The 134,515-nt window shown below is 40.3% G+C and overlaps 4 protein-coding genes across 16 annotated transcripts in view; 1 reads left to right on the top strand and 3 right to left on the bottom strand.

The window, feature by feature from the left end:
* RIMS2 (regulating synaptic membrane exocytosis 2) overlaps positions 1-15,727 on the bottom strand; it is a 464,240-nt gene extending 448,513 nt beyond the window's left edge. For 7 of the 12 annotated variants that reach the window (XM_037048343.1, XM_037048346.1, XM_037048352.1 and 4 more), the window contains exon 1: positions 15,166-15,726. In XM_037048343.1, coding sequence (XP_036904238.1) covers positions 15,166-15,341 — 176 coding nt within the window. In that variant the 5' untranslated portion in view covers positions 15,342-15,726. Of the gene's footprint in view, positions 1-15,165 lie in introns of all 12 variants that reach the window. The other 5 variants (XM_037048350.1, XM_037048347.1, XM_037048351.1 and 2 more) reach the window with 1 other exon arrangement.
* Positions 15,728-62,768: 47,041 nt separating this feature from the next.
* On the bottom strand, positions 62,769-93,496 carry DCAF13 (DDB1 and CUL4 associated factor 13). Its single transcript, XM_037048337.1, has 11 exons — positions 93,337-93,496; positions 87,177-87,376; positions 86,515-86,622; positions 80,461-80,550; positions 78,642-78,797; positions 75,706-75,783; positions 73,537-73,619; positions 71,460-71,624; positions 66,846-66,981; positions 65,143-65,306; positions 62,769-63,671 (listed from the first exon to the last, which is right to left on the bottom strand). The coding sequence occupies exons 1-11, from the start codon at positions 93,404-93,406 to the stop codon at positions 63,584-63,586; spliced, it is 1,338 nt and encodes a 445-aa protein (XP_036904232.1). The 5' UTR covers positions 93,407-93,496; the 3' UTR covers positions 62,769-63,583.
* A 63-nt stretch (positions 93,497-93,559) lies between these two features.
* On the top strand, positions 93,560-107,760 carry SLC25A32 (solute carrier family 25 member 32). Its single transcript, XM_037048338.1, has 7 exons — positions 93,560-94,083; positions 98,463-98,613; positions 100,476-100,561; positions 102,143-102,303; positions 102,660-102,773; positions 103,125-103,270; positions 104,306-107,760. Exons 1-7 carry the CDS (start codon positions 93,930-93,932, stop codon positions 104,439-104,441), a joined length of 948 nt encoding a protein of 315 aa, XP_036904233.1. The 5' UTR covers positions 93,560-93,929; the 3' UTR covers positions 104,442-107,760.
* Positions 107,761-114,192: 6,432 nt separating this feature from the next.
* CTHRC1 (collagen triple helix repeat containing 1) lies at positions 114,193-120,865 on the bottom strand. Of its 2 annotated transcripts, none has more exons than XM_037048334.1 (4): positions 120,625-120,865; positions 117,093-117,314; positions 115,115-115,331; positions 114,193-114,718 (listed from the first exon to the last, which is right to left on the bottom strand). In XM_037048334.1, exons 1-4 carry the CDS (start codon positions 120,775-120,777, stop codon positions 114,576-114,578), a joined length of 735 nt encoding a protein of 244 aa, XP_036904229.1. In that variant the 5' UTR covers positions 120,778-120,865; the 3' UTR covers positions 114,193-114,575. The 2 variants fall into 2 exon arrangements, with proteins under 2 accessions (XP_036904229.1, XP_036904231.1); XM_037048336.1 differs by having other exon boundaries at positions 120,670-120,865.
* Between the last annotated feature and the right edge of the window lie 13,650 nt (positions 120,866-134,515).

Genomic DNA, 134,515 nt, shown 5'->3' with positions numbered 1-134,515 from the left:
CGTGCCTTTTGACCCAGCAATTCCACTGCTAGGAGTATATCCTAAGAACCCTGAAACACCAATCCAAAAGAACCTATGCACCCCGATGTTCATAGCAGCACAATTTACAATAGCCAAGAGTTGGAAGCAACCTAAATGCCCATCGGTCGATGACTGGATCAAAAAACTATGGTACATTTACACAATGGAATTCTATGCTGCAGAAAGAAAGAAGGAGCTCCTACCCTTTGCAACATCATGGATGGAACTGGAAAGCATTATGCTGAGCGAAATAAGCCAGGCAGTGAAAGACAAATACCATATGATATCACCTTTAACAGGAATGTAAACAACAAAACAAACAAGCAAGCAAAATGTAACCAAAGACACTGAAATACAGAACGTGCTGACAGGGTCCAGAGGGTAGAGGGGAGAGAAGCACAAAGTAAAAGGGGATGGACTCACATGAATAAGTATGAAGGACACATGGACAATAACTAAGATGGGGGGCAGAGATGGGAGGGGGTGGGGAGCACTGGGGGGGTGCAGGGCTGGGAATACAAGAAAGAAAACTGTACTTGAACAAAAGTTAAATAAAAAAAAAATTTTACATTTCAACATATACTATCTTCCATAATACCTTCCATTTGTTTTGCTTATAATTATATAATAGAAAATGACACTTATTTTTTAGAAAATCCCATATAAATACCCCCAAATCTTTTCCATTTTACTCTGACATACTTATTATCATTTTTTTATATTTTATTGATTATGCCATTACAGTTGTCCCATTTGCCCCCTTCATTCCCCTCCACCCTGCATACCCCGCTACAATCCTCCTTTAGTTCATGTCCATGTGTCACAAGTTCTTCAGCTTCTACATTTCCCATACTATTCTTGCCCCACACCCTACTATTTTCTACCTACCATCTATGCTACTTATTCTCCATACCTTCTCCCCCCTTCTCCTCCTCACACTCCCCTGTTGCTATCCCTCCATGTGATCTCCATTTCTATGGTTCCACTCCTGAGCTACCTATCTGCTTTGTTTGCTTTTGTTTTAGGTGTGGTTGTTAATAATTGTGAGTTTGCTGTCCTTTCACTGTTCATATTTTTCATCTTCTTTTTCTTAGATAATCCCTTTAACATTTCATAAAGTAAGGGCTTGGTGATGATGAACTCCTTGAACTTGACCTTATCTGAGAAGCACTTTATCTGTCCTTCCATTCTAAATGAAAATTTTGCTGGATAGAACAATCTTGGATGTAGGTCCTTGTCTTTCATGACTTGGAATACTTCTTTCCAGCCCCTTCTTGCCTGTAAGGTCTCTTTTGAGAAATCAGCTGACAGTCTGATGGGAACTCCCTTGTAGGTGACTGTCCCCTTATCTCTTGCTGCTTCTAGGATTCTCTCCTTCATTTTTATCTTGGCTAATGTAATTCTGATGTGCCTTGGTGTGTTCCTTCTTGGGTCCACCTTCTTTGGGACTCTCTGAGCTTCCTGGAGTTCCTGGAAGTCTATTTCCTTTGCCAGACTGGGGAAGTTCGCCTTCATTATTTGTTCAAATAAGTTTTCCACTCATGGCTGTTTCTTTCCCCGTTCTGGTACCCCTATAATTCGGATGTTGGAATGTTTAAAGATGTCCTGGAGATTCCTAAGCCTCTCCTCATTTTTTTTGAATGTTTGTTTCTTCATTCTTTTCTGTTTGGTTGTTCATTTCTTCCTTCTGGTCCACTCCATTGATTTGAGTCCCAGTTTTCTTCCCGTCACTATTGGTTCCCTGTGCATTTTGCTTCATTTCACTTCGTGTAGCATTCATTTTTTCATCTAATTTGTGACCAAAATCAACCAGTTCTGTGAGCCTCCTGATCACCAGCATTTTGAACTGTGCATCTGATAGGTTGGCTATCTCCTGGTCATTTAAAAGTATTGGCTCTGGGGCTTTGAGCTGTTCTTCTGCTTGAGCCATAATGTTTTGGTCTGTTCGAGCCTATTACATATGAGGGGTGAAGCGTTAGGTGTTCACCAGGGTGGGGCAACCCAGTCACTGGGTTATGATGCTGTATGTGGGGTTGGGGTCAGAGGGAGCAATGGTGCTTTTTCCATTCTCTCTCAGATTTCGGTCCCCTCTGCCGCTTCCCACAAGCAAATTGGGCCCTTCTGGTGCTGGTTCTTAGGTGGGTGGGCTTGTGTACATTCTAGGACCCCGTGGGTCTCCCCAACAAATTCTCCTGTGAGGCTGGGAGCCTCTCTCGGCACCTCAACCCCTGAAAGTTTTTCCAATCAGTGCTTTTAGGCTTTATGTCCCATAGCTGGGGCCCTGGCTTGCCCGGTCTGTCTCACTGACCGTTTTTAAACCTGCCTGGTTTATCTGAGCACGAATGTGTGTCCGAGGTCAGCCAGCTGCCTTGCAAGCCTTACCAGGTTTTCGTCCCTGCGCACCCACCCAGGTCGCCAACCACCACCTTTTCCTGCCAAGACCCCTCTCTGCCGGCTACTAACTCCACCCCTCTTACAGATCTGGATGAGTGGTTCATTGCTGTCGGACTTTGGTACAGTTCAATTTTCTGTCTGTTTTGGTTGTGTTTTTGTTTCTAAATCTTTGTTGTCCTTAAATTTGGTTGTGCAAGAAGGTACAGTGTTTCCACATATGCCTCCATCTTGGCTGGTGTTACCATTTTCTGTGTGTGGCATGATATGAAAAGGGTTTGGAAGCACTAAATAAAGGCATGTAACTATTTAGCTAAAATATGTCATGGAAGGTAAGAAAACAGGACTGCAAGTAGTAAATAAATAGGAGACAGATCATTACGAGTATTGTTTGTCACTCTAAGAATTATATACCTCTACCTGCCTTTGTCAACCAGAGAATCAGAAGAGAATTAAGCTCTAAAGTCCTAAAGCATCCATTATATGTAATTAGTTAATTCATCTTTTATGTATCAACAATGGTAATAGCTATCTGTACTCATACCTGGGAAAAGTAAAAAAAAGAATTACTTATAATTTTGTGTGTTCCATGGTAGAGAAGAGGGACTCCAGTTAAAGGCTGCATGCAGATAGCATTAGAAATGCTAAAAATATTAGCATTTAAATTGCACTAATATTTTAAGCAAAAGTTATTTACATGATCGTATTTTTCATATGTGAAGCTCTTTCTAGCAATAGTAGCATTTAAACCATTTTAACTAAAAATTCAAATGATCTGAGATCAAGACCCCAATGCTGATCTATTTAAGTGAGCCAACAGCAGCAAACATCTAATGTTCAGTTCTTTCTTTGACATATTATTTTGAACGGCTGATGAGAATGATACCACCAATGGCTACCACAGGCCAATAATTACTTACCCATAATTCCAAAGTCCAAAAAGCTCTGAAAACAAATTTGTAATTCTGTCCTAATTTCCTGATGTGAATTAGCATGAGGCTTTCAACAGTCTTTATTTAACCCACTTACCAATATTCTTGTGTTTTACTGGAGATATATAAACATGTTTGATTAGGGGCTGCTATCCTGATCCTTCTAGGAGTTACATATTATGGCCATTTACAATATGGTATATGCACCCTTACCTTTCTAGAATCCAAAACAACTGAATTCTAAGACACGTCTGGCACCATGAGTTTCAGTTAAATGATTTTGGACCTGTGTTTTCAATCTCCATTCCACACAGCTTAGAGCTTCCATATAGCTTGTGAATGATGGAACCAGAACTTTAAGCCAGATCTCTAAACATGGTTTTTTTACCCATCCAATTCTCACCATAAATGAAAAAACTTTTTTCTGTATAAAGGGACATTCCATATTTCATGTATCACATAAGTGTAAGTTAATATAAAAAGTATTTAAGTGCAAAATTAAAAAATAAAGTATTTGTATCTAACCTTCAAAAACATTTTCCTGCTGCTTTAATGCTTTCATTGGTTTTCAACTTCATTGTTTCACATGGAAGAATAACTTCAATATCTGGCTTGAGGTCACTGACCTCCAGAGAACCATCAATTATTACACTGATATTATTTTTCACTAAAGTTCATAAAAACTGCAAAGCAAATAAAACAAAATTTTAAAGGGAGAATTTTATCCTAGGGATTGCCAAATTTTCTAATGCCAATTCTGTCAATCTTGTGGTAATTATATTTTTAAAAATATTTCTGCCTCTCTCTCCATATATGGTAGAACTGCACTTCTCTTACCTGAGGTAGGCTTAATCATGTAACTTGATTTGACTTGATTTGGCCAATGGAATGAGCAACCATTGTTCATATAATGAGATCAGTCTGCGTGAAATCCATGTTACCCGGCAGCCAAGGAGAGGAGACTGGAATGCATATGTGTGGAAAACGAGGACCTCACTAGTCACTGGAGGCAGTAAGTGCCATTGAGTGAGCATGTGTACTGTGTGGCTGTCGCATTCAAAATCATTGAGCAGAGCAACAAATCTGCATCAGAATCTGCATCAAATTTTGTGTTAAGCTTAAATATTCCTCCGCAGTAACTATTCAAATGACTCAGAAGGTCACAGCTGTGGGCAACTGGTGATTGGCAGCTTTATCAGGACAATGTACCTGCTCATGTATCAATTCTCCTGCAGAGCTTTTTGGTGAAATACCAAGTCACTCAGCTGACTCAGCCCCCTACAGCCTAGATTTGGTACCCTGCGACTTGTGGCTTTTCCCAAAACTAAAATCACCTTTGAAAGGGAAGACGTTTCAGACACTTGATGAGATTCAGGAAAATATTATGGGGCAGCTGTTGGCGATTGGGAGAACTATGTGAGGTCCCAAGGTGCTTACTTTGAAGAGGACTGGGGCATCATTGGCCTATGTACTGTGTCTCTTGTATCTTCTTCAATAAATGTCTCTATTTTTCATATTACATGGATAGATATATACACGCAGGGTTCAGTATAAGTAACATCTGCTTGAGTGTGGTTGGTAGGGTAATAATATGGGTCTAATAATGTATAGTTTTAATTTGAACATTTAACCTAAAATGTCATATGGTGTGCTTGAGTGTGGTATTGTTACAGAATTACATGCTTATGATTTTATAATAAAAAATTGTGTACTAAAATGGGGGCATTATTTGTGTCTGACTCTGCATTTCATCGGAGAGGAAACTTTAACAGACAACTTGTTGTTCTCCTCAGTCTCTCTTTTCACGTGCTCTCGACGCCCCAGCTAGTGCCTCCATCAGCCTGTGTGTTCCAGAATAAGGATGACATGGAGTAGAGATCCCAAGTGACCCAGAGAAAACATATTGCAGGAAGAAAAATAAACCTTTTTGTTTTATGCTACTGATATTTTGGAATAACACAGCCTACTGTAAATTTATAAAATACTGCCTCCTAGCTCCAAATCCACCCTTCTTTGTCCAGTACTGTGATACTGGATCTGGACTCTAAACCATTCCCCTTTCACCAGATAGCACGTTAAGCTTTGTCAGTAGAGGGAGCTAGAGGGACATCAAAGGAAGGGGCTACTCCTAGTTCTGGGTGCTTTGTCCTTTTCCTGAGATACTTAGCTGCCAGGAGCTTAGAGAACACCCAGTGACACTCACCCTCCTAGCAGGGTTCACCAGCACCCCATGCGGCATCTTTCTAACAGTTTACGCAGCACTCCAGCAGGCAGTATCCTACCAAGTCCCACTGACAGCTCCACAGATGATTTCCTGCTTGTTTACCCCAGACTGTGACAGCAATAAGCCATAGCCACACCCTCCTACAAGAGCTGAATCTCAGCCTTAGTTGTGGGAGAAGGGGTGTCTTACAAGTTTGTTTCTTGCTTGGGTACTGGGCCTCAGCCCTAAAAGTGGTAGCTGCTCCATGCTATAGGTCGATAACCCTTCATATTAAAAGTTTCCTGTTCAAACTACTATTTCAGTTTGTCTCCTGACTGAACTCTGATATCTAGTGTAGCCTATCACATCAAACCTTATACTGAAGCATGAATTAGCAGTAGTAGTTTTGAAAGACAACTTTGGATTACTTTTTTTGTACTTTATTTCACAGCTACTTTTAATGTTTTATATACTTAAGTTAAAACAGTTTATTATATTTTAAATACTAAGATAAGTTTAAGACATAATACACACTACATCTTCTTCTTGTCAGACTTCTAGGCCAAAAACCATAAAAATGGGCATACACTGTAGAATAAGAAATGGCTCTTCAACTAACCATTCCCAGACAAACCACATTCTTGTCAGGAGATTAAAGTCAAATATTTATTTAATCATATTGCAATATAAAGTTTATGGTAAGTCTCTTAAGTGATAAATAAAGTACTATATTTGGAAAAATTTCAATAACTTCATGATGTTAGTCATATGGCAATATTACTTGTTCTTCCCTCTATAAATATATATATACGATTATTAATTAAAATGACTAGTTAGGAAGAGCACTTATGTGCAGAGCCCAAAACAATTAATACTGTTGGTCCCCAGACTCCCAGGACTACCCCCAGTTAGAACAACATTTTAATTCAGGAGTAAACTGTTAAATTAAAAGTGAAGATCAGATCGGCAGTACTTTGAAGGCAATAAAGTATTACGAACCCATGAAAAATTGCAATGTAAAATATTATCTCAAAGATATTACTCTGGAATTTGTGTCTGAGTACAAAACACATTTTTAAAATAAGAACACAATGTCTACTTTATAAAAAACATATATCCAATCTTATATCTAGTGGTACTCACTAGAGAAATGTAAGGAGAAGAATGTATCCCCCCTCCCAAAAGAAGTTCACACTCTAACTCCAGGAACAGGTAAATATGCATCCTTACACAGCAAAAAGGATTTCACAGATGTGATTAAGAGGGAAGATTGTTCTGAAGTATCTAGTGGGCCCAATCTACAAGTGAATCCTTAAAAGAGAAAAACTTTTCAACTGTGAGCAGAGAGATACCCACAGAAGTAGGGTCAGAGAGATGGCATCATGATGATTCAGCGGCCCACTGACTTAGCGGGCTGCTTTCCAACACCAGAGAGAGACCTCTAGGGGGTTAGAGCAGCCTTCAGCTGTTCTAACATGGAAACGGGAATCTCAATCATATAAATTCAAGGAAATTAATTCTTTCAACAACCTAAAGGATCAAGGAGACATCCTCCACCTTCTGCTTCCAGAAAGAAATTCAGCCAACTCCTCTGATTTTAATCCAGGGAGACCCGCGTCAGAACTCTGACCTAGAGAGCTGTCAAAAAACATGTTTGTGTTGCTTGAAGCCACTAAGTCTGTTGGTAGTAGGAAACTAATACAAGAAGTACTAGTTAAGATCTAGGTCTTTATTAAAGAAAGTAACAATGTCCTTTTAACAGACACTTAGAAACCGGGGGTTCATAAAAATATTTATTGATGATAAACTAGATTGATATTCTCTATGGCTATCAATACTTTACCCTTCTAGCTAATTTATTTACTTAATAAATACTTATATAGTATTAATTATATGCTAAGAATTCTAAGGACTTTACAAATGCAAACTCAATGAATCCTCAAAACAGCTTCTCAAGTAAGCATTATTACCCCATTTTACAGATAAACATACTGAGATACACAGCTACCAAGTAACAGAGGTGAAATTCAAACCCCAGCCTGTCAGAGTCCAGGCACTTAAGCACTATGTTCTTAACTGTTTTCCAGAAGACTAAAGAGCAATACGGTGACAGAAAATGGGTTTTGGAGGGAGAAAGATCTAAGCACAGATCTGTGTTCTGGTATTCCTAAGCTTTGTGACCTGGACCTTGGCACATAACAACACTGAATGTTAGTTCCTTCCTTCAATTCCTGATACAAGTCCAAAAATATATTTAAGTTAAAAAAAAGGCTATGTGGAAAAGGAACAGACTTAACATAAAAACTGAATACTAGTCTCATACTCCTGAATTTCCACTTCTTTCTTCCAGTTCCACATTTTTCTCAGATCTCAGCTAAGACAACCCATGGTACTATAACAAGACTGTTTCTAGGGATACTATAAGCTCTCATTATTATATCAACAGAAATAGACTAGAGTTTACTATAAGAATAACACTAGAAAGTAAGGGGAAATATTTTAAGAAATTAAACATGAGATGTAGGTAGAGCAAAGGCTCTCTGATTTAATCTTAGCCATAAATTATCTCAAAAGAAACAGTTGATTACACACACCTTCTGGTTCATTTCTTTTTTTATTTTTTTTAATTTATTGATTTGAGAGACACAGAGAGAGAAACATCAATTTGTCATTTCACTTACTTATGCATTTAGTGGTTAATTCTTGTAAAAGTGTCCTGACTGGAGATGGTACCCACAACTTTGGTTTATCAGGGCAATGCACTACCAAGGTGTCCAAACTTTTGGCATCTCTGGGCCACACTGGAAGAAGAGTTGTCTTGGGCCACACACACATTACATACACAAACACTAATGAAAACTGATGAGCCAAAAAAAGTTTTAAGAAAATTTACAGCTTTGTATTGAGCCATACTCATAGCCATCCTGGGCCACATGCAGCCCGGTGGGCCATGGCTTGGACACCCCTGACCAAGCTACCTGGTAAGGCCCTTATTCATTTCTTTGGCTCAACTTCATTACCATGTTACCTTGTTCTTGTTAACACACTAGAAGAGTGACACTGCCCATCCTGTTAATATTCTTTACATCCTTTATTAGCTAGGTATCACCAATGAACCCAGTGAAAGATGCTTTGTCCTGAAAGGTGCATACCCTCCACACTAGATGACTATTTAAATGTCTGTGATGAAATTCCCTTGATTTTAAACTTCTGGGGCTTTTTAAAGCATATTTACAAGATGATCCAACTCCACATATTGTCTCTGAAGATCCACCATTGCCCAAAGAATTTTCTGTTGGTGGTAGTTTTCTAAAATGTTAATAACTACTATCTCAAATAGAAAAATACTCCACACCATAGCAAAAGCAGGGGTCTATCATCAGGAAAGGTGGCTTAAACTCTCACATCACTGAAAAAAAATGTTTATTAAATGAAAAGGTTTTTAAGTGGAAAAAATAATATTTATAAAATGTATTTTTGTTCTCACTGAATGCATATTTGTTGCCCACTGCTTGATTAGTTTAATTTATACCATAAATCATAACCAATAGCTACCTCTCTTGTTCCAGAAAAATAAACAATGAAACTTCTTACAAAAGTGACCACTAGCCCTGGCTGGTGTAGCTCAGTGGATTGAGCGCGGGCCTGCGAACCACACGATCGCGGTTCGATTCCCAGTCAGGGCACATGCCTAGGTTGCAGNCAGATTAAATCATTCTTTCAAAAACCATCTATATCCACTTACAATGAACTACCCACTGGGAACACAGGATTAAATCCAAATCGAAAGAACATAAATTCTTTTAAATTCTGAGACAGACTCATAGATAGAGAGAGCAAGCTGATACCTAGGGGTGCAGGAGTGAGAAGTGAGGGGTAGAGGGACTGAGGAAGAAAAAAGCAGAGAGAGAAAACTCACGGACAGGGACAACAGTGTGGTGACTGTGGAGAGGAGTATGGGGGAGGTGGAGGAGGGTATGGGGGAGGGTAAGGGAGAATAAATGGTGCTGGAAGGAGACTTGACTTGGGTGGTGAACACACAAATACAGTGTACAAATGGTGTGTTGTGGAATTATGCACCTGAAACCCATATAATTTTGTTAACCAGTGTCACCCCAACAAATGCAATAAAAAGCGGGGAAAAAAGTCTTAACCTCTGACCTTGCCGTCTCTCCAGTCTCTTTCACTAACTCACCTCCATATTTAAACAGTACTCTCTAGACCTTCTAAGCCACTTTAAGTGAGTTTCTTGACCATGTTCTCTCTTTTAGAAATGAAAGGCAAAGTTTGCAGGGGATGGAGACTTGAAGTTTTAGTAGTACTCAGATAATACAAACTGAGGAAACACGGCCCAGAGGGTTTAATAACATAAACCAGATCTTACAGTTATTAATAACTAGTAAAGTTTCAGGTCAAAGTCCATCTGATCCATCACCCTTGCCCCCATTACCTTCCTCTTCTTCATCACACAATATAATCAGTTCTTTATCAGTATTGTCAACAAAAAGTCTTATTTGTTTTAGTTAATTTAAAATATTTATTGATGATAAACTAGACTGATATTCTCTATGGTTATCAATACTTTACCCTCCTAGCTAATTTATTTACTTAATAAACACATGGTATTAATTATGTGCTAAGAATTCTAAGAACTTTACTATATATATAAAGTGATATATATGTAAAGTGATATATATATATATATAAAGAATTTATTAGGTACTTTCTTATAAAAATTCCAATTAATAATTTAGAATGCATTCTGAATCCTTAAAAATATAGGTTTTCAATTTTGGCAATGGTAATGGCTATGGTTATTTACAGGTATAATAATTTTTATTTTAAAGTCTGCATGATTAAATTGCATCATTTATCTGACATAACACATTCTTAAATTTTCATTTAGCTATAAGAAGAAAATATGGTAGGGGTTTTTTTCAATGTTAGAATGAGGAAGATCATTCTAAGTATATCACCAACCCCAAGCCATAAAACAAGTAATAAATTCAAATACATTTTTTAAAATCTTGATCAGTAAAGGAATGGCACAAACAAGGTCACAAAACAAAAGACATATAAAAAGCATCTAAGATCACTAAAAATAGCCAACAGAAAAAGAAATACAAAAGGCTCTACATAAATATAAAAGGGTCTCACCCTCAGAAAACAGCAATTAAATCTACAATGGCATATTTTTCACCAAAATATTGACGAAGATTATCACACACTGAGTTGGCAATTATGTGGGAAAGTCTCCCTAGTACATGTCACTTATGTATAATTCCTATATGAAAGTAAATTTAGCAATACCTATTAAATTAGAAAATATACTGACTTTTGACCATAATTCCATTTCTAAAAATTTATCCCAGTGATATATTCACACATGTCCAAAAATGGTATCTGTACAAAGATATTTAAGTGTTTTCCCAACACCAAAATAATTAGAATTAACTTACTCCCAAATATGGTATCTGTTAAAGAAATTACAGAATATTTCTAAAAAGGAATATTATGCGGTCGTTAAAATGAAGAGGCAGATATATTAATGAGTGTGAAAATCATCTCCCAAAAAGTAAACTTCAGGACACATTTGTGTTTTCTATGTTTATACATACATTCGTGCATGCATGTGCATACACATATACAAATATAGAGACACAAAATATTTGATATATATATGTATATATATATATTCTTGTATATAGGATTTTCTGGTGGACTGTACAATAAACTGGCATTAGTAGTTGCCTCTGACTAGGGAAAACGGTTAGAAATTTTGTACCATTTATTTATAACCTATTAAACAAAGATTACAAATTGACTCTGAAAAGTACTTTTAAAACTGAATCATCAAAATATATAGAACTGCTCACCTGTTTTAAATATAAGCTAAAATATAACCTTGATCTATCAGGAAAATTTTTTATTATTTCCTGTAAACAAAGTGAGCAAATTACCCCTTTGGCATTAACAGATAATCTAAACTGAGATTGAAAAGATAATTTATACATCAAGAAACATAATTTCTAATTTGTGACAACATCCTACCTGAAAGACTATGATATGGGCACAGTAGAAATTCAATAAATATTTACTGAACAAATACCTTTCTATTGATTTCAGTGGGTTTGTGTTCCTCATATTTTTTCCAAGTACCACACCAAAAAAACAAAAAACAGACAAACAAAAAAGCCTCACTGGAAAATAGACACATTTATGTTATGCTTTTCTTTCAAAAAAATTATTCCCCATTTACCCCCCTAAAATGGGGGGGTAAACATTAACATTAACATTACCACAAGATAAATTGACATTTACTGGGTAACTACTATGCTCAGGTGTCAAGAATACTGCAAAACACAAACTCCAAAGAAGGGTACATTTTTATTCTTGCCCTCAAGAAGCTTACAGTCCTGAAAGACAAGGTTAAAAATTAACATTAATCAGTAAAAGGGCATTACAGAATTTATTGATAGAGTTATCCCAACTACAAATTTTAAAGGAATTCATATAAGGATAAACAAAAGTAATTATTGATCTATTTAAGGATCTTTAGGTATATAAAAATGCTTCCAAAATTCTAGTCTTACTCATGTAAAATGGTATTTGATGGTGATAAGTTCAGCTAGACTTGGAAGAAATTGTTAACAATTAAATATAGTTTTTTAATTGGTCCAGCTCCTAAGACAAGAAATTACTATAGTGGTCTCAATCTGTTTTATCATCACTCACTGGTCTTATTAAAAATATCTCAGGCATGAACCTAATACAGATATATTTATTTGTAAATTATACCTATCTTAACACTGTCAACCTATATAAAGTATCAGTAAAGCTTAATTTATTTTTTCAAATAAAAATAGAAATGTAAATGTTTTCATATTTTCCCTATACTCCAATATATCATCTTGTAATGCACACCCACTTTGTATGAATACTTAAGATGAATGTTGATCACGCAAAAATATTTTCATCCAAGTTTCAATTTTTCACACATCGAACTCTTTTTCTAACATGGTTGTTAAAAGACAGCAGATATGAATTTGAATTTCAGTTTATTTCTTTCTGGCCATGACCTTTCAGAACAGATGTTAACATGCAATTAAATAGACATCACTAAAGAGAAACAAAGGACAGTATAGTCATAACCAGATATCTGTCCCTTAAAAGTTAATGGGAAATAGTAACCACTGAAGAATATTAGTGTTTTTTTATATATAGCATGTGAAACTTAATATCCAATGGTGATACTACTTAATAAATTGTCAAATTCTTGAAAATGCTTTCTCTCACTATAATTCTATTGTTAAGCCTATTGTTTTCCTCATATTCACTGCCTATTATTTTATTACAAAAGACAAAATCACTTTCAAAGAACATTTACAATTAAATTTTCAAATACGTTACACCTAACCTCCAACTAACTTATTGTTAAAATGAAAACAAAAATAATTCTGAAACAATATAGGCCATTTTGAGCCAAGATCTTTTCCAAGACTAAGTTAGGAAGAAATGCAAATATATATATTTAAAATAAATATGAATAGATTTTTCATCAATGTAAATTCATAGGCTGTTTATGTTTAGAGAATGTTTGTTTCTACCTAAATTGTAAACATATAAATGCACAAACATTATATGTATTTTCATAGTATATAGGTTTACATAGAAGTGTAATTTATTGACATGTAGCCACCTGAAAAACCAACCCTTTCACAACATTTTTCTAGCATATTGTTCATTCTGAGTAATTCTTCAGTCAGTACTCAAAAGTTCATTTAATTTCTATATATTAGAATAAACAGATTTGAAACTATAGTGAATCTGCCAATAAATCCTATTATTTAGCATGCTATAAAGAAATTTTTTTAAATCTGCATTTAAATAGTGGGCCAAATAAGTAAAACAATGTTTTATTTGAGCATCAATTTGGCAACACTAATTTTATAATAATATAGTAAAAATATAGGTTAATATATCTAAATATCAGACTCTAAGTCCTCAAAAGCTTGGTATTGTCAGTACATATAGTCAAGTTAGGAGTACGCTCAAAAGCGTTTAAAAATAATGCTCTATTCTTCTATTTGTTGAAATAAGCTACTTAAATCTCTTAATCTTTTTTTTCATTTCCAAGCCTACTAATAAATCACAGTTCCAGACAGGACTTAAGCCCACAAATTATCTTTGAAAAAGCAATTCTTTATTTCAGTTAATAAGTCAGAAATACATCTGCTCTCTAATCCTTCCATACTTTTGATAAGTAGTATTTTTCTTAAACCTGTACAAATATTTGATACTTTTATCATAAATTATTTAAAGTAATATATTTGTTAAAGTATGGAAAGATAAGTATTGACAGAGAATTATTTCCTTGTTAAGTGTATTAAAGAGTACTCAATCCAACAACCTGTTTTCAAAATTTACATGATTAGAGGTTTGTGTGTTAGTTTCTTCACAGAGGAACTCTACACTTTCAATTGTGCGTTTCTGTGGAGAATATGGGAAAATATATTTAATAACACAAAGGAACCGTCCCACTTTGGCATATAAACTGTACAAGTTAATCTCTTAATGAATAATTCAAGTAAGAAGAAAAAAGGTGAGTTAGAAAAACATAAAAAGGTCACACATCTTCCGCACAGTCTCTTTCACACAGTAAGGAGGAAACAAATCACCGTAAAACATTTACAAGAAACTAACAAGAAAAGCATCTCAACGCATTAGCCCACAGTCTGGACAGTTCCCTAGTGCTGAAGTTCCACCGCCGCCAAACCGCCGTCTGGCTGCTGCCTCCCCTCCCACCCTCGGCCACGTCCCGGCAGCCCAGACCGTGAGCACGAACAGAACTTCACAAGGTAAGGAGGACTCCCAAACCGCAGCAACGGTAGGAACTGGAGTCTCTCCAGGATTAAACAGATTTACTAGTTGCAAACAGGAAGAGCAGCAGAGTGCAGGGGGTTAGAACCCGCCGAGGGGGAGGGGCTGGAAGATGGCGGCGGTCTCACACCCACCCGAGACACAGCAGAGCACAGGCCCCTCGCCCGCACCGCTGTCCTGCTGCCCGAGGCCACCGTGGGCAGCTCTGCTCTTCTCAGCGCTGGGGGCAGAGCTGCCCGGTGGAAGCGCCGGACGTGCGGCCCGCGGCGGCACCCGCGTCCCCGGCCCGCGCGCCTACGCCCGGGTCCGGACCCGAAGCACCTGTGCACGGCCATATTGGATGCACTGCCCCAGTCACTGCCTCCGCGCAGGGGTGGCGGCAAAGAAGAAGGCACGCGCGGAGCCGGGGCTCAGCCCCTGCCCGGCGGGGCCCCGGGAGCCGAACTTGCCCGCGGGGACATCACCAAGGACGCTCGGGAACATTACAACGCCCAAAGACTCGCCCAAAGACTCGCCAGTCTCGCTTCAGCCGGTCTCGCGCCCTCCCTCCCCGACACACACCCCCGTGCTGACACCCAGAAAGCAGCCCCGGCGACCGGCGCCGGCCGCAGCCCTCGTGGCCCAGGCGCCGCCGGCGGGAGGGAGGGCGGCGATCCGGGGCGCGCAGGCGGCCGCAGGGCAGCCGCCGAGGGGGCGGAGGGCAGGGAGGGAGGCGGGAAGATGGAGCTGCGTCCTTACTTGAGCACTGACTGCTCCTTCTCCTCTTCTTTCTTCTGCCGATCCATGACAGCCAGGATGATTTTCCTCTCCTCCTCCGTGAGGTGGCTGAGGTCCGGCATCTCCGGCTGCAGAGGCGGCTGAGAGGCCGCCGGGGTGGGAGCCGGGCGGCCCCGCGGCCCGACCGGAGCCGACATGTTTGGTGGAGCCTAACCACTCTGGGGAAGCTGGGAGGCAACTCCACTGGCGGCGGCGGCGGCGGCACCCGCTCGGGCGGCTGGGGCAGCCTCCGGCGCCGGGACAAATACATACAAATCAATGGCCTTCAATCCCAGGCGACAGCCCCCCTCCCCCAAGAAAGAAGGAGCGGGGGGAGGGGAGGGCGAGCGCCGTGGGGGGAGGGCGGGCTGAGGAGTGCGCTCCGGGAAATGTTCCCTCAGCCTCCGGGGGCGAAGGGCTGGCAAGTGAGCGGCTCGGGTTGAGAGCAGAGCGTGAGGCCCGGCCGGGACGTGGTGTGCGCGGAGCGGCGGGGGCGGGTGGTGGAGTAAGGTGGCGGGGACGACTAAGGGTGGGGTGACTGGAGGCGGCGGGCGCGAGGGCGGCGCGCGGGCCAGGGCGCGAGTGTGTCCGGCCGCGGCGGGGGCGAGGGGCGCGCGCGCCACCTCCGAAGGATCGGGGGTAGCCGCCGGCCAGCTCCCCGGGGGAGTCCCGGCAACTCGCTCCCGGCGTCGGGAGGCAGCGTCCCGCGAGCCGGGGGGCGCGGAGGCGCAGCGGAGAAGGTGCTGAGGCAGCGGGGGCTAATCTCCCGGAGAAGCAGCCCGGCCGTCCCGACGGCTGACGCGTCACCGGGCTCCCGGGCGCCGTGGAGGAAGGACCCCTCTGGAAACCGCAGGGAGAGGGCCGCGGGGCCGGAGACCCCTCCGGGCTAGAGCGGGGAAGCGGAAGCGGGGAAAGGATAACCGGGGCTAGGGGCGGAGAGTGCCGGGGCCCGAGCCCCTCGGCTGCCAACGCCCGGATCCCGGCGAGCTCCGACCCGTCGCAGGGTCGGGCTCCTATCCTCCCTCATTACGCGCGGGTTCGGGGTCCCTCAGCCGCCGTCACCCCTTAGGTCCCCGGAGTCAGCGCCTAGGGCCCGCTCGCTGCCGCCGCCGCCGCCGCCCGCGCCGCCTCCTCCAGCTTCCCGGGCTCCTCCCGCGGGGGCCGCGTCACCTCCCGGCAGCCCAGGCACAGGCACCTCGGGTGCCGGGCGTGCGGGCGGCGGCCACCCCTGCGAAGGGCGATCTGTGGGCTGGGGCCGGGCGAGGGGAGGAGGCAGGCTAAGGGCGGGGGGGGGAGGGAGATCGCGGGAGGAGGCGCCCGTGTGAGCCGGGTGGATGGGGCCACCCAGTGGGTCAAGTCCGGAGGCGAAGGAGTGGGAGCGTGAGGACTGGAGTGGGGGGAGTATCAGATCCAGAGACGGGGTGTGACCGGGGGGAGGGGCGTCCGTTTGGGAAAGGAGGGAACAGAAGGGGGCCGTCTGAGTGTTGGACGGGAGGTGAGCGTGTGAGCGGCGCGGGGCTCCTGAGGCCGTGGGCAAAGTCCTGGAAGGAGGGAGAGCGTAGGCCCTGGGGTGTCGGGTTTGGGGGGCGCAAGGGCTTGCTCGAGGAGAGGGGAAGGGGGGTTTGAGCGAGTGGAAAGCTCAGCAGCACCTGAGGCCCGGCAGGAGGGGCGAGGTGCGGTGAGGAAGTTCTGGAAAACTGAGGGTTGGTGGCAGAAATGCACGACCGGGTCCTCCGGAGGCTGAGAGTGAGCGGCGAGGGGCCAAGGGCTTCGATCTACGGGCATTTAGCCCTGTCCAGGAAGACGAGGCGAAGAAGCTAGGGGGTCGGGCTGGAGTCGAGTGGGAGTCTGGAGATGAGTTCGGTGAGAGAGGTGGAGGGTGGCCTGGGAACCAGCTTTATTCGCGCGGGGTGAGTGCGGTCCGGTCGGCTACCCTCCCGATGGAGGCGGGGCAGGAACAGGCCGGGATGGACCTGGCCGGGGGTGGGTCTCCAGGGCTCACCCCTACTTCTGGGTGCTCTCGCCAGCGCAGTGGATGATAGAGTGGGTGGGGGAAGGTGCCCATACATGAACACACCCCTACTCCGCCTTCCACACTCGCCAGTTGAATAGTGGACCAGGTTATGGCCTGACGACTAGTGCGTGAGGCCTTTGGAGTTTGTATTACATTTACGCCACTCCGTCCCTCCTTCCTCTGTCCCCTGGTACCATCTGACTAGCTCCCAGCTTAAGGGAGCTGGGGACAGACAAAGCAGCCCTAGAAATCCCTTGGGATTTCTAAGCTTACATTTCTTTTCTCACAAGCCTTGTAATTGGGAAGAGGGAAGAAAGTTAATGTTTATATTATTTTTTATTACTTACCTGATTCAATCCAAACTCTCATACTCTAAATAATTCAGTTTTCATGTCTTTGGAGCTGAGTAAACTAGATATCATGCGTTTTATAAATAAATAAATAAAGTCTCATTTCGTTCAATTTTGTTTTTAGAGTTAGAGAATTTTTGTAAATCTCTAATCCAACCTCATCCACCTATGGGAAAGTGGGTACTAAGATCAGCCAGCTAGTGCCTGGCAGCGCTGCGACTAGAACCTGGGTGTTTTTACTCCAGTTTGAAACCATTGTGGTTTTCAACCCTAGCTGCACACTAAAATTACCAGAGTCATTTTTTATAAATACCACCTGGATCCGACCCTAGGCCTGGGGTTAGGACCCTTGGCACGGGTATATTTTTTTAAGTTTCCAAGTGAATAATGTATAGTGAAGGTTAAGAACTACACTGAGCACATTGCAAAATAGGTAATGGGGGAGAAACAGGGCAGGGGAAAACAAGCAAAAAGAACACTTGTAGGGAGCCTGAACTTTTTTTAATATAAAATTGAAACGTTGAGTTCCCTGATAGTCACACTTTCTCCTCACATGCAACGACAAGTACCAGTAAGTGTACACAGTTCCGATTTTAGGCAAGGAAACCTTTTGTGCCGCTAAAATAGCTAAGAGCTCCTTTAAAGGGGAGGAGAGGAGAACTAAAAATAACCAAAAGAGATGGGTGAAATATTCTACCTATTCAACTATTTCTGAGCCAGATTTAAAGAAGTAACACCACCTCCAGCCAACTATCAACCCAAGCAGAAACAGAAGCTAGAATACACATACAACTCTGAGGCTGAAACTCTGAGGTTAAAATGGCGTGGTTATTTCAAGCACATAAAATGTGAACTTAAAAGTAGTTGTGCAAACTAGGCAATTTTGGCTTCCTTTACAGTTGAGAGTCATATCCTGGGCCCTGCTCTGTTTTCTGCCAGTCACATAGCATGCTGGTTCCCTGCAGCTGCGGCTGCCTGCACCCCCACTGGCTCTCACCAGCCTGGACGCAGTGCCAGCATATGAAACAGTGTGAATGAGCAGCTATCCCTGGGACACCTCCCTTACAGGATTGAAGCAGAAGTGAGTGAGCTTGCTGCTACACTGTATTTGCTTTTCACATTTCTTCACCACAACTATTTGGGTCTTTCCTACTAAAGGGAATCCTTAGGAGTGAAAATATCTTAATCATCTTCCACCCTGATTCATATACCTTTTCAAAATAAAAATTTATATATCATATACATAGAATATCACATAGAATTTTAAGTGGACTACTTTTCAAAGTTGTGGACCCAATTTAATATAAGATTGCTATGCTCAGAACTAAAGAAAGTAAAATAACCTTCAAAATATCTATTGTTAGATCTTACCACAATGGTGACCTTAGAGATGTTTTGTTCTGATATACTCTTACCTAAACTGTCACATCTCACTGTGTCCTGTAGGGCATTATGTTTTACTTGGGCATATCCCTCACATGTATGAACACACATGAAGTTAAAACTGTGTTGTTCTTACTTAGCTTTGTAAGTAACAGGCTATCTTCACTGACTTCTCAAGGTCTTACTGGGCCACAGACTAATTCCAAAATGCAAGTCCTTTTTCAATTCTTATAGATACACAAGCTTCTGAAGCCTGTGAGTCTGTGGACTTTCATTTGTTCAGGTGTAAGGGCTCCTCACTAGTAATCGTCAAAGGAGGCCTATCTAAACTAAAATAGTCACATCACTGGACTTTACTGAGTGCTCAAGTACTCTTGCTTAGATATCTGGCTACGTCACAATGCTTGGAATCATTACAGGTCTTCTGCACACAAATATACATGGATGGTTGGCATTTCTGTGGTTTTTCCTAACACATCTCTCTGCTTCTTTCCTTGCAGCTCGATATTCCTTTTTCCAACACAGCATAAAGAGCAAGCCTCCAGAAACATTAGTCAGGTCCTATCAGTCCACTGGTCACAACCCTGTGGTGGCCCTGACTGGTGTGGCTCAGTGGACCGGGCATCATGCTGCAAACCAAAAGGTCTCTCGGTGGAGTCTCAGTCAGGGCACACGCCAGTTGGGCGTGAGAGAAGCAACTGATTGCTATCTCTCTTACACATCAATGTTTCTCTTCCTCTCTTTCTCCTTTCCTTTCCCTCTCCCTAAGAAGAGGGAAATAAATAAATAAATAAATAAATAAATAAATAAATACAGTCTTTAAAAAAGACTTGGGAGCATTTTTGACCTTTAAAGAATATCCATTTTTCTCAAAGCTGAACTCCTTAAATGACCTCCAAGTCCTGCATGAGTTCTCTGACCTCATCTACTTCTTTCTTTTAGGCTTTCCTCTAGCTGTCGCCACTGCCTATAACACTCTTCAATAAGATACTCACTTAGTTCTTTTGTCAAATTTGTGCTTAGTTATCCATCCTATCTAATACTCCAGCCTGTCCCACCTACTTTCTGTTCACTTCAATCTCATTTACTTACCCAGCCTCCTTTTTTCCCCATAGCACTTACACTTTCTATGTTAACATTAATTATCCACTGCTCCCTACTAGAGTATAAGCAGATGGAGTGGTATGTACCTAATGTATCCCAAGCACCTAAAACTACATGGCACATAATAGGTGTTCCAACAAATACCTAATGAGCGAATTTCTGGGGAGAGGATTTGTCATTGTTATTGGTTTCAGTTGGGTAGGAGAAAGAGAAAAATCTTACTTAAAAGACAGAAATGGGTACAGAGGAGTAAGATATAAACTCTCAGGGAATACAGATTCATTTAGAATTAAGCTGTTGCCTACCTCTAGCCTTATCTCCAGCCCAGGCTACCAACACATCACCCTCTTAAACCGTGACAACCTACTTGTACTACACTGAATGTGTAGTTTATTATCTCTGATTTTCTAATCCCTCAATTTGTAGATCACCTTTTCTACTCTATCACATAAATTTCCTCTCAGTTAACTTCTTTTTCTGCACCTATGTTCCTCCCTCCTTTTCTCCTCCTTCTAGGTAGAAGGCATTTGCCCCAGGCATTGTACATGTCTTGCTCACAGATAGCACTTGTCACTTAGTGCTGTTGACAGTTATTTCCTTGTCTGTCTCCTCAGCTGGACCATGAATTATTTTAAGGGCAGGGCAAGGAATATGCCTTTTTCTCCAGTTTCCCCAAGGCCTATTAAACTGTCTCATGTATTATAGGATCTCAATAAATATATGCTGCACAATTACATGAGCAGTCACAAAATAATGAGAAAAATTACTGTTTTTGGAGTATGAAGAAAAGGAGGCAAGACATTGTAGCAAGAGATAAAGCTGGAGAAATAAGTTATGGCAAGACTATGTTACAACCTTGTATGCCGTGCTGAAGAATTTGAACTTGTCCTATAGCCAGTCATTAGACAGGCAGTGGAGAGTTTTTTTAGCCAAAGGACAGGCATGATCAGCTTTGATATTCAGGACAATATACTGCCTTTGTTTCCTCATCCATATGCAAACACCTGCTAACAGAATTACTGAAAGGACACAGATGGGCATGTGTAGGTTTGTAGGTTTGGAGCCACAAATACAGAATTTCTTTTACTGACTCTTGCTCAGTAGATTATAATAGCATGTTAATGAGGTCAAGGTCATGGTTTAGATCCCTGGGTGAGTCAGCCAGTGCACTGGCCACAGCTGACTGTTAATCTTTGCCAGTTGTTGTGATAACATGTTATTTTGTGGCCAAGAACTGGGTGCAAGAATATGAATGGTTCTCAAAAATTCATCACTGTTATTGGAAAAGTAGTTCAAAGTGCTTAGGTATGGTTATAGGACCATACTGTCATTTTAAATTAAAATAACAGTATTTTATTAGTGATAACAAAAGAGCACAGCATCAGAGAAAGTATACATTGTTTGTTCCTAGAAAAGAAGCTAGAGATTAGTATGATTTAATTATTGGGATTTGAAGCCAAGAAGTAATGAAAATTTAGTGGATGTTAGTGTAGATAAGCTTTATTAATTACTTTTTGTGTATTTAGCAATATAGGAGGTTATTTTTATTTATTATGTCATAAAACCCATAGAGCCATTTATATTAAAAGCATCTGGGGAAATCATATTATAATCATCTTTCATTTATAGCATTAGAAAGTTATTTCTACTTTTGTTCCCTTCTAGCAATCAATGAACACATCTTTAAAGTAAAAGAGGACAATAGTAGAGTTTGGATATATAGACATAACTACCATTACTATTTTCTTAATTAATTATTTCATCTTAATTACAACTCTGACCACTACAAAAGTAAAAAAAAAAAGTGAATTTTATTATATCAGAAATAAAAACCATTAATGAACAAATGAATCTAGGCCTTAAATATCAATTAGATAGTGCCCTAGCTGGGTGGCTCAGTTGGTTGGAGCACCTCATACACCAAAAGGTTATGGGTTCAAACCCTGGTCATGGCACATACCAGAGGCAACAGATCAATGTCTTTCTCTCTTTTTCTCTCTCTCCCTCTCTCTCTCACACGAAAATCAATAAACTTATATCAATTAAATAGCAACAGCTGCTAATATCACAAAAGATAATCAACCACACAACACGTGCTTCCCAATGGAAGAACACCACACACCTGTGAAGTTACCGTGCCAAAAATAAATAAATAAATACTGATTCAAACATCTAGATTCATGCACCAATTTACAGGAAATACTGAGAACACCAGACCATATCAAATAGTACCATAGGATTGCAATCTGTGGAATGCTATATAACGTTCTATGGGACAAATTCCAGTTTTCTCAACAATTATAGTGCAAGGAAAAAATAAAGAATGGAAGAGGAAATCTATACTATACTTTAAGTGGAACTTAAAAGATATCAACCACATATAAGGATTCATGAACCTCATTTGGACCTTGATTTTTAAAGGAAAAAACTGGAAAAAAACATATAAGAAAACTGGAAATTTGGACAGTAACCAGGTATATGAGAATAATTGGAAATTATGTTTTCTTAGATTAATAATGATACTGTGATGATGTTAAAACATAAAGAATCCCTAGTAACACTGAAATACCTATGGAAGAAATTAATGAAATATCTGAGCTTTACTTCAGGGGTATCAAACTCATTTTCACTGGGGGCCACATCCACTTTGCAGCTGTCTTCAAAGGGCCAAATGTAATTTTAGGAGTGTACAAATGTAACTACTCCTTAACTAGGGACAAGGAGCTCAGCTCCCACCAGGAAGAAACAAGGTGCCAGGCTGGATAAAACAAGGTGGAGGGCCGGATTCGGCCTGCAGGCCTGGTGTTTGCCACCTATGAGGCATGAATGGGGCAAAAGTGGCTGTAGGAGATAGTTTCTTTCTGATGAAAGCTTTTAAAAAGAAAAGTCTCCAACTTCCACTCTGGCTGCCTTTCAATAAACTAGGAAATCAGCAAACTCAACCCTTGGTCAAGCATTCATTATTTGATAGATAATTCTGTTAGTTGCTGTCACATTTTTTACCCTCTTCTCATACCAACCATCCTATGAAGAATTGGTATTATTTCATTTTACAGGTAAGAAAACAGCTTGAGTGGTGTTCTGAACACAGGAAGAGATTGAATTTCAAGACAGATTTTCAGACCTAGGTCTCCGGGCTCCCTACCCAATATTCATGCCACTATACACAACTGCTTACAATAGTTGCATGCATTGTTATACATATTTATTCTGTTTCCTTGACTAAACCAGAGCACACTTTTACTTCAGTGTCTGGCATATAATAGCCATCATAAGAGAGTTTCATTTCAACCAAACTTCTCCCTAATAACTACCATACTTAAAATGTGAAAAGCAATTATAACAGAAACTAATGTTTAGTTATGTTTCAGTCACCTGACACCACCCCAGTTTGCCCAGGACCGTCATTTAATCTGTTAATCAGGTGCAATTATTTATTGCAATTCCTTTCACTCCCCAAACTATCACAGTTGGCACCTCCAATGTTATGGTCATTCTATATTTAGCATCATATGAATTAGGCTCAGGTGCACAATATATAATTGGTATAGAAAATCTGTAAAATTCAAATAGTGTGTTCCAAGAGGAAAAGTCCATGTCATAACCATCCTGTAACTACCATACTGCATGCTAGGCATTTAATAAATTTGGTTGAAATCGCGTTAATGAGTTCTCCATTACAAAAGAGTAAAGCACTCTGATTAGCGTGTGTTTTCTCCAAGGACAAGATTTCGACCCCAGCTGGAATTCAGAAACAACTAATCAGAATACCAGGAATATGGAGCCCATCTCCTAATGAAGACTCGTGGCAAAAAAGGATCAAAGTGCATAGGGTTTGTGAGAAAAGCATAAAATTTATATAGATGTAATTTACATAGGCCGACACACAGTGCAAGAAGATAAAGTCATAACACACTTCCCAACTGTAAAAAAAGATAATGGTTGTTTATTTGAAAGCATGTGGGAAGTGATTGTAGAAGTCTCAGTCGAAAATCTAATCACTTAGGAATAGTTTGCAATCTCAGATTTCCCACAAAATTGTGGCTTTTGGTGACAAGGGTAGGTTTATCTTCTACAATATGAACTGGCTGCTATATACTTCAAATGTCCCCTTCTGCCTGTGAGGATCATTTTAGTCTTATCTAGATAGTGCCTGATCCAATTGCTTTAGTCCATGTTCTTTACTCTGCCAGACACGGTGAAATTCAAGAAACCGCATCCTAGATCTGATGAAAGGAGATGCAGAGCTTACTATCAGCTGTGTAGTGATGGTTCTGCATCCCTAATTACTTCACTATCTTTCTGATTAGTGTCATATAACACTAAACTGAAAGGGAGATAGAAAAGAGTCCTGTCATTTCCCACAAAGGAAAGGTGAAGAAAAGATTAGCAAAAGAGATCAAGAACAATCCAACTTTATTAGAGCCTGTACTTTGTCAAAGGAAATTTAGGTCATTTAAATAGCAGAGAAAGAAGAGTAAGTTTATCATATTTATTGCCTGCATATTTTATGGAGTGCCTAGTATATACAGAGAAAGTGTCACCCTGCCAATTGTTTTGGAAAAGTCATCTAACTTTGGGGGCTTCAGTTTTCCTCTTGTAAAATAAAAATTCCCTAAAGGTGATCGGTAAGAGTCTCTATACTTTTCAAATGTGATGATTCAATGAAATACTACCGTCAGCTAATACTTGCTCCTGAAACATATTCAGACACCAGTCATGTATTAGGAACTATTAAGAACAACATAACTGTACAAGAAATAATGCCTACCTCAATGAGTTCGGCATAACAGGAGAGACATACAAACACTTAGAATCCATGATGGGCCGTGCTACCAGAGAGGTATCTACAAAACGCTGTGGGAGTGCAATGAGCATATGCCTAATTTATGAGAAACCACAGTAAGAAAAATTTTGAGTGGCTTTCTAAGACTAGGAAAGGAAGTTATTTAGGCAAAGGGACACAAATGAAAACATGGAAGTGCAAATTATTTTCTGTAACTTGGAGTATGGTTTTCAAGAAATCGGGAAGGGGCCACTGCTGGAGATGAGCTGGAAACTAACCAGAACCTCAGAGAAATGCTAAGGAGTTTGGACTTCATCCTGCAACAGGGCTCCTCAGACTTGAATGAGCATGAAAATCACCCTTGTAGATTTCATTAAGATGCAGATTCTGATTCAGTTAGTTTGGATGGAGCCTGAGATTTTGCATTTCTAATGAGCTCTAAGTGATGCTTCCTATACTCTTAACCCCCTAGGCCACATTTCAAGTGTGAGCTGTATTCTAAGCAGGGAAGTGATATAGTGAGATTGTTTTTAGGAAATATTTCTCTATGAACAGGTAGGAAGTGAGATGGAAAGGAGCAAGAGTGGTTGTAAAGAGAAAAATTGAGAAGTTATTAAAATACTAAAGGTCACATAGAACCTGTACAGTGATGATGGAAATGGAAAGGAGATGATATCTTTAAGATAGCTTTATGATGTAGGATGAATAGGACATGTCACAATCAGCTGTGACATATGAGGCAAAGAAAAAGCCACACGAGCCTCACTTAATTTGATTTAAATGAACAAACTCTCATTAAATTAATGTTGTACTGCACCCCAAAGATAAGAAAAGGCTATAAAAATTCAGCCAAAGAACACAGCTGCATAACCCAGACACAGACAACAGTGTGGTGATGGCCAGAGGGAAGAGGGGTTGGGACTGGGTGGAAGCAGGCAAAAAGGGGGAAATGCGCCTTCTATAATAGTATCAACAACAAAAATGTTTTTAAAAGTACATTTGTTTGGATACAGCAATCTTTTGCCATTGTTCTATTTAGCCCTGTAATAGTCTAAGGTTGGTCTAGAGATGTTGTGTCCAGTGTAGTAGCTCCTAGCCATAGCTGCACTAGCTAGGTATGGCTATCTAAATTTGTATTAATTTATTATTATGTTAATTAAATAACATTAAAATTTTAGTCCTTCACTTACACCAGTCACATTTCAAGTGTTCAACAACTGTATATGGCTAGTGGCTAGCATTTTGCATAGCACCAATAGAGAACATTTCCATTTCAAAAGAAATGTCCCCTGATAGAAGAATATTTAGGCACCTATATAGCAAGGAGTCAACATTATTAAAAAAATCCCATTGTCTTTATTCTTTATTTCTTTTCTTCTTGGAAGACATTTTAATATTTTTTAAAAATGCAACAGTCAATGACATAAACTATAGTAACTTTTTAAAGAGATTTTTATTGATTTATTTTTAGACAGGGGGAAGGGAGGGAGAAACCCTGACTGGTAATCGAACCAGTGACCCTCTGCTTCACAGTCCAGCACTCAATCCACTGAACCACACCGGCCAGGACTAAAATATAGTAACTTTTGAAAACCATACTGAGGGTGAGGACATCTTAGCAGACTCAGTAACATCAGTTTCCTTTGGGAAACAACACCAAGGTTTGGAAATCCCAGAAGACGTCTCAAGATCATAACCCCCTTGAGAAAATGAGCTCATCTGTAAGTAGGCCCATGAGAATAACAGACACATTCCTCATATGTAAGCAGTAGATAAATAAGGCACAATTTTAAGCCTTGTGCAAATGCCATGAATAGTTTAGGCAAGAAAAAACTGAGTACAGAAATTTAAAGATTGAGTTTGTTCCAGGACTTTCCCCATAACAACAGTTTACCAACAGGGAAAGAATGCTTTACCCCTTAGGTTGCTTTCAGTGATATCTAAAGGAAATTTCAACAGAATCTGGCAAATTATAAGGAGATATATTGGCTCATTTAACTGGAAAACCCATAAGTAGATAAGGTTTCAGGATTGCTTGATCCAGCATCAAGTTATGTTTTATCGGGGACTGTTTCCTTTTATATCTGCACTTCACTGTCCATGGTGTTAACTTTATTTTAACAGTGATTCTTTTCACTGACATAATATGACTCAACAACAATCAGGGACTTTCCGTATCTAGTGTCCTCCCATATCTAGTCAAGCAAAGTTGCAAACTGTGCACGGAGTGAAGAAGCACTTCTAATTCATCCCCCAGGGAAGGGCAGGCGGTGCTCCGATGTCTTAGGTCTGACCAAGCGGAACCCATCTGTAGTAAGTGAGCCGGACCTGATGTGCTCGGCCCACCCAAACCACATGGTTGCCATGTAATGGGGGAAAAGTGGGTTAGGTGTTGGGGAAATAGTCTTAATATATATTTACTAGGTCAGTAGAAAAACAATTTATATCAACTTATATATAAATGTTTCCATTTACATCAACATTTTAAATCTACATTTTAAGTAATGTTTTCCTGATAAGAAAATACACTTGAAATGTGAAAGTGAGCAAATAATGTTTCAGATTCACAGATGAAAATCATATTGCAGAGAGCATAAGGAAGAAAATGGTGGCATGAAGATGATAAGTTTTACTTTTTTAGAGCAGCCACAAAAAGTGAGGGAAATAGACTGAAAAAGAATTGAAGGAATGTTATAAGGATGACTGGGATATACCTAGAGTTTTTTACCCTAAAACTCTTAATGACAACCTTTGCTAAAATGGAAGCAGTACCAGGACTTTCACCATGCCACTTTTAAAATACTACACATAGGTATTAACTATCATATAGAATTTCTAGTATACAAATGTATAGTGAATTGATTACCATGATAAGATATAATCTTACACGTGTTATTGCTTATATTTTCCCTACTGTTGATTGGAGTATTTTTATCCAAGTTCGGTAGAAGCATTGCAAAAGTTCAAAGTAACTAAGTTTATTTCCCTAAAGTTTTTTCAAGTAACTGAAGGGACCCTAGGTGGGTGCAGGAGATTAAAAAAAATAATAATGCTCCCACTTTGTTTTACTCTCACTTTATGTGCAATGATAAACTTATAGTTTCAACTACTGTATCAATGAATATAATATCTAAAACTGTATCTCTAGTTTCAGCCCTTCATTCTCAGCTGTCTATACAGTATTTATACTTGAGTATTGCACTACCACTTTCAAACTTAATGTGCCTAAAACAGAATTCATCCACTATACCCTTCCCCAATAACAAAAACACAATTCCTTTTCTTTAAAGTTATTTCTTCAAAGATTTTGTTTATTTATTTTAGACAGAGGGGAAGGAAGAGGGAGAGGGAGGAGGGGAAGATCACTGTGTGATTGCTTTTTGTACACCCGCTCCTGGGGACCTGGCCTGCAACCCAGGTATGTGTCCTAGACTGGGAATCAAACCTGCAATCCTTTGGTTTGCAGGCCAGCACTCAGTCCACTGAGCCACACAAGCTGCAGCAACAGTTCCTTTCCTGACTTTCATTTTTCCATCATTAGAGCCATCGTTTCATCCAAAATCTTCTGAGTTATAATGTCAGAAGCATCTGTGATTATTCTTTATGTTTTTCTTACATCTAATCAGCCCCTATATACCATCAATTATTTCTTGCAATATCTCAGAGATAGCCCCTAAGTTATGCTCACTGCCACCACTTCGACCTAGATTACTATCACATCTCACTCAATTGCACTATCCTAGGCATCGCTGGACTTTATGAGTCAATATAGCACTAATTAGTTGTTTCATTTTCAGTATCTCAATCTTTGAGCCCCAAATTCTGCTGTAAACTGAATAGAATTGGAAAAGATTATCCCTATGTTCTCTTCAGTTCTAAAATTTTGTGGCAGAACTATTTTCCCTTACTTCAGTCAGTTCTACTCTTTCCCTTTAAATCATTCTATCTGCTGCAGCCAGGTTAACCTTGTTTAAACAAACAAACAAAAAAACCACGACTTTATAACATGAAGAAGGCAGACTAAAAAAAAACAATAGCTAAAGAGTGCCAGTTCTAAGGTCAGCATGCAGATTCTAACCTCATCTTTGCCATTTACCAACCATGTTACATGTTACATGTTACATGAAATGTGTTCCTCATTTGTCAAGTGAGGAGAAAGATGGCATCTCATTAAACATTTTAATGATTAAATGAGGTAATACACATATAATGCCTGGTACATTCTAATTGTTCAATAAATGTTTGTTATTCTTACATTTCATAATCAAAATCCATTCATTGATCCTACCTGCTAAACAAATCAAAAAATTATGGCCTAAATTTTAAATTTTTCTACATCTGAACCACTTTTTATTACCCTTGCCCTTACAATTGCATCTTACTGACCCTCCACCCCAAACACATTGGTCTGCTCTTTATCTTCAAGAGATCCCTGACTTATTTGCATCTTTTCAATATCACTTATGCCTAGAACACCCCAGCCTCTTTCCTTGTTTGAGGTGTACCCATCTAAGTCAAAACCCTTTTATGCTTGTATGTCATTGTAATATCTAGTGCTGATGAGAGTGTTGGGAAAAGAGCACTCTTGCACAGCCGCTGGGAACCTAAGTTTGTGTGACCTTTGTTAGTGGACAGCATTTAGCAATAAATAAAGAACATGGCCCTGTCAGCATGGCTCAGTTGATCAGAGTGTCGTCTGGTACACCACAGGGCGAGTGCCTAGGTTGTAGGCCTGTCGATGTATTTCTCTCCCTCACACTGATGTTTCTCTCCTTTTCTCTCTCCCTTCCTCCCTTCCCCTCTCTAAAATCAGGAGACACATCCTTGGGTGAAGATAAAAAAAAAGAATGTAGCATGCATCTACCACTGGACCTAGAAATTCTTGCGTGAGTACACAAAAATGTGTTCAAAAGATGTTCATCTTAGCATTGTAATATCAAGACAACTGGAAATAATTTTAAAACCTATGAATAAGGGATTGGTTAAATAAACTATGGTGCTCTGATATAAATGGAAAACTATGCAAACCATTAAGAATGAGGGACTCTATAGAATTGTACACCTGAAACCTATACAATTTTATTAACCAATGTCACTCCTATAAATCCAATAAAAATTTTTTTAAAAAGAATAACCTTTTTGTACTAATATGGAAAGGGCTCCAAGATGTATATTAAAATGAAAATGCAAATTAGCAGAACAGTATGTATGTTATGATCTCATTTCCCTTAATTACATATTGTATATACATAGAAAATTTCTGAATGGTTTTGAGTAAAAGTGTTAGTAATGGTTACCTCTATAGAGTAGAACTGGGGAAAGAATGGCTAGGGACAAGGGAAAAATGTTTGAATTTTTTTGCTATGACATAGTTTTAAAAAATTATTTAATATAAATTATAAAAACTTACACCATGCAATATAAATTTCTAAATTAGTACAAATGCCTAAAGATTTTTCTTAAATCATAATCCTTATTTTTTATAAGAGTTTATTTGAGCCAAATAGACAACATGTACTGAGGAGTAAGATCTCAAATGCTCACAATAATCTTCAAATGTACATTTAAGTTTTTTTGAGTCAAAGCATTAAGGATAAACACAGGCCTAGGTCATTTTATATACTGTTGGAGAAAAGAGCTGAAACTGAAAAACATGACCCATCACCTAAATAGCTCACCATCGTACTATTAAAGCATTTAAAAATGAAATGGTTTTTATGTGCGCTCACTCTAAGGATAGGAGGATTTCAGTAATAAAAGGCATCTGTGTTGTAAAAGCTAGAGTAACTGGAAAAGGCCTCATTCTGGCAGCGGGATTTTAACTGAACTGAATATGAGACAATTTAGAACAGGAAGAGGCAAGGTCACTTCAGCAACAGGCATTAAAGCAAATGTGCTTGGCATTGTGGGGGCAGCGCCTAGATAGATGTCCCTGTCTGAAACGCCTGCATATTTTAGGCGGTACTAGGAAGTAAAATTTGTACAAGTAGAATGGAGTTGAATTGTGGAGGGCTCTCATTTCTCAGAAGAAAAGCTTGGCCTCAATACTTTAGGCACCTCAGATTCTTGAGAGGATGAGTTGTGACATGACAAAATGAATTATTAAAAATATTAACCTGATAGGCATATGTGATATGGATTGAAATAAGGTGAACTGGGGTAACAGTAGTGGAGAAGGAAAAAAGTAAGTCGAGAAAATGGTTAATACAGGAGGGTGTAGGGATAGTACAGGTGTAGTGTAGATAGGACCCCAGTGGAGCAAAGAAGCAAAGGCAGTTCTCATTTTTTTCTAGCCTGCAAGCCTAGGAGAACTGATACCAATGCTCTGGGTGACCCTGTTAATTGGTTGATTGAAGCTAATGAGAACCATACTTCTCCATCCTCTATGTTCCTCCTGGGCATAATCTTCTATTCTTTTCAAATACAGGAACATTTTATGTGCATTAAGGTTTTTTCTCCCTAGTCATTTCTTGTTATTTTTTCTCAATTATATTTGTAAAGACCCAACCCACAATTCCCCCGATCTCAATGCTATTTCTCTTTTATTTCTAACTCTTCTAAGCTTTCCTCTAATTGAATTTTTATATTCTTTTTCTATTTCTCAATATTATTTCAACTCTGTTACATCTCCTACTCCTGATTATTACTAAATACTTAAGTCATTGGGGAGTTACCTTTGTACCAGCCAAGCACAGCCTCATGTGGAGTAGAAGTAATGACCAGGCACCATGGGGGTCTATAATTAAATTTATGATAATGGTAATAGTCAAAGATCTCCCCATGTCTTTAGTCTGGTTTTGCTGAGATTTTCATCGTTATTTTACTATCTCCATCTCTTAGGGAAACCACAAAAGTTGGTATGTTTAAGAATAAGCTTATAGCCCTGGCTGGTGTAGCTTAGTGGATTGAGCACAGGCCTGCAAACCAAGGGGTCACTGGTTCGATTCCCAGTCAGGGCACATGCCTGGGTTGTGAGAAGCAACCACACATTGATGTTTCTCTTCCTCTCTTTCTCCCTCCCTTCCCTTCTGTCTGAAAATAATTAATTAATTAATTAAATCTTTTAAAAAAGAATAATCTTGTAAACTGTGTAAAAATATTATAAGCTATGTCACAATGCCATGCCCTTTTCTTCCAAAAACTGAAACACAAAACCATCTGAAGTTCATTCACTGAAAATGAAACAAGGAAAGAGAAATCTCTAGGAGAAGCCAAGTAAATTATTTCACCTCTATTTTTATCTTCCCTTGGGAAGGTTTTTCCTGTCCCACTTTGAATTATGCTGGATACCAAATTCTGGTCCAAATGTGAACAATATAGCCTTCCTTAGCTCTCCTTAGGACAGAAGAAATAAATGGTCATTTTGAAAACTTTACTAAATATTAAGATAGAACAAAATACTTAAGGAAAATAAAAAAAAATCAAGCAGAAAATGTAAATTTTTGATGAGGTAATTGTAACTGTACAGCAACCTTAAAAGCTTAGCTCAATTTTGCAAGTATGGTTTCCTTCCCTTTCCTCTCCCTGCCTCTATATGACAGGGCATCTCATTTACCATTCATTTCAAAAGAGCTGTTTTCATGTCATTCTCTGACCAAGGTTTAAGGTACAAATTTTAATGTCTCAGACTAACTGGTCTCATACACTTCAGGTTTCTAGTCCGAGCTATACACCTACCTTATCCATAGGGGATTATTGGAATTTTTACAGTTCACGCAATGAGTTATCTTTCCAGATGAAGCCGATGGAACTGCCAACGTCTTGAGTCTGCAGGGAAGTGATCTAAAGCATTATTATCATCATCACTTAAAAGGACTTTAATGATATCACTCTAACTCATGCACAGTAACGACAGAGTAGTCCTTTCATAGAAACGCATAGGGAATGCAGAAGGAAAAAATATCAGCAATCCTGTAGCAGAAGAGTATGACCGCCTATAGAATAAGCTGGAAAAGAGTTTAATCACTTTCCACAAATATTAAATTAAAAGACATTAAAAGACATGAAGGTGAGCTAGAATTTAAAAAAGTGATGTTTCATCAATTTACCCAACTATATAATTAAATTTTTTTTCAATACTTATGCTAACAATAAAGCTAAAAACAAAAGGGAAAAAATATTCCCTAACATTTTAAATGAAGAAAAATCACACTGCTTAGCTGTTTTTCTTCAAAGTGTCAGGATTTTAGAGTCAAAACATTGTTTATGAATTGTTGTCTTATTAGCAGGGCTTACTGATTTAAATTAAACTCAGTAAATATTCAGTGGGGTAGAAGGTGCTATGCTGGATGATAAGTGAATAGTAAGAAGGTTGTTTACATACCTTCGAGCAGTTCATAACCCAGTAGGGAAGACAGAACAATTATTAGAAACATTACCTAGCAATGCAAATTTTAAGGTTTGAGAAAGTGAAACTGCAATAGTTATTTGCATACTTATTGTTTATTAAATCTGTTTTTAGAAATTAGTTTTTTCTTAACATTAATAATTCTCACCTCTCTACTTTGGTATGTTGCTCTGGTAAATTTAAATTTATAAAGCATATTCATTTTATTTAGTATTATTAGGAGTACATTTAATAGAGAGAAAAAGGCATTAGGTGTGTGCTAATTATCTCCATTTATAGATAAAAGATTGTGGTAGCTGGATTTACTTTCTTCTTTTAAAGTGCAATGATTCAAGGAGGATTTTTTAGATCAGTTATATTTGAATTAAAAATGTGAATTAAAAATTAAAATGCCAGACAGCTGCAAAACCACAAGCAACAGTTGCACTGTGAAGCCTTTATTATAAGAGACATATTAGATACACAAATTTCAAGTCATAACATTTCAGTAAAATATACTATGTGTGGTTTCCATTAATAAAATATTTTGTACAGAAATAGCAAAATATTTTTGTCCCAGTAATGGGCCTGTCATCACTTCCACTTGCTAAGGATGAAGACTGTCAGTAAGTCCTGTTCCAAGAGCATCTTGAGTTCTAATAGTTACAGAAGCAGTAAAGAGGTCAAGGGAACCGTTATGAAAGAAATGAATAGAATATGCTTTCTCTGATGTCACTTAAGGGAAAGCACTTTGGAAGATTTGAAGGAAATAAAAACCTTAGATTGAAATTGTCAAGCCTAAGAAAGCCACTTGTGGAAGCAAAAATATAATTATTGAACACATCAATTAGAAGATCATATTGGCCTAAAACTCACTGAGAAAGCAGGAATGGGATTCTACAGGCTCCTGTTTCAGGAGATAAACTTGCTGGGGGGGGTTTCTTTTTGTTTGTTTGTTTGTTTTGTTTTTAAAACCCAGGAATCCTTTGTTCAACCTGTTGCTCTCTCTTGAGGGAAGTTCTAAGAGCCCGAGACACTCTTTTTCACCAATCCCACTTCTTTCTACCACCTAGTTCCACTTTCCACATACATAAACACTAAATTCACCATGAAACTATTTTATCCTTCATTGAGTACTCTCTGTATGCAGCTCAGTGCTGAATAGGAATATAACGTTTCTGATTTCAAGGAACTTACAATATCCTTAGGGAGGCAAGACCTATAAACTTAACCAAAAAAAAGAAAAATTCTGACTAGAAGTATTAAATTCTAATATACAAATGAGGAAAGAGAAGCTTCCAAATAACCAATGTTTTTCTAGTTAAAGATCAAATTCACTTGTACTTTATGTAAAGCCATAATATAAGTTTTTTATCATCACATACTAATGCATTATTATAAATAGAGCTGAGATTTTGATGAAAAACTTCAAATGGCTATACTAATTATTATTAGTATATTTTTCTTAATATTTTTTCAGATTTTAGTTCATCTTAAAATAAAAAATTTTAAATGAAAATGTTATTGTCTTTAAAATATTAATATACTTTTTGTAATTATATAACTGGAAATATAAACTTGGTGATTCCTTCAGAATCCTAAGTATACTAACTTTATAATGCTATATTTGCCTATGAAAATTTCCACATGATATATTTTCCCAAATCATTTTATTTATTAAATGTCACATTAAAAATAAGCATTTCTTTTAAAAACAAATTAGTATCCTAAAATTTATTTGGCTCTATTATTCAAAAGTGAATATTCCTTGGAGAGATGGGAGTATAAGAGGACTAAATGATGATGAAAAGATGTATAACAAAGATTTAAAAATAAAGACTCCACACTGGCTGGTGTAGCTTAGTGGATTGAGTGCGGGCCTGCGAACCACACGATCGCGTTTCGATTCCCAGTCGGCACAGGCCTGGGTTGCAGGCCAGTTCCCAGCAGGGGATGCACAAGAGTCAACCATACATTGATATTTCTCTCCTTCTCTTCCTCTCTAAAAGTAAATAAATAAAATATTTTTAAAAATAAATAAAAAATAAGGATTCCTTCAAACATATTAAAATTCATCTTTTTAATAAATGAATATTTATAAATGAAAAAGGAGAGTTTTTTTAGTATTAGCCTGCTTGATACAAATTCATGATATGAACCTTTAGATTTGCATTAAAGACAAATTAGGGCATTGATAATTTGCTCTGCAAAAGATACTTTTTTCACGGAAAATTCAGATTCAAGTAATGTCTTTCAGTTTCTTACTATATGACAATTACTCTGCCTAGTGCTTTCGGACACAATACCTCAGGTGATTCTCATGAGTCCCCATGAGATTCCACCTTTCATGTATCTTCATATCATTTGGACACCTGCCAAACCCTACATAACATGAGAGAAAACCGAAACTCAGGGAGAATGAGAAATTTTTTAAGGTCACACACTAGTAGGCGATGCAGTGGGATTTAAACCCAGACTCCACGGTCTTCGTCACTTTAATGGTCACACTGCGCTGCCACTGCTGGAAACCCAGTGGGATTCTGCAGGGCTTTGGAGCTCTACCTCCTTCTCCAGGGTGAGTACTGGCTTTGTTGTCTAGTGGGTGTGTCCGTGTATGTATATTTTAAGAGCTCCATCAGATCAGGGTTCTTTTCAACCTAATCTACCCTACCTACACCATATTTAATTTTGCTCAAAATACCTAATTCCCAACCAGAAAGCCAAATTCTCCTCTGTTATTCTGTCTGTGCAATCAGTGGGAGCTCCCCGCCCAGAGGAGATGAGCAGTGAAACTGTCTCAAGGAGGCAGCCCGTGATTTCGGAATTAACCTCACGCTGCTGCCATCCTGAGCCCTTGGGCTGAGATGTGGCTCTGACGGAGGAAATGAATGAATCGCCAGTTGGTTTTTTTAATTAGTCTTTAGCTATTTGGAGCAGCACCACTTTAAATAATTAAGGGAATTTAAAAGAAGACCATAAAAGAAATGGTGGTTTCTTTCTGTGCTGATAAAGCCAGAATGTATTAATATTAACTAACTGAGAAAGAAGAGAGGAAAGACTTTAGATGGTCCTCTAGGAAGAGTTTTGCTTTAACTAAAAGGCACAGATAACAGGAAATCAGACATAGAACTGGAATGACAGAAGACTGTAAAGGAAGTATAATCACTAATTTGTTCAACCATCCACTTCCCATCAAATGCATACACAAACATTATCCTTTTTACAGTAAGTTCAATGATGTCATTCTGTGTCTTCAACCATCATCTCTTTTTTCTGCTCCCATCTAGGATGTAGAGAACTGGAAAGAACATTGTTTTCACCCTAATAAAAACAAAAGGCAGGGTGATCAACATAATCATACTTTTTCTATAACTCATCAAAAAGCTGGTATCACTGGGCAACAAAGTGCATTGAAATCCAAGGAAAGACAGCAGTTTCCGATGAGAGAGAGATGGATTGAGAACATTGGCTCCCTTGTCGCAGACAATGGAGGAGGAAACTCTAGGTGCCATATAAGGCACTTAAGAAGAATACAACTAGTTTCTTTTTTTAATGAATCGCTAAAGGCTGTGTGTGGTCTTGTTAGAATCTCTGGAAGCTGCAGACACAAGGGAAGATCTCTGCATGAATATCCACTGAGTGTGGGGGCAGGGGGCAGTAGTCACTGAAGACTACAAAGAGCCTAAATGCCAAGGGCACACATGTTTGTGTTTGGAAAGAAACATGGAGACAGCAGGAGGGGGACATGAATTCTCCATCTGTGTTGGACATGAATAGTTTTAGGTATCCATCAGAGTGTGGCTCCTTTTCAACAATTTTTTAATGTGAGACTTGGCAGTTGTTAATAACTATGATGGGAAGATGTAGAGGAAGCAGTGAGAAAGACTGAGAAATGGTACAGAAAGAAGTCAAAGTGTGCAACTTTTTAATGTGGTTTTACTTGTTCTCTTCTCCAAAGAAGCCTTATCCATCGCACCTACCCACCCCACCTGCTGTCTCAGGCTTGTATATTCAAATGGTAAATTCTTCCTACACTCTGGGGCCAAGTATCTGTTTCAAAAATTCTCACCTTATTGCCTGCAGTATGAATCATCTTTTTCTCTCCTTTGTTAACTTCCCCCCTGAATTTTTATCCCGCCACAGGATAAAATAAATAGGACACTAAATAAAGAGCCCAGGATAGGATCCCCAGGTTTGTCTTATCTGGTTGATGGCTGTCCCTGAGCCAGGTGCCATCTATTACTGACACTCGACACGGGTCTCCCATTTCTAAGATAGCACAGTGTCATATGCCCTGTTTTCATTTTTTCACTTAGAGATCTGATTCTACCACTAAGGCATTTCATTTTAATAAATTGCCCAGCCTCTTCCACATCACCAAATGAAATTTTTGTGCTGTCTATAATAACCTCTAGACTCAATTTTCTAATTTCTAATTTGTTTTTCAAATAACAACAAAAACTCTATTTAAAATAAAATTGGTCTTTGTGATGGGGGGGTGGGGAGTTCTAAGAAAAGTGTGTTCAGAGTTTTATCATATCCAAAATAAAGAAATTTAAAAGTGACCTGAATCATAAGAAGTAAAAACACATCATTGCACACCAAACCTAAATGAAAATGTAGGGAAGAATAAAGCAATTGTCGTAGAAAGGTAGAGAATGAAGTATTTGCTCGTGTGTTTCTTTGGTTTAACTCTGACATTGGGAACTTCTGATTTGAAGGGAAATGTGCTTATACTTCAATTGTGTTTTCTTATGCTTCAGTTATGCATAGGATATCAGCATGTATTTTTAAGTGTATTTTTAAAACCACCTTAGTTTATTCTCAGGACTGGACATGGAAGGATTTGAGGATTCTAGAAAGATATTATACGTCAACATAATTCTTTCTATACCTTGGGACTAAAATACATCAGAGTGCTCCCAGAAAGGGTCTCTCCCCAGAACCCCATGCCTGGGAAGTTTCCTCATCGCCACCTTCATCGCCACCTGCCATACGGACAGTGGCTTTTTCCTTTTATTTTATTATTATTTCATCTCTACTTTCCAACCTTTCTGGTTCTTATAACGTCAGCCCAGTCAGTCACTTAGATTTCAGCGTGGTTCTGCAGTGAGGAAATTTTAGCCTACAAATTATCCAGTGACCAAAATATACAGTCTGGCCTCTTAAATCAGCGTGATGATTCTTCACTCATTAAACCTGGTTTTAACAGATTGTTTCTCAAGCTTCAATCCCTGGTCAGCTCAATTCTAGCCACTAGATAGTGTCCTTGATCCCAAGATGGTTTTCTTTCTGCAACCTCCAGATATTGCTTGAGTAGTTAGTTCTATTTGGATTCCATCCTCAGCTCTTTATCAAATTTCTCATCTCAAGATCTCTTTTGGCAGGGGTGGGGGGAGAGGTTAAGGGTGGAGGGATTGAGCAGAAAGGAAAAAAGACTCATGGACATGAACAACGGTGTGGTGATTGCTGCGGGCAGGGGAGTATAAGGGAACTAAATGGTAGTGGAAAAAAATACAATAAAGCTTAAATTTTAAAAAAAGAAAACAGCCCTGGCTGGTGTAGCTCAGTGGATTGAGCGCGGGCCTGTGAACCAGAGGATCGCGGTTCGATTCCCAGTCAGGGCACATGCCTGGGTTGCAGGCCGGTTCCTTGCAGGCCACCTACCAGCAGGGGATGCACGAAAGGCAACCATACATTGATGTTTCTCTCCCTCTCTCCTTCCCCTCTAAATATAAATAAATAAGAAAACAAAAAATCTCTCATCTGTTAGATTAGTGACAGAAGGGAAATAAGCTGCTTCCTCTTTTCAAGACTTTTCTAGATAACTTATCTACCTAAAACTAATGTATTTCTTCTCCCTCTGGGCTCACCTAACATCCTTACAACCTCCTATCCCTACTATTGTTTCCTATTCTTCTAGAATTTTCTTCAAATGTCTCTTTGAGTAACAGCTACAAAGCCCATTTACATTTCAATTATTCTTGACTCCATATGGAGAGGCATACTATGCCCTTAAATCCATACATTGACTGGGGAAGGATATTCTTGTCATTAGCCACAAGTTTTAAGCAACAAAAAACTTGTCGGCAAAGGTCACTTTACAAATGGGCACCAAATTAAGGCAGAAAGGCCCTATCATAGTAATTCACTAAGGTTTCAAATAGGACACAACTCCAAAATTCGGGGATAAGGTCAAGAAAAGATTAGCTCTGATATAAAAACTAACAAAAATTGGGTAAGACTGCATCTGCAGAAATGACTCACTTTAAGTGGTTTGTAAACATGTACCAAATGGAGCCATTGTCTCTTAGTTCTATTAAGGAAGTCATGGGTTTCTCAAAGAACTGAAGTGTACTCAGTGATAATGTCTCCAATTCTTGTGATTCTTGTGCTATTCGAAGTCTGCCTCAGATGTAAGAAAAGGCAGGCAGCAAAGCAAGCTAACGTGAATTTTATCCATCCTCCCCCGGAAGGAAGGACACTTTGACTTCAGAGGACCAATGTCAATTATTTAGTTAGAATATACCTAGAATAGAACAGGGGCAAACTACACTTAATTTTATAAAAATAGCCAGTAATTACATCTAACTATTTTTGTTGTCATTATTTTCTCCGAGTGTTGCAGTAGGCAGAAAGAGCTAGGAAGAAGAGTGGATAAAAATGTCATGGATAAGGCAAATAATGTACATTTAGTGCCAGATAGAAAAATAAATTGCTAGATGGAAATTTCAAAGACATGCAGCTCGGGAGTGGGTGAACCGGAAGACTAGGAGGAAGGCAAGGCGGACCTACTGATAAGAGAAAGTTAGGATGAGGCACAATCACAAGGGTGCATTTATAGATAAATGCTGAATCTGAGTGCTTGAATGAGAAGGAAAATTGGGAGAAAATGTCCCATGCAGAGCTTGCCACGGTAAGCATTTTTCCTACAAATGAGGCTGATACTTTGTAATGTTAAGCAATTGAGTCAGGGTTGGCATTTATAACCAGTCAAAGTAGAAGCTAGGGAATAGAATGTGATTAGTTGGATGTATTAAAACCAGCTATAAAGACATATAACATAAATGCTTCTAAAACTTTGTTACTTAATATAAGAAATAAATTCTGTGTTTCCCAAATTTTAGTCTTTGGGCACTACCTTATCCTAACATAATTCTTTCTTAATGTAACTTAATTCTTATGTTAGTGCAACTCAATATAATTCTTTAAAATAATGTATTAATTCTTTCACACTTCAGCTTCATCCTAAGCAATAGTATCAATGACATCATGAGCTTGATAAGCAAGTTTGAGTTTTTTATAACACACATTACCGTAAATGTATAACTTTAAAAATAAAAGCTCTCCATCTGTGTGAGAGCCAAAATCAACAGGCGTTCTACTGGCAATGCACAGTGCCCACTGTGGGAACCCTGATGTATGTTGTTTGTCCCTAGGAATGTTATGGCTTGGTGTGTAAGAAGGAATGGACTAAACACATTCACTTTTCCCCCCCCCAGTTTCCTTCTTCCTTTTTGAGAAAGAAAAAAAGCCAGGCACCATTAATTTTCTCCTACTTAGGCAGCTCTAAGACTTATTTTTTAAGTTATTGAAACTACTGGATTACTTGCATGTGAACTGGGGGTAGCCATTTGTGGAGAGGGCTTTAAATCATTGACAGAAGAGTAAGATCTCTCCTGGTATGGAACGAACTGTTGGTAGAGAAGTATAAACAGAGCAATGTTCCCAGATACTCTGAATATGCTGTTACTCGGGCTACAATTGCTGTGTGTGGGAGTGAACGGTGTGCCAGTTGAAAGACAGAGACTTTGGGGGGGGGGGAATCAACTATATGTATATGTAAGTTCCCTGATGCTGTGAGTGGAGAGGTTCAGGTAAATATCTGTACTACCTGGATTCATCATGTACAGGTTTTACTGAATTTCTACCAAAACGTCGCACCAACAACCTGTTCTCTGAAATAGATTTACCACCAAGGAGAAAAGTCGAAGGAAAGAGCCAATGGGGGTATCTGGGTAGATATACATTTTGTCCACTATAAATTCTGAAATTGGCCTCCTTTTTTAAAGCAGCCTCTTGTGAGTTGGGTTAGAATGAGTTCTCCCAAAACTTGAGCAATTTTATAAGAAGTAAAAAAAAAAAAATTCTCAACCTGCAAATCTGAAAATCTGTGGAGACTCTACCAAGAAATCATTCATATGGAGTCCATGTTGGTTTCCTTGAAACTTTAGTAAGCTCAATAGATACTAAACGCAAACTCAGTCTCTAGCCCAGTTTTCCAAAGGCTGGCCCTGGTTGTTGTACAGCATTATGAAGGACCCTACTACCCATTTAAAAGCTGTGTCTAACATCTTACTGGTGGAGGCTTTGCCTTGATATTCAATAAAAGATATTTACTAATGGAGCTGTTTAAGAAATGAATGAATTTATGTGATAACTAAAGTATTTTGAACCAAAGCAGAGACTCGTTTGTGCTGTACACCTTCCTTTGCTAACTAAGCTTGTCATGTTCTCACCAAACCATCTGCCTATCTTCCAGTGGCTATACTGACCTTCTTTTTCTCACTTTCACTTAATAATCTCTGTTAATTAGATACTAAGAGGACAATGTTGAAATCAAGGTAGCAGAATCCAGGACCAACTTCTAATTATATAGTGCTGAAAACAAAAAGTCGTCAGCATTAGAAAAGTTCTCTCTGGTGCAGGTTAGCCCATCAATTTTATTTATTTTTACTTTTCTTTTTAGCAGTCATGCTGTGCTAATGTCACAAAAGCATTGGATGCTATAAAACCCTTAGAGGACAACACAGTGGTACATCTTTATGACCTGGGATTAGGCGACGGATTCTTACATAGGACACCGAAAGTTGAGCAACAAAAAAAAATAGATAAATTGGACTTCATAAAGATTAAAAACTTTTATGCATCAAAGGACATTATCAAAAACCTGAAAAGAAAGCCCACATAACTAAAGAGAATATTTGCAAATCACATATCCAAAAGAGGACCTGTACCCAGAATATATAAAGAACTATTACAACTCAACAATAGAGAGACAAGCAACCCAATTAAAAATGGGCGAAGAACTTCCAGACATTTTTCCAAAAAAATGATACCCAAATGGCCAACAAGTACATGAAAAGATGTTCAGCGTCATTGAGCGTTAGGGAGATAAAAGTCAAAACCAGAATGAGATGCTACTTTACACTCACCAGGATGGCTATCATTACAAAAAAAAAAAAGGAAACAAGTGGTAAGTATGTGAATAAATGGGAGCTCTTGTACTTTGCTGGTGAGTATCTAAAATAATGCAGCTGCTGTGTCAAATGATGTAGTTATCCCCAAAAAGCTAAACATAAAATTACCACGTGACCCAGCAATTCTACTCTAAGGTACATAAGTCAAAGAATTTAAAACATACTAAATAGATAAATAATAAATAAATAAATAAAAGGTACTAGCATATTTGTACATAAATGTTGTAGCAACACTATTCACAATAGCCCAAAGGTGGAAACAACCCAAATGTTAATCAATGAATTAATGAATAAACAAAAATGTGGTATATGAATACAACAGAATATTATGTGGCCAAAAAAAAATACTGATACATGCCATGATGTGGACAGACCCTGAAAACAGACCTTATGCCACATGAAAGAAGACAGACACAATAGGTCACATGCTGTATGATTCTCTATATACAAAGTTTCTGGAACAGGTAAATCTATAAAGGCCAAGAGCAGATTGGCATTGTCCCAGGCTGAAGGGAAAGAATAGTGAGTGACTGCTTACTGGGCGTGGGGTTTTCTCTTGAGGTGGCGAAAATGTTTTGGAACTTGATGGAAGTGGTGGCTGCACAATGTTGTAAATATACCAAATGCCACTGAATTGTACGTATACTTTAAACAGGTTAATTTTACATTATGTGAGTTTAACCTTAATTTAAAACAAAATGAAGTTTGTTGATTGTTATTGAGTGATCTGGCATGCAAATTTGAAGCCAGGATCAACAGAATGCAACATTTTGCCAATGACTTTTGATAATGGAAATAGTCCGTTGAGTTGAAAGAATTTTCCAAAGAATTATGTAAGGTTATTGTTGAAGGGAGATCATTTTTATGAGTGTATATGCTCAAAGTTTAGCTGGTATCTGTTAAACAGCAGCATACATTATTTAGCTTTGCTTCCCCATAACTGATGGCGGATGGGTTCAGAACAAATGACATTAATTTGAACACGGTTGCCTACCTGAAGTGACTGGGAGAGCATGGGGAACTTGATAGTGTCAAGTGATGAAGGTGACAGATACATGGCATCACAGCTGACAGCACAGAAACTATAGAAGCACATCTACCGTTCTGTGGAGTACTGATTAGGACCAAGGAGTCCACTGGAGAAGTGCTGTAGAACTTAGACCTCATTCTACTATGAATAGATGAGTCTGCTAAAAGAGCGTGTTCTATTCCCGGAGATACAGAATTTGGGTAGAAAAATAGAATCCTTGCCTGGAAGATGTGCTTTTTACTTTATGGAAGTTAGTTTCATTAACTTCCATGGAAAATGTCTTGATACAAGCCAACATAACCCCTGATTGACTTTAAATTTGCTTTCTCCTGGTCTGCAATTGGCCTCATTTCTCAAACTGGTTAAATGTTGTTATAACCCTAAAAATGATTCTCCAACTGTGTTAAGTGCATATTTTGATAACATGCTCTTGTTTGCCTAACAGCAAGCTATCACCTCTCTTCGACTTTTGGAAAGGTCTGACTTACTTACTGAATTTTTTTAAAGTGTAAAATGATTACTACAGATGAAACAACCTCACATAAAATAGACAAGGAATAAGAGGAAAAGTATCCACTTATCCTTTGGGGCCGGAGGTGGTTTATAGAATGAAACTCAAACCAAGTCTTATGTCAGGATATTTCCTGTCTATAAGTATTCAGAAAATCAAACTGACAGTGGCTTAAACCAATAGGAATTTATTTGTCTCATAATTAGAAAAGAGGAGATAGTAGGTAGGATCACCTGCTGAATGAGGTCATCAAAGGCCCTGGAGTTTGCTGGCTTTCCACTCCATACTTGGCCTCATACTTTGGACTCATGGTCATAGTATGGCCACCACAGTACCAAACATGTTCACACTGAAGGCAGAAAGAAAAGGGGTGGAGAGCATGTGTGGGAAGATGGCAACCACATCTGTCCCTTTTTTAGGAAAGAAAAGCTTTGCCTGGAACCTCACAGGAGACTTCTGCTTATGCCACATCGGCCGGAGCATGTTCACATGGCCGCCCTAATTGTCAGGGAGGTAGAAAGAAAATATTTTGCATTTCTTGCCTCTCTAGCAGACAGTTGGGAATGGAAAAGAGAGTAGGGAATGGATTTTAGGCCTGTCATATTTCATCATTCACCATGCTTTTCCTGTAGAAACATTAAAGAGATTCTTAGATAAAGAAATAAAATAACTGATTTTATGCATAATGTACAAGAACATGGACAACGCATGACTCACATTTCAACCTTCTTTACCTAGAAATTATGATATTGCTTAAGTTTTCACTTCACCTCAGAAATCAAGAAAACTGATATTCTCAGTTTTCTTAAATTATTTGTAGCCTTTCTTTTCTGGTTCTAAAAGATCTTCATGCACATTGACTCATTTGCTTTTACTACATTTAAAAGAAAGACAATGGAGGTTGGAAGAAAGGGACAGTGGAAAATGAGCTACATGCTCATTTACTCCTCCAGATTTAGAACTTTAAGGGGTTTAGAGTTTTGGATATTTAGCAGGTACTTTATATCTAGTATTCTTTCTCCCTCTCAATGTCCAATTAAACACATACACTCACACGCGCACTGATATAAATAGTCACCACCAGCATATGGAAAGGAAGCAATTATCCAAACCTTGGCCTGGGCAAAGGAAGGTCGTGACTGAATACCCAATGCCAGGAAAAAGGGGAAATTATTACTTCCCTGAGGAATACAAATCTCTTTTAAGTTATCACATCTGAAAAATTAGATTTATGCAGCAATATTTCAGGGAATGGTGTTCAGATTTATGATGACATAAAATTCATTCAATTTATAAAAAATATCCAGCTTCCTCTTTGTTATCCACAGAACCTATCTTACCCAACCAGGCAAAAGAAGCTTAACCTTGACAAATGTTCTTCCTGCGGCAAATGCTTTGCATCAACTGACCGATTTTCCTGGCGGTGGATTCACAATGACTTTCTTAATTTTGAAGAACAGATTAAATGAGTACATAAGGATCTGAGCGTTACCATCCACAAATCTTTCTGCTAACTGATTACTATGGGTTATTATTAAGTGGGTTTTCCATGTTTCAAAAGCATTTCCTTTGCGATCCTACATATTGCCTCTGACAAATGATTCGAAAATAAAATATGAGCTTCAAAGAAAATGAAGCCAACTATGTGGTAAAATGGATTTCGAAGAAGATTTTTATAATACTGTAGGGGCAAGAGCTTTAAATTACATTTCCCAAGGCTAAAACATAGTAGCTCTTAAGGTTTTCACATAAATGTTAAAATAAGTTTTACCAAAAGTACAAAAAAGTCTTCATAAATTGCAGTATTTATAGGTTTAACATTTGAATTTTAATAACTTGTATTGCACCTGTGATAAAAAAAATCTGTGAATATCACTTAAAAGCAAAATCCATTCTCTTCTCTGGGGTTGAAATGGACTTCTAATCTACTAGCCAAAGGGCATAGTTTCACTATTGCTATGGCAACCATTTTTTTTCCATTTATCAAAGCATCTGAAGAAAGAACATGCTGTGTACAGCTGGGTAATGCAGTTGCCCTAGACTTTAATAAATTTGCTTTTACATGCAATTTGCCGATTTCTATCATATCTATGATCTTAGACATTAAGGTTAAGAGATATACACGGTCTTCATAAAGTTCTTCCACAGATATCTGGCTATATTAATCCCCTTTGGCAAATTCCTGTAGTACAATGTTTTGTATTTAGAAAGTACACTCTAATCATTTCTGTTTATCTTCTCAATATCCGTAAGACAGAGTAAGCTCTGGATAGAGAAAGTATTAGCTCATACTGAAGCCAGAGGAGTCTGCTGGCCTTTCATAGAGATTTTATAACAATAATCAGAGGTTGAGAAAACAGACGACCCTGCTTTCACAAATGCCATAATAATAAATAACAAAAGAACCCAGTAAAAGAAAGAGACCTACTTAGTCTCCCTACATGGAAAAGATGATAGCCCATAATTGGAGAGTTTACTGTGCTAGTTACTAGAATAAGTCTTTTTTAAAATTTTATTTATTTATACTTAGAGGGGAAGGGAAGGAGAGAGGGAGAGAAATATCAATGTATGGTTGTCTCTCTTGTGTCCCCTAGCTGAGAACTAGCCTGCAACCCAGGTGTGTGCCCTGACTGGGAATGGAACCTCGATCCTCTGGGCTGCAGGCCTGCACTCAATCCACTGAGCTACACCAGCCAGGGCTAGAATAAGTCTTTTACATAATTTATTGTCACTGAAATCTCACAGCAGTCCTGTGAAGAAGGGATAACTGCCATTTTCAGATAAGGAGAGGAAGTTTATAAAAACTCTCAATAAAGGTTAGGTCCCTTCTCTGCTATCCTCCACTATGATGACTCTAACAAATGATGACCACCCATTTACAGCTATTACTGGACAACTGTTTAGTGCTAGGGGCTGTGATAGCCATTGGGCAAAACCATAATAAAAAAGACCAAGATAAGCCCTACACACACAAGGGTAACTTTTCTAGTTTAACATGGCACAGAGTCTGTGTTTAAGACATGATAATGGACAATATTTGTGTAGCATATGTTATACACTAGGTACTGTTCTAAGTTTTTTACAGTTATTAGCTGATTTAATTGTCCCAAAACGTTTGAATGAGATGAAGCTCACTCAAGGACCTACCACTTTACAGAGGACGAAGCTCACTCAAGGACAGAGGTGGACTAATTTACCCAAGGTTACACTCCTCATGATTTTCAAAGTAAGGATTTGAACTTGAGGGCATGATCTTATCGGCTGTACTACTCCATCTCTCTAAAATTACTAATTGAAATAGGTTCATCAGAGACCTGTTGCACTGACTCCTGGGCCTGTAGGATGTCAATTGTCGAATATGCTTCTCTAAGAGAGAGTTTATAATGAGGAAAGGGGGAATTTTGTGGGCTTCGATAAAGCAGAGAGGTCAGGGAGCTGAGACTGCAGCTGAGGATACAACAGGCATGGCCCACACCCCCTTTGAGCTTGCAGTTGGCAGCAAAGTGTGTAGCGATACTTTAAGGAGGGACCTACCTGCCCTGTGGGATCAGGAGAGTTTTCTCTGAGGAAATGTTTGAGAAGGCCTAAAGAATTTTGGGCAAGCCGAGGGGAGAGGACACAATTTTTGGCAATCTTGAGGCAGGAGAAAGTACAGTGTGATCGAAGAACTGTGATAAGTCCAGTTGGCTGAGCACAGAGGGAGGCGTGCGGCATGAGATGGAAGCCTAATGGTAATGGAGAGAGCAGACCTTGAAGAGCTTGTGAGCCGTGGTAAGAACTTTGGACTTTATTCTAATGGCACAGGAAGCTATTGAAAGGCTTTTAAACACAGGAAGAACATGATGAAATGGACTTTTCAAAAAGATGACCTGGTCAAAGAGTAAAGGACAAATTAAAAAGGGAAGAAAGTCTTGTAAAAAACAACCCATTTTCACAATGTGGGAGTCCCTTGCATTAGTCTGACTGAGGTCTGATGGGGGCCTAGATTGAAGTGCTGCCAGTGGGGAATAAAGAGCAGACGGGAGCTTCAAAGATGCTGTACACATGTATAGTGTGCTCCCGTGTATAATGCACACCCACATTTTTAGCCCAAACTTTCAGGAAAAGAAATCTTTCATTTTAATTTTTTTAAAGGATTTTATTTATTTATCTTTAGGGGGGAAGAGAGGGAGAGAAAGAGAGAAATATCAATGTATGGTTGCCTCTCGTGAGTCCCCTGCTGGGAACTGGCCTGCAACCCAGGCATGTGCCCTGACTGGGAATTGAACCGTGATGGTGTGGTTTGCAGGCCTGCGCTCAATCCACTGAGCTATGCCAGCCAGGGCTCATTTTAATTTTTAATTCAATTATGTATTTATTTTTATTTAGGTACTTGTTTTTTGTATTGTAAAGGAATTTTAGCCTTTATTTTTGAACATATAGATATCAATACTGCTTTCTAGAATTATACTTTTAATGCATAAGCATAAATAAAAGAATTAAAAACATTTATATAGATAAAGAATTAGTACTACTAATACATAAGACACATCCTTATTTTTCCCTCAAAAATTTGGGCAAAAAAGTATACATTATATGTGGCAAACTATGATAATTTTAAGAGATATTTAGGACTTGGTGACTGATGGAAGGATAGGGAGGGGCCATGAATATCTAAAAGTAGAACTCTAGTGTCTGGGTAATTATCAAATCAATTACCGAGCAATGCCAGCATGCTGCAGGGCAGGTAGAAGGAGCCGAGAGGTGGGAGGTAGGAAGAAGGCATGGCAGCGGGAGAAGGCAGAGTGGGTGCTGAGAAGACGGTGGGAGGGGCAGTGTTGGGGGCTGTGGGCAGTCATCAAGCGGGGGAGGCTTCTGAAGCTTTTTGGTACTTTCAAAACACTTTTTAAATGTTTTTACTGAAATTCACATTAGCTATCTGGTGTAGATTTACTGCTGAAGACAGAATTTGAGTAAATATTTTAAAATGGAGAGCAGTTATTAGCCAATTCATTTGTTAAAGTCATGTTAGGATTTTCTTTATGAACACAAATCCACTTTGAGCTGAGGTCTCCGTTACCCATCGTCATCACTGCTAACATTAGCACTCTTCCGTTGGAGGGGCAGTCCCTAAGCTACCTAAAACTGCCTACATATGTTTATTTGTAAGACCACTATTTGGCTTTTGGAATATAACTTTTAATAGAATAAGTTATAAATTGTGGCTAGGTTCCCAAACCAGCTCATAAGAATTTATTTTAAGCCTTAAAATATCTAGAATAAGAATCAATATAAATCATGTTGAAGAGGTCCATCTATTTATTTAACAGACTCAGTTAAGTATCTATGATACAATGGATTCTGTTTAGGTGCTGAGAAATGAGCAGTAATCAACACAAAGTTCCTGCTGTTTATTTGGAAATAAGGGACTGAAGATAAAAAAATTGTGACAACTGTGAACCAGACGATCGCAGTTCGATTCCCAGTCAGGGCACATGCCTGGGTTGCAGGCCAGTTCCTTGCAGGCTAACTACCAGCAGGGGACGCACAAAAGGCAACCATACATTGATGTTTCTCTCCCTCTCTCCTTCCCCTCTAAAGATAAATAAATAAACAAAAACTTAAAAAAAAATTGTGACAAGAACGTTTTATTTCCTCTTCTTTCTTTACTCCTTTCATTCCTCTGTCCCAAGAGTAGAAAACAGTAACTGCACAGAAAATGCGGAATAGTGAAGTCTACTAAAGCAGACGTGTGGTGGAGCTGTCCTCCCTGTCCCTTCTCTCCGCCCCTCCCCCGACACTGACTGCATATTCCCATCCCTCAGGCTCCTTCTTCATGGCATCCCTTTCCTTGACCAACTGGGATTAGCCAGTGGTTCAGTGGCCGAAATGTGGGAGGTGCCAGAATTAGGAGATGAGAAAAAATGGTCCTGAGAAGAGCAAGACAGGGTTACAAAAGAATAGAGAGAGGGAACTGTATAGCCCCAATCGAAGAAAAAGTCCCTATCCAAACCAGAAGAGGAAGTTTATAACCAAGGTACCCAGATTGTATAGGGTTTGCCATTTTTTGTAGGGTTCCCATTCAAATGTTTCTTAAAATAATTCTCAGAAAGGCAAAATTTAACTTAAGAAAAACTAACAGATTAGAATCCCTCCTAATGTAATTTCCAAAGATGATTTCCTAATGAATTGGCCAAGAACCAAAGAAACAGAAATTGACTATTGCTAACTTCAGCAGAAAAGGAATTTGTTGCAAATGCGTGGGACACATCACAGATTGAATAGGAAGGCTGGACTCCAAGGCTAGAAATTTGACAGGAGCCAGGGAAGGTTATGGAGCAGGAGCCAAGCCAAAGCCCCATGCAGGACAGTCTATTTGGTATGTCTCAATGGATACGACTGCCACTGGGACTGCTAGATGCATCTCCATGTGTCAATTCAAAGCTGTCCCTGCATAACAGCTACACTAAACCCACATTCAAAGCACTGGACAGGAGCATCCAATTAGCTTTTCCCATAAGGGAATGGAGAATGGGGAGAGGGAGTGTCTGGCTAGCACTTCCAAAAATCATACAGTACAGATTCCATCAAAATAGACACTGGGCAGCCATGAAAAGGACAAATGCTCAACGTACACTGCTTATGGTAATTGACTAAAGTGCTATTTTAATAAAAGAATAGAATTTCAGCCAAGGGTTTCAGAAATGTTCATAAGGGCTGCAGAGAAACTCTGCTCAAGATGTATATCCACTGGCCAACACAAATAACAAACACCACCCAGGTCTACCCTTAACCTTGATTCTTAGACCTTGAAGCAAGCATCATTGTCAAGGCTGCTGTTTGAACAGGGTGTGGCATTGTCTCAGAAACCTCAGCTCTGTGAAGGTGTGGGTATACCCACCCTCTATACCATTTTATTTATTTTTTAAATATTTTATTTATTTATCTTTAGAGGGGAAGAGAAGGAGAGAGGGAGAGAAATATCAATGTACAGTTGCCTCTCATGTGTCCCCTGCTGGGAACTGGCCTGCAACCCAGATATGTGCCCTGACTGGGAATCGAACCGGGATTGTGTGGTTCGCAGGCCCGCACTCAATCCACTGAGCTACGCCAGCCAGGGCTATACCATTTTAAATGATGAGTCATATTATAGTCATTATTGGTTGTTATGGAATATGAACAGATTGGAGTAATTAATTTCTTCTACCTTATTTATTCCAAGTTAAACAAAACCACAATTAGTAAAATTATTTTAAAATGTATATTCCCTCCAGAAAAAAATCATATTGCACAATTTTCTCCATCAGCAATTTGAACAGTCCTGATAGAGAAATAGGAAATTTCTTCATTACAATAGAAATTGAGTTTAGTAATTATAAATCAGATTGTATAATGCTATTCAAAGCTTTACATAGAATCTAATCAACAACATTGCTTTTTTAAATAATTTCCTGAAGTATTTCCTCATAGAATTGAAACTAAATCCAAATATATTTGTTCTAGTTAATTAGTTGCAATATTTGAACTTGAAACTTGTATATTTGGGATTCTGTATACTGTGACAACAAGCTGATGTAAATCCAAAGGAACTTTTAAATTAAAATGACAAATGTTGAAGAATGTATATTACTACCATACCAAACTCAATATTGGGGCTTATATTCCCTAAGAAGTCTAAATGTTTAATGGAACTTTTTACAAATGCTGTGATGTTTTGATTAAGGAATCCTTGGGGGGAATAAGTTTCTTCGTGAGTTAAGTTCAAGGTGTTACAGCAACAAAGAGAGGCTTCCTGAAAGCCTGTTAGCAGGACACCTCTGTACAGAGCTCTATTTTATCCCTGCTGAGGTGAAGATCCATTTCCCTTTGAGTTAGTTTTGAAGTCTGCAAAGTTTGTGTTCTTCTCAGGTGCAAGGCATGCTGAACCCTCGGCAGCCTGAGATAAGCTCTGGCTTGGCAAAATAGGGGCTGCATCTGCTGGCGATGGATGCAGTGCGCTCAGCAGCTGCAGTGGTTTTGCAAGCTTGGACAGGATTCCAGGGCTCATCGGTGGTTGGTCAGAGAGCACAGAGAGAGGGTTTTGGAATGAGGTGGTTTTGTTTGGGAACCAGACAAGACAATTACCAGTGTCCATTGTGCTAGTAAGCAGGACACAGGCTAGCAGGATGCAGCCTCGGGGAAGCCAGTTTAGTGGGGACTAGTTAGCACTCCCTGGCACTACTCGCCATCCCGTGAAGGGCGATTGGGGTCAGACCCAGGGAGCCCTGAGGGCCTAGGGAGTCTAACTGAATCCCATGCTTTCCTTGTACTTCCAACCTCAGTGAGGAGCAATGGAGGCAAAACTGAGCCAGGGAGGTCTTTGGGGTGAACCTCAGGAAACCTGGAGCTGTGGAGCTGGGAAAACAGAGGCGGTCAAAATGAGTTAAGGTAGACATCGGCCTCCTCCTTCTGTGCCCCTACATCAACTCAGGGGTGCCCAGTGGGTAACTGCCTCCCACTTTGAACTCCCAAGTCCTTCCTGTTTTCTTCACCCCTTGCTAATATCAAAATACTGACATAATGTTGCTATGCATGTTGATGATTAACTGAAATGTGGTAAGCAGTTTAGTGGCTTGCCTTACACAGAGCTCATTCTGCAGATGTTCCACCTCTAGCCCATGCTATGCAAGTGGTCAAGGGCAGACCTCCTATCCAGGGCCTCCCTGTGACTCTGCCACAAAGGACTCTGCCCCCACACAGGCAATCCCAGCTAAGGGGCTTTTCCCTCCGGGCAACTGAAATAAAACAACAACAAAAAATAGAGGTAAGTAGCCAATTAATGGGGCATTGGAACGAAAACATCACGCTGAGTCAGGCTGGGGCAATCACTGGGGACAGGAAGAGCTGCCGTTATGGAAGAGTAGAAGAAATGAGGGGTAGGGAGAAGCGGAGAGCAGGTGCAGGAGTCTCGTTTCCTTGTGGCGCTCCGACGTCTGGCTCAGCTGTGCTGGGGCCCCTGTCCTTGGATTTCTTGGACACCCTTCCTGCAAAAATCTCAAACTGCCCAGAGGAAAATATTGTTCCTGGCAGCAAAATACTCCTCAGTCTACAAAACTATGGTATATTCACACCAACATATTAATTCATTTTCCAATCTTTGTGTTTAGTTGCAGTAAAAAGATGTTTTATTTAGTGGGGCAGGGGACTGGGAACCACCATATTATTCAGACCGATTTCTTAAAGATTTTATTTACTTATCTTTAGAGGGGAAGGGAAGGAGAAAGGGAGAGAAATATCAATGTATGGTTGCCTCTCATGAGTCCCCTGCTTGGAACTGGCCTGCAACCCAGGCATGTGCCCTGACTGGGAATCAAACTGCCCTCCTCTGGTTCCCAGGCCTGCATTCAATCCACTGAGCTACACCAGCCAGGGCCAGACCTATTTTTAACGCTGGCCCTTAAGGAAAGCTGCTTCTCTCCTTTGTCTGGGTTAATTACGGGTGTAAAGATCAGAAGAGGTGCCTTCCTTGTTCGCTGCTGCCAGCCTTCTCTCTACTCTTTCAGATAGGAATGCGCACCTGCCAGAACCCTATTTTCTGCCACAGCTGACTCATCTTGTCACGGCCTCTCCACCAGGATCTGCAGCACACCCCGCTCTAGCTAAGTGCCTCCACCTCTCACACCTACCCTCGTCTTTACTTAACACTTGCCCTTCCTGCCCTCTGCCCTAAGACCAATTGGTATATTTTCTGTTTTCTTCCGATCCATTGATTTTGAGTACCTAATGAAATTTCTATCCCCAACTTCCTTATCTCTCTGGAGAATATTAGCCCCACCTTTATATGTTACTTGACCTGGGGCGGTAAGTTTCTGATAATATTGCACTGCTGCAACAGTTTCTTTCATCCATAGTGACCTATCTGAACGAGGGATCACAGCTTTATTCTGAAAACAAACTTGCTGTATTCCTACTCTCCCTGCAACACGCTAAGACCAGCTGGCATCTGAAACCACTGTTCACCTCTAGAGGGCTGCTTCTTTGCCCAGTAGGAAGTTAGGCTTTTCCTATTGGGTGCCTCTACACACCCTGCTAAAGCATCATAAAGTGTTGCACTGACTTGTTTTCATGTCTATCTCGAGACAGAGCTCCTTTTAGAATCTTTGTAGATTGACAGCAGAGTCCAGAGACTAAATATGGATTATAATAGGGACTTCCTTTTGGGGTTATTATGACAATTAAAAATAAATTAATTTGCAGTGCTGTACTGACTGTTCAACAAACATTAGCAGCTAGTGCTATTATTCCAATCATTATTAATAATCTGCTTAGCAGCTAGTGCTATTATTCCAATCATTATTAATAATCTGCTTCCTGATGCCCATGTTTCTGTCTTGGTATCTCTGTGAGTGACGTGCCATTCAAAAATAAGGAATGCAAAAGATGATGAAATTTGGGGGTTGGAGCAAAATAGTAAGTTCATTTGGGGGACATTAGCTTCCGTGCTCATGAAGAGACACAGGCATGAAACTGACTCAAACACCCCCCACCCCGTAGCTGGGGTTCAATAAATGTTGACTAAATGAAAGAGTGCTCATTCAGTCACTCCATTAATTCATCATTCATTCACTGAAAGCATTCTCAGCCCTGATCTTACTCTAGCTATTTAGTAACTCAAAGGGAAGCAGTCAAAGCAAACGATGCTTACTTTAAAATGTATGCACCATTATCACTACAACAAGCGTCACAGTAACCCCAAACTGGAAAACATTGATTTAAAATATGTTTTTAATGCCTTTCACCAAATAACCAAATTAGGAACCTTCTAATACATGGGGCTTTAAATCACCCATTTCACTGTGTTGCAACCAATTTTGATTCATTGCTCAAATGTCCAAACTGACCGTAAATGTCCTGTAAGGGACTTCAGATGCCTGATTTCCTGATTAGCCCTTCTTGCCTGTGACATCGTCCTTAAATCTCCCTAGCACATAGATACCACATCAATTTTGAAAAATCCCTCTCATCTGTTCTGTAAAATATAGAAGATGAAGAAAGAAGAGGAGGAAGTGAAGGAAAGGAAGGAAAGAACAAAGAAGAAGAGAAGGAAAAGACAGAAAGACTATTCTATGCACATATCACCAAATGGGTAGAAGGCAGAGGGTGGGGAGTGGTGCGGGGGGCATAAAATAAATCCCTCTTTTCCCTTCCTCTTTTCTGAAAACAGGGGGATGAGTAGGATTATAAAATCCCCATAGGCTGAAGAGCTGTCTGCTTTCTCTGGTTCTGTCAAAGGTAGGGGTTGTAGCAGAGACTGAATGATAAGACTCAGTAGGGATTTGATGCAAATGTCATTTCTAAGGGGCTACCACAAACCCTTGAGATTTACTAACGTTTCTCTGTCTCCTCAAGCAACCCATTCCCATCACTACCACCCTTGCTTCCTGCCTCGGGATTCTACCCTAACACCCTTACTTCTTAAAATATGTCTGTGCATTTTATTCCAAAAGACTTTGACTGGGTCAGTTACATTTCAAAATGGTCAAAATCATGTCCCCGTTTCTAGATTAGTAAAAAGCTCAAATCATAAGAAATTGCTCTCATCTTGAACCAGTCAGGTTCTGTTGAGTGCAGTTCGCTGAGATATCACCATGGAAACCACAGGTTGTAGCAGGGGGTAGTGCCAGTGACTCCGCAGGAGGTACTTCCCTTGAAGTCAGCAGTACCTAGTGCCCTGACAAGATGCTAGGCAAACACATTACCACCATCATTTCCTATTTTTGATAGTATATACACTGACATTCACCAGGCAAAGATACTGATTTCAGATCAGCCAAAACATGAGCAGGAAAAAAGGCAAAAGAGAAAGATTTCAGAGTCAAGAGGTGACAAAGAAAGAAAAATGAAGTAAACTTCCACTCCACTCAACTTTGTAATTCACTGGGAAGTTAACCTCATCGACGGAATTGATTACTGGGGACGAGGAACCTGTAAGGGAAGAGGCTCCTCCCTGTTAAGCTCATTCTTACTGCCTGCCTGTAAAGGTGAGGTATTGCTGGGAACCGAAAGTTTCCTACCTGGGTTTTTTTTTTTCTTGGTAAATTAGAAATTGCTTAAAGTTTTCAGTTTTGATTTAAAAAAGGGGCATCCCTGTTGTAATTTCATGGTGGCATGGCTAAACTTGACTAGAACGACAATGGCACAATGGCCATTTTGGACCAGAAAAGTCTTTGTTGTGGGGTGGCTGTCCTGTGCATTGTAGGATGTGTAGCAGCTTCCCTCCCTGGCGCCTACCCACTAGAAGCCCCTACCCAAATCCGTTCATAACAAGAAAAAAAATGTCCCCAGGGAGACCAAACTGCCTGCTGTTGAAATCCACAGAACTGAAAATAAAAGGCCCTACTCCCAGATAACTGGGGCTTGAATACAAACTGTTCTTAATCATTTTAAAGGCAAAAAGTAGGTTGTTTACATTGAACTTTAAGCTTCAATACCAGTAGAATAAGACTCATTTCAATATATATGCCAAGTGTTCTTTAAAATGCTTTTTAAAGTATAAAAAGATTGTACTTGTGTTTTTAAAAAATGCTAGATGACACAATTCTATATATAAAAAGCCTTGAAGATTCCACACAAAAAATGTTAGACCTAATAAACAAATTTAGTAAAGTTGCAGGATACAAAATAATATATAAGAATCATTTATGTTTCCATACACTAATAACAAACTATTAGCAAAAGAAATTAAGAAAACAATCTCATTTACAACTGTATCAAAAATAATAAAATACCTAGGAATAAATTTAAACAAGGAGGTGGTTAACTATGTTCTGAAAACTCTAAGACATTGATGGAAGAAATGAAAGACACAATATATGGAGAATACTTAGTGTTCATGGATTGAAAGAAATAATACTGTTCAAATGTTCATAACAACCAAAGGATCTACAGATTCAATGCAATCTCTATTAAAATTCCAACGGCATTTTTCAAAGAACTAGAACAAGCAGTCCTCAAATTTGTATGGAGCCACAAAAGACCCCGAATAGCCAAAATAATCTCGAGAAAGAAGAAAAAAGCCAGAAGTATTATATGCCCTGATTTCAAACTGTATTACAAAACTACAGTAATCAAAATAGTATGTTATTGGCATAAAAACAGACACCCAGATCAGTGAAACAGAACAGCCCAGAAATAAACCCATGCATGTACGATCAAGTAATCTACAAGGGAGGGGAGGAGGTACAATGAAGAGAGAACAGTCTCTTCCATAAATGTTATTGGGAATAATGGACACTCATATGCAAAAGAATAAAACTAGATCATTATCTTATACCATACACAAAATTAATTCAAAATGGATTGAAGACTTGAAAATAAGACCTGAAACCATAAATCTTCTTGAACAAAACATAGGCAGTAAACTCTTTGATATCAGTCTTAGTAACATCATTTAGGATATTCTTCCTCAGGTGAAAGCAACAAAAACAAAAATAACACATTGGGATTATATTAAACTAAAAAGCTTCTGCCCAGCAAAATAAAACATCAACAAAATGAAAAGGCAGTCAACTGAATGGAGGAAGATATTTGCCATTGATACTTCCAATAAGGGGCTAATATCCAAAATATGTAAAGAACTCATACAACTTAACATCAAAAAATTAATCTAATTAAGAAATGAGCAGAGGAGCGGAATAGACATTTCTCCAAAGACGACATACAGATGGCCAACAGGCACATGAAAGAATGCTTAACATCAAATTGCTTACTGTAAAAATAGTCATGGGGATGTAAAGTACAACATAGGGAATAACACTGTAATAACTATGCATGGTGATGGATGGGTACCGGACTTACTGGGTGATTACCTTGTCAGGTATATACATGTTCAATCACTGGTACACCTGAAACTAACATTGTATGTCAACACTAACTGAAAAATAAATTAAAAACTCCCACAATGACATGTCACCTCACACCTGTGAGAATGACTGTTATCAAAAAGACAAAAAATAACAAGTGTTGGTGAGGATTTGGAGAAAAGGGAACCCTTGGGCACTGTTGGAAAGACTGTAAACTGGTGTGGCCACTGTGGAAAAGAGTATGGAGACGCCTCAAAAGATTAAGCATGGAACTACCATATCACCTAGCAATTCCATTTCTGGGTCTATATCCAAAGGCACTGAAATAGGATTTTGAAGCGATATCTGCATGTATATGTTCAGTGTACCATTACTCATAAAATATATATCAATGGAATATTATTCAGCCACAAAAAAGAGGGAACCCTAACCACTGGCAATGACATGGACGGACCTTGAGGGCATGGTATGTGCCTATTGATAACCAATTCTGTGGCACCAGCCCTTGTTATTATGATGGCAAGATGCTCTCAGCAGTTACTTCCTAGAAATGGAAAGGAACTGAAAAAAAGGTTTATTACTTACAGGACCTGGAAATTTCATGGCACATCTGGAGCCACATATTATGGGATGTATTAAGGGTTGGGGACCAGGGTTTCGTGGGCTCCCTCTTTGTTAGTGAACTTAAAACACAAGAGCAGGAATTTAACGCATGGGAAGAGGAAAAAACAAGTGGCTCCTATGGTCAGTTACTAAAATCAACCAATATTTCTGAAACAAAGGACCCCAAGGTGGGGTGGCAGCCCCTGAGGGCACCTTGTCATGATAGGCATGGCCTGGCTCTTCCTCTAGTCATGGCAGGCAATGTGTCTACTGGAGACTGCCAAGTGGGAGTCAAAGCTTAAGTCAGGCTCTTGCAACACAAAAAAGAATAGCGAAACTGTCAGGGCTTACACTGCAGGCCCTTATGCTAAGTAAAGTAAGTCAGCCAGTGCCCTGGCTGGTGTGGCTCAGTGGACTGAGTGCTGGCCTGCGGAGTGCAAGGTTGCAGGTTTGATTCCCAGCCAGGGCACATGCCTGGGTTGGGGGTGTGCGAGAGGTAATCAATGGATGTTTCTCTTATACATTAATGTTTCTCTCCCTCCTTCCCCCTCCCACATCTATTCTAAAAATAAATAAAATGTCAAAAAATAATATTCACATATGGAATCTAAAACATCCCCCAAATACAAAACAAAACCCCCTAGATTCAGATACAGAGAACAGATTGATGGCTCCCAGCAAGTGGGGGTGGGGAAGAGTCCCAAAACTGGTGAGGGTGGTCAAAACAATGAAGTTGCTACAAGAAAAGATCTCAAAATTTCTCACTGCAAGAAAAATACTGCAGTTTGAATGGTGATGGATGTTAACTAGATATTATGGTGATCATTTCACAGTACACACAAATATTGAATCATTATGTTGTATACCTGAAACTGGTATTACATGTCAGTTAACAACAAAAAAATATGCTTATGCTGAACATGCATTTTATCAACATCTTCCTTTGATTTCAAGCATTGAACTCAAAGATTGAGTCAGTCATCAAACATGATGTTAAGCTCAGTGACCATTTGCTTCCATTATTCCCCTCTATACCCACTTCAAGCAAAAATATAAAAGGATAAAGACAAATATCAGTGGACTGTTTGCAGAGAGGCCAGAACCCTGTATTGATGTTTTTCCACCACTGAAATCCCCTGCCCATCCCCTTTAGTAAGAACAGAAATCTGTTGTCCTCCTCATGATCTCCTTCAAGAGAATTCTCTGTGGGGAGCAGAGTTGACCAAAAACCACAGCCAAAACCCACCCCTGGATCCCACCAAGGCTACACTTTCCCCCACTGTTCCCAGACAAAGTCTGAGCACAGCAGGGGTCTTTGTAGAAATCGCTGTAATTTAGGACTTCCGTAATAGGCCGCTTTGGCTAGAGGACTCCCCACTGGCTTAGCTAAAGCTCTCTTAAAACTGCACTGTGGTCTCAGGTTCCTATCCAGTCCTTCTCCCTTCCCTCCCTCCTGTCACAGGTGTGAAGCCTTCATCCCTCCTCTTTATCCATATCACAGGCAATTCCCTCCAATAAACCTCTTGCTTGTTTACCCCTGTTTTGGTGTCTCTCAAATAACCTGAAAGGACCCAAGGAATACAAGGTGTGGTTGAAAAAACAGGTAGTCAAGTTGGAGTTTGGAGATACGCTTACTCACTGCCTGACTGATAAAAAACAGCCCCATCTGAATGGCCCAATTGCTGAAGATTTCGGTGGCACTGACGACTTAGGAGAACGTCCTGAGCTCAGGAACTACCCTTACAGCTGCGGTGATCCAAGCATTTTAAAGGTACAAGAGGCTCGATGTCTATAAAGACAGCAGAATTGCTGGTTATGAAGTTGTACTGGTGCCTTGGAGAGGAACAATGAGGAATTGAAGGCCACTAATAATTAAAGGCTAAGAACGCATCAAATTGGGGCAGTTTCTTTTGTCACCGAACGGAGCACTCTGGTAAGGACCCCGGGGGTCGGCAAACTCACTGCTAGGGTGGCTCCTTAGAAGCCTGGAGAAAGTGCTGGTCGATGCCGAGCAAAGTAGAACATACCTGTGTTGTCTCCTAGCCTGAAGAGCTGGGGGAAGATAGCATACCTTGCATATATTATGCAAGGCCAGAGAACTACCAGATTATGTTCCATGGGAGAGCCTGGAACATACATTACTCACCAAGGTCAACAGGAATGTGCTAGTGAGAGGAGCACTAACACCCAAAAGTTCAGGGCTGGTTGTCCTCTGGAGGCCAGAGCTAATGGGAAGAGAGCAGTCAAAGAGCTGGGCTCTTTAAATTCCAGGTGATCAGGCCCTTGCTCTCAAATACATGCCAGTAACAGAGGCCAGGTGGTAGTGTTTTAACCATTAGAAGCTAGGCGGCTATAATGATCAGCAAGGTTGGAGAAGCAGCCAAACAGCCTTAGTCTGTAGGGAGTGAACGCTTGGTGTCCTTGAGGCAAAAAAGATGGACATCCAATGAGGATAGGCCTTGACATACACAACCAGAAAAAGGCAAGCATGGAGGAGTGCGGGTTCGAGTGTAGTCACAATGACAAGGCACACTCTCCTGCTCAGTTACCAGACCTAGGCCACTTTTCACATGTGGAACCAGAGTTAGGTGGCTCGGTCCCTAGGAGAAAGGACTTTGCAAACCCACAAGCATGTGCTGTAACAGCTCCTCAAAAGAACCTGAGCCCTATACTTAGGTAATTGTGCTAGGGAAAGGGGAATATCCAGATCTTTCAAAGACTACTGAACCCATGGTCTGGGTTGGCATGGTTCCCAAAGACCTGAGGAGTCGTCCTGGCCCTGTTGGAATGGCAGCTCACGGGGGTCACTTAACAAATGGAGATCAGAAGTCGAACTGACATTGTATAAGCAACCCACAGCTCTTCTTTTAGCCAACCACAGGCACCTGGGCTGTGTCCAATCTTGGCTATTGTACGCAACACTGCAATGAACATAGGGGTGCATATATTCTTTTGAGTTACTGTCCCCAGTTTCTTTGGATACATTCCCAGAAATGGAATCTCTGGGTCATTGGACAGTTCCATTTTTAACTTTCTGAGGTAACACCCTACTGCTTTGCACAGTGGTTGCACCAATCTGCATTCCCACCAACAGTGCACAACCGGTTCCCTTTTCTCCACATTCACACCAATCTGCATTCCCACCAACAGTGCACAAGGGTTCCCTTTTCTCCACATTTGCACCAACACTTGTTAGTGGATTTATTAATGACAGCGGTTCTGACAGGCGTAAGGTGGTATCTCATTGTGGTTTTAATTTGCATTCCTCTGATGACTAGTGAATCCAAGCATCCGTTCACATGACTGAGTACAGTGAGGGCACTAGCACTGGCCCAGTTTTACACAAGATGGGGATACTTCAACAAGCCACTTTGGCCTGAAGACACCCCACCAGCCTGGCCCACCCTTTTCCCAGAAATGTTTGGCAGTCAGAGGCTCTTCCGACCCAGGGTTCCCTCCCCTCCACCCCCACACCCTGTCCTGTCAAGTCTACCCTACAGAAGGCAGGCTCTCCCTGCCTACTGCTCCCTGTTCACCCTTCGAGCAGTTCCCCTCTAATAAACCTCTTACATGTCTCATCCTGTTTAGGCCTCTGCTTTTTAAAGGACACAGACTGACACACCGACTATTGTTTACGGGTCAGTGTTTGCATGTTGTCTCTGAAACCGCACCCAAACCAAGGCTGTACAGGCTCACGAGAGAATTTGGCTCACCTTGAAAGTCAAGTAATTTAAGGCCTACAATAGACCATAAGCATTAAAAGATAGATGGTTGATCTCTTCTCAGCCTTAAGATAATGATGCCACAGAAGCATAAAAACCAGAATAACCCAAGTTTAAGAAGTAAATACCAAAGAGCTGAAGTAGCTGGTGTAACCCACCCTGACTCCATCCTCCTCCCACCCTGCAGATTCAGATCTTTATCATCCCTGAGCATCCCTTATGTTTACTACGAATACATTATTCTTTTTTTTTAAGATTTTATTTATTTATTTATCTTTAGAGGGGAAAGGAGAGAGGGAGAGAAACATCAATGTATGGTTGCCTTTGGTGCATCCCCTGCTGGGAGTTGGCCTGCAGGGAACCGGACTGTCAGGGCATGTGCCCTGACTGGGAACCGAACCGCGATCCTCTGGTTTCCAGGCCTGTGCTCAATCCACTGAGCTACACCAGCCAGGGCTTCAAATACATTATTCTTAAATAACATTTTTCTTTGAGTTTTAAAAAATGTCTATACTTAAACTTGCCTAAAATTTAGGTTTATATATATTTATAATAAGAGTTTACTAAGCTGATGATTTAAAAAACAAAAAACAAACCCAACCTATGTCCATACATAGAACAATTTATTACTTAGTGAGATTGAAGAGAAATTATTTAGCAGAAATGGTTACAATGCTGAGAAAAATGATGTTTTATTATTGACTTGGCCATAAGTTATCATTTATGAAAGTTACATAAATGGAAGCTGATCATCTTTAAAGTCTCATAAAGCCAAATATAAAGCAAAGAAAATGTATTCAATTGAAAAACGTATAGATATAATTTTTCTACATTATGTGAAATCCTACGAAGAATCACTTCAATAATTACTCAAATAATATTAAAGGTAACACAAGAGATGCTTGGTCTTACATGTCAATTTAACTGTACAGTGTGTACAATAATAGATCAGAGCTAAAGTACATTTGTAATTTCTAACAGTAAAGATAAGTCTGCAAAACCTCTGTACACTTCAGTGGAATGAGAGAGTAGACCAACGAGATGATGTTGGACAGCCTTACCAACCAGGCCACCTTTTAAAGACAATGTTTCAGGGCAGCTGAAATGAACAACAGTAAAGCCTTACACATATAAAACTGAACTGTTATACTAGAGCCAGTACAGCTCGCCCTTGAAGAACGTGAGGGTTAGGGTGCCCGCCCCGAGCAGCTGAAAATCCGTGTAACTTCAGTCAGCCCTCGTTCATGGACTCCCAACCTTGGACAGAAAATACTATTTCAGTCCCTTGTTGGTTCAATCCACAGATGCACATCCTGGAAATACAAAGGGCCAACTGTATATTTATTGGGGGAAAAAAATCCTGCATTTAAGTGAATCTGGCCAGTTCAAACCTGTGGCATTGAAGGATTAACTGCATTTTTATTTGTAGAATTTGCAAATCGCAATGTATCAAAGCAGCACAAGTGAGCACCAGCAGGAACACACCAAACATTACTTCACAACCGCCACTATGTGTTTCTTCTTCTCCGACACGATCGGCACGGACCCGGGCTTGCTGTGTTTCAGGCGATTCACTTCCCTAGAGTGAGACAAAATACACACAAAAATAAGCGAGTTTACAAGAAATCCTCTTAACTAAAGAAAACCTTTTTAAAAAAATGACAAGGCATTTTCTTTCACTGGAAAACTACTCACTGAAAAAGAAAAGTTTTCACAATGAGATTATGTAAAAAATCGGAAAAAAAATCTTTTGTTAACCTACTTACTTACTGCTTCTCTTATTACAAATCAGTGTCCTTTGTAAGTTAAAAAATGTGCTACAGTTGAGAAAATATTTAAAAGGGACTCACCCCCAACATCTATTCAAACACAGCAAAAATAATAATCTTTTGTATAGTATAACTTTAAAAAAAGAAGAACCCCATTCTAGAATTCCTATAATTGCACAAATTCAAGAACTGCAAAGACTATTCCACAGGGAAAATAAATAGTCGTGGAGCTTTAGATTCAAAACTGTTAGATCCCAATGTTATGATGAAGCATATTAGAAAAAATTTTATTTAAGAAATGTGCACTATGAGTTCTTTGCACATAATACCTCTAAATTCTAGCTGTATCAGAAGTCATTTTTAGGAGATCACATGGAGGGTTGTCAGCAGAGAGAGGGCAGGGGGAGAACAGGGAAAAGGTACCAGGTACAAGAAGCATAAATGATACGCACAAAACAGACAGGGGTGGTTAAGAACAGTATAGGAAATGGAGAAGCTAAAGAATTTATGTGTATGACCAATTGGTATGAATGAAGGGGGGGATAATGATGGAAGGTTGCAGGGCAGAAAAAAATGGGACAACTGTAATAGCATAATCAATAAAAGATAGTTTAAAAAATGAAATAAAAAATAAAGAAATTTTTAAAAGCATTATCTAGCCCTGGCTGGCATAGCTCAGTGGATTGAGGGCAGGCCCGCGAACCACACGATCACGGTTCGATTCCCAGTAAGGGCACATGCCTGGGTTGCAGGCCAGTTCCCAGCAGGGGACTCACGAGAGGCAACCATACATTGATACTTGTCTCCTTCTCTCCTTCCCTTCCCCTCTAAAGATAAATAAATAAAAATATTTTTTTAAAAAAGCATTATCTATTTACATTAGTCCCTCTAATATGAGCAGAAGCATTTTTTATTTTGATAAATATAATTTTCATTGTCCTTTTTTTTCATTGTCTGTCCTTTATAATCTCAAAAATAGGTATTAGAAATTCTCAAAATCTGAAGGTGGAAGCAAGGGAGGGAGGTGGATTTAGAGGGGGTTGGGGGAAGGGGTGGGGAGAAAATACAAGTGTAATTGAACAACAATAAAATAACTGGAAAAAAGGAAATTTCAAAATCTTATATGGCTGTTGCTCCCCCTTTATTAGGAAAAAAATCATCAAAGTATAATAGCACACGAACTATTCCTTTGAAAGGCACGTTCTGGTTTGTTTTTGGTGACATGGGAAGGAGGGGCAGTCAGAGAAAGGTAAAGGTAGAGGCAAATGGCCCAAAACATACTTTCGCCTCCGAGCTTCTTTCATGATGCGCTGTTCTTGAATCTGACTGTAGATGGATTTTGGTAGATGTCTGTGACGAGAGATACGTTTTATATGAGGATGATACTGAAATTTCTCCTTCAACCTCTGGTTATAATCTTTGGCTGCCTTTTCTCGTGATGTAAGCTGAAAAAAAAAAACGCATTTTGATATTTTAATGAATGGTGTGTTCTTTGTTTTGCTTCTGTATAAACAAAGCTAGAAGGACCCAAAATTTCCCCCCAAAACTACATTTTTATGACATGCAACCAAAAACGCAATGTAACTCTGCCCTCTGCAAGGTTCCAACAGCAGCACTAGGCCTGCAGGCCCTGATTTTGCTTTCGGGCAGCACGCCTACAATGCAAGCAGATGCCAGCAAGTAACACAGCTGTGCCAAGGGGAGCAGGCCTATGTGGACACTGAGCTGGACCCTTCCTCAGGCATAAATAACATAGAGAACCACCTAAACTAAACAATTTTTTTTATTTTTGTAGAAATAACTACTGAAACAGAAAAGATTAAGTGTTCAATGACAACAAACTCACAACTATCAACAACTGAACCTAAAAAACACCCCAACAGCAAAGTAAGCAAACAACTAGAACAGGAACAGAAGCACAGAAATGGAGATCAGCAGGGAGGGTTATCAGCAGGGAGTGGGAGGGGGGACATGGGGAAAGCAAGGTACAGGGAATAAGAAGCATAATTGGTAGGTACAAAATAGATGGGTGGGTGGGGGTGCGTTAAGAACAGTATAGGAACTACAGAAGCCAAAGAACTTATATATATGACCCATGGATATAAACTAAGGGGGTGGGGTGCAGGTCTGAGGTGGATAAAAAGGAGAAAAAAATGGGATAACTCTAAGAGCATAATCAATAAAATATACTAAAAAAAGAGAAAAGATTGTGTTCAATTCGGTAATACCTAGCCTTGGTTAAACAATGTGAAGCATGGGAAGATTTAGAGGAACATTTAATGATGAAGTGAAACCAGGGCAGAGAATAATACTTAGCAATCATTAGATTGCTAAAATAGAATTGTCTTTAATTACTGCTTATCATCTCGTGATTTTCTACCAAGGCTAAGCAGAAAATAAATCACCCGTAACCTTTCCTTCTTAAACTTAACGTTTCTGATATAAACACTCCGTATGTTTCTTAGATGAAACCTGAGACATTTAGGAAAACATCAAGAACAAAACAAGAAGAGTCATCACTCCATAACCTAGAGATAGCTGGCCAATGACATTTTTTACATTTTCATTGAATCTTTTTGAAGTCTGAAGTTTTCTGTATTTTTCTCAAGTGTTCACTGTGTCTTTAATATTAAAAGATCCCACAGGAAACTGCAGCCTTTAATCTGCCAGATTATACCCAAAGAAACAGGTGTTCTCAGTTCTGAGCTTCCGAAAGTCACTACGTCTCACTCAACCCGGAGGGAAGTGCAAAGAATCAAGAAGGTTCAAATTACTATCAAACATCTGAATTAATAAAGGCTTCTGAAGGTGCCTTCGACATGAAAGAAAGTAAATCTCAGTAAAGCCTTGTGTGTTTTGGTGTTAACATTTCTTTCTATTACAAGTATGCCATTTGATAAAAATACCTAAAACACTTCAAATAAATTCTCTTTATGATATAATAAAATCCAATAAAACTACATGAAAGAAAACAGGTCTCTTACCACACCCAGTTTTTCAGAAGCGTTAGCCTTCCAGAGACGAATGTTCATTTCATCAGACCCACACATGATGTACTTGCTGTCGGAAGTCCACCGGACACAGATGACATGTTGCATCCTCTTCGTGTGGTACACTTCCCTGGGAAAGAGGAATTCAGTTAAAACCTTTAGGTTCGGGTACACATTTTTTTGAACCACTCCTACCAAATATCAGAATACTATTGCTGAGTCCTAAGAGAGTATAACAGAAGTTAAAATTCATTTTAATGTATTTTTATTGAATCACTAAAAAGATTCTATGCCATATGCTAGGTAATTAAAAATTATTCCTGTCCTCAGAGAAGTTACAATCCAGTAAGAAAAATATAAACAGACAAAGCAAAACTAGATGCCCAGAAATGTAACTAAAGGCATATAACACAAGTAAATATGTTGAAGCTGAAGATTTTGCAACAGTAAGATATGGATTGTTTTTAATAAGCTTCCATCCACCCTCCAAATCATTTCTGGTCAATCGCCACCCTTTCCTTTTTAAATTTTATAGGAAAACAAGATAAACACAAAGGAATTCAAGGAACACATCCTGATATGTTGATCCTAATAACTGATTTTTGTTTGGGCCAAATTGTTTAAAAAGTTTAATTTGTGAGGTGAGAGTTGATTTAACACGTGTGAAACGAAAGGGAGGGCTACAGACGTGTCTGATGAGCTGATGTAAGAATCATTTAATAGAAGAGAGGTCAAATACCAGACCTATTTGGAAAGGCTGTGAAACACGCTAAGCGAATTCACAAAAGATACTATATTGGGAAGTGCGAAGAAGAACATTAAAAAACAAGTAAAAGACAAGGCCAGAAAAAAATAAAAAGATGAGACTTCTGGAGAAATTAATTTTCCATATCTGGATTAAAAATTATTCAAAGTACACACTACTTGAGAGAGAGGAAATAAGCTCAGCTCGATGCACAGTAAAAGGAAACCTACACATGGTGACCAAAGCCAAGTTCATCGCGACAAGAGCATCTCTGAAGTGCACTCACAAAGCTAGTCCTTTACCTGTTTCTAAGAGATATGTTTTGAGCTCTTGAATGAATTACTTCCAAAAGTGGGGCAATGGTTAGGAAGAACAACCGATTAAAATGAAAACACGAGACAGAATGCTTATTCTCATCCTCCCAGTGCTCTGCTTTCCCAAGACTCAATTCTTACAGACAATCTCTACATATTTAAGAGACCCCCTTTTTCCCCACAGCCATGTAATGAATTTAAGTATTAGGAAATTCAATCAGGCAATAGTAACCATTAAAAATAACCTGTTCATATATTAGACCAGGCAAATCCAATGGTTAGTCACTTAACCAACTTAGAATCCTCCTTACTGGTGAACTCTGCAGTTTTAAATTTCTAGGCATGTTTTTGCTCACACATATGACAGAAACTAACTGCTCCATGTAAATGCAACTGATTTAATCTTGGTTGCTTAGTTATTAATATCGATTTCAATGCACTTTTAAAAACAACCTACTTAAAATTTACTTGAAAAGTACACTTTAACAATTTTAAGGTCATTCAAAGGAAAATACTTTTAAGACACAGGTCATTCAAAGCGTTGCCTGTGTCATCTGGTGTCTGTAACAACAGGGAACTACAGCAGACCACAGAGAAACTAACTAGAACCAGCTTTCAAGCAAATGAAGGCAAAGGTCAGAGGGAATACCACTTACATCTAAACCCACAGGAAGTAAGGCCTACTATAAAACCTCCAAATGACACCAGCAGACAGTTCCCTGAAAATGGGGTGTAAAACACACCATGTCATATAATTTTAGAATAACCTGAGCTCTTTAGCGAGATCTGCACTTAGTTGTCCACATTATACTGTCCTACTACCTTTGGGAGTTCTGGGGTGAAGAAATGATGAAGGGCCACATTCTCTTGATTCTTAATATTTTCCAGAGGTGAGAAGAAATGTAAACTATCAGCCCTGCCTTGGGTGTGACTGAATTATCCCAATAACTATTCATGACAGTTTGAATGATATCAGGTCAGTTGCAACAGCCATATAGAAACCAACACCAGCTGTTCTGCAATGAAGATGATGGAATGAAGATTTGGGAAGGGAATGAATATCGAAGTCACCAAACACTCCAATCAGTATGCTTTTGACTTAATCAGATACACAGTGTTAATGACAATTATCTGCTGGCAATCAACGATGACACATTGTGCTTTAGGAATCCACATGGCTTTCTCAAACTGAAGAGGAGAAAAATGCAACTATGTAAAGTAAAAACACCAAAGAGAGAGCAGCAGATTGGCTACAACGAGAAAAGGTATGGAAGAACTGCTCAATTCTCAGAAGGAATCTGTTTGAAAGACCTTTGGGTTTTGGTGAACACAGGGCTGGGACTAGGGTGAAGCAAATGAGGTGCCTGTAGTGCAAACTCTGAAAGAGGCCCTCATTCTGCACCCTAGGCACCTCACTCCGGGGCACCGAGTACTGGCCCTGATGGAGCAGAAAGACACTGAGTCAGTGGAAGGACACAATAGGCCTTTGAAAATGAATAGCATTTTTTCAGAAGGTTCAGAAACCTTCAGCACTATAGGAACTAGGCTAGTTATGATTAAGATTAATGATTAAAATCCTCATCACTACATTAAAATGGTAAGATTTCTCTACCCTGTTGTTGTAACAATACCAAACTAAACATTCTCTGGATTTATTTATTTTTATTATTTTTATTTTTTAATAGATTTTATTTATTTATCTTTAGAGGGGAAGGGAGGGAGAGGGAGAGAAATGTCAATGTATGGTTGCCTCTCATGCGCCCCCTGCTGGGAACCGGCCTGCAGCCCAGGCATGTGCCCTGACTGGGAATCGAACCTCGATCCTTTGGTTCACAGGCCTGAGTTCAATCCACTGAGCCACACCAGCCAGGGCCTAGATTTATTTTTTTAAGTGAAGGAAGTATCCGAGTGAAATCCTCTGCTACCATCAATTTTTGCGAAGCCGGGTACACTGTGTCACCAGCTGCACACTGCTGTCCTCTAGCACAGATCATCCTCTCCCACCTTCACTATCCAGGCTCTTTCTTATCCCTGATTCTACCCACTTTTCACCTTCCTTTCCTATTATCTCCAATCATTCCCAGTTATCTTCCACCAAGGCCCACTTCTCCTCACTGAACCATTGTAATTCCATCAAGCAAAACCAGGCCATTCACTAAACTGAGCACACACACATATGTATACGCATGTATCTATTGTGTGTGTATATATATATATTTTATTGCATTTTAGAGAAAATATTTAGATTTCCTTTTTAAATTTCCAGGTTATTAATATGATTATATTAAAGCAGAACTGGTCATATCTTCAAGCATGAGGGACACCACTATAATCCTGTAATTATCATTATTTTTTATGGGTAAATTCCCTCCAATTTACTTGGATTTGCTTTGTTTCCAGGAACACATATAGGACCTTATAAGGATTAAGAAGAATGCGTATAAAAGTTCCATGTAAACCAAGAGACTTTTACACAGAGGCTGGGCTTTACAGTCAGCCTGTAAAGCAAGAATCAAGTGCAGTCAAAAGTAGCCTTAAAAACTTTTACAGTTTTCTGTAACCTACCTCAATACAAAAATATGTAACACAATATAGACATATAAATGTGCACCACATTTAGTAACGTATAATATACAACAGAGAGCCAAGCCATACAAAACACATCTTCAACACTGGAATCACATTCACTGCGCTGACAGAAGAGAGGCCCGCGGAGCACCACACAGCTGAGAACTCCTACCGCCCACCTCCTGGCGATTCCAGGGCAGACCTACTAAGTGGGACGGAGGGAGAATGGTCCTGATGACCAATATGCTGCTCTTCTGTCTTTTTAGCTCAGCGTATAAAAGCTGAATTTGAATAAATAACAATAACAAAATGTAAGGTATTATTATTATTAATTGCTCTTAAACTGTATCAGGGAGAACTTACCTAAATTATTTATTAGCAGATTAAATTTTTTCAAAGTTCAATATTTTGGTACAATGATGGATATATGTCATTTTATACATTTGTTCAAACCCACAGAATGAACTACGCCAAGACTGAACCCTAAGGTAAACTACGGATTTCGTTTTGGGGTGACTGATGCATCAATGTAGGTTCATCCCTGGTTAACAAATGTGCCATTCTGGTGAGTGATGCTGATAATGGGGGAGAAGCTAGGGATGTGTTGGGAGGGGGTATATGGGAAATCTCTGTCACCTTCTTCTCAATTTTGTTATGAACCTAAAACTGCTATAAAATAAAGTCCTTATTTTAAAAAGTTTACTAAATAGTTCTAAAATAAAAGGCTTTGCCCTAAGGCAAACGCTAAAATTTCACATCAACAAATTATATGAGTACAATATGCTGTTTAATGACAGGAACTGCCCAGCAGGCTGATGTTTCGCCCACAGATGATACAGGGCAAGCTGGGACCCAAGTCAAAACACCAAAGTGTGAGCCCCACCATATACACACAACCCAACAACCTTTCAACAAAGATAAATGACGATCAAGGCCAGAAAAAAGTAAATAAAAACAAATGGTTTACTGGTAGCACCATACCTGCTTCTACTTTTGTTCACGGGGAAGATTCGAATAGACTTATCAAAGCTAGCAGACACGAACTCTTTCCCAGTGGGAGAGTAGTCCACGTCCAGCACGGCAGACACGTGATCCATGTGCACCATCACAGGGCTGTCCAGTGCACGCATATCGAAAGTATACAGGCTGTAAAAGGATTTTTAGTTATTAGACACCATCTTCTATAACGCAGCATATGCAGTACTGAGGGACACCAGTGAAGGGGACACCGAGAGCTAAACGGTGCACATCTAAAGAAATAGCTCAATTCTTCACACAGCAAGTAAGAGAGAGGGAAAAACACCAATTGTTTTATTATTCCTTAAGATTACCCTTACACACTTTTATCCTTATAAACACCAATCTCCTTGTAGAAAACAGGAATTTCAAACAGGTACAGAATACAAAACTTATCTTTATTTCTACCACCCAAAGTCAGCACAGTATAATTATTTCTAATCTGCTTACCATAAAAATTAAACATATACTTTTAATAAAACTCAGATATTATATAAAGCTCTGTATTCTGATATTTCATGTAGCATATTATAAACATTTAACCATTAAATAATCTTTGAAACTATTTTAATGGTTGCATATTTTAAAATGTGTTAAAATAATTTATAATTTGTTTAAATTCATTTATTAATAAGTAATTCTTAAATGAAATGCCAATACTTGAATTTTTGTCACTTAATCTTTGGCTGAATGAGATGATTTCAATTAAATCTGGACAGACTCCTGTACACAGGAATATTAAATCCAGAGGCATGAACATTTTTGAGGCTTTTGAGTTGACAACTGATTTTTAACAAAGTTGCACTAATTTATACTCCTATCAGTGATACATAGAGTAAGCACAGGTTTTCAAAGAGTGTACTAAAATTAGAAAACTACACTTTGCACACAATTGATAAGAACAATAGCTGCATGACTGGCAAGGTTTAAAAATTCTTCACGAACAGCTGAAAGAATAATGAATGCTTCAAATGAGCTGATATGTATAATGAACAACAGCAATACAGTGTCCCTGTGGCTGGGTTCCTAACACCACAACACTTCCAGACACTGAGAGTAGCGAGCAGAAGTTTAATTACATAAGGGAAAAATAGCAACTTTATAGCAGAGAAACCTGGCAGATGCCACCTTAAGTGATCAAGGGTAACATCACCAGTAATGAGACATACTGACATCATGTAACACTGATTCAATGCACCAAGAAGGGCACATCAGTTTTGTGGTAGTCTTACCAAAAATGCATCATAATGAGAAGCATCATAATGAGAAACATCAGTTAGCCCAAATTAAGGACAGTCTACAAAATAACAAGTAAGTTCTTTTCGAAAGAACTCAGGTCATGGAAGACAAGGTCAGAGTGAGGAATAATCAAAGACTGAGCAAACTAAGGACACAAAGCAATCAGATGTAAGAAGGGATCCTGCACTGGATCCTAGAAAAGAACATTACACTGGGGACGGAGTAAAGCCTGTAGTTTAGTTAATAGTACTGTACCGATGCTCTAAGTACCACGAGTACCAGCCATCTGAAGAGCTACAGATTTTGTAGGCAGATGTTTTTAGTTTCTACTGAAACATTTTGTGGTTCAGTTACTATACAGTCTCCATCAGGGATCAGCCAACTCTCTCCGTGAAGTGCAGATAAACACTTTGGGCCTTGTGGGCTATACAGTCTCTGTTGCAACTGCTCAGCTCAGGCGCGACAGCACAAAAGCAGCCACAGTCAGTACACAACTGAGTGTGGCTGTATCACAACAAACCTTTACAAAAACAGGCGGCAGACAGGATTTGGTCCACAGGTCATAGCTGACAATTCCTTGTCTGTATCACTCTGAAAACTGAGAATACTTTTCTAATGAAGCTCGTCTTCAACTTGGGAAACTGCTTTGTGTGTGTGCATGTGCGTGTGTGTGTGCATGTGTTCTAGTGAAACAAATGAGTTTTCTCACATATATGAGGAAATTCTACATAGGAAACACATTTCATTAAACATACAACTGAGACATTTCTGACAGAAATAAGTTTTAAGGAGGGAAACTCACTTGTAATCTTCATTTGCTGCAGTGAAAATGAAAGCTTCCATAGGGTTCCAACAAAGTGTATTTGTTCTCATATCTAAGATGACCTGAGAAAAGCAGCATACACTAACTTACTACTATGAAGTCAACTCCCTCTAAAATAAATAAATTTCCCACCTCATTTCCTTTCCTTTTTTATCATTAATTCAAGCAAATACTTAGTAAGTACCTATCATGTGCTCAGTGCTCAGTGCAACATGAGAAGAAATCAATTAATAATTGCTTTCTGAATGCACAGGCAGGGCGGTAAATAGTGAAAAATACAGAAATATTTAACACATAGTCCCCTGACTTCAAATAACTTACAGTATAATTAGAAAAATAAGACATACGTAAAAAAGTTAAAATATAAACAATGAAGCAGTAATCATCAAATCGAGGCAAAGTTGAAAGTGAGCTAGCTTAGCGTTAAAAGAGAGAAGTCTCAAAAGACAAGCACGACAGGAGCTAACCTGCGAAGAACCAGTACATTACAGGGCTTCTCAACAAGAACAATTTGGGCAGGACAACCTTCTGTGGCGTGCGACTGTCCACTCTAGGATGTTTAGCCTCCCAGGCACCTACCTATTAAATGCCAATAGCAGTCCCTAAAATGCCCCTCCCACATTTCCAAAATACACCTGGTGAGAGTAAAATCTGGTTGAGAACTACTACATTTAGGAGAGAAAAGATGAAGGAAACACTGACAGTACAGTAGACAGAACAAAGAAATAACAGAAAGTGACATTTCTGTATTCCTCAAGGGGACCTGCATGTGACAACCTCTATTTATACGTTTCCTTATGACTAAAACAGTTAAATAAATGGAACACACACTGGGACCAGGTTTTGGAGGCCTTGAGAGCCAGGCTACAGCTCTTTTCTTCAACCTAAAAGTACTGGACCACCATTTAAAAATGGAAAACGTGGGGCAGGAGGTGGTGGTGCAGAAATTACTACTTATTAAATTACTACTTATTAAACTAGTACTTCATGTTGGCATTCCGCTACTTAAAGTACCACGTTTTATTCTCACCAGTGTGCTGAAGGTTGTTATTAATATCACCATTTTACAGGAGAAACACAGATTAAGTTATCCACTTAAAGTTTAAAACCAAAGTTCATGTAGTATCTTCCTATTATATGACATGAATGAGTAAAATGATAAAAGTGGCATTTTGGAAAGGTGCCATTAAACATATTTATGAAGTTCAGACTTCAATAAATATACTCTATTTCCTTTAAGATTTTATTTATTTCTTTTTTAGCAAGGGGAAGGGAAGCAGACAGGGAGAGAAATACCGATGTGTGGTTGCCTCTCGCACACCCCCTACTGGGGACCTGGCCCACAACCCAGGTATGTGCCCCTACTGGGAATCAAACCCGAGACCCTTTGGTTCACAGGCTGGCGCTCAACCAGAGCCACCCCTGCCAGGGCGAATATACGCTACCTCTACGATTTCTAAATTTATTACAAGTTATAAAATGATTTGGAAACAACAAAAATAATGAAAGCATGTTTTCACATGTGGTACGTCAACGATGTCTATCTAGCCCTTCCTGTATGGCTCACAATTCTTCTATTAGCACTCCTCTCTTTACCAACAATATTTCTCTTCTTTCAGAGTTAGCCTAAGGTTGTATTAGCTTTGACAGGGGACTCCTGGAATTACTGCTTAGCACTGTCGGGAAACCTGTCACTTTGAACAAGACAGTGTTTGTCTAAACAAAATGCCAAATCAGTACCTGCCAGCACATAACTGAATAAATAAAGCTGGTTATGTAAATTCGTTACAAAATTCTCTGGAATACTGTACGTGCCGCATGATGATCATGGCCTGAAGTGAAGGGATGCAATACTCTTAATTAAAGAACTTTCAATTTAGTAAAAACTAACTAGATGCCTAAAACTGGCACCATGGGAGCCACAGAGGTGACTAGGATCCAGTACCAAGTGTAAATGCAGGTCTCTAAAAAGTAATAGGGAGCTGAGACAATGTCACTGTGATCACTTTGCAAATTTATATGTTCTAATAACATCTCTATAAAAAATCTGTTTTAACTCTGAAGAAGCATTTGCTCCGTATTCTGTCACTCAATCTACCAAGGACTGCATTAACAATGGAGCAGAGCAGAAGATACAGTGAAACTCACCTTTTTCAGAGGAGTAGCTTGCCTCATATCATATAGTACTATATTCCGGTCAGAAGCACAGCTTCCCAAGAGAAATGTCTAAAAATAAGTACATCACCAGTTAAAGCCAGGCTTGGCAGCAAACCATGTCTGTTCAGTGAATAAGTTATTTAAGTTATTTAATGTTTATGTTTATGATGCAAAGTTAGAGCATTCAAGTCTATTTTAAGAGAAGTATAATAAATCACTCACAATCTCAACAACCTAAATATTTTCCCTGTTAAGCCCCCATTTATGTTTTAGATGCCAATGATGATAGTGTACAGATAACTCTATACTCTATAACAGAACATATTTTACTTATCCGTTCTTCAATGTACATCTGTTTTCTGCTCTTCAGTACTATAAGTAACACTTTAATAAACACTTTCATACACTCAGCTCTTCTCTTTCTACGGATAAAATTTCAGTAGTGGCATTACTGAATTAAAAAAACATTTAAAAATTCACTGCTTTTGTTATTTAGGGCAAATTGTTTTCCAGAGAATTGTCCAGTATACACTGTGATGTGGGAATTTGTCAGTTTTACTGCAACCGGAAGCATTAGGTAGTGTCATTTAAAAGTTAATATCTACATGGCAATATTTTCTAATTTTATAAATTATTACTTTCATTAGTAGTTAAACATGTCCTCAGGGAATATTAACTCTGTATAAATTAGGCCTGTCTTTTGTTTAATTGTCTCACAATGTTTCAAATATTTATTTCTAAGTCAGTTATAAATGTGAAAGGTACTTACATAACCCTCAGTGTTTAGTGAAAAGAAGCCCTCTAGCTACAGTGGAGCCTTGAACCCTGCTTTGTAGCGCCATTCCTCCTCACCCAGGATTCCTGACACTGATTAACTCTTGGCTTCTGCCTACCAGTTACTTCCTATTGCAAATGTAAGAGGAACAAAACTTATTTACTAAGTATCTATATGATAAGCTCCTACTACGAATGTGTACAAAGTTCAAATAAAACATCATCATGATCTCCAAAACTCTTCTTTTAAATCGCTTCCTCTCTGAAACTTTCTCCTAGCTACTGACTCCTCTCAACCTTCCGTGGTGTTTCATTATATCACCTCGAGGTCTGATCAGTTTCCATTTCTAGATATAAAGACTTTGATATAAGCAAAGTAAAAATTCCACCTGGACTGAAAACTGACTCCCACACTGTAAAATGTGGCAATGCTTCATATAAACACTTGGCTTTTTTAGAATTCTAGGCTCCAATATTTTAACAGAAAATTTATTATTAATAACTAGAGGAGACAAATACACTCCATTTGTCCACAGTAACACGCCCTTTCCATTAAGTTTAATACAGGATGAGACATGCACACCATGTGCTTTTACCACTACGTCAGTTCATAAGGTTAAAAAAATAAAATCACACACACAGCTGAACAAATACAGTGATTACCCAGGCAAATTTGAAAAACATGGTTGTCAGCTCATCACTAATGATTATCATTTTAGAATGGCCCCATCAGTTCTCCTGACACAGATGTTCACCAAAACACAGAAACAGAAGATCTAACCTCAGAGAAGGAGAAATCAGTATCTGTCTTCCTTCTGTTTTTTTTTTTTAATTTTTTAAAATTTATTGATTTGAGAGAAACAGTGATCTGTTGCTCCACTTATTTATGCATTCATTGGTTGCTTCTCGTATGTGCCCTGACCAGGGATCAAACCTGCATCCTTGGTGTATGGGGACAATGCTCAACCAACTCAGCACCCAGCCAGGGGCTGTTTTTTGTTTTTTAAATAGTAATAACATCACCACGCTAAGCTTGAACAGCACCTCCTAAAGATATTCACATACATTATCACATTTTACACTCTCAACAAACCTATGAAGTACACTGAAGGATACAATTAATCTTATTTTAAAAATAAAAAAACAAACATAGAGAAACAGTCTGGACGTTATAAGGTCAGAGGCACGCTGGCAGTAGATTATACACTAGCAGCACTACAAGGTCAAGTGCACATCACAAGGCAGCACCTCATGTGCCAATACAGTATACAATTTTATACCCTGCCACTCTGACTTGGCCTTCCTACCCTCCCTCTTGTCAGCGTGGGGCTCCCAGAGTATAGAACCTGCACATCAGGATTTTTCTCTCATACTATCTAACATGATAATTTCCCGATAACTTCTAAAATCAGCTTACACGTGCTGCAATTTCCTTTTCTTTCTATAGGAAAAAGCATCTCTACTGGAGTCTTCTGGGCAGTGAGTTCGCCTCTAGTTACACATTCAGAAAAAGCTCCTGAGAAGATCCGGAGTCCAAGGGGTAGCTTAGCATGCAGGGCAGCCTCTTTTCCTAAACTCAGACCTGACTAGAGAGTAGCATCCCATCTCCACCTCTTGCCTCACACCTGGAGGAATTAGGAATCACAACTCATACTTCTTAGAAAAGGAAAATGCAACTACTTATCATGAGGTACAATAATCAAGCATATTATTAGGAAGCTCTGGTGCCCTTGCCACTTACAAATAAGTACAGAAAACAATGCTCAAATCTCCTTCTTCTGACCTCCAAGAGAGTGAAAACCAACATTTCCCTGAAGGTCCCACAATGTACTCTGTGGCACACGAGTGCTGAAGACATGGGTCAAACTGGAGTGTCGCAGCACAGTGTGTGTGAATTCTGCCCCCAAGCACAAGCACACACCCTCCTCTGTGGTGCTTACATGGCATCCAGGCCCGACCCACGGACAAATATGTTGAGATCTCAGAACTCAGGGTGTCAGAACTCAGATATAATCTAGAAAATTCACCAAAGGCCAGAAACACAATGAAAACTCAGAAAAACTATCACATGCTTAAAAGTTTCCTATACAGAGCTGAAATTATTAAATAAGAAGGAAACAATGAGTAAAATATACTTCAAAAAGAAACATTACCTCAATTGGGTTAAATTTAACACTACATATACTGTCGAATCCCCAGGTCATTGAGCATACAGGGCTGGTTCTTTGTTCATCCCAAATGTCCACTTGCTGTCCACACGTGGCAAAAACAGCTTCCTTCCAGTGATGATCAATTCCTGTATACACGGTCTTTAAAAGCAGAGAGGTTGTTATAAATGGGTCTTTCATTACTACTTCCAGTGTACAGAATATTTTAAATATATTTATCCACTCCCTCTCTCTCTCTCTTTTTTTTTTTTTTGAGAAAATCCCTGTTCACAAAGAAACTTTGTTGAAGCCTTTAAAGGAGAAAACAGTATCATAAGAAGTGATTCGACCTGTCACACATTCTGGGAATAAAGAAGAAATGCTAACATGGATGCATTGACTTAAGTGTGAAAACATACCACTGAAGCAATTTTTAAATCATCATTGGGTTATTGAAGGACCTAATGAAATACAAAAGTAATTTCTAAAAAACTTCATTCCACATTTCCCATGTGAAGTACTGACTCCCAGGACAGAAACACATAGATAACAAGTGGATTAAAATTTAGAGAAAAAAGTAGAACCAGTGAGGGTGGATGCTAATATTGTTAAAAGCAATAAAATCTTACAAGTTTGACATTATCCACTTAAAATAGGTGATTAATCTGGTCAGGTCCAAATTAAAGTCTGCCTTTGTACTATCTTATAAAAACTGTTTGCAAAGCAAATAAGAGGGAACACAGGGTCCGGCAGAAGGCCCGCTCCAGTGTGGTTGGTAGGGTAATAAAACGAGTATGATTGTTTATGGTTTAAAAGATTTTATAATAAAAAGAAAGCATTATTTGTGCTGGACCCTGTATTTAGCTAATACTTTAAGCTTTTAAGAACTCTTAGCAGCATCTACAGGTTTTAATTATTTTCTATTCATAAAGGGAAGTCCTACAAAACTTCCCACAATCAGAATTGCCTAAACCACAGAGGAAGAGGTAAGACTAAATACTTCGAAAGGCTTTTGGGACTTCTGGAGAAAAAGCATTCTGCAAGTATGAAGCCAGTTCTGTTGCAGACATCGCTGGCCACTTTTTTACCCCCTGCAGGCTACTTCCACCTCATACTCATACCCCACCTCCACATCCCTTTAAGAACACTGAGAATTTCTTAAAACCTGAGAAGCAGAACCTAAATATATACTAACTATAATAGTGAAATGACAAAGTGAGTTTAAAAAGGCATTTTTAAAGGTTAAATCTAGTATTACAACTTTGCTTACTATCAAGTGTACGCATTATAAAACATGGGTAACCAAACATTCTGAATTATACTTAAGCTATAACTAAACCATATCATCTGATTTGCAGAATAATGTTTTAAGAAATATAAATGAGATTTATATAAAAAGCATCACCATATTATATTTCTTCATTTCTTAAAGGATCCTTTCAAGTTAGACATCCTAAGCTTTGTGTAAGATCTATGACAATATAAATCAGACAGAAACTGAAGCATAATTTTTTTCTGATCTTTTTCCCTTACAGGCGTCCCCCCCACCCAGGGCCAGGCCAGAGAAATGCCTCACTGCACCCTCTGGCTGAAAACAGGAATTGAACCCAACTATAGCAAACACTGAAGAAAACACTGGAGAACTGATCAAATTCTTTAGCTGCAAAGGAACAAAACTACATTAAATACTGATTAAAACAGGTCAACTGTTACAGTCTAAAGTCTTTAATTTCATATTTATATCTTTTTTGAAAGATAAATTATGAAATGATTTGAAAAGAGAAGATTTTTAATAGACAAAGTCTGGGTCAACTTATTTTTGTACCTTTCCTAGTATCGTGTGCAGTGGCTCTTCCTCTTCCCCGAAGCCTGGGCCTTCCATTTTCCACTGCTTCACAGTTTTGTCATCGCCAACCTAAAACATTTTTTACGGTGATGATAATAAACAATGGTTACCAAGTACAAACTTGCTGACATACACATCAAACTACAAACATCTCCAGTTTTAAAGACAACACATATGATATTTGCCCAATATAATTATTCATGCATTTATCTCACCTTGTTATAAAAATCTATAACAAATACATGTAGTATATAAAATTAAAAATAAAATAGTATGAGCAAAGCAAAAGAAAATGAGAGTAGGAACAAAGTTAGGTCATATCTAATGGCAGAAAAATGCATATTGCAATAAGGATGGCATTTCAAATTAGAGAGAACAACAGATTTTAATAAAACAATCTTGTGCTATCTGGTGGTCATTTAAAAAGCTGAACTAATTTGATCCCTGACATAAAAATAAAATGCCAGATAATTTTAAATATAAAAAATGAAAAATAAAAAATTTTAAAAAAGAACTGGAGAGGAGACATTTTTATAATCTTAGCATGAATAAAGTCCTTCTTTGCCTGACATAAATATGTAGAAACTACTGAGTTGAGGGTTTTGAAACTGAACTACAGAGCTCTGAGGCACCCTAAGAATTTTTCAGAGGTCTATGAGGTTAAAACTATTTTCATAATGCTAGTAAAGACCTCATGTGCCCTTTCACTGTGCTCACAGATGTACAGACGCAATGATGGGTACACCTGTTGGTACCTTGGCTCAAATCAAGACAACAAACTACGGATTTTTAGATTTGGGTATGTTGAGATATTACGTGAAACAAGCCACAAAACAGAATGCCTAATACTGTATAACCTAATTTGTTTAAAAACATCATGTATTTATCTATAGGAAGAGCATAAATTTAGCTATTTTTTTGCAGCAAATTCAAAAAGGGAGACACTTCCTACGAAACAATTCATAGTGCTTGTGATATTAGAATAGGGTAAGAGGCTAGGAGAGAAGTTTGGGTACTAAGGCCAGACAGGAATTTCTTTTGTTGAGGATGCTAACAGGCAAAAAGCATATATTAATAGGGCTATATTTTATTAATGACCTGAATCTAAGATACTGGCATCATATCAAAACTCAACTTTGGAAACCAGTGTTAGGAGCCAGTCAAATGTCATCAAGGTACCAAGGTCTTGGCTGTTCTGGCGTGACCCAATGGGATCTTTTACCATTTACGGAAGACAGGATAGACTGTTATTAGGAACACTCTCCCTGAAACTGTTTCTTTCAATCAAGCTTTTGATAAACAGTGTCTGGCAGCTCAAGACTGAACCTCCTTGTAAACGTCGAAGCTACTCTGCACAAGTCTATTACACACCAGCCTCTGCAGACCATAAATCCTGAGAAAGGTTTAACGTCTTGTAGAATGGAGGAACCAAACAAGAATCTGCCTGGCTAAAAATACCTCATCTCCAGGCTGAGTAAACTGAAGAAGGACCTGCGGGTACCACAAAATGGGATATTACAGATGCTATGAAATTTAGGTAGTAAGTGTTTATTTTTTGCAACATTGTATATTAAACACTTTTTGAAACATTAAGTGCTGAAATTATGCCACTGTAAGTAGTTTTCACATGCATTGCACCTCTAGCCAGGCACACATTACTTAAAAATATCTAAAGGGAGGATTTCTGGGCAAGATGGAAGCATAGGTGGAAACATTGTGCCTCCTTGCACAACCAAAATAAGGACAACAAAAATTTAGAAACAAAATAACAATCAGAACTGACAAAAAATTGCACTGTATGGAAGTCAGACAGCCCAGGAGCTGAAACAGACACATTCATCCAGACCAGCAGGCAGGGCGGAGTAGGGCAGCCGAGCAGAGAGGGGTCAAGGCACAAGATGCTTCTTGACAATGGGCGCACAAGACAGCAGAGGGCAGATCCTGGGCACAGGGTGGCAACAGGCAGACCCAGGGAAGCAGCAACTGTGAAACAAGACACTGCACTCAAGGCCGGCGGCTGGCTGACCAGGTGGCAGTCCCACATTCACGTACAGATACCTAGGGAGCGAAACAAGATTGCACAACCCAGAGATTCAGCGCTTGAAAATAAAGCCTCATACCACTGACTGAAAACACCTGAGGGGGTTGAGGGGCAGGAAGAGATTCCCAGCCTCACAGGAGAGTTCGTTAGAGAGACCCATAGGGTCCTAGAACACACACAAGCCCACCCACACGGGAATCAGCACCAGAAAGGCCCAGTTTGCTTGGGGGAAGCGGCAGAAGGGACTGTGGTCCTACGGAGAGCCGAGCAAGCACCACTGTTCCCTCTTGGACCCCGCCCCCACATACAGCATCACAACCGAGTGACTGGGTTGCCCTGCCCTGGTGAACACCTCTTACAGGCTTGACAAGACAAAAAAAAAATGGCCAAAACAAAACAACAGATCAAAGCTCCAAAAATAATACAACTAAGTGACCAAGAGATAGCCAACCTATCAGATGTACAGTTCAAAGTACTAGTGATCAGGATGCTCAAAGAATTGGTTGAATTTGGTCACAAATTAGATGAAAAAAATGAAGGCTACGCTAAGTGAAATGCAGGAAAATGCACGGGGAACCAATAGTGATGGGAAGGAAACTAGGACTCAAATCAATGGAGTGGACCAGAAAGAAGAAAGAAACAAACAAACAGAAAAGAATGAAAAAATAAGAATTCAAAACAATGAGGAGAGGCTTAGAAACTCCAGGACATCTTTAAACATTCCAACATCCGGATTATAAGAGTACCAGAAGGGGAGGAGGAACAGTAACAAGTGGAAAACTTATTTGAACAAATAATAAAGAAGAACTTCCCCAGTCTGGCAAAGTAAACAGACTTCTAGGAAGTCCAGGAAGTTCAGAGAGTCCCAAAGAAGGTGGACCCAAGGAGGAACACACCAAGGCACATCAGAATTACATTAGCCAAGATTAAAATGAAGGCAAGAATTCTAGAAGCAGCAAGAGATAAGGGGACAGTCACCTACAAAGGAGTTCCCAGCAGACTGTCAGCTGATTTCTCAAAAGAGACCTTGCTGGCAAGAAGAGGCTGGAAAGAAGTATTCCAAGTCATGAAAGACAAGGACCTACATCCAAGATTGCTCTATCCAGCAAAGCTTTCATTTAGAATGGAAGGACAGATAAAGTGCTTCTCAGATAAGGTCCAGTTCAAGGAGTTCATCATCACCAAGCCCTTACTTTATGAAATGTTAAAGGAACTTATCTAAGAAAAAGAAGATAAAAAACATGTATAGTAAAATGACATCAAACTCACAATTATTAACAACCACACCTAAAACAAAAACAAAAACAAAAACAAAAACAAACTAAGGAAACAACTAGAACAGGAACAGAACCACAGAAATGGAGATCACAGGGAGGGATAGTAACAGGGGAGTGGGAGGAGGAGAGAGGGGGAAAGGTACAGAGAATAAGTAGCATAGACAGTAGGTAGAAAATAGATGGGGGAGGGCAAGAACAGTATGGGAAACGTAAAAGCTAAAGAACTTGTGACACATGGACATGTACTAAAGGTGGGGAATGTAGGTGGGAGAGGGTATGAAGAGTGGAGGGGAATGAAGGGGGGAAGGGACAACTGCAATAGCATAATCAATAAAATATATTGAAAACATATCTAAAGGGAGAAATGAATAATGAATGCAAAATGTTTTCAGTGTATTCATTTTTAAGCATTAAAAAAGTAGTAAATCGCCCTGGCTGGTATAGCTCAGTGGATTGAGCACAGGCCTGTGAACCACACGATCACCGTTCGATTCCCAGTCAGGGCACATGCCTGGGTTGCAGGCCAGTTCCCAGCAGGGGACTCACAAGAGGCAACCATACATTGATATTTCTCTCCTTCCCTTCCCCTCTAAAGATAAATAAATAAAAATATTTTAAAAAATAAATAAAAATAAAAAATAAAATAGTAGTAAATCCTCTGGCTGGAGTATTAAACTATTCAACATATCCCGAAGAAGAACCACCTGGGAGAACCACAGCTGCAACCTGCTCTAACTTCCCACCCAACTCCTACAATGTACACATGTGTGCCAGGCTATGAAACTTGTCTGCACCCCTCTGAAGAAAAGCTATTAAACACTCTGCAATGTAGCTTATTTTAGTTTTTGACAGCAAATAAGCTTTTCCTCACTGTTAACATTAACATCTATTCCTAATGTTCCCATATGAAACAAGTCTGTTTTTGTCTTTCATATGACAATCTTTTGAATATTTAAAGGTAGCTCTCAGGTTTCCCACAAGTCATCTCTTTCCTTCATTATACCCTTGCTATCTGTTTTGCACCCAGCATGCTACTCAACTTGTTCTTTGAAAAACCACCTCCGAATAAAAAACAAGGAAGATTTACAAGTTGGTTAGTGGGTATTGAGACAAAAGGTTGCACAGATAGGTCAAAACATTCGAAAAGATATACATTGAACTTCTAACAGTGTTATAACTGGAAGAACAGAATTACAGGATTTAACTTTCAATTTTTTGCAGGTCTACATTCCTAAAATATTCTTCTCAGTCCTCATTCTCATCATCCTTCATAGTAGTTCACATAACCTACTATCCCTTCCTTCTAGGACATTAACCTCATCCACAGGTTCCAGTTCTCTGGCTATTCCCAGAGTTTCTCCATTCTTAGGAGGTGGGCATCCTCAAAGTCTATTTCCCTGACATCTCTGATTTCTCTACTTTCCACCTCGTTTCTCTCCAATGATGCCAGACCATGGCTTCAATAGTTATTTCTGTACTGATGCTTCCAAGGTTAACTCGGACTTCCCTCCCACACCCCAGGTCTGCATCTGCAAAGGTCCAAGAGACACCTTCACTCGAATAGCACATGGTAGCCCAGCTCACTACACTGTATCCTTCCCATTCTCACTCTCCTCTACCATTTCTGACTCTTCTGGCTTCCCCGTTTCTGTAACAGAAAGCACCATCTTCTCAGGCATCCCACAGTTATCAAGCCTGTCAAACTTCCAAAATGTGTCTAAACCTACAGATTTCCACTGTTTCCACTACCCAGTGTTGACTCATCACTGCTTAACAGGATTATTAAAACAGCCTCCAAATGTTCACTCACTGCTGTCAAATTAATCATGTCAAAGCACAGCTTAGATTTTTGCCATTCCTCTGTTAAAAACTTTCAATGAACTCAGACATTTATACACCAATGTCGACAGCAGCATTATTCACAAAAGCCAAAAGGTGAAACATCCAAACGTGCATTGATGGATGAACGGATAAACAAAAGGTGGTGCATACATACAATGGAATATTATTCAGTCTTAAAAAGGAAAAAAAAATTCTGACACATTCTAAAACACGGATGACCCGAAGAACATCATGCTAAGTGAGGTAAGTCAGAACAGAAGGGCAAGTATTACGATTCCTCTAGTATGACCTCCCCGGAAAGTCAAATACACAGACACAAAGTGAAACAGCATTTATTAAGGCCTGAGAGTTACAGTTTGGGAAAATGTGACAATTCTGGAAATGGCTAGTGGTGATGGCTGCACAGTAATATGACTTAATGTCACTAAAATGTACATTTAAAAATGGTCAGAATGGTAAACTTTATGTTAGGTATATTTTACCTCCCCCTCACACAATGATTTATTTCTTCAAAGATTTATGATCCTGACACAGTACAATTTACTCATTCCTAGCACTGAAAATCCTCCAGAAGAAATAAAATACCATTCTAGCCTCGCCTTGCAATTAATTCCATTTCTTAGTACTCTATAGGATATTAGTTTCACTATTACATTAAGTAATTGCTTATTCAAAAATTACATACAAAAAAAGCATGGGGAAGCCTAGATTACATTAAAAACACTAGTTCTTTTCAAGGTTTTAGTAAGTTATTTTGCATTGTGAAAATCCACAAGAGCCCTGGAAGAAATAAACAAACTGAGAAAATATTCAATTGGATCAGTCTTATATACATGTTGAAAAGAATTAATAACTTAATTGCATTATACTTACAGTAAAAAAGGAACTCCCACAAAAACGGGTACATATTCCTCGTACAAAACCTTCATGTGCCTGTATTGTACGGACACAGTTTCGTTTGGTCAGGTTCCAGATTCTAACCTATGATAGAGTATACCAGGAACGGTCAGTAAACTGTAAATATAAAATGTTCAGACACAGGAATACTGCATTCCAAGAAAAATAAATTCAACACTGAAAAAGCTATGACTCATTCTACCAGACAGCTAAAGGCAAAACCTTCTGGATTAAAATAATGCGATCATTAAGGATAAGTATACCAACAAGTAGAACATTCAATCTGTTAAATACTCTATTGATTCTAGTTTAAAGTGTTTCAAAGTTTTCTTTCTTTGCCAGAGTGGGAAATAAGTGTTGAATCATTACTAACATCCTGTTACTAATAAAACACGGAAAATCTTTATTATAAACATGTTTTATTATTTACTATCTAATTAGACCTAAAGCTACTACATTTTTAATTTCTTGGGTTTAGAAAAGAAACAACAGAAGTTACTAACTGAGCCTTGAGAATGAAAAGAAAACAACATATAAAAATGAAATCAAACCAATTAAAACTCACAGTAACTCAAAACTAAAGAACATCTGTAATATAACCATTTTTAGTTTAAAACATCATTCAGAGTGACACTTGCCTCCCCATCACATGCCCCAGAAAGGACAGTAGCCAGGCTCTTTGGATGCTTTGCCAAGCAGTTGACTCCATCTCGGTGACCATCCAGGGAAGCAAGGAATGGCTTTGCAAATACCCGTTCCAGTTTGGTAGCATTTAAAGCTCTTACGTATTCTCGTGGAACCTCAAAAGGATGTAAGGTTGGATCATAGTTTCTTGGAACTGAAATAAAAATTACTCCTCTTAATAAAAACAATTCACATTTAATATTTCCTGTGGTCTTTCTTAGCTAATCATTCAACTTGTTATTCAGTAAGCCACTATTCTATGCCTAGCATTGAAGAATACAAAAGTAGACCTTCTGTCCAGAAACCTTCCCAAAATTGCCAAAAACTCATGGAATGCTTGTATTTTGCAAAAGACTTAGACCCTATATATACACAGCTTTTGCTTTGTAAGAAAAGATTTTATCTATTTATTTTTAGAGAGAGAGGAAGAAAGGGAGGAGGAGGAGAGAAACATCAATGTGTGAGAGAAACATCAGTAAGTTGCCTCTCACCCACCCCCACCAGGAACCTGGCCTGCAAGCCAGGCATGTGCCCTGAGTGGGAACTGAACCTGCAACTCTCTGGTTTACAGGAGGACACCCAACCCACTGAACCACACCAGTCAGGGCAGCTTTTCCTTTTATGTGTCCTACTATTCCTTTCAACGGCTTTAAGTGTTCACAGGCAGGGCTTCCATTACATTCTTCACTTGTACTCCTACGCCTAGCACAGTGCCTGGCACAAAAGTGCATGACAAATGTTTGCCCAACTGAATTCTAAACAACTTGCGGGGCAAGGAATTTTATTAATCTCCAGTGCTAATCACTGCGTAACAGACAAACACTGTTGTGATTATGATTATAGCTACGATTTATTGAGCACTTTCCATGTTTGCTCACTTACTTAAAAAAGAGTTTACCATGTGCCAGGCACTCTTGCAAATACCTTACATATTTTTAAATAACTTAAAACTTATTTTTAAGTATATTTTATTGATTATTCTATTATAGTTGTCCCATTTTTTTCTCCCCTTTATCCTCCTCCACCCTGCACTACTCCACACCAGCATTTGCCCCTCTTAGTTCATGTCCAGGGTCATACATGTAAGTTCTTTGGTTCCCCATTTCCCCAACTATTCTAAACCTCCCCCTATTTTGTACCTACCAATTATGCTTATTCTCTGTACCTTTCCCCCTACTCTTCCCCTTTCCACTTGATAACCCCCCATGTGATCTCCATTTCTATGATTTTGTTCCTGTTCTAGCTGCTTGCTTAGTTTGTTTTTGAGGTTCGGCTGTTGATAGTTGTGAGTTTGTTGTCTTTTTACTATTCATAGTTATGATCTTTTTTAGATAAATCCCTTAACATTTCATAGAATAAGGGCTTGGTGTTGATAAACTCCTTTAACTTGACCTTATCTGGGAAGCACTTTATCTGCCCTTCCACTCTAAATGACAGCTTTGCTGGACAGAGTAATTTTGGATGTGGAACCTTACCTTTCATGACTCTGAATACATCTTTCCAGTCTTTTCAAGCCTGTAAGGTTTCTTTTGAGAAAGCAGCTGACAGTCTTATGGGAACTTTTCTCTTGCTGCTTTTAAGATTCTCTTCTTATCTTCAATCTTGGGTAATGTAATTATGATGTGTCTTTGTGTGTTCCTCCTTGGGTCTAATTTCTCTGGGACTCTCTAAACTTCCTGGACTTGAAAGTTTTTTTCTGGTGTTTTGATCTCTTTCATTTGGGCCATATTTCTTTGTCTCAGCATACCTGTTGTGTTATAAGGCGTGAAGCCTTAGGTATTCGCCAGGGCAGGGCACCCCACTTTGCTGTGTTGTGGTGCTGTATGTGGGGGGAGGAGTCAGAGAGGAAACAATGATGCTTGCTCACTCTCACCCTGCTTTCAGTCTTCCTCCACTACCTACAAGCAAATTGAGCCCTTCTGGTGCTAATTCATGGGTGGGTGGGTTTGGGTATGTTCTAGGACCTAGTGCGTCTCTCCAATGAACTCTTTTGTGATGCTGGGAGTTTCTCCCACTGCTGCAACCCCCACAGCTTTTTATAGCCAGAGGTTCTGAGGCTTTAGTTGCCCACGCTAGAACCCTGAGTTCCATGGTCTCTCTCACTCCCCAGTTGTTCCTCCCAGCTTATCCATACACGAATGTGGGACCTCCCAGTCTGCCAGCCATTGTCTCATCCACCCAGTCCCACCCAGGCCACTGCCCTGTTGCACACCCACTCTACCCTGGCTGCCTATCTACGGCCCTCCTACCCGTCTGGATGAATGTTCCTTCTTTAACTCCTTGGTTCTCAGACTTCTATACAGTTTATCTGGCAGTTCTAGTAATTTTTTGTTTTTAAATATGTCGTTGTCCCACTTTTGGTTGTGCAAAGCAGCAAAGCTTATCTACCTATGCTACCATCTTGGCTGGTAGTCCAGATTTGATTTATTTGTTTTTAGAGAGATGGGAAGGTGGAGCAAAAGACAGGGAGAGAAGCATCAATCAGTTGCCTTTCACAGGCCCCCAACCAGGGATCTGTTCCGCAAACCCAGACATGTACCCTGACCAGGAATCCAACCGCTGACCTTTTGGTTCACAGGCCAGCACTCAATCCACTGAGTCACAACAACTAGGGGGCCAATACCTTGTATTAACTCATTTAATCTCCACCGCACCTTATGGGTTAGGTTCTACTATTACTTCCTACCCTATACATGGGGAAACTGAGGCACAGAGCAGTAACTTGCCTATGAAGTGATGGAGTCAGGATTCAAATCAAGACAATCTGGCTCCAGAATAAATGTTTTTAACTGTTACGCTAGCTGCCTAACATGTTATCACAGTTAATACCCTGAATATCTAAAAGTAAACCTATCTTCTCACCCCATGATTCCACCTTGCTGTCTCTTCTTTCTGACTCCCTGTCAAAGAATCTGTGGATGAAAAAGAGGTTCTAGAGAAGCAACCTCACAGGATGATCCAATCACAAATTCCTAAATGGACAGGTGATAGAAGGTAATTATACCCCCTGCATATAGCGTCTTTAGTAAAAGGTTCATCTTTGCCTTAAGCAAACTCTTTCTATTGTTTCTGTGCTTCTAGGTTAACACACCTTTGAAATAAGCTTAACCACCCTCAAGAGAGCACAAAATCTTTTTCAAATACATAAAAGAAACTGCAAAAATGTCATTCTCCTGAGCATTTGAAATCTTACTCCCCAGCAACTATCAGTTTGGCTCAAATAAATTCTTACAAAAACTTTACAAGTTTGTGACATGCTGATATTGACAGTGCTATATTCAACATTCACTCAAGCTTACACATCAATCATCCTTATTCCCCAGTGCCAAAACTTAAAAGTCCTACTTATACTCTCTCAGAAATACTTCTTATTCATTTTCCCCTTTCTCTTCGTACCTCCAGTAACTTAGTTTTGGCCCATATTACTTTATACTTGAACTACTGTATTATCATTCCTACTTTATTTGATAGCAGTTTATACTATCACCAGATTAATCACTCTAAAAACACAGCTTTTTGCATGTCACTCCCATGCTCAAAAACTTTCGAAGGCTCCCTACTAAACTCCTGGTAGTCTTCAAACTCTTTTCATTGTATGCCCCATTAGGAATGGAGTGTTTGAGCAGATCTCTGCTGCTCAACTATATATACACACACACAGAATTTATTAAGAGCATGTGATTAAAGATGCTGTTTTTTAAAAATCTCAATCTAATACTACTCAAAGATTTTAATTACAATGTTTGGTTTTAACTGCCAGTACAGTTGCAAAAGATACAGGCAGAAGTTGCTAATCCACAATACTGTGTTATTGAGAACACAGACACACTGGAAAAAACTCCTACCTAGGATTCATAGCCACAGAAAGTTCAGCAAATTTTACAACGCTTAATTCATCATTATGTTCCACAAGTCTTCTAAGAACTCTGCCATATATTACCAAGGAACCTCTGCAGAAAAACTGATTTTTATGTCTGCCCCCCATCACTTTACAAATTACTATGAAGATTTTATTATTTAAAATAATAAAAACCCCAATTAATGTAAACTATAGAGCATGTTGCACTATTCTGAAAGTATAAGCAAGCTTGCTCCTACTTCTGAAAGTAGAAGAAACCACACCATGTCAAGCCTCTAGTCTTTCCTTGGGATATTTCAAGTAGCACACGCATAATGTGACTATTTAACATACTGCTGAAATGACGGTATCGATTCAAGTATTACCTAAAGATTAATTTATTTTTTAACATAAGAAATGTAAATTGAAGTATTCTTTGTGTTTTCTACTCCACAATGAATAGCCCAATATATCAGCTTTAGAGACCTCTGACCAATGGAATGAATTTCAAGCTCCTTTCTGGTCTTCTGCAATATGGTCCCAACCTATTTCTCCAGCTTCATGTAATTTCTGAAACCCCAATTTTTGGCTCCAGCCAATCTGGTTTATTCACTGTCACCTAAAACTGACTGCCTTGACCTTTCCCACTCTTGAACACTGGTAGAAGTAATTTCTTCCCACCAAGAATGTACTCCAACTTTCATCCTAACCTAAATAAACCCTACATATGCTTTAAAAATATTCAACTTAAATTTCATGTCTTCTAAAAAGGGTTTCAAATCACTACAATCATTCCAACCTCTAAATCCATACATTCTGTCAACAAGTACACATGGAGCATCTGCTATGTTACAAGCACTGAGGATACCATAGCTGACAAAAGCCTGGCATATATTCACGTAAGTTTTTCCCATACATCTGCATATTACCCAATGTATCAGAATAGCCAACTGAATTTTAAAAATACAGATTCTCTGATGTCCTCCCCCCAGGTCAATGAATCAAAGTACTCAAATAAGCATTTGAATACTGCACAAAATTTGCAAGGAAATAACAGCTAAACACAAGTAAAAGAATAAAGGAAGACAGCAAATGTCTTCCTTATTTTATGCTTTCCAGAGCTCCAATACTTCTATTTTCCCATTTTGCTATTAACACTTCCATCAAGTATAAAGAAATAGAAAAGTTGTTATAAAAAGTAAGACCCTTAACATTAAGGTCAGATAAGTCATCACCTTCTAACACTGAGATTCTATGACTAGTCGGTAATTCACTCATTCTTGCATTAACAGAATGCCTCAAATACACTCATATTGGCAAGGGTAAATATAAGCTACTTGTGAGAAAAGTAATGACTAGCAAACCTAGAGAGGAAGATGGGACCAAGTTCAAGATGTCAAAACGATGTCAAATCCAAGTGACATAACCTAATGTATGATAGAAACATTACCGTCTTGTTACTTAATCTGTAAACATCTTGTGAGTAGATATTTACTTCGTAGCAATTCTTGCATACATGTTGACAACCGCCACTACTCAATTAAATTGACGAAATACTGTTCCAGCTTCAACTTCTAACACTCATCCCTTACTCAAACTCTGATAACACGGCCCCTGAGTTCATTTTTGCCTAAAGGCCTTTGAACTTGTTATTCTCTTCATTTAGAATAGTGTGTTCACACATATGGTCCGTCCCTTGTCATTCAGGTATCATGAGCAATTACATGATTAATTCATAAGTAGTCAGCATGTTAATGAGGGAACAGGCCAATACGGATAAGTAAAACTCATTTACTTCATTTTAACAATTTCCAATTCCAAGAGTTGTTGATAAAACCGATGGCTTAAGTTTTCACCTGTCTCTTCCTACATTCAGATGATGTACGTAATTTTAAGAAGTGGCCAGACGTTAGGGCAACGGAAAGGTTTAAAGAAGCCAGTTTAATTGTTAAATTCTTCAACCCACGAGTTTGGCTCATTCAAGTTGAACTTTTCAACAGGAACCTGAGAACAATTTGAGAGAGAGGCAGGGGAGCCTCAAGCATTCTCCACACAGCTAACTTCCCCACAAACCACTAGAGTAAGCTCTTTTTAAAAGGACTTCAGGTGAAATTATCGGCTACTCAGTCCCGCCTGGCCTGATCTGTAAAAACTTTGCCTCGGAGATACGGAGCAGTGAAAGAACGAGAAAACAGCGCCAATCTCCCCGCCCACTTGTCTCGGTGGAAGCCCAGGCCAGACCCAAGGCTGGAGGGCTCTCTATTAACTTGTCTCACCTCTCTGTAAATCCAACTTGGTTTCGCGGATATAGTGGTCCGGGTTCCGACTTAGCATCTTCACCTTCATCTTGGGGCCCAGCTCAGCCCGACTCCACTAGTGCTATCCTCCGAGTTCCGGTTACTGCACCCTCCGCCAGCACACGCTACTTCCGCTTCTTCCAGACTACTTCCTGTCACGTGACTTACCCGAACTAGAAACGGGCCGCCTTGGCTAGACGCTGCGGCGCTCCGTAGTTTTACGGAGGAGGGTTGACCCGACGGTTTGGTGCGCTCGTGTCCTAGCCCTTCAACCCCAGCCTGCCCCACCTGTGAGCGAGGCAGGGCGGGGACTTGGCGGAAGTGGGCGACCCACCTCCCTCGCGTTCTCTACTGGCGTCACTTGCAGCTGACCCCTGTCATGCCCTGTTTGCTGCAGGGTCTGCCAGCTTCGCGCAGTGGGTCTGCGCTCCGAGTCCGCGCGCGGGTCCCGGAAGTGCGCCAGCGTCCCGTAATTCTGCTTCAGGGTGGCGATTGACCCCACGGTGGTGGCCACTGCCTCTCTTCCCACCTCCTCGGCCTTAAGCGCCGAGGTATCGGCAGACCCCGAGTCAATGACAGGCCAGGGCCAGTCGCCGCCCGGGTCGCCGGCGTGGAGCACGGTATTCCGCCACGTCCGATACGAGAACCTCGTGGCGGGTGTGAGCGGCGGCGTCCTGTCTAACTTCGCGCTGCACCCGCTGGACCTAGTGAAGATACGCTTTGCAGGTAAGAGCCCGCTCTGACCCTGGGCTCTTTCTGCTTGCTGTCACCGAGAACTGGGTGGTAAAGATGCTCAAGGAGGCTTTGGTTTTTTCTTTGCTTCCTCCATAAGAGCGTTGAAGATTACTGTCTGTCCGGCCTCACCTGGAACTGGATTGGAGGAAAGGGGGCCTGGTAAAGGGATCTGGCCGTGGTCACTGGGGTTCCCCAAGAGTAAGAGATGGGGAACATCGATAGAAAGTCCTCGCTGGTGTAGAATGTGGGAGTGGGACTCAAAGCCTGATTTGTAAATAAAAAAGGGGTTGTCACATTTTAGGGTTATTCCTCAGCATTCGTGGTTGAAATCTGAGGATAGTCACGTGCTGGTCAGCGCCGCTCAGGAAAATGCAAGTGCTTAGTGTAAGGCGTGATCGGCAGCAAATATGAGATAGAATTCTCTTGAAGGTTTGTTTTTTAGCGTTTATAGTGTGATAAAGGTCCTGTGAAGGAATCCGTGGCTGGAATCCAAATAGTATATTGCTTTTTATTTAGGTTTATTGATTGAAGTGCCTTGAGTTAAGTAAATTAAGTATGTTGAAATTAACAAAGTAAGGTAATGCTAAATTCTGGAAAAGATAGTTTCAAAGAAGGTCTTTGATAACTTTATTTGCGAACTTTCTGTTACTTCAGTTCTCTTATCAGTAATACATTAAGTTCTGTCTTGAGAATTAGATCTGCAGAAATGGTTTATCTTCATTCTATCCTATTCACTGAATACATTTATATTCACTGAATACATATATATCCCCTATAACGGGATACAGAACCACCTAGACAAAGTTCTTGGAGAACTTACTGTCTAATTGTAGGTGTGAGACTTAGTTGTATGAAAGATCATTCTAGACAAGATACAAGTGGGGACACAAAAAATGGAATTTATTTATAAAAAATTGTGTATTCTTAACATGTTTAAACTTCAGTCACCTTTAAAGTACTCCATTTGATGCAATACACCTATCGAGATGGTTTTTTTCCACTGCTCAAAATATTTTTTGAACTTGTGATTATGATGCCTTTTAGTGCTTCTGCCACTTTTTGTTTCACCTCTTCCACACCAACAAAACATTTCCCTTTGAGGACTTTTTTTATCCAGGGAAACAAAACACATCGCCAGGGGTGAGATAGGGTGAATAAGGAGTGTGGGGCACAAGAGGTCATGAAGTTTTGGGTCAAAAACTGTTTGTGGGCAGATGTGCTTGTAAATAACCCACCATGAAATGAGCCACTGAATTGTAAGAGTCTTCTAAAAAAATTCACTGAAACTAAACCACAGCCCCTCACAACAACATAAACTGGTACACTGATCCAGATGGGTTCCTAGAACACTCACGTACTGGGGGAAGCCTGTACTACAAGGGGGCCGCCCTCCAAAAGATAATTCTGGATTTTTTTTGTCCCTTCCCCTGTAAAGCCAAGGGCAAAATGGAATAAATCTAAATTCAAAAATATGAGCAGAGAGAGACTATCTAGAAGATTATAGGTTGCTGATAGCCCTACGTGTCTATATCTGTAAAGGTTCCATCAGGTCTTTGTTTTGGCAGTTGCAGGAGGTAAGCAGCCATGCTATGAAGGAAAAATCAATGAAAATTATGGAGTAGTATCCATCGGAGAAAACCCACAAAGGCATATTATTTCCATGGAGTTTATGATGCATGCACAAATAATTTATGATGTAACATTCATTGAGCATTTGCTAGGAGCAAGGCAATGACCTATGCATTATCTTACTGACTACTCTGTACAACCCTGTGGCTTTATTTTCCACACTATACAGATGAAGATAATAGAAGTTGCCTAATTTGCCCAAGTCACAAGTTTATAACAATAGAGCTGGGATTTGAACCCAGATAGTATAATGTAGAAGAACCCTTTGGCACTTAAGCACTCTACTGCATCTAGGAATCCATGGTGTACAGTGGCTTAAACATGAAGAAAAGAATTTGGGATTTGGCTATAGGCACTGTCCTATATGACTTAGTGTCTCTCTTCTGCAGTTTTTGCCTATAAACAGAAGGGATGTCAGCTGAGCTTGAGGAATAGTGCGGTTGTCCTAGTGAGTTTCAGAGTGTGAGATAAGCATAAATGCCTGTGGGAAGGGAATTCTTGGTACCTGAGAAGATTGGTAATCTTGATGAAATGGAGTTTTAAGAGACCAGTAGGGCCAAGGTAACAGATAAAGCAATAAAAATTGGGTGGAAGGACAGAATTAAAGATTTAGGAATTGAAGCAGGGCTTTGTAATGACAAAACCCACAGTGTGGCTGTGAAATGGTAATAGAAAAGAAGAAAGTTTGGCAAAATCGATAACTGAAATCAAAATAGTTGCTTGGCCATAAGCATTAATGCTATAGTTTTTATGCTTTAGTAAAATTAATTTCTACAATTAAATTGTATCTAGTGATTGGGGGTGTTAGTCTTCAATGTAGCTTTAAATGAAATTTGGATTACTTCAGTGAGCCAAATGCAAATTGGAACTCAAAGGTGTCCAGAGTAGAAGAAAAATTAGAAATCATTTCATCTGAGAAATTACTGGAGGAACTAGTTTAGCTTGGTGGGAGGGTGGAGGTACAGGGGATGGAACCAACGGTATTTAGAGAACCAACATGTAAGAAAGGGAGCCGCCCTATTTTATGTTGAACTAAATGGCAGACAGAAGTTGGGTGGAAATTACAGGGAAGCAGATTTTGGCCTGGTGAAGTAGTGGTGCCCAGAAATGAAACCATGATGACTAGAAGTAGTTCAGTGGCTGGATGACAGAGGTTAGAAGATATTCTTGTATTGAGTGGAAAGGTTGGATAAGGTGACCGTGGAGACCTCTTCTAACTTGAAAATACACAGTCCCATGGTGTCTGCAGGGGACGAGTTCCAGGATCCCCAGATGTTCAAATCCCTAATGTAAAATGATGTTTTTGCGTAAAACTTACACACAGCCTCCCATATACTTTAAATCATCTCTAGATTAGTGATAATATCCAATATCAATACAAGGGAAATGCTATATAAATAGTTGTTGTGCTGTATTATTTAAGGAATAATGGCAAGGGAAAAAAAGGTCTGTACACCTTCAGTACAGATGCAGCCATCATAGGCCTAATTACTTAGTAAAATCAGCAACATAACTTTTTTTTCTTAAATGTTTTTTATTTTTGTTGTTGAATCTGTGGGCGCAGAGGGTGGAGTGTAGTTGTAAATCATCAGGAATGATGAGAAAGTCTCAACAAAGAGGAATGTAAATGAGTTGTAAAAATAATGATTTTCTAAAATAACCTGAAAATCTAATCATCCACAGATTAGCCAAGGAACCAAAATGCAGAGTCCAGTAACAAGAATAGTGTACAGTTGAGTTTTGGGTATACTATTGCAAGAGCCAGTAGCATAAAAAAACTGAACACTTGTTGAATGATTGCTATGTGTCAGGGAGAATTTTAAGGGCTTTATATGTAATCTTTTGTAAGTTTTAGAATTCAGTTCTATTATTTTTCTAATTTTATGGCTGAGAAAACTGAGTCACAGAATAATCAATAACTTAGAGTCACACGGTAAGTGTTGGAATTGGAATTCAAACCTAGTAAGTCCAATTCTATAGCACATGCAGTTAGTTTGAAACCATAGTGGGTAGTTTGGTATAGCTAAATGGTAAAATGCTAAAGGTTGGAAAGGAAAATGATTCCAGAAATTTGAGAAGCTGCCAGAATGACACAACTTTTATGCCATGTGAAAATGGAAGCCAGGTCTGGGCTTTAGGAATGAGATCAGGACTAGAGATGCAGAGACTAACACAGGGACAGCAGTTCAAGCTACTTAGTAATTAAGAGACTGCCTGTTGAGTGGAAAGGTTGCTGATAAAAATCAGCATTTGAAAGATGGGCAAAGGAAATGTAGTGGCCAAAGTGGAAACAAAGATGAAGAAATAAGAGGAAAACCAGGAGAGCTGGGTATGAAACTAGCCTGAAGAAGAGTGTTTTAGGAGGTAAACAATGACAGGAACGACTGAAGTATTAGTAAGTTTATTTTTTGAGTAATATTGTTGGTCATTTGAATCGTTAATCTTGGATATCTATAACAAAAACAAAACTTGTGTTGAAACTTACTTAAGAGGCTTTTGGATATTTAAGAGCTGCTAATCCAACATTTCCTTCAGTATTACTTGAGTGCTCAGTATGCCTTCAATAAAAACTTCAATAAATTCACAAGTGTGTTTATTTTAAAACAATCCTGGAAAATAATTTCTTCTACCTAAATGTTTTTCTCCTGAATTTACTTCCTTCACACGATTGTGTATCTATGTTTATATGTGATTCAGAGCTTGAATTTTGCTCTCACCTGACTCTCTATCTTTTACTGCAGTGAGTGATGGATTGGAACTGAGACCGAAATACAAAGGAATTCTGCACTGCTTGACTACCATTTGGAAACTTGACGGACTACGGGGACTCTACCAAGGAGTGACCCCAAATGTGTGGGGGGCCGGCTTATCCTGGGGACTCTACTTTTTCTTGTGAGTAGATCTAGGAGATCTTCCGGTGTTGAATAAAAGCAATTTTTGTTTTTGGTGATTTTTAACATATGAGTGAATAATACAAGGTGAGTCATTTACTCAGTTTCTCTGGATTGAAAGCGTCAGAAAGAGCAAAACGGCTTGTTTCCTTTTGTGGGGTATTACCAGCGGCATTTGGTCCGGAAGAAAGTTCTTAACAGGAAGAAGGCAAAGGGATGGGCTGGAGAAGCACCCCTATGGAAGCCACTTCTGTGAGATGAACTCAGGAAAATGGCTTATTTACCAAAATACATTTGATTCGTAACGACGTTGGCAAAGCAGACGAGAACAGATCTTGGGTTCCTATGACATCATGTACCCCCGGAAAATCCCTCCTGGAAATAAAACAGAAGCCAGTTTGTAGCTGAAAGAGTTTGAGACATGGTCCTTCTTACCTCTTATTTGACCTGCTTCATCATCTTCTTAGTTCATTCATTTCCTTTATCCTTAACTTGTAAGATACCATCACCATTAGAAATAACTGCTATTTCATGCTTACTGCAGAAGCGACAGAAAGCGTGCATGGCAGGCGCCGTCAACCTGCTGAGGGGAGAAGGCGCACTACACTGCAGTGGACCGGCATGTGCTGCTTTAAGTGAAAGGAGCATAAAATTCAGCTTTAGTATCCTGTAGGGTTTTTTTTTTCAGTTCTAAGTTACACTTAGAAGGATAAAACCATATGTATAAAATTCATGTTATTAATGAATTTCAGAGTTGTGTAGGTTTTCCAAAGACAGTTTCTAAGAACAAGCCATACAAGGTTCATGTGTTGAAAATTTTTTGTAATAAAACAGTATATTTGTTTCATGTTAGAAGGCTGTTGGCAATGCATGGGAAATTTTATTTACCTGAAATCTTCTTTGAAGAGAAAGTGGGGATTGGAGGTAGAGAAAATAGGCTGATTTGACTCCCCACTCAGGAGTACATTAGTGGTTTTCTCTTTTCTGCCAAACAAAGCCTAAATGCCAGTCTGCCACTCAAGTGTGGCTCCCTTTTGCCTGCCTTCCCATTCATCCTTATTATAACTGCTGCTTATGCTCATCTGTTTCCCCGTCACGATTGTACCTGCCTCTCCATACTCAGCCAGTGCCACTTCCTACACAGAGCCTTCCGTGATCAGTCATAGTTCTCAGTACTTTATGATACTGTCTGTTATCTTTTGTTATGATTATTTGTTGGCTGCTTATGGTCCTTAATCTGTTAAGAAGGATCTACAGAGATTTTATCTTTTTTAAAAAGATTTCACTCATTTATCTTTAGAGGGGAAGGGGGAAAGAAACATCAATGTATGGTTGCCTCTCATGTGTCCCCCGCCGGGAACTAGCCTGCAATCCAGGCATGTGCCCCAACTGAGAATCGAACCAGGATCCCTTTGTTGGCAGGCCCACGCTCAATCCACTGAGCCACACCAGCCAGGGCGAGATTTTATCTTTTTATCTACTATACTTGCCAACCATATACTGGAAGGCAGATGTTCAGCACATACTTGTTAGGTGCCTCCTCCCCTGCTGTGTGTCCTCCACTGCACCTCCCCCACTCCTGGTTTTCCCTGTTGTTTTTCTTAATTGTTGAGTGTGGGGTTAAAATATTGTGCATATGTATTGCTAGCCATATGTATTTAGGGGGAGGAAAGGTATAATCTTAACAGTGAACCCTGCCAGCGCATCCATTCTTGAAAAAGGTTTTATTTCATGGCTGCATTATGCATTGACTTTTACTTTTGAGGCATTATTGTTAAGTTACACACCACTTTAAAACAGACTTTACTGCTTAATAACACCGACTCAAATATTTATTAAATTGCTCATGTTTTACTCTCTTAGTTACAATGCCATCAAGTCATATAAGACAGAAGGAAGAGCTGAACAGTTAGAGGCAACAGAGTACCTCGTCTCAGCTGCCCAAGCCGGTAAGACAGTGTGTGAAATTTAAAATGTCAAATTTTGACTTTTGTTTTCTATTTTATTTGCCTTTTTTCCTTTGAGCACCAGAGCTTACATATGCTTATCTAACTATACTAATCAGTGATCACATGAACTTTCTTTTTTTTTTAAGATTTTATTTATTTATCTTAGAGGGGAAGGGAAGGAGAGAGAGAGAGAGAAATATCAATGTATGGTTGCTTCTCATGTGTCCCCTGCCGGGAACCAGGAACTGGCCTGCAACCCGGGCATGTGCCCTGACCAGGAATCGAACCGCGATCGTGTGGTTCGCAGGCCCGCGCTCAATCCACTGAGCTACACCAGCCAGGGCTCACATGAACTTTCTTTAAAGAGTAGATATTCTTACTGATTTCTCTGGATGTATTTCAAGAATTTTACTTTCCACAGGGTAATAAAATTCGGAAAAGTTATAAATCTCTAATAGTTTAAAATGATTCAGTATAGTGGTTTTTCAATTAAAGTATAATCTCAGTTTTGAAATTATATGAGTACAATTTAGTAGCCTTGTTTAATTGCCTCATGTGTATACTATTCAGAAGGGGAAAACAAAGTGAGACCCTGAGTCTTTAAAATTCCTACTTTGAGCCCTGACCAGTGTGACTCAGTTGGACGGGCACTGCTGCACAGAGCGGGAGGTCGCCAGTTCTGCTGCAGGCCAGGGCACGTGCCTGGGCTGCAGGTTCGGACCCTGGTCAGGGCGTGTGCAGTGATGTTTCTCCCCTGAAAATAAAAATAAAAAATAAACAAAATAAAATTTTTACTTTGATATTTTGTGTGCTTTACTTTTTTAATGTTGATTTTTAAGGCAAAAACTGTCTCATTTTTGAATGCCTAGCTGCTAATAGAGATCTGAATCACACAAGAACAATAAATATTTGTTGAGTAAAAGACTACTTAGAAAAGTCAGCAAATGAGAAACTTACCCAGATACAGGTTTTTAGTTTTTGGTTTTGGTTTTTTGGTTTGTTTGTTGTTGTTTTTTTACAAAATTCTCACTCCTGTAAAGAATATAAAATAATGCTTATTACATTGCATAGTTCTTTAGATTAGAACATAGCAGCTACTTTGAATGGATTTGAGCAGGATTGTGGTAAAGTTGAGGTGAATATACATGTACACACCCCCGCATTATTGAGGGGCTGGATTCATGGTCCTTTCCCCCTAACCTCCCACCCCTCTGGGTTATCGTGTGTCCCGCTCCTAAGTGTCTGTATTTGCTTATCAGAGTCTGCTTCCTGTTTGTCATCTGTTCTCTTATACCAGCTCACATTGTTCAGCAGCTAGGACATCTTTATCCTTACTCCTCAAAGGGAACATGTCTCACACTTCCATCTCCTTTTCAATTTACCTTGCACTAACTGCAGAAGGAACTTTTTGTAACCACCCAAAATTTTTAGCCCTAAGTCTGTCAGAGACCACATGTCCCTATTGCAGGTACAGACCCCGGGCAAGCCCATTCTTTATATAAATGGACTCCTCTTAATTCGGGTTGTCATAAGTGAAAAAGCACCAGCATGCTGACTAATCATATTTAAATCTGCTTTCAGGAGCCATGACGCTGTGCATCACAAACCCATTCTGGGTGGCAAAAACCCGCCTTATGTTGCAGTATGATGGTGTTGTTAATGCCCCACAGCGGCAATATAAAGGGATGTTTGATACCCTTTGGAAAATATATAAGTGTGAAGGTGTGCGTGGATTGTATAAGGTAATGAATTATTAGCAATACATTTTTAATCATCACTGACTTGTCATTTTCCTTGGCTCTACTGTCCAAGTTCTGAGTGACTTATGTCATATCAGTCATAAAAAGAAGCTAAACTTAGGCAAGAAACAAACTAGTGAAAACTGGAGTCTGGTCTGCAGTGTTGGAACTGTACTTTAACCTGTGTATCCCTGTGTGTTGTCATGACATGGGGAGGGTAGGAACTGTCTAAAACTCTGTGCATTTACCATTTGTCGAGTCACACACTGAGGTCACCCATTCTGTTCTCCCCTCCCTGGAAGCTGTGGTCGTTTGGGAATTTACTTACTTAGTTTAGCTTTTTGTTTGTTTGAATTTAGGGATTTGTTCCTGGGCTGTTTGGAACATCACATGGTGCCCTTCAGTTTATGGCATATGAATTGTTGAAGTTGAAATACAACCAGCATATCAACAGATCACCAGAAGCCCAGTTGGTAAGATGATTCTCGGAAAAAATATACAATATTATTTACTTTTATGGGGATGTAGTAGATGGAAATGTTGCCGTGTTTACTTTGGGAGTATTGTTGTGATGATGAGTGATGAATATGGACTCTGCCAGTAATTTCATTTATACTTAAATGTCTTATAGGCTAATGATACACAGATGTTAAAAAAAAGAACTCCTTAATTGCTCATACCCTGTGTTAAGAGGAGAAATAGTATTTTTCACTTCCAGATGCATTTAAATGTTTGTTTTCCTATGTACTATATATATATACACTTACATATTTTTGGAGAAACCCTGTGTAAAGCAAAGCACATGTTTTGCATTGTCATTTTAGAGCACAGTAGAATACATATCTGTTGCAGCACTATCCAAAATATTTGCTGTAGCAGCAACATACCCCTACCAAGTTGTGAGAGCTCGTCTTCAGGATCAGCATATGTCTTACGAGGGTGTATTGGATGTAATCGCGAGGACATGGAGGTGAGAGCATGTGGCGTGTCACAGTGGCTTTTAGGAGGTACCTTCAAGTCTTCAACTGTCTAGGTGACATTGGTTGTGTAGCAAAGGCCAGTGTGCTGGGACGAAAGCATGGCTGGTAGCCCCTGCTTTCCTCTTTCCCATTTCCCACACAGAGGAACATGGACTTTCCCTCCCTAAGGCTCGATTTATAAAATTAGAATGACTAGGTTGTTTTAAAAATCAAATGAGATATGTGAAAGTGCTTTGACAAATTAATAAAACAAAATTTAGATGTTAAAAAATATTTGAATGGCCTTGAATATAGGAAATCATAAAAGACCTGGTTTAATCCAATTAAGAAGGCGCCACACCTGCTGGGGCACCATAACTTTCACAAGTATAGCAGGTCCTGGAACAGCATCATTTCATTATAATGTTAATGAGATGTCATAGGACCTCAACTCTTCGTTTGTATCAGTTATCCTGTGGTAGAATTGGTTTTGGTGTGTTTCATTTCACTTAAGTCAAAGAACCTATTGACTACGTTAAATGAAAATTTACTGCAGTGGTCTTCACATTTGGGAAAAATGTGTGTTCATTAGCATCCCCATATTTATCTCTAATTCTAAAAGGCCAGAGCAGAATATTTAGAATGTTTAAATTTAGTTCAGTTTAGTAGATATTTATCAATATCCCATGTGACAAGTTCCAAGGCCGTCTTTCTGATCTAGGCATTAAAGAAATAATATTTTATTTTGGCAAGTGCTATGTTTAGTGTTTTCTTGTATTTGTATAATATATGAGGCTTTTAATGCACACGTTAGATCAGTAATAGTCTTGCATGTTTATAACTTTAAAGGCATTTGAAAGATGGTTGTCATTAAAGCACTTTTCAGTTCAGTTTTGAGGTGTCCCTACCCAGGACATTGAAAACATGGAGGTTTGTTTTCACAGTGAGGTTTGACTGCTGGCCCCATGCCCTATGTCAGTTCAACTTTTGTGTCTTCAGCCTAGCTATATAGGAAATTAAACATCTATCTATTTTTCTCTCTAAAGAAAAGAAGGCATCGGTGGATTTTACAAAGGAATCGCTCCCAATTTGATTAGAGTGACACCAGCCTGCTGTATTACCTTCGTGGTGTATGAAAATGTGTCACACTTTTTACTTAGCCTTAGGGAAGAGAAAAAGTAAGCTAAAGAAGATAAGTTCAGCACAGCTGCCCAAGACACCGCATGCTCCTTTGTGTTTGAAACGTAAAACTCAGAAGAATGCTACCTGGCAACATGGCTCATAATCAAAATCAGTCTGTGATCATTAGAAGTCAGAAAACTGCCAAGTCTTCACAATTGTCTCTCTGTTTTTTGCCTTCCCCATGTGAACGGGACTTGGCTCCCTTCGCCTGAACTGGCTGCCATCACCACAACAGTAAAATTGACACCAAGTGGAGAGTTTCACACATTTCTCCATTTCATTGTTCAAGTAGAAGCTAATTTGCGGCATTTGCTAAATGGATTAGATAAAGTGCTTCTTTCTCTGAACTCATTTGTTTGGATTAGCTTTAACCTCTGTGCAATAGCAAGAAAATGACTTCTTATAAGAATGCCATCACTGTTTCATGGGTAAATGGAACTTGTAAGGATTTGCTGGAAAAGACGTTGCCCAGGTCCTGACCATTTTAGAATTGGGAAATTTTGGTGAGACAAATTTAGTTTCAATTCAGTTGGAACACACTAGAGAAATTGAGAAGTTATGCACTCCTCTGAACTTAAGAAATATCTGACATCTGTTGCAATTCCATCACTGATTTTATTTCCAGAAGTTCTTCATAATTTAAAATGTAATACTGGATCCCGTTATATTTTGGCATAGGTGCGTAGTGCCTTTTAAATTTATAAAATCTGAACTAGAATCCAGCTGTGTCAGCCCTTATTTAGCACATTTGTCTATAAATCACATACTGGAATTGCAGATAGATCCCCTTATGCAGATACTGGGATGACTGAGTGTTTATTGACAAACAGCATAGAGCTGAGAAACGTTAGTTTCGTACTTCAGCTTTCAAATACGTGGGTCCAGATCCCAAATAAGTGACTGATTGACATTGGCTGTTCAAATTCAGGTTCCAATACACATTTTATTAATGGTCATTATTAGTTTTACTTTTATGAGTCATCGTAAATATCAAGTTCTGCCCCAAAGGGATGCCAGAATAATGCTAATATTTTTATTTATTATAAAAATCTATCACTGCTATTGCACTACCATCTATTTGTTGTAAATAAAACATTGTGGTTTTTCAAGGCCATATTTAAATGGTTCTTTGAAAATAGGTATTTTTTTATATTTTGAAAATGGCATTGTTTTAAAAATAAAGGTGAAATGATAAGTACCTAATTATATTTACTATAGTTTCTTGTAACATGTGTAGGAATACTTTATGAATTACATATGGTGTATTTTTTCATACTTCTGGATTATACTATAATTCATATGAAATCCTGATTCTCAGTCACTGTATGGAAAGGCACTAATGTAGTTATCTCGAATTTTAGAATTAGTGTCATTATTTGAATGCCTATATACCCCAAATTAATAAAACATAATTTCTATCCTCTAAGAGCATACAAGCTTACAGAATAAGCAAGTAGACATTAAATAGCTATAGTTCATGAAGATTTCTACCAAGCTCTGTGAGAGTTCTGAGAAGAGAACTCATATCACTTCCCCAACACGTAGTTGCTGAGTTCCCGTCCTGTGCCGGGTGTGTTACCAAGCATCGAGGGGATGGCAGTGAAGAAGCCAGACAACATTCCTGCCCTCAAAGAACTTTCATTTTAGTGTGAGTGACAGAAAACATACAAATATAAGCATAATATAATTCCAGGCATCAAATACTATGAAAAAGCAGGCTTGTGAATAGTATTGCTGTGCTAGGTAAGTAGTTGGGGTCAGGAAAGGTGTTTCTGAGGAGGTAATATTTGGAACACTTTGACATAGTGAGGAAGTGAGCCACAGTGAGATACAGGAAACGCTGAAAGAATAGGAAGTTCAAAGGCCCTGAGGTAGGAATTAACTTGGCTAGAGGGGATGCCTGGCCAGAGGAGACTAGACGAGTGGCCATTACTGTACGGTGAGAAGAACGCAGGCTAGCAAGCCAGACTGGCTTCAGATTTCAGCTTTCCCATTTTCTGCTTGACCTTAAGCGAATCACTACCTGTTTTTCTCAAGTTTTCTCATCTGTGAAATGGTGTGTGGGATCAGTTGCTTGGTAGCAACTCCTGAGACGGGGATCCTTGGGCATGAAACATTTATTGAGGATGTGCTCTTGGGAGAAATCGGTAATGGAGTAAAGAAAACAGGGTCCAGTAGGGGAAGGAGGTTTCCAGGGTCAGCCTCAGCCTGACTCTACAGTGTACTCTGCATAGGGATGGGACCACATAGGTTGTGCTGCCCACGGGTGTGGGGCGGAGCCATTACTCCCTGCTGTGGGAGGAGCTGTCAGCTGAGAGTACGCCTCTTAATAAGAGGAAGGTCTGAGCCATTAGCAGCCAGCACCTGCTGCTGCTGCTGGGTTGTGGGTGCACCCGCGCCATAAGAGGAATCTGGGTGGCTCATCAACAGAATTTGCTACAAATCAGTATATTAAAAGTATGTAGGCATAGGATTACTGGTGGGAGTCAGTGCATAAATTCAAGTAAAGTGCTTAGCATAGTACTCTGAGCTGGTAAACATTAGCAGGGGTCAGGTCTTACAGGGGTTTAGATTGCATAAGAGGTCATCCTGTGGTTGTGTGGAGAAAGGAGACGGGCAAGAAGCAGCATACTAGTTAGGAAGCTAGTGGCAGTGTGGACCCGGTTGATGCTGGAAGCAGGTTATTGCCTGAGGGGAACTAGAACAGAGTTCCTTTCCCGGGTAGGAAACACTGAAGCTTTGAAGTATCCTTGGAACAATGCGGAAAAGGCTCAGGTGACATGTCATGAGCAGTGAGTTGGCAATGATAAGGAAGTGGAAGACAAAGCTGAAAGATTGGGACTGGATAGAATATGAGACCTCTGGGAGCTTTACTAAACCCTTTTGGGGTTTTTGATGGATAAAGAAGTGAGAGGAATTAATGGAACAGAGAGAGGTGGCTACATGTTCCAGGTGACAGAGGAAGACCAATCACAAAGGGGCAGCACACTTACAAAGAAGGGGTTATCAGCCATGTTTTTGGGAGTCAAGGAAGGAGGGGAAGTGGGGCAGGATGGCAAAGGGAAAAGGAGAACATGATTGTAGGGAGAGTGTTTGAAGATACAAGATACAGGCAAAGCAAAAACACTTGCAGGAGTTTAACGTGGTGGGACACGCATGACCCCACGATCCAAGACCATGACGGGTGCCATGCCTTGTGAAGAGAGGCTGTTAATGTTTCAGTGTGCGCCTTCCTGGTCTGGCAGTTTTAGAAAGTCATGTTGTTTTTTTAAAACACACTAAAAAAGATACCAGCTAAGAGGTATGTTAGAATTCATGAGGCATCAGAAAAAAATTTTGGACACTTTATATAGACACAAATATAAAATCATCCAGATAAAGTATGTATTACCACTTATATAACAAAGTCTTTTTAGTGATTATAAAGTTATTATAGAAATATAATACTGGGACATGATTTATTTAACCTTCATGTCTGTTTTCTTAAAATGTGCCAGGTAACAGAGAACGTATGTGAGATAAGCAGGGTTAAAGTCTTAAATTTCTTTCTAACTGAGTAAATAGAAAATAGACTCTGGAATTATTGTACCTGTAATGAGTACCTGTTATTACCTGCCCAGCATCGATTTCTCCTCCTTCTTGTAGCCTGAATTTCTTTGCAGAATCTACCCTCTCTCCTCCTTCTCACGTTTGTGATTTAGATGGAATGGGCCTCCCCTGCCCCGGAGGAAGGCCCTGATCGGCAGAGCCAGCCTGCACGTGCCATCCCTGATCTTGCATAATGACTGGTTTGGAATGGACGCAAACCATTCCAGCCAGCCTGACTCTCAAAGACATTGTTTTCTGAGTATCCTGACAGAGATTCTTTCTTTGCTGTTTCTTGAATGAGGATTCATGTAACTCTCAGGGGTCCTCAAATCCTATTTAGGATCATAAATCGGGGGAACGTGTCCAAAATGGAGGTGATACCAAGGACATGAGTTAAAAGGAAAAAGTTAAAAGTAAAATGTTGAAAGAAATTAGGTCCTACTTCAAGCTGGGGGAAGATCAAAAAGTACTTTTTTTTTCAGATAAGCTCAAGATTAACTGTCTAGAAAAGGACTTATGGAAAATAAAGAAAAAGGAACAACTCAATTTTAAATCACATGATAGGAGATTCTGGATCAATTCTCATCCCTAGCACGTGGATGGACCTCTGTAGTTTCAACTGGGAGAACCATGAAATTTCCTTTATTTTGTAAGCCCATCTCAACCGGGTTTTTCTCTTACTTATTGCAACTGAAAGCTTCCTACATGACGCAGAATCTAAGACCCTAACGTCTGTCACTTTCCCACCAACTGTCATGATGCTGGTGTACTCTCATTTCTATGGAAATTGATGTTACCTTTATTAAAAGTGAGCACTTTGGGGCCCTGTGTATGTTGTGTATGTTCTTGAAAATGTTTTTAGTTTTATAGAAAACCATTTCATTATTTAATATTTATAAAAATTAAATATTCAGCCCTGACTGATGTAGCTCAGTGGATTGAGCGTGAGCCTGTGAACCAAAGGATTGCGGTTCAGTTCCCAGTCAGGGCACATGCCTGGGTTGCAGGCCAGTTCCCAGCAGGGGACACACGAGAGGCAACCATACATTGATATTTCTCTCCCTCTCTCCTTCCCTTCCCCTCTAAAGACAAATAAATATAATCTTTAAAAAATTAAATATTCAACTCACCATGAAAAGCATAAAAAAGATTGACCAGTATACTTAGAAAAATAGCTAAAATCTGCTTATGGTAAAAGACCCAACTGTGTAAAAGTTGGATGGTTTGGCAGTGCTCCCTAGATATTTTCTGAAAACAAATATTACAGGATTGTATGTTTATATTAGACTTCAATATACCAGTATGTTAATTATGACATTGGGCTTGTTCTACTAAAAGCTAGAAAGTGATTAAACCAGTTCACACTCAACATGTCAAAAGAAAAAGCAACAAGCCACTTTTCAGTGATTCGCATTACCCTCTTCCCCACCCAGGGACTAAACTAATTCAGAAGTAGACAAGAGATAAGTGGAGCATGAAATAATGATCTTTATTAGTGATAAGGCCGAAATCAGAGAATGAGGCTTACATCTGTATAAAAGTGGTTTTTCTTATAGCAAGCACCAGAATCACAGACATACCCATCCAGCCACAGACAACAATGGATCAACTATTTAACAGCCTGCCTCTTGTAAAACTTAGAGCAACAAGGAAGGAGGCAGAATGCATGTTCTCTCATTCCCTAGGAGAGAAGAGAAAGTACTAGTCATGGTCACTTCCTTGTCCCAAACTAACAAGTAATCACACTCTAGCAGTCTAGGTATAATCAGGAGACAAAACAGTAAATTCAACCAGGAGAAGCCGAAATGATTGTTAAGTTAGGATACAGTAATACAACTACGGTAAGAGAACTCTAAGTGGTACCCTAGGGCTGAGGGAGAACACCCAAGGAAGGACAAGCTTGGAGAGGAGGGCCCTGCTCTGACACTCAGATGTCACTGGAGAAGGTGTTGCAGACCACTGGGTGGTGAGAAAGTGCTGGTTTGTTTGGCCAGAGCTGGTTTAGAATCATCTGCTACGCAGGCAATGACCCTCTGGGGCACAAGTGAGGCAAGGCTGGTGAGCATGTCGCACAGGGAGTTAGGACGTTTCTGCAGGTGCAAAGTCAGGAACAGGCCTTTTCCACATTGGAAAAGGCTCAGGAGCAACCCTGTAGGGGGCTGGCAAGCTAAGAGTGGTGGATGGGCATGCGAGGGAGTTTTAGCTCTGCCAGAAGCGTGAGGCCAGAAGCATGTGGTGGCCCTCTCACAAAGCCTGCAGTGAGGTGATCACCAGGCCTCCCAGGGAGGGCCTGCGAGGTACCTGAGGGACTCTGCATTTTGGGTACGCAAACACAGCAAAGCACCATCAGATGTCCACACACTGACACAGATCATGGAGCAAGAGCAAGAAAAAAAATTCAGTACACTGAAACCAGGAAGAAGTTTCTTTCCTCCTGCAATGTCCCTCCAGTATCCTCTACTTAATGTGCTCATTCTAAAGGAGAAATGCCCAGAGTCTAGTCCATTATACAGAGCAGGTACTGAAGGATGAGTTTGGAGCTGATACGAGGCTTCATCGACCCCCTTGACTGCTCTGCTTCCGTATGCACCCTTCTACAAGATTTGAATTTCAGTACAACAACAAGGCAACCATATTTTAGCCTATCCTCCTGTTAAGTGAGGTTCTTGCCCTTCTCTCAAATGAGAAGATGCAAAGCCCCGACAGTCATGGAATCCACTGCCAGCTGTTACCACTCAAAGTCAGTCAAGGTCCCAGTGCATACTCTGTTAATGAAAGGCTACTTAGTAAAGTTGACATCCACCAACTTTAAAAACAAAGTACAAATGGGAAGGAGAGGAAAGAAGAAAATGGTTAGCCTATATAAATAAACATATGAATAACAAAATATGCAAAGCTATCACATTCCTGAATTCTGTCACTGGGCACAGTTTCAACTACCCATTCCATATATTCCTTACCCACAGCCAGAACCCACACCTCTGGGCTCTTTTCCTACCTGGTAAAGGGATCCAAACATTTCTTCTCAAGGTGTCTGAACCCTTAATCATCCTGACTTTTTTCTGGTCATGTAGTTTTCCATTAACTTTTGCTGTTGGCATGGAAGTTTTAGGAGAAACCTTATAAAATGTCCAGATTTAGAATCATTTGCTGGTTTAGGCAAACCAGCAAATGAGTCTAAATAGGGTTCTCTAACATAGGCTTCTCTCACATGGCCCTCCTTGCTTCCACCATAGCAGCAACCAGTTCCCCTTGGTAATTGGGATCAATCAGTACAGCCAACTGATTACCCTTCTGTTTTTCACCTGTTGCTTAAGTGGTATAAGGAGAACAAATGGCCAGGAGGCAGTCTGTAGTAAGCAGAATTCTAAGGCTGACCGGCTGATGTACATACCCTGCATAATTTTGCCTTGTGGATTGTTGGAACCTCCAACAATATGATTGGATATCACCTCCATGATTGTGTTACATGTCAAAGAAATTTTGCAGGTGCAATTAAGGTCCCTAATCAGTGAACTAAAATCTAAACTGAGATTATGATGGGTGGGTTCGACCTACCTAATTAGGCAAGCCTTTATCACAGAGGAGTTCATTTCCTGGCCAGTTTAGAAGAAAAACAGCCCCGTTGTGAAAGGAGGGTCTGAGTGGCAGGGACCTGAGAGCAGTCCTCCGCTAACAGCAAGAAAGCAGGGACTGTCCTCACACAGCTGTAAGGAACTGACTGCTGCTAACAACCACGTGACCTGGGAAGAGGCTCTGGACCCTCACCTGAGATCACAGCCCCCGCCAACACTTGGGTTTCAGCTGAAGTGGTGGCACTCTGAGCAGAGGATACTTCCCGGGTGATGGGGTATGTGGTTAAAACCAGTTGATTCCACAGGCGAGTCCCATCGTTGCACATCTTGGCTGTGAAACAAAACTTCTTGAGCAGAAGCAGTGTGTGTGGAATGCCAGGACAGTGGGTAAGACTTCCTGTGAGTCCGTGGATGGTAGTGACGGCAGGAGAATTATAGTCAGAAAAGGCACACCTGCATCCAGAATATACGTCAGTTTCTGTGAGAGTGAATCTCTGCCCTTCTACGATAGAAGTCCAGTGTAAGCCAGGTAGGTAGGTGGCTGGCTTGTCCCCCCAGGAAATGGTGCCATATTTGGGACTCAAGTTGGTTCCTACTCAACAGTATCCCTAGCATCCCACACTGCTGAATCCACACACAGCCTCCATCCTTGCCACCATGGCTTCTCTGTCCGTGGGTCCACTGACCTAGCACTGGAGTGGCTGGGGAAGGAAGCCAGCTGCCATCCGGAGTATTGTTTTTCCACCTCATTATTAAGAGTTTCCTCTGCAGTGAATGCTCTTTGGTAGGCATTCTCACGGAACACAGATATCTTCACAGCCTACGACTATTCAAAAAGGTCTTACCTAGTATTTTTGTTCCCACCCCAAATGTCTTTAATCCCAGTCTCTATTTGTCAAAAAATTGACGCATCTTGGTTAACTTCCACCTGCCTTCAACATTTTTTTTATCTAGACTCCCTGTCACTCATCATTTGCAGATTGTTTTAAAGCATGTGCCAGATATCAATATAACTTTATCCTAAATATTTCAGTGTCTCTGAAAGATGAGCACTATTTAAAAGTAACCACAAAACCATTATCACGCCTAAAAATACATAATTATTCAATATCAAATATCTAATGTTCAAATGTCTTCATCTTAAAGCATCTAAATAAAGTTCAAACATTGAAATAGGTTGATATGATATGAAATCTCCCTTACTGCATATATTTCTTCCCTCTTCCCTCTTTTCTTGCAACTTGTTGAAGATATCAAGCCGTCTTTTGAGTTTCCCAGTCTGGATTTGCTGATTATAACCCTGTCATGTCAATGAACACTTTCTTCTATCCTCTGCACTTCCTAAAATTTAATGGTTATATCTAGAAGCTAAATCAGACCCAGGTTTGATTATTTCTTAGCAAAACTACTTTTTGGGTACTATTATTTACTTTCTTTAGGAAGCAGATAGCTCGGTCTTTTTTCTTTTTTGAAATGTTATCATTCATTGATGACCACTACTAGATCCCTTAATTCATGAGGGGGTGTGTACACGCACATGCATGTGTGCACACATACACACACACTTCTACAAGGAAAAATTTCCCTTCATCAGCTTGGTTACCCAGAAATATAGTTCACAGAGAGAAAGCAGAGTAAGTGCTGGTTTTTTATGTATTAATACCAGTTTTCAAAGTAACAATTTCATTTACTAAGTTGACCAATGAATTCTATGTTAATATCATCATGAACTCATGCATTTAAACATAGGTGGTGTGTTTCAAACCATTGCAGTTATTGTCTTTATTCGTGCTTAAATTGTACCATCTTTGCCAGTGGGAACCAATTCAAGTCGCCTGAAAAGGATCTTTTGAGTTGTCTTTGATAGCTGCCTTGTTTCCCAGAAATGCCAAGATGATCTGGGCCCACGTGGTACATTTCCTGCCCAGGGCTGAAGTCCCCCATTAATTCACGGAGACTTAGTTCCTTTGAGTAGGAAATGGTATGCAGAAACCACAATCTGAGCATTACTTAATTGGTCACTGTTTCTAGGCTTTTTCAGTAACAAAACAAGAGTTTGTTGTTATTGTTCTATAACTTTATGTGTGATAAAGTACTTTATGAATTTATATTGATACTTCCAATTCAAGCACAGGATTTGCTTAACTTTATCAGTCTCATACCTGAACTCCTTCTTCATGAACTCCTTCTGTGCAGCACCTCAACCCAGAATGATAGCACATCCTTTGAATTGTACTGCCCCTTTCAACAGCTTTCATGGCAATCAACATACAATCTTTGATTTGTTGCTATTTATATATATATAAATAGGTAATCAATTTGAGGGTAATCAATTTGAGGCCAGAATTCACACCTTTTCCCTCTTTCTTAAATAAAGATAAAACCCCTACAGTGTTAGTGTATTTCCTGACACATAAACTTCTTTTTCTCTGTATCCCTCAAAATATGAAACAGTGCTATACATATACTCTAAATTGAATATATCATTTTAATATAAATAAATACAAAATTAGGTTTATACTCAACTGTTCAGATACAAAGTACTAGACACTCTAATTTTAGTAGGAATGTGGTTAAAGATACTGAGGTTGTTTGAAATAAGTTTTATTTCACAGATATAAAACAATTTGGAACATTTACAACTTGTACAAAGACTAGTAGCATTTATACTCTAAAAAGTGCAATATTAAGAGAGCAGGAAAAAATCAAAGACTACCACGACATTCTAAATTATAGATTCAGGGAGTGGGATCAGGAAGAAAGCATTCTGTTCAACCACGAAGTCCTGAAACCACCTTTGATCAAAGGGAAATGAATAATACTGGACTTAAAAACTGTGTGAGGTCACACTTGGGTCTGTAAACACTTTGTTTTTCATTCCGATATGTACCTAAAAATTACAGAAAATGTCACTAAGTTGAACCATTCAAAGGTATAATCGAAAAGAGGTAGGGAGTGAACGTTAAAGAATTTATTTTGGCAGTTCTTCAATAATGATACGAGACACGGAATTCCATCCTGTGGAGGCGTCTCCTTTGGGGTAATCTGAACAGGTGCCCACCCAGATGGCGACGTCCACTAACCCGGCTCCGACTCCTTCACAAAGGCCTTCCACTGCAGAACAAAGGTGAATCGTGCTTTAGAAAACATCAACCCTTAGTTAAAGTTTGTTACGTTAGCAAGCCAGATAATAAATCTATTTAATGTACGGCGAATTAAAAATTCTAATACTTGATAAGTGTTTATCTTAGCACATAGTGTTAAAAGACAAATCCATATGCTTTCTATGACAAGTTTAGCAGGCACTTTCTTAACAGGTTTTAACTATAAAAACCAGAATTTGTTTTAAAATATGACCGCAAACCAAAAAAAAGCAATTTATTGGACTAAGCAAAGGTAGCATACACTTTTAAAAGCCAAGACTTTGTCCACATGACAGTGGATTCAAAACTAATCTTTGGTCTCTCAGGATCTGAGATTCATTCCGCAAGATGTCACTGTTCTACTTACCAGAAGAAGTGCGATGGATGTTAATTGTTGAATTTAGTTCAGGGCTTCCTTGGTCCAGATAGATTATGGCTTCGATGGGAAGAGGCCCGGAACATTCAGCTCCGTTGAACGTGAAATACCAGCGCTGACAGCACGCACTCCTGCACTTCAGCCGCAGGGAGCCGCTGAACAGAACGCGCAGGGCGCTGTTCGAGCGCATCTTCGTGAAGGTGCACTCCTGCCAGACACGGAAACGCGGCTCGGTGGGCATTTTGTCTTTTCGTTAAACAGATGTTTCACACTGTTTTGTGGATTTCAACTTTCCTTTACCCCAACCCACACTTAAAAGGCTTCACTTTTACCGAGGGAAAAAGATTCTCTGCTCGATAGATAAGTGACTCTGATATTGGGAACTCTAAAAAAATCAAATCATGGTATTCTTAGAATTATTCACCCCACTGAAGGTATCTTTCAGTTTTACCAAAAGAGATGGTCTTCAGTATTTGGAACAAATCCGCTTGTATGTTTACTTTACTTTTTTTCCTATCCCCAAAATGTGTCCTGAGCCCCACTGCTGGGTGCTCCAGATGCAGCAGCAATCAAAACAGATTCTCTGCCTCCAGGGAATTCACACTCTAGACCAGGACTGTCCGTGTGCATTTAGTCTTGACCCATTTGGATCGGATTAGCAGCACACAGCACCAGGGGTTCAAGCATGGGTGGGGTTCTTAGTCTTCACCCACGTGATATGATTATGTGGCCCAGGTCATCTTTTATTTTCTTCTTTCTCTAACTGGTCTGCAAACTTTATCTGCCAGTTGGGTCACGGTTCTATAATCTTTTACTTGCAGCTGGCTCCAGACCCGCTCTGACCACTGCTAAAAGGACCTTGAAAACACGTGAAAAGCTCAGAGTCCATAGCGATAGCTTTTAGCTAGAACTCAGCAACTTTGGATGAACCATAAATAAGCAACAAGTCTATCATTGTCAGACATTTAAAGACATAGGCAACATTTCCACAAAATGCTTTCTAAGAAATCACAAATGAAACTGAAAGTGGTCACAGGCGCAAAAAATATGGAAGAATTTTTGTGGAAATTCTATCACATAAAAATCAAACCAAGACAGCTGCAAATTTTTTATAGAACAGAGCAGAGCATCAAAGAGCAGAGATAAAAATTGGGGATAAGACACATAAGATTAAAACCATAGAGTTTTATGAAAATAAAATATCTCGTATTTGCCTGGCGATGGTAGTGGTTAATGTCAGAAGCAATACGCTGTGGATATGGAACCATGTACAGAATTGGTCAGTGAAGGAAAAAAGGCTTAGGAACTGTACCAGCTTCAACTCTATGCCGTCCCAGTAGACTTGCCAATCACTTTGAAGCAACCACTGACCAAAGCAACTGAGTAAGTTGCCAGCCAGGCTATTTTGAGTGACTCGCTCCCTAAGGGTTGGAGAATAATGTCAGATGGTCGCTGTGGTACAATGCTGGTGATTCCACTTCTCAGGCAGAGCAGTTTTGTGCTAGGCCAGCCTTCCAGGAAAAGGACAAATGCCAATGGACTTGCCACTTCCAGACGGTTCCTATCAGGTGGAAATGTCTTTGAAATGTCTTCCCACCTTTATGTCTGGAGCCACAGCAGAGTTTTTTAAGCTAATTTAAATTTACTTTAGGGTAAGATTTTCACTGTCCAATCTTGTGGACTCGTATGCTCTCCCTTTTCATTGGCATTTAAAAAAAAAGTAAGTATATGAGGTGTTAGGGTTAAGATAATACAATGATTTATTTGTCTTAGAAATATCTTTACAAAATTAACTGAAATGCTATCAATTTTTTTTCTCATTAACTTTAAGTCACGTTACCCGCTCCTTAAATTTTTAAAAGTCTTTTGGTAAAAGTAAAATACAAATCAAATTTCACTTAAAATTAACACTCAACTATGGAAACCCTTAAGTTTGGTTTCAACTTAGAATAAATCAGATTTCACTCACCGCGATTTTCCCAAGATCGATGCCATAATTCAGTGAGTTCCAGGAACACTGCTTGTAGTTAGGTGTCCAGGATTCCTCAAAGGTTTCCCTCAGGCATTCCCCCTTCTCTCCTTTGAATCCATCCCGACCTGGGATCCCAGGGGTACCAGGAATGCCATTGGCCCCAGGGCTCCCATCTCGACCAGGCACCCCTGCGGGCCCTTGTAAGCACATTCCATTATACTGCAGGGGAAAGAGGAAAGGGAGAGAGACTCTCACCACTTAACATGCCAAGACTTTGGTCTGATTGTAATTGCATTCATTTTGAGCCCTTGGAGGCAAGAATCCTTTCAAACCACTTGCTCATGTTCTAGATGGGTTATCACAGAGAACTGATGTTAACATTACTGCTAAAATACTGTGATTTCTTTCCTATTCTTTTAATTGAAAAATTGACTTTTAATTGAAGCAGTCAATGACCTTATTGTAGGTGACTACTTGTCTTCAATAGGGTGTTGGTGACCTAGCAGATATATCGAGTGCTAGGAGTCTCTGTTTTTCTGGGCGGGGGAGGGGCAGCAGCAGTACCACGTAGAAGTGAAAAGCACAGACTCTAGAGCCAGCTTCTCTGGATTTCAATGCCGACTCCACCACCATTAGCTGTGTGAGACGGAGCAAGCTGCTGAGCATGCCAGTGCCTTCTTCCTTATCCGCACAAAGGGGAAAACACTGCCTATGCCAGCCATGATTACTCCTACCGTTCCCCAAGAGCATGAACCCTGGGCAAGTGACCCTGGGCTAGTGTGTCCACTCCCTTGGGTGGTCCTTACCAGGGAGAAGAGAGTATCCACGACCCTCCAGTTAATACACTAAAGCCACACATTACTGTAGTTAGGTCAGTGGAAAAGGTGATATTTTGATTCCCATCTGTCTAATTCCTTGTTTGATCCACGTATTAGAGTCTTCAAATCTCAGACCCAATCCACTTAAAATTTTGCTTTAACATTCTTCCATTTGTGTAGATGTTCACAATCTACTATTCTATATAAGTATATTATCATTCTATATAAGTATACTGTCCAATGAGAATAAAAACAAGGTTCCTTATATATTAAAATAACTTCAAAGCTTATCTTTTAAGTTCACCGCCTGGGAATAGACATGGTCATGTTATAAAACCCAATAATGACGCTGCTTAGGGAGAACCTTATGTCTCTAATGTTTGCCAATTTGCTTTTCACATCACCACTTTGATCTTTATTTTGAGAAGTGCTTTTTGTGACTGACCAGTGCTGTTTTCCTGATTGTAAGGGGAGAAAGGACAGTGCTATTTATTGTCTGACAGTAAGGAAAGCAACAAAACTGCCAAAGTATTAGAAGACCTGCTAAAGTGTAAAGTATTCTAAAACAGTGTAGTTCATTTTAGACTTAATTTTTCATTTTGGTAATTTCACTCACTCACACTAGCAGATCATGCAGTGTTTGGACACAGAGTTCAAGTGGAAAAGGAGAAACAGTAACACTGATGGCATCCTCGGATTTCTTCATTGTGATTCTCGTAGGGACAAGATGCTACACAGAGTTGTATTTTCCTAGGTATTTATCAGTAGTTCTCAGCTGGGGCCTCCTTTTCCCCCAGGGGACACTGGCAATGTCTGGAGGCATTTTGGGGCTCTTAGCATCCAGAGAGCTCAGGCTAGGGATGCTGTTAAACCTTCTGCAATGCACAGGACAGTCCTGGCAACAAAGAATTACCTTGCCCAGAATGTCTACAGTGCTGTGGACGAGAATTTTAATCACTTTTTAATCTAAAAGGCCCCATAACTTTACCGAATTTGGTTTCACAGATATTCCATCTGCTTCTTTCATTTTAAAATGCTAACTCAGCACATGTTTTGGTACCTACTAGATAGGAGTAAAATATGTTATTGTGGAATGAAGCCCTCTTTCTTCCACTGGCCACCAGGGGGCAGAACTAGCTGGAAGCTTGAAAGAAATGCTTTGAAAGATCTGTACAAAGAAGTTGCTTTATAGAATCTGTTGAAACTTTTTTTAACGACTATGTGGACTTTTTTCCCCCAGCAAAACCAAATACAAGCTCCAGGACGCACCTGAGCCTGGTTACAGTAAGCTTTGCCAAGTCAGGCTAGAGTTGTAGGAAACCACAGGTACTGTAAATCTTTTCCAGGGAAAGAAAAAAAAATGCTAGCTTTATGGGGGGAAAGGGTTATTTTGTGTATCATAACTACAAATTCACAAAATGCAAGCTAGACATGAACCACATTCATTTGGTACAATTTTAAACAATTTAGACACTTAAAATAGAGCTGCAGCCCTGAACACATATTCTGCTTTGTGGAGCAAAATTACACAGCACATCACCAAAAAGAGCCGTGTGAAATGGCAGGAGATTTTTTCCAGAGACTTTGAATCTGGCTCTTGAATCTGCCAGGGAGCTTGGTTTATTAGCTCAATTTATAAGGGCAGCTTAACATATTTGAAAGGTTTTTTTTTTAAATAAAAAATGCCCCCTCTCATGTCTGGCAATGCCTGTAAACCATATTTGTGTGCAATTAAGATTGGCTTAAGGATGCCAAGGAATACGGTAGTTGTGAAAGCATCACTCTTGCCCTTCCCGGGGGGTTTGCTGACTTTCAGACGGAACGAGCTTTAAGCGAACAGAGTTTCCCGTAGATCAGCCCCTCAGAAAGCACTGGGGCTCTTCATTTGCTCTCCTGGAATCTGTCTTCTTGCTCATCCCAGGTCTGACGCTTCCACCTGGTGACCATGGGCTGAAAACCCAGGGCGTCTGAAAGGAGTGACCGCCTATCGGTCTAAAGAGAATAGAACGGGTCCTCGGAGGGTTAGTGCTGGGGTCTCCATGGGGTCTCCATTTCCCCTTCTGGCCATAAACCCTCTGATCCATCCCTGCCCCCAGCTGTGGTCATCCAACAACGTAAATTGCAGCCCACACTCCCTAGGAAGATGACCCGACATGACTCAGAGTCTTCAAGTTACAAAGCGTTTGGATGGAGGCGTTGTAAGGGTTGTTTTCCTCTCCTGCGGGCAGACGTGGCCATCAGTCCCAACAAAGGACACGTTGCATGTCCCTGGCCCAGCCCGCCCAGGCGATCGGCTGGTCCAGGGTCTCTCCTGGGCAGCTCCCGCAAGTTCTAACCTACCCAAGCCCCTCATTCTACTCTCATTGCTGCTCTAACCCTCTCCAACCTCACAGGGGAGCGAAAGGGTGGGGGGCCTCAGAGACTAGGAATTATTGCGCAAATCCTGTACTTTGGGGCATCCGACCCGTCCTACATAACACCTACGCTCCACGATACCTCGTTCATTCTGGTCCCAGGACACCATTACACGCACAGCCCAGGTCCTTCCTTACACACAAAGGACAAAGCAGGACACCCAGGCGCATGCACGTGAGACACACAACCTCCCAGCTGTACAGACCCCCCAACACCTGGACTTGGGCTGGCCGGGTGCAGCCTGTGGTTCTGCACCCTCCACCAGTACAGCAGAGCGCCCGGCTCCCTGCACTCACCAGATCCACCACCTCCCTCTGCCGAAGCAGCGCCTTTTGCTTCACCTTGGAGGTCTCGGAGGCGCTCGACGGGGCCCACAGCTGCAGCAGCAGGAGCAGCAGGAGGCCCAGGAGCCACTGCACCGAGATGGGGGCTGAGGCCTGGGGGCGCATGGCGCACAGTGACCCCGAGAAGCACGGAGCGGGAGTTGGAGGAACGGACGTGGTCAGAGTCTAGCCCCTCCGTGTTGCCCGGCCGGCGCAGGCTGCATCAATGCGCCTTTCACCCGTGCGCCTCCCTCCCTCCCCCTCTCCCTCCCGCCCCTCCGGACACCGGGAGTTTCCATCCGGCAATAGGCCGGAGCCCCTACCCGGAGCTTGATGTAAGGTGGGCGGAGAGCCGGGCCCGCCTTCTCCTGCGGCTGCTGCTCAGCCGGCTGGGACCCCCGTGGGGCTGTGTAGACCGCATGGAGATTCCTCCTGCAAAGTCGGGGTGAGCTGGCTGTCCTCACGTAGCCACAAGTGGAGACTTTGAGGACAAGAGTGGAGCCGGTAATGCCTCAATGAATATTGTAGAGGCTCGTGCCTTCACAAGTGTCCAGGGACCGCCCTCAAGGGTTGTCAAACCCTGGCACCTCCTGCAAGCTCTTTTTTGGGGGTGGCTTTTTGAGGGGGTAGGAAGAGCCATAGGTATCACCAGGTTCTCCCAGTGGCCCACGGCCCAAATGAGTAAGTAACACCGTTCACTGGTGTTAACACTTGCTGCGCTCCGGAAACAACGCAGTCTATTACACAGACTCTCCATCCTCTGGTACTGTGGAGGCGCATTTCCTCCGCTCGGCCGCGGTCCGCAGGTGAGGAAACTGCCTGTTCAGGGAGGTTAAGCAACACTCAGTGGTGGAAGTTTACGTTTGAGGAGTAACCCTTGATCTCTGATTGAGGTCTTTTTCTAACCCCTTTCTCCCCCTTTCACCGTCCTTTGTCCATTCTGGAAGGAAGCATCCTCTGGAACCCAGCCCACCCACCCACCAGTCAGGGCCAGGTGGGCTCCTTTATACACCACTGGCTGGCATCAGCCAGGACAGAAGTCACGCCATGCTTGGAACAGCATGAAGGCAATTCTGCTGAGGTAAAATTCAGCTCAGTAGGGTTCTCTTTGGAGATGCAGCCAGTTTCTGCAAGTTATAGTGGACTCAACAGGTGGGTATTAAGGAGAAGGAACAATCGGCAGGGGAGCAGGTAGAACAGTTCTAGAAATGTTCACTCTTGGGCCAGTTTCATTCCTGTTTATTAGAAGAGGCAAATAACCAGATGGGTTTTAAAGCCAGAGCTGGCTATGTAATTTGCCCAGCCCAATGCAAAATGAAAACGCAGGGTCCTTTGTCAAGGAATTATTAAGAATATCACCCTGGCTTGTGTGGCTCAGTGGACTGAGTGCTGGCCTGCAAACCGAAAGGTCACTGGTTTGATTCCCAGTCAGGGCACATGCCGGGGTTGGGGGCCAGGTCCCCAGTTGTGCGAGAAGCAACGGATTGACGTCTCTCTTGCATGTCAATATTTCTCTCCCTCTTGTTCTCCCTTCTTCCCTCTCTAAAAATAAATAAATAAAATCTCTAAAGCAACAAAAAAAGAATTTCAAGACTGTCGACAGAGCAACATTTCAGGCGTGGGACCCTTCTAACTGCAGCTGCACAGGTCGCTCACACAGGAAACCGGCCCTGTTTAGAGCTGACCAGCGTCCCAGCAGGTCCCTTTTGCAGCCAAACCACTATGGTGGGAGCAGTCCAGAGGCCGGATAGGAGAGGAGGCACCGCCACAGAGTCTGACTTCTAGCCACTCGTAACTCCTGCTACTGCCTGATCACCCAGCGACTTCAGATGGGCCCTCTCTGTGCCAGTTAGGATCCAGATTGTGGTTTTAGCAAAGAGCTGATCCTGTATTAACATTCATGCATCTTTAAACTATGCATTCACATAATTAATCAAATTACTATGCAAGATGAGTAAATAAGATATCATTATATCTTATTGATATATATCTTATATATGTTTCAAAGACAATCTATAACAATCTACATGTACTTACGAGGTCTGTCTGGAAAAAGTCCAGTCATTGTTAATATAACGAGAATGGTTTGTAAAACATTGATGCTACGGAGAGTGGACTGGAAATTGCATGCATGAACAATGACAACTTCACTGTACTAGTTACTGGAGGCAGTAGATGCTGTTGAGTGAGCAGTGTACTGTGTGGCCGTTGCATTCAAAATGACTGAATGAGCAAAGTAATGAATCTGCATCAAATTTTGTGTACGTCTGAACATTCCTCCATGAAAACTGTTTAGATGATTCAGAAGGTTGTGTCCATGGGCAACTGGTGACTGGCAGCTTTATCACGACAACGCACCCATTCATGCATCACATCTTATGCAAACTACAAATCACCCAGGTGACTCAGCCCCTCTTCAGCCCAGATTTGGTGCCCTGTGACCTCTGGCTTTTCCAAAAACTAAAATCACCTGTGAAAGGGAGATTTCAGACCATCAGTGAGATTCCGGAAAATACAACAGAGCAGCTGATGGTGACTGGGAGAACTGTGTGAGGGCCCAAGGTACCTACTTTGAAGGGGACTGTGTACAATGTTTCTTCAATGTACATTTCTATTTTCCACATTATGTGGCTAGATACTTTCTGGACAGACCTTGTATTTTTAGCATACAAAGGACTTGCATATATCCAGGCTCCCAGTTCCAAGAAATTATCACGAAAGCATTCCCACTATGGGTTTGATTGACTTCACTGTCTCTGTTCTTACTTCTCTGCCTCTGTGGCTTGCAAAGTCACTCATCCTTCCGCCTCTGGAATTTACCATCTTAGTCTAGTGGAGTGGGCTTGGTCTAAGATTTAGGCCCATTCCACCATCACAGATGTCAGTTCCAGTTAGAGATTACAGATTAGATTAGGATCCTGGGTGATCTCTCCCAAAGATTTTCAAATGTTCTGCATATTTTCTGTTCAAGTTTTCTACTTTTTATCTATCAAACTATCAATGCATTTCTTGTCTGTCATCAAAGTCCTTTAAAATGTATATCTTCAAAACATTTAGTCTTCCCACTTAGGAACACACTATATCTCTATTTTTCAAAACCCTCTTTTGTGCATTTGCAATATTTTATGATTTTCTTTATTTAGTTCTATATTTCTCATTCAGGCTATTATAGATTTTGCTGCTGCTGCACATGGAATCTACTCATACTGATTCCACTATCAATTGTATTTTTTTATTACTGTGTAATGAATTGTCACAATTTTAGTGACTTGATACAAATTTATTACCTCCCAGTTTTTGTGGGTCAGGAGTTCAGCATAGGTTAGTGTCATACAAAGCTGATGTCAGGGGTCAACCAGGGGGATCTTCATCCGGAAGCTTGACTAGAGAGAGATGCTCTTCCAACTTTCCTGCAGTTGTAGACCTGAGGTCCCTGCTTTCTTACTGTCTGTTTTCTGGGGACCATTCTCAGGGGCATGCGAATTGGCCTCTTCTGAAGGTCCTCTCAGTTACAGTTAGAATCTCTGGCTTCAGGAAGGCTGCAGTCCCCTTTAAGGGCTCACCTGATTAAGTCAGGCCCACTCAGGATAATCTCCCCTTTGATTAATTCAAAGTCAACTGATTGGGGAACTTGCACCTGCAAACTCCCTTCTGCCAGGTAATGTAACACAGGAGGGGGAGTGGCATCGTCATGTTCACAGGGTCACTCATCCTCAAAGAGAGAGGACTACAGGCAGAAATCTTAGGGAGCTGTCTTAGAATACTGTCTGCCACACAGAGCAATGGGCTATGGCTGGAAGCTTCTCATTTTCATCACTGCCTGTTTATAACATAAAAAGTAATCTGTTTGGCAGGGGCAAGAAGACCAAAATGGGCAATAAGTACACATATTCTAACCACACTAGCGATAGGCATCTGCCAATAGAGTTCTATTTGTTTGTTTGTTTGTTTGTTTGTTTTGCAGGAAAGCAAATAGAGAAGGTCCTCACCTTTTAAATCTTCAAACATTCACTTATCTCTCAATCAGCCTTTCCATGCCAAGTGTATCTTTTATGTGTCAGTCGCTAATGAACTTCAAAGTATCCCATAATCACTGCCTGCCAGTCAAAAAGTCTGTGTTGCTATGTTTATAAACAGTACTTATGCTATTATCCACCCAATGTTTGTATTTGTTCTTATTATTTTCTAAAAAAGGGCAAAAAGAAGGATGAAGGAAAGGTGATATAAATGACAGGAGCTCATAAACTTAGGATAGTTAAAATAAATATAGAAATCCATGGGCTGAAATTGCCAGTTTTTGAGAATCAGTGAGACTTGTTGGAATTAAAGTAGAAGAACCTATGTATCTGTCTGTAAGCAGAGTAACACAAACCATGCTGGATATTTTAACCAAAGAAGACTGAGTAGAAGGGGTCAGTTTCCAGATGCTGGAAGCCAGGGTGCTCAGGAAATCCAGGTGGTCTACTCAGAGGAGGAGCTACCACCCCTAGGGCTGGGACCCAAAGGAGAAGAGGTGTCTCTGGGGGAGGTCCTAGAAGCTAGAGCTTGGAGCAAGTCCCATCCCCGTCTCAGAGGACACAGTTGGTTCATGGACTTCTGGTCGGATCACCAAGTACACAGCACCCAGACCACTGAGGAGCCCCGGGCAGCTGGCGCCTCTGAGGGATGGAAGTGAAAACTGTAATTCCCTTCTGCTTGGTGACTTCCTGAGCACTTTACCTGATACTTATAAAGTCCTCTCTCTGTACACATGAGCTATTATTATTTTTATTATAAAAGGAGGGGCTTCCACATAAAATGAAAAGAAGCCATGATTCAGCAGGTGACAATTAACCTATATGTACATCAGTTGTATCATTCAAGGTCTTACTTGGAGACGGAAACCACTCTGAGAATTTGAAACAGAAGGAACTTAATGTAGGGAATTGCCTACAAAGGCTAGAAGCTCGACAGAGGACAGTGAAGCAACCCAAAATTGTCCATAGCTGTAAACTGCCACCATCCTTAAAGCCAGAGAGGCATAAGGTGACCAGTCAAAGCTGGAATCACGGTGGGCTTGTCTAATGGAGGTGGGAGCCACGAAAGAGAGGAAGGCACTGCCAGAGAAGGAAGATAAGCAGTACCCTGATTTCCCCCTCCCCCACCCTCTGATCTCTGATTGCCCGAAGGCAGCTGGGGGCCTCTGAAACAGGAGCCTGGGAAACAGCCTGCAGATGTCCCTGAGGCTCCTGTGCTGAGGAGCAGAGCAGAACAGCAGCACGAAGGATGGGTCTGAGGGCAAACAGCACTCATCAGAGCTGCAGGGGAACCGAGTTTCTCCCTCCACGAGCTCATGTTCACACACAGCTCGACAGTCCCACAGGATGGTGGCTTCCTCCGCATTCCTAAACACCTAAATCACCAGCTCGTTCAGACTGGTACTAAACAGCTAATCGTCCGCATCCCACACTAATAAACATTAAATATACAGCACACTTACCATCTCATGAGTGAGTGGAATTTTTATAGTTCCAAGGAGAATAAAAGCTGATGGAAAATTATAGGACCTACATGTCATTCATGAAAGATGAGTGGAAGTCCCTTGATGTGATGATCACGGTGAGTCTATTCTACATGCATCCCTTTCCAGCTGTGCTTATTTATACCACTGGAAGCTGACCCCTTATTTATACCACTGGAAGAGTTACATTTCATTTATTCTGAATTGGAGCATGCTACACACTTTCAAATTGGGTAGTCCTTCACTTCCCATAGAACTTTTTCTATTTTCTTAAGTACCCGAAACCGTGCACTTTCTGCCCTCCTTTATTGTGCCCTTTGTACAGACGTTTTGAAATAAATCAGCATCCTCTGAACAGACCGTGCATTGTAAGAAGTCCTCTAAAAATTGTTCACCACGGAGATCTGTGTTTGAAAATGGTCAAGATGAAAGGCATTTCTGGGCAGTTCAGATGACTTTTTGCAGCCTGCATGTCTCTGTCAAAGCACAAAGAATGGCCTGTTTCATGATAAAAGAAAGCCAAAGTAAGCAGGATACTTGGAATTACATCTTAAAACATGTAGGTTTACAAAATACATCCAGGTCTCCCATCTCCCTAAACCACGGTTTCTGGTTATTTCCCCCCTGATAGCTCCTCCTGAAAGTTAAAGGTATAATCATTTTGTTGATATAAAGTCAGGTCACTGCAATGGAAATTGAATGTGCAACTTCACAGCTCCCCAAACTGTCTGATAGAAAATGCTAACCAGTAACAGAACAGGACTTGGCTGGTGACAGGAGGGGAAGAAAAAGATCAAGAGGTTTGGACACAACTCAAGAAATGGGCAACCGTCCAAAGAAAAAACAAGAGTTAATGAAATGATTCATTGTAATTATGGCATAGAAGTTACCAGTTGTAGGACTTGCCAAACACTGTTTATAAAATTAAAATTAAGCCCAGGCATATCCTTTTCATAATCCTTACCATGATTTAAAAAAACTGTTTTGGCACTATTATCAGATACTTGGAAGTATTATTAGAATTGTCAGTATTACAGAATTACCAGTATTAGAAACATCTCTCACCGCTTTTACCTTCTAACTCTTGGTTAGATTAATGATTCCTATCTCTATGGACACTATTGACCCCTAATTTATTTATGGAGGCGATAGAAGGCATGCTGTGCCACTTACAGATGACCCAAGGCTGGAAGAGATAGTTCCAGCTGCTTGCACCAAAGCCACCTGGGAAAGAGCTGCTCGGCAGCAGTTTCTGAGAAAAAGATCAGGATGGTCATTCAGGTCTGGGGTGGATGCTAGAGGGAGCAGGGCGAATATGGAATTAGCCACTTGCTAAAGGAAAACTCAAGAGCTGTTATACAGAAGGAAGTTACCTGAGATTGACTCAAGAGAGTTAAAAGTTCTCACCATCTTTTAAATGGGTATAAATATCAAGGACCCCCCAATCATAGGCAAATTTTCTTTTGGATCTTAAATTTGGTGGCTAGATGCTGCTGTTGGTTCTGTGTGATTGGCACACCGGGCTGATAAGAGACACTCTGGAGTTGGGTCCCCTCATGGTTTTGTTGTGAAATTTCTTCATCAGGTAACTGGAGTCCTTGGCCTGGGCCTTGATTTTTTTTATCGAGATATAATTGACAGATAACTTACAGGAATGTCAGGTGTACAATAGGATGTTGAAATATTTGTATATACGGTGAAATGATCACATTAAGCCTAGTTAACATCCGTCACCATACATAGTTACAACACTTTTTTTCTTGTAAGGAGAATTTAAAAAATAGTTTATTTATAGAAAGAAGGGAAGGCAGGGACAGAGACAAGGAGAGAAGCATCAATGTGTGAGAGAAACATTGACCAGTTGCCTCTCGCAAGGCCCCTAACTGGGGATAGCACTGCAATTCCGTCATGTGCCCTGACCAGGCATTGAACCAGCGACCTTTGGCTTTGCAGCATAACGCCCAAACAACTGAGACACACCAGTCAAGGTTGTAACAAGAACATTTAAGACCTACTCTCTTAGCAATTTTCAAATGTATAATACAGTATTATTAACTATAGTTCCTATGCTATACATTACACCCCCCATACTTATTCATTTTATAACAGGAAGTTTGTACCTTTTGACCACCTTTACCCATTCCTTAAGGTGATTGCTCCTTTGCGTATGACAGGAACTTTGCATCTATGTCCTAGTCTTTCCTTCCCTTTGGTTTAGGTAGACTCCTTCTAAGAACCAGGTCACATCCTCAGCACCTGCTTAATATGCCTCCAGAAACTTCTGCTTCTTGGTAGCCCTTTATTAAGTGTATGAGAACATGTCAAGGTTATGGCTGGAATATCACCTTCTGGGTGTAGCTCCCAGTCACCTTGTTACCGAACAAGGGTCCTGGGGGGGCAATACTTGGCCCACCGAGGGATGCCAAAAACTGCTTCAGAAAACAGAGGCCCCTCCCAAGTACGGTATACTAATATCTATTGGGCTCTTCTGTCCGCGGCCAATTGGAAAGACATCTCTCAATGCCAGAGATTTGTGAAAAGGAAACAAAATGTTTATTTAATGCTATTCAGGCCTAATGCCTTCCTTAAAATATTAAAGTCTTTAAGGGTATCTACACACACACACACACACACACACACACACACAGCGCTCCCTTCTCCCACTGTCCCAACTCCGGGTACCGTAAATCAGGAAAAGAGCACATGTCCGTTTTTCAGGTCGCTGGCACATGAGCTGTGTCGCCTGTCCAGGCAGGATCTCCAAGTAATCCAAAGTCATGCAGCACCTTCCACTGGCAAGAGTTCTTTGTACCAAGTTCCAGTCAAAGTCTCTCTTGCTTTCCAGGCCACTCGGCCAAAGGGAGCACCCCAAAGCCACGTGGGCCTCTTCTACCAAAGCCGCACTCCACCAAAAGCCCGCATCTTTCTTCTTCACCTGGCCGCAGAGATCTCCATTCTGGCAAAGCTGCATGGTCTTCCCTTTCACCTGGCCAAGAGGGGGGTCTGCACTCTGCTGAAACCGCATGGCTCTCCCTCCTAATGGCTACAGGGGTCTACATCTTTCCAAAACAGGGTGGCTCTCCCCCTCAGCTGGCCTAGAGGGGGTCTGCACTCTGCTAAAGCCACATGCCTCTCCCAGAGGCACTCTCTCTGAGAAGCAGCCCCCAATTCCCATCCTGGGTAGCCGCCACTCACTTCTCCCCCTCCCAAAACTTGGCTACAGCTATTTAGCATATCTATGAAACCAGTTAAGGTTATAGATATGTTAAATGACCATTCCAGAGATTAGCTGCAAAACTGTTGCTATGCAAAACAGCTCTCAATGGCCCTGCTCCATTCGTCCCTTCCCCCAACTGACACGGGGAGGGGAGGCCGGGGGGCGGGTGAGGACATCTTAATATTTCCTCCAATATTCCTGTACACCTTGAGTTCTGGACACCATTCCAAATCTTTTCCCCCCCCCCCCCACTTGGCTGCACCCTGTATCAACCTCACAACCCTGGCCCATATTCATGCACAGAGACAAACGCAAAGTCCTACATCTCTGCTATGATTATAATTATATCGCTCCATATTTCACAGTTATCAAGGTTGGAGTGATAGGGCTTCTAAATCCTAAGGTAATCTTTATGATATCATAACCAGTACAAGAAACAAATGCCGTGATGGGCATGAACTGTCCTGTATGGTTAAGAACACTACTGCAGATTAAAAACAAACCTTGGATCCAAGACGGTGGAGGAGTCCAAGCTACATTAACCTCCTCTCAGGACCAGTCTGGAATTACAAATAAATTGTAGAGAGATCGTCCTGAATAACCAACTGAACACCAGCCAGCGAGAAGCCTTATAACCAAGAACAGAGAGAAGAAACTGTTTCATCACAATGAGACTGGGAGGGAATGCAGAAGAGGCACAGGGGGCTGGCTGGGCCCCCATAACCAGCAGCGAAAGTTCTGGAAGGGTATTTCAGCAGCCAGGGTGTTCCCCCTGAGAAGGGTGGGGTCTAAACCCCAAAGCAGGCTCCTCGTTCTACAGCACCGGAGCAGGAAAAGATAACCTCCAGCTTTGAAAAGCCACAGGATTTCTGTCTGCCAGGATGGCTGGAGACTCAGAGAGCCTCTTAAAGGGCCAATGCACAAAATTTCATCACAACCACTTACCCTGGGTTCCAGCGGAGGGAGGGCAGAGTAGACTAGAGATGCTTGAGGAGAGTCTGGAGTAGGTGGCTGTGAAGAAAGAACTGAAGGCACAGCCACCAGGTTCCCCGTGCTGAGCCATTCCCCGTACTGCAGGAGCCATCTTCCTCAGGTAGACCACTCCCCTCCAGGTGGCATCAGCCTGAAGGGAAGCAATAGCCCCACCCATAGGAATGACTCTACCCTACCCTGTGGAGCTTAATATGGGCTGCTGATGACAGCTTCATTAGTTTAACAACTGATCAGCTTAACAACTGATTAGTTTAACAACTAAGGCGAAAATACAAAGCAGCAGCCAAAATGGGAAGACAAATAAACAGACCCCAAGTGAAAGAACAAGAGAGTTCTGCAGAAGAACTAGATGAAATGGAGGCAAGCAATTTATTAGAGTGTTTAGAGAAAAATTATAAGGATACTCAACAACATGAAAAAGACATAAAAACCATTAAAAAGGACCAGCCAGAAACAAAGAATGCAATTTCTGAAATAATACACCAGAAGGAATAAACAGTAGGTTAGATGAAGCAGAGGATCAAATCAGTGATTTGGAAAATAAGGCACAAAAAACACCCAAGCAGAGCAGAAAAAAGAAAAAAGAATTCAAAAAAATGAGGAGAGCTTAAGAAACATTTCGGACAACATGAAGCATAACAACATCCACATCATGGGAACATCAGAAGACAAGAGACAGCAAGTGATCGAGAATCTATTTGAAGAAATAATGACCAAAAACTTCCCTAATCTGGTGAAGGAAAAAGACACACAAGTCCAGGAAGCTCGGAGTCCCAAACAAGTTGGACCCAAAGAGTCTTACACTGAGACACATTATAATGAAAATGACAAAGCTCAAAGAGGCTTAAGGAGAGAATCCTAGAAGCTGCAAGAGAAAACAGGCAGTTACTTACAAGGGAGCACCAATTAGACTGTCATCTGATTACTCAACAGAAACATTTCAGGCCAGAAGAAAATGGCATGAAATATTCAAGGTGATGAAAAGCAAGGACCTACAACCAACTTACTCTACCCAGCAAGGCTATTATTTAAAATCAAAGGAGGAATAAGTAGCTTCCAAGACCAAAAAAAAAAAAAAAAAAAAGCTAAAGGAGTTTATTAACAGCAAACAGCAGTGCAACAAGTGTTAAAAGGCTTTAAGAAGAAGAAAAACAGAAAGAAAAAATAGAGAGGAAAACACATATCTCTTGTTGACTCTGTCACTTGTGTTAATACCATTATTCCTGGAAGTCATTTATTTACTCATCTAACATTATGGGGCACCTGCTATGAATTAGAATTTTGTGCTCAACACTGAAAATATAAGTTTTGAAGAGGCATGGTCTCTGTCCTCAAAAATCTCTGAGTCCAGAGAAAAAGACAGTTTTCTAAAGATATGTATGCAGAGCAGGTTGGCAAGTACAGGTTGCCTCAGATGAGGAGAGGGAAGTAGAAGAGGCACTTCCTTGGAAGGCTTCCTGGAGGAGGTGATATCTGGCTGTTGTAACGAGTATGGCACTGTGAGTAATACAAGGAAAGGTTTTTGGTCAGGGTGGCAGCATGAGGACTGGCACAGAGGTAAGGGAAATTTTCAGGGAGCTGTGGAGTTGGGGTCCCAGAGTTTATGATGCCAGGCAGTAAGTGTCCAGCAAAAAGACTGAAGAGGCCAGCAGGGGTTAGAGAATGGTGAGCTCTCTGTTCCTTGTGAAGATGGTAGGGTTTTATTCTGTGATCGGGGAGAAGCTTCACATGGTTCATAACCAGGACTGATTTGGTCGGGTGGTTGGGCAGAGCCTTCTGGTTGCACGTAGACACTGGACTTGAGCAAGCCAGGTTGTCTCCTACCCAGGAGATCCTTCAGACGGCCATTGCTGCCATGCAGGACAGCAGCTCTCAGCAATAGCACTGTGTCCTGGTCAACCTGGTAACCATCTCTAGGTCCCTCTAGAGGCCAGGAAACCACCCTGGATCTGAAGCCTCCTTTACCTGCGCTGCATCCCCATAGACATAGGGCTGTCCTGCTGCGCTTATGCATGAGCACACTTTTCTCTGAATAAAAAGGGTGGGGCCCACTGATGTGGGGGAGGGATGACAAGAATTTGAACTTGCATTTCTGTAGCTAGGTTGGTGAGGAGGAGATAGAGAAGAGAAAAATCTAGAAGAAACAGTCAGAGGATATAGTGATTGATTTGTCCTGGGAGGTATGAGAAAGTGGGACCACAGTGATTCTCCCTCCCTGCCAGGATTTCTAGTGTAGGTGACAACGCATGGGTTGGGATGCCACCAAGTGGGACATAAAGTGCAGCAGAAGGAACAGTTTTCAGGAGCACAGAGGAAAGACCATGTGAGGACACAACCAGAAGGTGGTTATCTGCAAGCCAAGGGGAGAGACCTCAGAAAAAAACAAACCTGCTGACACCTCGGTCTCAGACATCTGTCCTTAAGTGCTATGGGAAAATAAACTCCTGTTGTTTAAGCCACCCAGCCTGCGGTGTTTAGTTATGGCAGCCCGGGCGGACTAAGACAGTTCTGTACCCCAGAACTGAAGCCACGGCCCCTGGAGACAGACCTGCATTCAGAGGCCTCAGGATGCTCAGGCGTTTCTGCTCACCCTGGAGAAATGGTGAGGGATGGCTCTCCAGCTTCCGTGTGAGGCTGAGCGTAGCCTACAGGGCTCCTCAAACTCTGATGCTGGGCCCCGCCCACAGAGCCGCTGAGTCCCCAGGTCTAGGGAGGGCTCCGAGAATCCGAGTCTCTCACAAGCTCCGAGGCTGCTGGTCCAGGCACCACACCTTAGAAACTGAAATTGAGAAATTTAAAACATATTTTTACTTCTTAAAAGATTTTATTTATTTATTTTTAGAGAGAAGGGAAGGGAAGAAGACAGAGGGAAAGAAACATTGTTTTGAGAGAGAGAAACAGCTGCTTATCACATGCCCCCAACCAGGGACCTGGCCTGCAGCCCAGGCATGTGCCCTGACTGGGACTCCAACCGGCGACCTTTTGGTTCGCAAGCCCGTGCTCAATCCACTGAGCCACACCAGCCAGGGCTAAAACATATTTTTAAATAGTTCATTTTAAAATAGCAACAACTAGCCTCGTTATATTTTAGAATGAATAACATTTTAGGACATCTGTAACAGTGTCAAAAATAAAAATAAAGAAAAACATATATTTTAATGAAAATAGCTATATTTTGTAAAACAAAATAGTTAAGGAGAGTGGCTTATTTTGCATTTTTGCAAATATTTTTTAAAATATTTATTTATTTATTTTTAGAGAGAGGGAAAGGGAAGGAGAAAGAGAGGGAGAGACAGCAATTGTTGCCTCTTGCATGTCCCGAACTGTAAGGACCTGGCTTGCACAACCCAGGCATGTGCCCTGACTGGGAATTGAACCAGCGACTCTCAGGTTTGCAGGCTGACAGTCGCCTGAGCCATATGAGCCAGGGCATTATTTTTATAGATAGAATCTCACACTTGCATCTATCTTCAATCTGTTGCCATGTCACACATCATGCAGCCTCTGGAAAACTCCACTGTGTACTTGTGAGAGAATGGTAGTGAAAAAGGCAAATAGCATCATTATATCATAAAAATAGTTTTAATGTTACACCTTCCCCGAAAGCATCTCAATCACCCGCCAAGAGTCCCTGGACCACACTTGGGGAACAGATAATTTATGGGATGGGCAGAAGAAAAGAGCCCAAGGAAGAGGCCAGAGGAAATCCAGGAGAACCTTGGTCTGTGCTGGAAGCAGAATCCACACTGCTGAGTCAGACTGTTTTTCTTATCACATGTGTGTGGATGAGCAAACGCATGCTTGTGCAGTGAAGTTAAAACCACAGGTGACAGCAAACATCCCTAGGATGAATTGGAAGTCTCACCCTGTTTCAAGTTCATGATGGTCTTCCAGATTCTTAGATCGTTAGTTCTGCTCCTCAGTTTAGGACTCCGGCACTGCCTCTACCTCTGAGGTGACTTCCCGGGCTTTGGAGTTGGTTGATGTCCTTAAAACCCTGGTGCCGTTCTTATTCCTCTCTCTTTGCCTTTAGCTTTTGTCCACAGCATGCATTTCCTCCTCCTAATGTCTTCGTGACGCTAGGCCTTTAGAACTGATAAGCTAGAGACCTAGCATCTGCTATTTCTCTTGTATTTCCACTCTGTTTTTAAACT

This window comes from Sturnira hondurensis, unplaced genomic scaffold (assembly GCF_014824575.4).
Source record: "Sturnira hondurensis isolate 20B ecotype Veracruz unplaced genomic scaffold, ASM1482457v3 Scaffold0006413, whole genome shotgun sequence".
Taxonomy (NCBI): Eukaryota; Metazoa; Chordata; class Mammalia; order Chiroptera; family Phyllostomidae; genus Sturnira; species Sturnira hondurensis.
The sequence above is the reverse complement of the archived record's forward strand: the minus strand, read 5'-3'. Positions and strand labels throughout refer to the sequence as shown.

Bases quoted from the DNA above. Each gene is read 5' to 3' on its own strand.
- DCAF13 (XM_037048337.1), bottom strand. From the start codon at position 93,406: ATGAAGGTGAAGATGCTAAGTCGGAACCCGGACCACTATATCCGCGAA. The intron at 71,625-73,536 runs GTGAGTTTCCCT...ATCCTTTTACAG, and splicing joins GCAGCAAATGAAGATTACAA to CCTGTATACTTTCGATATGC. The intron at 66,982-71,459 runs GTATGGTGCTAC...CCTCTTTCCCAG, and splicing joins GTGAACAAAAGTAGAAGCAG to GGAAGTGTACCACACGAAGA.
- SLC25A32 (XM_037048338.1), top strand. From the start codon at position 93,930: ATGACAGGCCAGGGCCAGTCGCCGCCCGGGTCGCCGGCGTGGAGCACG. The intron at 94,084-98,462 runs GTAAGAGCCCGC...CTTTTACTGCAG, and splicing joins AGTGAAGATACGCTTTGCAG to TGAGTGATGGATTGGAACTG. The intron at 103,271-104,305 runs GTGAGAGCATGT...TTCTCTCTAAAG, and splicing joins GTAATCGCGAGGACATGGAG to AAAAGAAGGCATCGGTGGAT.
- CTHRC1 (XM_037048334.1), bottom strand. From the start codon at position 120,777: ATGCGCCCCCAGGCCTCAGCCCCCATCTCGGTGCAGTGGCTCCTGGGC. The intron at 117,315-120,624 runs GTGAGTGCAGGG...TTTCCCCTGCAG, and splicing joins AGAGGGAGGTGGTGGATCTG to TATAATGGAATGTGCTTACA. The intron at 115,332-117,092 runs GTGAGTGAAATC...CGTGTCTGGCAG, and splicing joins TCGATCTTGGGAAAATCGCG to GAGTGCACCTTCACGAAGAT.